This window comes from Podarcis muralis, chromosome Z, assembly GCF_964188315.1.
Source record: "Podarcis muralis chromosome Z, rPodMur119.hap1.1, whole genome shotgun sequence".
Taxonomy (NCBI): Eukaryota; Metazoa; Chordata; class Lepidosauria; order Squamata; family Lacertidae; genus Podarcis; species Podarcis muralis.
This window is the reverse complement of record NC_135673.1, coordinates 18,200,721-18,344,849: the sequence shown is the minus strand read 5'-3', so window position 1 is coordinate 18,344,849 and position 144,129 is coordinate 18,200,721. Positions and strand designations below refer to the sequence as shown.

At 45.4% G+C, this 144,129-nt stretch overlaps 1 protein-coding gene, 1 long non-coding RNA gene and 1 other non-coding gene across 4 annotated transcripts; 2 read left to right on the top strand and 1 right to left on the bottom strand.

The window, feature by feature from the left end:
* The first annotated feature begins 1,610 nt into the window (after positions 1-1,610).
* Positions 1,611-56,122, top strand: LOC114589375 (uncharacterized). The gene is made up of 6 exons (XR_003704656.2): positions 1,611-2,021; positions 17,833-17,910; positions 34,070-34,205; positions 39,031-44,288; positions 51,397-51,481; positions 55,142-56,122. It is a non-coding gene; the product is annotated as an uncharacterized LOC114589375 (long non-coding RNA).
* A 37,331-nt stretch (positions 56,123-93,453) lies between these two features.
* OLFM1 (olfactomedin 1) lies at positions 93,454-143,456 on the bottom strand. 2 transcript variants are annotated; one of them, XM_028714817.2, is made up of 6 exons: positions 142,819-143,456; positions 112,461-112,610; positions 105,943-106,098; positions 103,329-103,548; positions 96,774-96,880; positions 93,454-95,146 (listed from the first exon to the last, which is right to left on the bottom strand). In XM_028714817.2, the coding sequence occupies exons 1-6, from the start codon at positions 142,882-142,884 to the stop codon at positions 94,472-94,474; spliced, it is 1,374 nt and encodes a 457-aa protein (XP_028570650.1). In that variant the 5' UTR covers positions 142,885-143,456; the 3' UTR covers positions 93,454-94,471. The 2 variants fall into 2 exon arrangements, with proteins under 2 accessions (XP_028570650.1, XP_028570649.1); XM_028714816.2 differs by lacking the exon at positions 142,819-143,456 and adding an exon at positions 121,240-121,956.
* Positions 122,961-123,035, top strand: TRNAI-GAU (transfer RNA isoleucine (anticodon GAU)). Its single transcript has one exon. It is a non-coding gene; the product is annotated as a tRNA-Ile (tRNA).
* Positions 143,457-144,129: the final 673 nt, after the last annotated feature.

Below are 144,129 nucleotides of genomic sequence, written 5' to 3'. Positions count from 1 at the left end.
AGGATAGATCTTCGAGGAAGCCCATCACTTGCCAGTGGACTGCAGATTGCTAGAGAATCATAGAATTGTAGAGTTAGAAGCCACTCCAAGGTTATCTAGCTGAACTTTCTGCAACACAGGAATCACAGCTAAAGGGACCGAGTCCTAATATTGATTAAGGCAGAGGCTATTACCAGGCTAGTAGTTATTGCCCAGAAGCTGCATTTTCCTCCTGATTTTTTTGGGGCCACTGAGAGCCACAGAAACAGTGCCCTGCCCCCAGCTGTCAGTGACACTTCATCTGAATTCTTGCCCACATCGCTTGACCCTCTACTGGGACAGAACATTTCTGCAGTCAACACCACCTTACATGCTCTGAAAGCATTCCAATAGTTATGACAGGAGAGGGACTAATTTAAGCTTTAATTATGCAAATGCGTCTTGACGGGAATCTCAGCAGAGGTGATTTTCTTCCTTGCACCTTCCCCTCTCTCCTTCCTCACTGCGGTGGCTGCCCCACTCTGCATCTCAAAATAACATCTGCCAGAACTAATTTGATGGATTCCGTATGCCAAACACACACCTGGAAGTTAGAAGACACCTGCAGGTGCTGTCTCGTGATGACTTACACCCTGCCACCTTCTCTGCTGTGTTGATGGGTGGCCAGTGCAATGTGGGAATGTGAGGGTTTGGGTGTGCACAGATTCATTAGTCAATGGTTGGCAATGTGGAGATAATGCATAACATGCTGCTTATAAGTTCATAATTTATTTTATTTATTTCATTTTTATCCCACCTTTTTCTGAGACATTTGGGTCTGAAGATTGGGGAAATATTGCTTAGCAAAAAGTAGAACAGCTGGATGTCATCCTAGAGTGAATGTTTTAAATAATTTCTTTTATGTAATTGACAGATGGAAAATTGGAAGACTTCTCTCTCTCTCTCCTCTCTCTCACACACTCAGTCACTCTATCTCTTTTTTATCTTCTTCCTTTTCTCTCTTTTCTTATGTTTTCCTGGGTGTCCTTTGCTCTGGGCCATTATTGGAATCCATGGATTACACACACATGAAGGTGATAGCTGGTTGGTAAAAAAACTCTGTGTGAGAGGCAGGGAAGGGAAGATCTCCCAAGGTGAGAGACTGGGAAAAGAAAGGGAATGTCTCTGGTGAGCACTGGGAGGGTCCACCTCTGTCTTTGTGAGACAAGGGTTAATTAAGAGCTACCTTTGCGAGAGGACTCTGCATTTCCTTTCCTACCCCCACACATTTTGTTTCTATTTAGATTAGTTTCTTTCGTTGTATTATATTATGAAAAAGCTTTAATAAAATCAAATGGGGAAAGAAACCTCACAGGACATTTTTTGGTTTCCTTTGATGAGGACATTTGGTTCCCCAACACCCAGCAAATGTCTCTCCCAGTGGGAGGGTGCCGGACTGGTGGTGGGAGGCAGGCCAGGAAGACATCACACTTTCTCTTGTCACATCCTCCTCTCCCTTGAGGCAGGTGTCGCAAAAGCCAGCCGGTTGCATCTCTCCTCACTTCCCACCACAACCATATTAAGCAACAAGCTGCAGAAAGTAACAAGTAGAGGCAGGGGTGGGGTGGGTGGGAGGAAGTTCAAGTCAGTCTGCATTTAAATGTGACCTTAACCTGATTTGCAGGTTCTGAAACAATGCAGGAACCTGAAACACAGCCATCCTTCAAAATCCCACAGGCTTCTTTGAAATTTGCAACGTTCTCCAGCCGAAATATGCTTACAAAAAATAGCACGTGCTATGGAAAAATGTATACAAAAATGCATACATTAGTGAAAATAACACTAAAAAATGTATTATATTAGGGAAAATAGTTGTGCTAAGATGGGTTTACTTTAGGGAGACTTGCATGTAAAAATGTGCATAGGAGCAGAAATTCACACAAATGAATTTTCCTGAGATTTTTTTTTTAAAATATGCAGATCTGGGAATGTGAAGAATGAAGCTTAAGAATGGCAAAAAGGAGAAACTGAAATGAGCAGATCCACCTATCCCTATGAATAAGGCAAGTGACCTTTAGGTTCATTTTTATTTTACTTTAATTTTAATAATGAGGGACGCGGGTGGCGCTGTGGGTTAAACCACAGAGCCTAGGACTTGCCGATCAGAAGGTCGGCGGTTCGAATCCCTGCGACGGGGTGAGCTCCCATTGCACGGTCCCAGCTCCTGCCCACCTAGCAGTTGGAAAGCACATCAAAGTGAGTAGATAAATAGGTACCGCTCTGGCGGGAAGGTAAACGGTGTTTCCGTGCGCTGCTCTGGTTTTGCCAGAAGTGGCTTAGTCATGCTGGCCACATGACCCGGAAGCTGTACGCCGTCTCCCTCGTCCAATAAAGCGAGATGAGCGCCGCAACCCCAGAGTCGGTCACAACTGGACCTAATGGTCAGGGGTCCCTTTACCTTTACCTTTAATTCTAATAATGTTTAATTGTTTTTGAATTATTGCTTCCCCCAACTGTTTTTACCTGTTTCTGTTTTAGCTGTAAGCCACTTAAGCCCTTGTCAGGGGAAAAAGTTCAAATTTTAGCGGAGATTGCTACATTGCAAGGGGTTGAACTAGATGACCGTAAGGGTCCCTTCCAACTCTACATTCTATGAGTATTCTATGAGTAGACTAAAAACAGATTAAAACAGGCACCAGATTTCTAAACATCTGGCTTGCCTAAACAAAGACTGATGTTAAGAGGCAGGGACTTCCAAAGTGTAGGTGCTGCCACACTAAGAGATTGAGTAGTTATAAATGCAGAATAGGAATTATGTGGCGGCTGTAGTAATACCAGTTCTGATCATTGAAGTGTTTGAGTTGGCGCATCTGGTGTAAGACAATCTCATAGGTAAACTGGCCCCTTGTTGTTAAGGCCTTTATATACTAATAGCAACACCTTGAACTTGTCCCATTAGCAAATTGGCAACCAGTGCAAATCTGTGAGCACAGCTGTTGTATGACAAGACCTCATTCCTGTCAGCAACCATGCTGCAGCATTCTGCACTCACTGCAGCCTCTGGATCAAGCACAAGGGAAGCCTCACAGAGAGCACAGAAGTCACCAATGCATGAACGACACCTCTAGATGTAAATTTGCTGGTCCTTTTTGATATGCGGTCCTGCCTTTTGCTTGCTGCTTTCAAGGATGACTGACCTGTGGTCACTGAGCAAACGGCTGGCTAGCTGCGTTTGCTTCCTAGTTTGCTGTACACTCCATTTCCTATGACGGAAAATGGCGAGGTTAGTAATGTGATCCATGTCTTTTGCCTCTATTTCCTTGAGCAGAGAAGTGACAGAGGGGAAAGAGAGGAGCTGGTCTCTCTGGTGAAGCTTGAATAAAGATATTTGGGATGCAGCGTGTGAGAATGAAATGATGCTCAATGCTGGGAGGAGATTCAGAGCACCAAGGAGATGCTTCTGATGGCTGGTGTGTCCTTAAAGGCAAAACAGAAGCAAGCCATGAGCAAAGAGGGGATGTCCCATTCTCTTTCTGGAACGGCTCCTGTGCCTTTCAGTTTGAACATAAGAAGACCAAAAGAGGGCCCACCTAGTCCAGCAACCTGTTCTCACAGTGACCAATCAATGCCCATTATGGGGAGCCCACAAAGCACTTGAGTCTCTGCTCCTGTGGTTTCCAGCAACTGGCATTCAGAAGCATTGCTGCCTCCAACTGTGGAGGTATAGCTATTGTAGCCATCAATAGCCCTCTTTTCCATAAATTTGAATCCTTTTTAAAGAACCTTTTCTGGCTCTACAATGTCCTTTTGGAGGTGAGGCAACCAGAGAGACCCATGTCCAGCATTTGGAAGACAATGCAGAGCTGGGCATTCTCCCATTGCTCTCTGGACCTCCTTCCTCTCACTGAGGTGTCATTTCGGAAGATTCCTGCTTGCATGGGTGGCAGAGGTGTGATTTGCCGTGCCCCCTAAATCTCCTGGTGCTGACTGCCTCCTGCTCATTAGGGCTTTCGGGCGTGGAGAGGGAAGAGCTGGAGGCCTCTTGATCAGAGCTGGGGATTCAAAGTGGTTCATGAGTGGAGTCGGATTTCTAATTATCCCTCTTTAATGAGCACCCAGCCTGCTTCAAGGGGCTCCTTTGGGGCTAAGCACAGATCCAGGCAGCTTTAATTACCTCTTTCCTCCTTCCATCTGCATTAATCCCCATCTCCATCTCCCACCCAGCTCCTGCCTGACTTTTTTCTTTTCATGTTTGGTGTGTGTGTGTGTGTGTGTGTGTGTGTGTGTGTGTGTGGTTATTATTATCAGGAATGGAATCATTTCCTCTCATATTTATAATCTGCATTCTGATCACATCTTGGGGAAAGTTAAGAAAGCAGAAGTGTAAATGAGGACCTGCGTTGGTTGCGGATTTATTTTCTCGACGTGGGAGATGGGTTGCTGTGAAAAGCTTCAGGTCCTTGAGACTTAATTCAATTTGGGGATAGACCTCTTTCCTGCATTACTGAGGGCTCTTCCGCAGCCCTGAGGATTGCTATATGTGGTGAAGTGGATAGAATGTCAGACTAGGACCTGGGAGACCAGGGTTCAAATCCCCGCTCAGCCATGAAGCTCATTGGGAGACCTTGGGCCAGTCACTGACTCACAGGGTTGTTGTGGGGATTAATTGAGGAGAGGGAGAACCACGTATGCCATCTTCAGATCCTTGGAGGAAAAGGCAGGATATAAATGCAACCAACCAACCAACCAACCAACCAACCAACCAATAAATAAATAAATAAAAATCCATTGGACTGAGGGCAGTCTCCCAAGTAGAAAGATTTGTCTCTTCCTCTCTCATAATACTATTCACAAGGCAGCAATGCTTCTAAGTACCAGTTGCTGGGAATCACAGAAAGGGAGAGAGCTTGTGCATTTGGGTGCTGCTTGCATATTTCCTGTAGGGGCATCCAGCAGGCTCTTCTTATGTGAATTCTCTCAGGCGAATTTCCTTTCAACAATGCTGCCAGGGAATCCAAAGGCAGCTTCTTCTGTGTTCAATATACATGAAGTAAAACCAGGAGGTGGTCAAGCCAGGGGTGGGGGAGTGTTTGTGATTGCTTTTGTAGGCACGCTAACCAGAGTTGCTTTCGTTCCGCATTAGAGCATGCTTAATCAAATTTTAGCTGATGCTCACCACAGCAGTACTCTCCTCAATGGGGAATCCCATCTGCAGAACCATCCGGGCTCTCACTACCCTAACATAAGAGAGCAAGCTGACCATGGAGTAGGGATGACTTCTGTTTCTCTCGGTTTTTCTTTTTTCTTTTCTAGTCGTTAGGTTCATCTTGCTGCATTTCCTCATTAGTTTGTGATTATTATTTTTTGGAAAAGCGATAAGTGCCGTTTGTGTGAATCAGATTGGAATAAAGAGTTAGTTTCTGAAGTTCAAAGGCTTTATTCATGCAACACCTATTTATAGTATGAGTGGAGATGAGAGAGAAAATAGCAGACATCTTTTCTGGAGAGAAGATAAACAGAATGACTTGGCTTTTAGGGGTGGAGTTAACTTAGACAGAGAGGCTACAAGCCGGGGGTGGCTCAGTAATTAGACAAACAGTGTCCTTGTGTAGTTTAAAGTAACGCATGCATTAAGTTTGTAAAGAGAAGGAAATGTATTTGCTTTTCTCTAACAATTAAGATCGTAAGAACTTTGAAACTCCTTACCTATTGACATTAGGCAGATGATATCATTTTAGATGCCTAAAGTATTCTGCTGGATCCAGCCAAAGGGGGCCCATCTAATCCAGCGTCCTGTTCTCACAGTGGCCAAGCAGATGCCTGTGCCAGCAGGATCCAAGCACAAGAGCACCTTCCGCTCCTGTGGTTTCCAGCAACTGGTATTCAGCAGCATTGCTGCCTCTGAGCATGGAGGAAGAACAGAGCCATTGCGGCTGGTTACAATTCTCCTCCATGCATTTGTCCAATCCTTTTTTAAAGTCATTCAAGTAGTATAGCACTAGAACTAAGAGAAGGAGGAAAAAATATCTCTAACCACTTTCCCCATCAGCTATCCACTTGCTTAGCATTGTCTACACTGACCGGCAGCAGCTCTCCAGGGTTTCAGATAGGGAGTCTCTCCCAGCTGTACTTGGAGATGCCATTGGGGATTGAACTTGAGACCTTTTGTATGCAAAGCAGATGCTCTGCCACTGAGCTGTGGTCCTTCACTTAAAAATAAAGTAAGACCCTAGTCCTCATGGTTCTGAATAAATAGGAAGCTGGGGTCTTCTGCATGCAAAGCAGATGCTCTCTCACTATGCTGTGGCCCTTCTCAAATAAAGTCCTTGCCTCAAATAGTTCCCCCCCTCCTGCACTACACCTTCTGATCTCATCTACCTAGCCAGCACTCAGCACTATCCTTGACTGAGCTGAATCTTCCCTAGAACAGACGGTCCTCGCATTGCTGACCAAAAACGCGTTGCTGTTTTCTCACCAAGACCATTTCCCTAAGACGAATGTGACCCCCATTCATCCTCTCAAAATGAGAGTGAGATTGTGCTGCTCCTGGGCTCTGAGCGGCCTTCACAGCTGCCTCCAGAAGATCAGCAGTGAGGAAAGTGATAATTAGTTCAGTAATAGGTCTGCCAGCAAATTCAGGCATCACTGAGGAATTCGTGTGGCACGAAGCACATCAAAACACATACCCTGCCCCCCTCTCCCTTGCAGAGGAATAAGCTTGTGCACACCAGATGTTGCTGGACATCATTAAAAGAGCCCTAAAGCTGGATCAGGCCAATGGCCCATCTAGTCCAGCACCCAGTTCTCACAGTGGCCAACCAGATGCCCCAGTGGGAAACCTTCAAGCAGGACTTGAGTGCAATAGCCACTCACCCCACTTTTGATTCTCAGCAACCAGCATTCAGTGCTCGATTGCCCCTGGGCATGGAGGTTCTTCTCTCAAACTGGACCTCCATATGGGAGAGTCCTGCTGGATTGGACCAAAGATCCATCTTCTGTAAGAATGGCCACCCAGATGTCCCAATGGTCCCACAGGTCCCACAAGCAGGACCCAAGTGCAGCAGCTGCTGGTATTCAGAAGCATTGGTGCTTCCAACTGTGGAAATTACATGCAGAAGGGTGTGTTGGCCTGGGAATCTGATTCAGAGGCTGAACCGGAGGAATCCAGCCTGCACAGGAGTCCCCGCCTCCAGGGCCGGCTGAGCCGGGGCAGGGCCTTGAATCTGAAGGGCCCGCACCTGTGCCGGATCCTCAGGAGCAGACAACAGATGAATCCACTCTGGCTCCGGGGGTGATTGCGGACCCATTGCCTGCAGGTGCTCCTCTCCCAGCCCTGTCAGGGGAAGGTGAGGCTGCCTCTGGGTCCAGTAACCCTCCAGCCTCTCCTGAGCTGCAGAGGCTCAGGGCAGAGAGGCGGAGGGAACTAAGTTCTATCGGGAGGAGTGCTCGCCTTAAGGCCAGGAGAGGCGAGTCACCTGTGGGCCAGGATCGCCCTAGGCCCCAGAGGAGATAAAGGCCAGTCAGCCCAGTCCCAGGTTGCAGGAGCAACATCGCTGGAAACCTGTTCCTGCCAGCACCCTGACCTGCTTTTCTGGAGTTCCTGACCATGCCCGGCTCCTTGCCTTGGACCCCACTTCGCCCTTGGTGGACAGTCTCCAGACCCTCAGCCCAGGACCAGACTCAGACCATGCCGCACGGTAAACCCCCCCCCCCCGGGACCAGCACAAAGGGCAACTCAAGGCAGGAGGGATGGAACGATTTCCCTATGAAGAAGGGTTGCAACATTTGGGGCTTTTTAGTTTAGAGAAAAGTTATGTAAGAGGTGACATGATAGAAGTTTATAAAATTAGGCATGGCATGGAGAAAGCGGAGAGAGAGAGAAGTTTGTCTCCTTCTCTTGTAACACTAGAACTTGTGGGCATCCAGTGAGGCCGAATGTTGGAAGATTCAGGACAGCTGAAAGAAAGTCCTCCCCATAGTTCATAGTTAAAACTATGGAACTTGCGCCCATAAGAGGCAGTGATGACCACCAACGTGGGTGACTTTAAAAGTAGATTAGGCAGATTCATGGAGGAGAGGGTTGCCAATGGCTGTGCGCCACCTCCATGGTCAGAGGCAGTAATGCCGCTGAGCATTGGCTGCTGAAAGCCAGAGGAGGGGAGAGTGCATATGTGCTTGAATCCTGCTGGTGGGTTTCTCAAAAGAGGCATCTGGTGGGCTACTGTGAGAAGAAAATGCTGGACTAGATGTGCCAATGACCTGATCTGGCAGGCTCTTCTTACAGTGGTGCCTCGCAAGACGAAATTAATTCGTTCCGCAAGTTTTTTCTTCTTGCGAAGCACGGTTTCCCATAGGAATGCATTGAAAATCAATCAATGCGTTCCTATGGAAACCGACTTCAGACCAGGTCCGGGGACAGTCTGTCCCCCGACCTCTTCTGAAGGCTGGGGGGGGGGGGGACAAGGGCTTTTCTTCCCACCCCCAGCATTTTAAAAAACCCCGGGACAGCGGAGACTTCTCCGCTGTCCGGGGCGATCTTAAAATGCTGGCGGGCGGGAGCGAAGCTTCCGCTGCTGCCCGCCAGCATTTTAAAAAGCCCCGGGACAGCGGGGGACTTCTCCGCTGTCCTGGGGCGATTTAAAAGCCCCCGGGAAGGCAGGCAGGGGGGACAAAGACTTTTGCCCCCCGCCCGCCTTCAGAAGAGGTCCAGGACCTCTTCTGAAGGCGGGCAGGGTGCGAAAGTCTTTGCTCCCCCCCGCCTGCCTTCAAAAACCGTCCAGGACAGCGGAGAAACACGCTGCGTTTCTCCGCTCTCCCGGGAAGGCAGGCAGGTGGGAGCAAAGACTTTCGTCCCCCGCCCGCCTGGACCTCTTCTGAAGGCCGGCGGGGGGCGAAAGTCTTTGCTCCCCCCCGCCTGCCTTCAAAAGCCGTCCGGGATAGCGGAGAAACGAAGGCTGGCGGCGGGAGGAGGTCTCTCCGCCCCGCCGCCAGCCTTCGGAGGAGGTCCGAGGACAGTGGGGAAGACGCGCTGTGCTTCCACGCTGTCCCGGAGATTTCCCTATGGGCTTTCGTCTTGCGAAGGAAGCCCATAGGGAAATTCGTTTTGCGAAGCGCCTCCAAAACGGAAAACCCTTTCGTCTAGCGGGTTTTCCGTCTTGCGAGGCGTTCGTCTTGCGGGGCACCACTGTACGTTCTTAGGTTCTTTGATTTAAAATCACCTAGCAGGAAAATTTTCCCAGCTGCCTTTTGCTCAGCCCATGAACATTTGGAAGCAGACCCTCCCCTCCTGGAGGCCCCCCTGCCTTCCCTGGGCAGGGTTTTCTCATCTTATAGAAGCACAGAGAGGTCTGGAGGGTTCTCCTGTATGATTATTTGTGTGTTAGCAAGAACAAACAGCTTATTAATGTCTTCCCTGTTTTTTGTGGGAATCTTTCATCACTGGCCCCCAGAAGAGCCTCTGCTGGGTAGCACCAGTTTGATGGCTTTGATTTTGTAATGTGCCATTATGTAACCTGACAGGAGCCTTTTTGCTGTACGGGTGCAGCAGAGGGCCTGAAAGATTGATGCAGGTTATCCTGAGGATTACTTTGGGGCTTGCAGTGGCTCAGCTCTGCTCTTCTTCAATGGTGGAAGAGTTGCTACAAGGATGCATCGTTCTAGACACATTGCACTAATGCTGCCCCAGTTGCCCCAGATGCCAGTGCCTTTGTGAGCTCAGTCCAAAGTGTCAGACTTTTCTACAGGGCAACAGAGTGTCTGTTTTGCGTTTCATAGAGTTGGAAATGACCCCATGGGTAATCTAGTCCAACCTCCTGCAATGCAGAAATCACAGTGAAAGGATACCTGACAAATGGCAATCCAACCTCCATTAAAAAATCTCCAACCTTCCTAATGTTTATTCGGAATGTCCTTTCTTATAATTTGAATCCATTGGTCCAGGTCCTATCATCTAAATGAATGGATTCAAATTTGTAAGGAATCATTCATTCACTGTGGCAACACTTGCACTTTGGAACTCTCCATCTAGTGATATTAGGCAGGTGCTGTCATTAAACCTAAGAATGTAAGAAAGTGCCCCAAAGTGGGGCCCGAGCGCATTAGCAACTCTGCCTTTCTGTGATTCCCAGCAAGCAGTATCCACAGGTATACTATCTATGACAGGGGAGGTGTAACTGGCTGCTGGATCACCCCCAAAGGGGGAATCTAGTCCAGCATCTTGTTCTCAGGATGGTCAACCTGAGCTTCTGCTCTCACAGTGGACATCCATATGGAGAGCTCTGCTGTTTTGTACCATAAACCCATTTTGTCCAGCATCCTGTTCTCACAATGGCCAACTAGATGCCCCAACGGGAAACCCCAAAGCAGGGCCTAAATGCAGCAGCAACTCTTCCCACATCTGATTCTCGACAACTGGCGTCCAGAGCCAAATGGACTCTAACAGGGGAGGTAGAAAACAGCCATCAGGGTTGGTAGCCGCTGCTTTGATGCTTCAAAAGCCACTCAGGGAAAAATGTGATTGGTATCCATGCAGCAAGCAATCAATGTGTAAAACCTACAAGGAGATTCTGACAGGCGCCACTGAGAGGCAGCACTGCCTGTTTGTTGCGGTTTGTCATTGAGGAGCAGAACACAATGTGGAGGTAAGGACTGTTGCAGCAGAGAAGATGTAATGGGGGGGGGGTGTAGAATGCAGGAGGTTTGCCCTTGGCATTCGCTTGCTCCTGGCAGATTGCAAAGAATCCTACAGTTTAAGGACCCAGCTCAATGTATATATATTTAAAAAAAGACTTAACAGAAACGTAGTAATTTATTTTAGTTGGCACCCTTGAATTTAAAAATAGACAAGGACACCAGAGAAAGTCATGACAAAGTCAAAGGAACATCCTCTTGCAAGGAGAGATGTGCTCTAAAGCGTATGTGCTCCAATCATAGAAACACAGGATTGTATAATTAGTTGGAAGAGATCTTGAGGGTCATCTAGTCCAACCCCCTGCAATGATGAATCACAGCTAAAGAATCCTTGACAAATGACCATCCAACCTCTGCTTAAAAACCTCCAATGAAAGAGAGTCCACCACCTTCCAAGGGAGTCCGTTCTTCTTACCGTCAGCTCTTATCATCAGAAAGTTATTCCTAGCTGGAATCTCCTTTCTTGTCATTTGAATCCATTGGTTAGGATGCAAACCTCTGAAGCAGCAGGAAAAAAGCTTGCTCCATCTTCCACGTGATGGAAGATGGCCTTCAGATATCAGAAGATGGCTCTCATATAACCTCTCAGTCTCCTCTTCTGCAAGCTAAATGTCCCCAACTCCCTCAACCATTCTTCATAACTCAGTTTCTAGACCCTTTATCATCTTGGTTGCCCTCCTCAGCCCACGTTCTAGCTTGCCCAGGAAGCTTTGGAACAAGGCTTCAGAATCTCAGACCTGGGGGCCAAACATAGCTCTCTGGCTCTCTCTGCCTGGCCCTCAAACCCTCCCTAGACCATGTTCCTCCTTGAGTGTCTTTGAACCATGATGGTGCCTCTTGCTTAACCTGGGTGAAGGACGGAGAGATGTGTAGTGTGTGTGTAGAAACCTCTGGATTTTGTACGACTTTGAGATACAACCTACCATACATGTATTGCTCTGCTTTCTTTTGCCGCTAGCCCCACCCACAACTGGTATGTGGACCCTGGAGGTTGTCAGCTACCAGGAGAATATTAATTAAAATATTGGCCATACTGTACCTCCCTAGTTGCTTCTGAATGCCAGTTGCTGGAAACTTCAAGAGAGCAGAGTTGCTGGAGCACTCATATCCTGCTTCTGGGCTTCCCATAAGAGGCATCTGGTTGGCCACTGTAAGAACAGGACGCTGGATTAAGTGGTTCCCCTTTGGCCTCATCTAGCAGCCAGGCTCTCCTTATATTCCAGCTCCACTGCTGGAGGCAGTATGACTCTGAATACTAGTAGCTGCAAATAAAAAATGAGGGAGTGTTGCTGCTGTGATGCTCAGGTCCTGCTTGCAGGCTTCCCATGGGGGCATCAGGTCGGCCACCAGGGGTGCCATCTTGCCCTCAGGGTTGTGGGTGACAGCCACCGCACGCAGATGTGCAACATCACACACACCCCTGCACGTAGTGTGTGTGACGTCATATAGCCAGCAGCCAGCAAGGCACCCTTTTCCACTCAGACTCAGACACCTGAGCCCCACCACCCAGAAAAAGATGCCTTGCTGGCTGGCTGCGGAGATCAGAGCTGAACTGCTTCTCTCCTTGCCAGCTTTTTTATTGACTTTTTGGATGCCCGGCCCCCACAGTTATATTATTGTGGGTGCCCAAACACCTTCAGCCCCTGGAGTTGGCTTCTAGGTCGGCCACTTTGAGAAAAGGATGCTAGAACAGTTGGACCTCTGGCCAGATCCAGCAGTGCTCGTCTTATGTTTTAGGTTCCAATAACAATTTCCCCTATGCCTGAGCCACCCTCTTGCCTGTGCTTCCAAATGCTCGGCCTCATGGAACTCATCTGCGGCGGATGTTTTGAGCCCCATCCCATCCATGGAGCCGTTAACTCAATTTAAAGAATCATAATGCAGTTTGTGACCAGAAAGAGATGGCTATTTGCAGAGGACAAATAACGGGCAGCTGGGAGTACCTTGCTCCAGAATCCAATACCTAGATGCATGATGCCAGGCCTTAATAGCTGCAAAAGCAAAGCTTTTTTTTTATTTCTATTCACAGACCTTTCCTTGCCAACATTCTTAGTAAATCTCCGAAGAGCTTTTCTCTCACTGCTGACATAAAGCACCAGGAGGGCATTGCAAGATTAACAGCTCTGGTGTCCGTGGCAATGGCGCCCAATGGGGTGCTTGGGAAGGTCTCTCGGAGAGAGATGCCCTCCTAATAACTTGCGTTGCTGCAGCGCAGTTGCCCCATGGGGATCACCAACATACATGGCCACAGGGGACTCTCTCTCTCTCTCTCTCTCTCTCTCTCTCTCTCTCTCTCTCCCCCCCCCTTTTCTTTATATGGAAATCTGAACTCTCTGGATGGATTTGCCATCTGTCTTCTCCCCAAGTATTTACAAGTTTTTACTAGAGGTGAACATGTATATATAATCATAAAACTTTAGAGCTGGAAGGGGCCACAAGAGTCATCCGGTCCAATCCCCTGCCCGTCTCCCACCCCATTTTCTGACATCATTTACCCCTGCCATTGAGATCAATGTGCTTCAATTTCTCTGCAATTTTTTTTTATTTTTAAAAACACCTTTCTCAGGAGCCAAGGCATTGTGTTGTGGGGGAGGCCTCTTACAACTGCCCTGGCTTAAAATGACACCATGTTCCTGCTGCCTGGGGCACGCCAAACATAGCTTTGTGATCACCAGGCTGCTTTCTCAAACTGCGCCATTGGCATTGATTTCCCTGTTTGGAAAAGGCTTTATTGATCCAGGGCTTCGTTTTGAGCAGCACCCCACACTGAGAAACCTTGGCAGTGGAGCAAGGAGGAGGGTCCACAGGGGTCATACTTTGTGCTGGCTTGCTATCAACAGCACTTCTTTATAGACATATAAAAAACACTTGTAGGGTTTTTCTTTAACCCCTCCATTCAATCCGCAGTGTACTGTCTAGCTCTTATAATCAAGCTTTGGAATTTGATCATTTGTAGCTTTGACTCTTGAAAAAACACACCACATTCTCTTTCTGTCTAATGATGCCTGTCATGCTGCTGCCAGCAATAATATGGGACGCAGCCAAGTCCCTGTCATTATTTAATTTTGATCAGGTGCCTGGTTGTCAATTTATTTGATTTTCTCAAAGCATCCTAGGAGGACACAGGAGAAGAGAGACCACTGTGGCTCAACTCAGCATCCCACCAGAAGAGACTGTGTGAAAAGGGGGGGGGGAGTTTGGTTCTGGTTTTCATCCTGGCCTCTCTGAATTTGCACTTCCCGGAAACAGTACGCAGACTGGAAGGCAACTCTTTTCTTCACAATTCACTCCAGCAGGGAGGACTTGAACCAATGGATTCAAATGACAAGAAAGCAGATTGCAGCTGACTTTCTGACAGTAAGAGCTGCCTGACAGTGGAATGGACTCCCTTGGACGGTAGTGGACTCTCCTACAATGGAGGTTTTAAAGCAAAGGTTAGGTGGCCATCTGTCATGGATGCTTCAGCTGAGATTCCTTCATTTCAGGGGGTTGGGCTAGATGATACTTGGGAATCCCTTCCAACTCTACAAATCCATGATGAATTTTTGTGAGGACTCTTAAATTCCTTTTGCAAACAATGCAGACATTTGGCAATCTGGACTGAAGGCTGGAAAAATAAGAAGCTGAGAAGAATGAAAAATATTGACAGATTCATCCATTTGTTCTCTCCCTACCAGGGGTGATAATTGCTGTACACCCAGAGACTTATTGGGTGTTTCTCTTTCCTGCACATTGTTTACTGGCTCCCCTGCGCTGCAAGAGCAGTGTGTTTTGTTTGCAACATGTCTGCACTCCAGAATAGCTCACAAAATTAAACCTTAAAAAAATAAATAAATCAATAGCCAATAATCAATTAAGTAGCAATAAAAAACACAGTCAAGCAATTAAAGCATTAAAACACAGTAACACATAAACTGTCGACTGAGATTTTAAATGGCCTGGAACTGTTTTAATTCCACTAGTAGCGGATGGCACAAAAAAACATGGTATCAGCAGCTATAAGAAAACAGCGGAAAGAAAATAGTAATTACTACCTCCACCCCCTGAATGGAACAGAAGCTGAGGAATTAAGAGGCAATTTATTACTTCTTCACCCAGGAAGCAATAAATGGGACAGAATCAGCTTCCAAGGTGGAAGCTTTTAATTAAAAGCACAGGAGCTCTTAACAGCACTTTGCTGCCCCCAACAGCTGAGCCCAGCAATTGCACTTTGATCACACAAAGCCAATCTGAAATAACAAGAAAGCACTAGATTGCAGGGATCTGCCAATGACTTTGTCCATACAGAGTTTAGGGTAGTGTAGGCTCCTCAGTTGTTCCATGGGCCTTATGTCACCTGCTATCAGTAGCTTCATGTAGCTGCCGTCTGATGAGCCACCTCCTTCAATGCAGTGTTAAGCTTGGTAGAGGGGGTCCTGTTGGTTGCTCTGCTGCCCTCAGAAATTTGGCAGGTCAGGGAAAAGGGCCTTCTCTGTGGCAGCCCCTAAGCTGTGGAATTGCCTCCCTGCAGAGATGTGCCTGTTACCTTCATTGCATAGCTTTCACTTTACCCTGGACACCATCTCTCCCCCCCCCCACCTGATAGTTTAAAAGAGGATTTGACAAATATGTGGAGGAGAAAGCTATGAAAGCCCAATAGTCCATTATATTTGGTTACAATTATACACTTTTCTTTTCAAGGACAAGGCAGCAGGAAAGTGCTGCGTTTTTCATGAAAATGTTACTAGTGATGGAAAATTGCATAGGAGGATTTTGCTGTTATCCATCCCATCCTAAATAGGCATTAGCTGCCTGACATGGAGGCCTACATTAACAGGGGTGTCTAGGTTGTTGTTGTTTTTTTGTGTGCCATCGCAAACTTGACCTTTCCTACCTCCGTTTGTTCCTCCATTATCCCAGTTGACGTACTGAGTCAAATCTCACTGCAGTTACCTTACACTTTCCTGGCCCTCCAAACTCTCCCTATGCCAGGTTGGGTGATCACAGTAACATCGTACCCTGCATTACAGTGGATGAGACCCTTGGTCCATAAAGACTCAGTGTTGTCCAAGACGTTGATTGTCCCAGCCCTATCTGGAGATGCTATGGGGGATTGTACCTGGAACCTTCCACTCTACCACTGTGCTATGACCCCTCCACTGAAAACAAAGTAAGATTCTGGTCCTCATGGTTCTGAATAAAGACTTGATTTAAATAGCAACAAAAGAAACTATGTTATCCTGAGTCAGACCACTGGTCCAGCTAAGTCAGTAGGGCCTACTTTGACTGGCAGTGGCTCTCCAGGGTTTCGGGCGCAGCAGATGGTCCACTGCTGAGCTACATCCCCTCCCCTAAACATTCTAGTCCTGATGATTCTGAATAGGCTTGATTTAAATAGCAACCTAAGAAGCAGCCTTCTTTTGAATCAGACCTATTGGTCCATCTAGCTCAGAGTTGTCAACATGGACTGGCATCAGCTCTCCAGGGTTTCAGGCATGGGATGTTCCCAAGCTTACCTGGAGATACCATTGGGAACTGAACCTGGGATTTTCTGCATGCAACCCAGAGGCACAGTCCTTTCCCCCAAAGAAATGGGGAAATAGTGATATGTACAGCTTGAAAAAGGCGCTTGACATACAAAACTGAAAGCATCCCAAATGCTGTGCATTCCTGCAACCTCCTAGAAAAGCCCAATAAAAAGGTATAAATAAACAATTTGCCTCTCATGCAAATGCCTGATTTTAATGAATATTTCATAGGCTCGGGGAAGGGGAAAAAAGTCATTGACATTTTGCTGGATTGCTTCAATTAGCACCTAAGACTTGTGCTCCTACCAGCAACATGATTGCTTATCATAATGCTTTATTAAGCCATTGCCAGGGTGCAAATTTACCCAGGCATCACTGCGCGGACCTCCTGCGGCAGCCTTTATTGGATATAAATGACTTAGTAATTGCGATTGATCATTAACAGAGAACAATATTATTTTGAAATTAGGCAGCGGAGGATCTCAGGAAAAGGGCACAGGGCTTGTTCTCCTCGCGTCAGAGCCATCACAGAAGTGTTTTGTATTCAGAGATGCAACTAATGGATCTCCTGGAAGAAAAAGTGTGTTTGGATTGAAGGCATCTGAGGCGATTAGCTCAATTCTCTTGCATATTTCTGTATTGACGGTTTCTCAGTTTTGCCCCATTTTTGTATAGTTTTCTGGGGAAAAGAGGTCAAAGTACTAGCCTGGGAAACTAGAAGCTTTGTAGAGAGAAATCCTTTAACACAAGAGAATAGAATGATAGAACTGTAGAGTTGGAAGGTATACCCCAAGGGTTATCTAGTCCAACCCCCTGCAATTCAGGTATCACATCTAAAGACATATTTCCCCCCCTCTTACTAATAAAACAAGAAGAGCTCTGCTAGATCAGGCCAATGACCCAACTAGTCCAGCATCCTGTTCTTACAGTGGCCAACCAGGTACCCTCCCCCCTCCTTTTTGAAGATGGGAACAATATTTGCCCATCTCTAGTCTGCAAGGGCCACACCTGTTCTCCATGAATTCTCCAAGATTATAGACGGAGGTTCTGAGAGGACATCTGCAAACTCCTTTAGTGCACCTGGAATACTGTGTCCTGTTCTGGGGGCCACTAAGAAGGATATTGACAAGCTGGAACATGTGCAGAGGAGGAGGGCGACCAAGATAAGCCTTATGAGGAATGGTTGTGGGAGTTGGGTATTATTATCCTGGACAAGTGGAGACTGAGAGGTGATTTGATAGGTAAAGGTAAAGGGACCCCTGACCATTAGGTCCAGTCGTGGCCAACTCCGGGGTTGTGGCACTCATCTCGCTTTATTGGCTGAGGGAGCCGGCGTACAGCTTCCGGGTCATGTGGCCAGCATGACTAAGCCACTTCTGGTAAACCAGAGCAGCACATAGAAACGCCGTTTACCTTCCCGCTGGAGCGGTACCTATTTATCTACTTGCACTTTGACGTGCTTTCGAACTGCTAGGTGGGCAGGAGCAGGGACCGAGCAACAGGAACTCATCCCGTCGCGGGGATTTGAACTGCCAACCTTCTGATTGGCAAGTCCTAGGCTCTGTGGTTTAACCCACAGCGCCACCCGCGTCCCTTGGTGATTTGATATCCACCTTCAAATATATAAAGAACTGTTACATGGAAGAAGATGGAGCAGGCTTGTTTTCTTCTCCTTCAGATGGCAGGACCTGAACCAATGGATTCAAGTTACAAGAAAGGAGATTCCAACTAAACACCAGGAAGAACGTTTCGGACGGTAAGAGCTATTCAATATTGAAACAGACTCCTTCGGGAGATGGTGGGCTGTCCTTCCTTGAAGGTTTCAAGCAGGTTGGATGACCATCTGTCATGGATGCTTTAATTGGAATTCCAGTATTGCAGGGGGTTGGGCTAGATGACCCTCAGGGTTACCTTCCAAGTCTACACTTCTATGATTCTATGGCAAACATATCAAACCTCCTGTATTAACTTGGAGAGGGGAATTGAATCGTTTGGGAAGCATGGGGACTGTCCTAACACAGGGTGGTCCAAAACATGGTCCAAGGACGTTTTTTGGCAGCCCTCAGAAAGATTTGATGCCCTCCTTTGCATTCCTCACGCTGCCTTCCCAAAGCCAGGTAAGTGAGGTGCTTAGCTTTGGAAAGGAGGTATGAGGGCTCTGACAGGGTCCTCAGTTCCTCCTGCCTCCTTCCCAAAGCCTAGTTAGCGCTTTCCCAACTTTGGGAAGGAGATGACAGGGCTCTTCACCCTGCCTGAGACTTGTGCCTCCTTCTCAAAGCCCGGTGCCTCAGTTATCTGACTTGGGGAAGGCAGGGCGAGGGCTGGAGGGAGGGGGTCTTGAAGTACTCTTGTGGTCCACTTGGTAGGAAAAGTTGGGCTGCATTGGTCTGGCAGTGCCTGCACAGCGGAGGGGGGCATCTGACTCCCTGTGGCCCCTGCGGTTTTCCACCACAATATGAGATCCATGCCAGCTGTATAGATAGCTCCTTTCTCTCTAAGTCATCTATCAGTGTTAGAACACCTGTCAGGAGCTATTTGAATTATATTTCACTCCATGGCTGGCAAGGTTTTCATTTTGCAGACAAATCTTCCCTTCTTCTCCCCACCTCCTTTTCACAGTAAGGGAGACCAAAAATGGTATTTAGCTATCTTAATGATGATACATTATGTGTATGTGTGTATGTATACCAGTCACTTATTGAATGGATGGATGAGCAGATGAGGCATCTTTTGCCAGTGTAGTGTAGTGATTCAAGTGTTGGAAACCTCCCACATGGCCATGAAGCTCACTGGGTGATCTTTTCTTCTGTTTTACCAGTCTACCATTCATACATTGCAAGGGGTTGGACCAGATGACCCTTTGGGTCCCTTCAAACTCTACAAATTTGTGCTTCTGTGCCCTCACTTGTAGCCTGTATCCTGCTGTTGAATAGCGGCTCTTGTTTTTTCTTGTCATTCTACCCTATTTATTCTTTTTGCAAATAACCATGAAGTTTTCCTTTACCATCAAGTGCTATATCAATTTCATAAAATAAAATAAATATGTAAATAGGGGTAGGTGGAGAAAACCTTTGAGCAGTTTGGAGGACGGATTTTTGGCTCAGTGCTACATGCAAAATTAGCATGCAGGTGTTCCCTTAAAAGGCTCCCCACCCCCCGAATTCCAGAGAGACTTTGGGTTTCTTCCTTGATTACTGTCATCCATGACATGATCTGAACCACTCCCTTCCCCAGGTATCCTGGAAGCCACCCCTTTCACACAATCTTCAATTATTTTAACATGCAGAACAATCTTTTTGGTGGGGGTAGGGGTGTAATTTTTCAAAGTTTTTAAAATAATGTATATAAAACAGTGAGAACAGTTATAACAGATAATAATTGAAAAATGAAAAACAAAACCATAAAATAGGTACTAAAATAGATTCAGTACATGGGTTAAAATAACAAAGTCCAAGTAAAGACTACCAGCATGATCTGATTATCAAGTCTTAGAATAATAGAATTCTAGAACTGTAGATTTGCCAGGCTTGTGATGAGGCTTAGCTTGAAAATGATAGTTCTGCTGTATATGTGATAAAATAATGCCAAATCATATAAACAGTGCCTGGTTTTAGTCCTTGTCGAAATCTCAAATTATGTGTAATTTTCTCCAGTATAGTAACATTCCAGAGTTGGTGGCACCAAGTGTCGACACAGTGTCAGATTTTGGGCTGTTTTCCATCGAACTGCAATTACTATTTGAGCTGTCACAATCATGCATCAAAATTAAGCATGGACAACAAACAATAGTTTAAAAAAAATCTGTCAAAATCATACTTCAAAAATATTGCAGCAGTTTATATTCCCACCAGTAAAAAGCGACCTTGAGACACCTTAGCAGGTTGACAGAGAGCTTTTTAGAGGCTGCAATAAATGGATTGTTACGTTTTTAGCAAACACTATTAGGGAGCGACATGTGTGTATATGTATAAACATAGATCCTGCACATTTGCGCACACAAATAGATCTTGTGCTGAGTCCCCAAACCCTTCCCTGGCAGACGTCACTGCCTGCAAACGGGTTAGTTGGATGCTTTATTTATGAGGTGCTCAGTCGCGCAGCCTCCTCCAGTGAGTCTCAGGCTCTCAATATTTCATGCAGGAACCCTCCAGCTGCTTGCCCCCATTTCTGGCATAAGCTGCTTTATTTTGCACTGGTCTCCAGGGGGGCATGGAGGCATGCTTCGTGCATTTGCTTGTTTCCCCACACAAAGAACATTAAAGCCATCCTCTGGTTTGAAGAGATTTTCAGATCCCTTCCCCCTTCCCTTCCTTCCTTCCTTCCTTCCTTCCTTCCTTCCTTCCTTCCTCATCAAAGGTTACTTTGGGTCGTCATGTACAATGGGACCAGCCCTGAAAGCCAGGATCCGGCTGCATGATCTGTGGTTTGCTTGGGGCAGATTTGCAATACATTATGTTTTGCAATACATTTCTTGTTCGTCCATTTGTTCGTTTGTTGCATTTATATCCCAGCTTTTTCTCCATGGAGCCCAAGGATGTTTCCCCTTCCCTCCTCATTTCACAGCCACAACCATCCTGTGAGGTTGGTTAGGCTGAGAGGTCCAAGGTCATTTGGTGAGCTTCAGGGCTAAGTAAGGATTCAAACTTTTGTATTTATTTTGAGAAACCCATGACTAAGTTAAGGTGGCTAACCAGCTCCCTTTGCACTGGCGCCTGCTCACGAGGCCTGATTAAAAGCATTCAAGGGGAATAATGTAAATCAACGCTGTCACCCTCTCGCAATGAGGCATTAGTTTCTTCACGCGTCTCTGTCTTGCTCATTTAAAGCAGTTTTAATCACAGATGCAAAAGGACTTGATCAGTGGGGCGGCCTGCTGAGACGTGGCAGGCAAAGCGGCGAGTGCCCATCTGGGGACAGTGGGAGCCTGGCTTATAGGGCAACCTGAAGGCCAAATTTTAAATTACTCCTCTGCCTTTGGACTAAAAAATCCTTCTGGAGGATAATGACTGAGTCCAATGGCTGCTGCAAGAAACAACACATGACAGATCATAGAATTGAAGAGTTATAGGGACTCAAGGGCAATCTAGTCTAATGTCCTGCAATGCAGGAATCACAACAAAAGAATGCCAGACAGACAGCCATCCAATGTCTGTTGAAAGACCTCTAATGGAGGAGAGTCCATCACCTTCCAAAGTAGCCAGTCCCACTATCAAGCAGTTCCTTTGGAGGGTGCAGAGCAGGGCTAGTGAGGGAAGCAGGCTGGAGCAAAAGGGTGAGACACAAGGGCCAGTCTGAGAGTTTTGGAGGGCCACATGGGGCTCTGCCATGCGCAAGGTCCCCCCAAGGCTTCCCTAACACAGTGCATTTGGGTAACACATCATTTGGCTGGAGAGCTGCATTGCAAAATTCAGAGATTTCAAAGGGTTGGCTGCCTTTCGTGCATTCTCTGTGGGAAGTGCAAATGAGGGAGGTTGGCGTTAAAAGGCAAACCGAACAGGATTCCTCCCCCATCCCTAACTAGGAAGACAGGTGGCCAGTGGGCCGATGTGTTTGTGTGGGTCTTTCTTTTTCCTCTTCTTAAGCTTTAATTAATTGAAAGGCAAGGTGGCAACTCAGCTGTTGCTCCCGGCTCCCTCCTGTGCTGCTGCTGCTGCGGCTCACCATGGAGGGAAGTCTCAAATGCTCCTGGGAAGTGACCCACTTTCCTCGTTCCTGAATCTTCCCCCTTTCTTCCTTTCTCCGCTTTCCCCTCCCACCTACTTTTCTCTGCACCCCATCTGTCAATTCCCCGCCCCCCGGTCCCCGCCCCCTGCTTTCTTCCTTCCACCCTTATCTCTTGTCCTTCTTGTGGTGCAGGCCACCATTAGGGCACAAAGAAGCACTGCCCCAGCAACCCCAGCCAGCACTACCTGCCATCCTTCTTACTTACAACAACTGGTCCAGGGGGTGGCGATGCTGCCTGTCAACTCAGTGTGCAGCAGCCATGAAAAATGCAAACTCCATGCTAGGGATCATTAGGGAAGGAATCGAAAATACAAATACCATTACACAAATCTATGGGGCAACCACATTTGTATTACTGTGTGCAGTTCTGGGTGCCTCACCTCAATTAGGGGACTGTAGATCTGTAAACGTTTCAGAAAAGGGCCACCAAAATGATCAAGGTGGTGGTGGAGAATGGAGCGACTTCCCTATGAGGAAAGTTTGCCGCATTTGTGACTTTTCAGTTGAGAGAAAAGGCAAGTAAGAGGTGACATGACAGATGTTTATAAAATTATGTGTGGCATGGAGAAAGTGGAAAGAGAAAAGGGTTTCTCCCTCTCTCGAACTCGTGGTCATCCAATGAAGCCGAACATTGGAATACTCAGGGCAGATGAAAAGATGTACCTCTTCATATAGCACATAGTTAAACTGTGGAACTCACTTCTGCAGGAGGCAGTGATGGCCATTAATTTGAACAAATTCATGGAGGACTATCACTGGCTACTAGCCATGATGGCTGTGTTCTGCCTCCACAGAGGCAACAATGCTTCTGAACACCAGTTGCTAGAAGCCTTCAAAAGGCGAGAGTGCTTCTGTACTCAGGTCCCGCTTGTGTGTTTTCCACAGGCATTTGGTTGACCACTGTGAGAACAAAATGCTGGACTAGATTGGCCATTGGCCTGATCCAGCAGGGTTCCCCTTATGTTCTTTGCGGAATTCAGCAAGGAAGAGGACTGGGTAAAACAATTATTAGTTGCCTCTGCCTGTCATTGGCTCTGGTGCCACCTACTGATAGGCTCTCTGGCTTTTGCCCTACCAGCGGAGGCTGATCCAAATGGGGTGCTGCCCCACCAACTGGTCTGATGCTGCTTACAGATGCAAGTCTCTGCCTCTCAAAAAAGGGTCAGAGATGGATTTGTGTGATAGAAACAGCTCTCTAATCCATATGTGTCACTCTCATTGATCAGTGCAACACCCCCACCCCAGACTACAGGGTTGTAATAGAGGGTACGACTTGCACATTGTTTAGGATAGAACTGAAGTCACAGCTGCAAAAAAATCAAAAATCAAACACCTGCCCCATTTGTCTTCTGCTTCATCATCTTGTACGCTCAGATCTCATGACGTCCGTGCCATCCGCAGACAGGCAGGCAATTGCTTTACTTTGCATTTGCAAACAGAGAATGCACCTCCCGGCACTTCAAGGAGACCCAGGTCTGCTATTTTGAGCCCATTCCTCTTCATTTTGGCAAGTGGAGAGGTTGACAGCGGCAATGCATGCATCTCAAATACGCTAAAATGTGTGTTGCAATCCAGCAGTGTCTTCCAGTTTTCTCAAGATCAAGAGGTTCAGACGGTTGCTAGGATATGCAGGGGCTTGTGAGCCGGTGCTGTGTATATCCTGATGTGGTGTGTGAGAACATTAGAAGGGCCTGCTGGATCAGGCCTAAGAGGGCTGATCTACTCCAGCATTGCCTCCTCCCCAGAGGAGCAAATGAGGACATGCCCAAGGTGCTTTTGGGGCACAACTCACAGAAAGCTGCCTTGCCCGGAGCAAGGCCAATTGGTCCAACTATGTCAGTGCTGTTGACACTAGCTGGCAGTAGCCCTCCAGGGTTTCAGGCAGGGTTTCATTTCCAAGCCTACCTGGAAATGCCTTTGGGGATTGAACCTGGGACCTTCTGTCTGCAAAGCAGGTGATCTATACTACTGAGCTGCAGCCCTTCCCTGAAAAAAATTAAGTAAGATTCTAGTCCTCATGGTTCTGAATGAAGGACTGAATTAAACAGAGATATAGAAAGGTGCATTATACCAAGTCAGACCACTGCTCAATCTAACTCTGCATCATCTACATTGACTGGCAGTGGTGATTCTCCAGGGTTTCAGGCAAGGGAGTCTACATCCACTCAACCACTTCATTTGGAGCAACTGGCACTTCTACAGGTTCCACATAAAACCTGTTCTGCATTTGTCAGAAATCAATCTTTTAGTGTGGTGGCATCTACAATTTGGAACTCCCTGCTTCGTGACATCAAGCAGGCTCCTCTGTACTCCCTTTGGTGAGTGGAAAAAACATATTGTTTTGCCCAGATATCTGGAATGCTTGTGTTATTAGTTTATTGCTGGTTTTGATTTTCTGAGTGTATTATAATTTTGTTGCTTTATTATTTTTGTAAACTGCTTCAAGTTTTTTGAACAATCAAGTAGTGTATAAATTACAGTATATGAAATGAATAAATGAATAAACAGCTTGTTGCTTGAAGGAATACGTTCTTTTAGCTTGTCGTGAACCAACCGGCAAGCCTCTCAGTTGGGCTTTCTAATATTATATGAGAATGAAAATCCTTTCCCTCCAGACTGAGTCTGTGGTGTTCATAATTTCATAAACTTCCTTCACATTCCTGCCCTGGTAATGCTCCTTTCTCAACTAAAAACCCCCAGACATTTAACCTCTCTTTGAAAAGTAGCTGCTCCAACCCATTAATCACTTTTTATAACTTCAGAAGTGAGCAGGAATTAACTACCCAATGGGCTCTTGACTCCTTAATTCTCCTGCTCCAGAATTGGTAGCTGTATTAAGACTGAGCAAGGGTGTATGGGAGCTACTTACAAATCTCAGGGGTGGGGGAGTCAGAGAAAGGGGTCAGAGGCTTTTTGTCATAAAATTTGTGTGTACTAAATTTGTGTGTGTAAAGCTAGAAATGACCACTTGTATATCAATAGAAGAATATGATGGGAAGAGCTGTTTGATAGTAGAGCGGACTCCCTCAGAAGGTGGAGGACTCTTCTTCCTTGGAGGTTTTCCAACAAAGCTTGGATAACCATCTGTCAGGGATTCTTTAGCTGTGATTCCTGCATTGCAGGGGGGTGGAATAGATGACCCTTTGTGTCCTTTCCAACTCTACATACAATTCTGTGATTCTATGATGCCCCAAATGTTCAAATGCCTCCAGTAAAATACGCCCCTATTTGGAATTCTTAGTGACTCTTCAGCTTCAAGCCAGGATATCTCAAGAGAGCCTCTTTGAAGACATGAGCCGGAGACTTACAAACAACACAAATCTTATCGCCCACCAATACTAATAATGATCATTTCCCTCAGGGATTGTGAATGCCACAACCCAATTTGTACCTCTTCTTTTTTTGATATGCTGAATTTTAATTTCTATTCAATTGTATTTTTCATTCCTTGTGCTCTTAAGAAGAAAAACATAGCCATGCTAGATCAGATCAGGGGGAGCCAGCCCATCTAGTCCAGCCTCTTGTTCTCGCAGTGTCCAGCCAGATGCCCCAATGGGAAGCCCACAAGGAGGACCTGAGTGCAACAGTATCTGACCAGCTCTTGTTTCCCATCAGCTGGCATTCAGAGCTAGGCTGTCCCTGCAGGTTCTCCTATCATAGTAGATGCCCATATGGAGAGCCCTCCTAGATCAGGCCAAAGGGGGCTCATCTAGTCCAGCATCCTGTCCTTACAGTGGCCAGCCAGATGCCCCAATGGGAAGCCCATGAGCAGGACCCAAGTGCAACAGTAGCCGCTCTCCCCTCCAGTGGTTTCCAGCAGCTGGCATTCATATTACTGTCTCCAACCATGGAGGCAGAGCATAGCCATCATGGCTAATAGCTGTCAATAGCCTTCTACCGAATTTAAAAGCAGATTGGACTAATTCAACTCTGTGTTACAAAGATGTCTGCAAACGTGACATGAGGGCTGGCAACATCAACGCTGCCATGTGGGAATGCTGGAGGCAGTCCATCAGGTCATGCATCAGTAGCAGTGACAAGAGGAGGAATGACCGTTGGGAAGAGTGCAGAGAGAAGAAACGCCTCGGTGCATCTGCAGCAGCACAACTGGATGCCTTCAACTGCCCCAGTGGCAACAAAACATGTCTCTCCCATATCAGTCTCTGCAGCCACAGCAGGTGCTGCAACCTTCCAGCAGTTTGACCTCACGCCCCAAAAGCACACTCCTTCATGGTCTTCCGAGACACATAGATGGCAACAACCACCTTGCACCCCTTCCAGTTAGAATCAGGTACAATTTGCAGTGCCTGAGATAAGCTCCTTCAGCTGAGGGGTTTAGGGGAAAAGTCAGCACGAAGATTATTGCAGTGTTGGGCAAGCCTAAAAATTTCCCATCATTGTAATATTATAAGCTAGTGGTAAGCACTATTTATAGCACTGCACAATGTCTGCGCTCTCTCTCTCTCTCTCTCTCTCTCTCTCTCTCTCAGCATTGTTTTCACAGTTTATGCCAATGCTGTTCCACCAGAGTAACTGGCATGAGATGGAAATTTAAAGCGGGTGATGAATGGAGCTTGAACAAAAAATGCACAGTAAACACTTTAATTTCTGTACGACATTAGCATATTGCTACATCCCAGAGCATCAATATGGAACAGGCTGTCTACAGCAGGAGCTGCAGTGATAACAACTTATTCTTCAGTTGGAGGGAGAGAGGGAAATAACTCAATTTTTTAAAGGAGGGAGAATGCTCCACTCTAAAAAAAAATTCACAAATCCCATACCGGCAAGAACAAATCAAAAGAGCTTGCGTGGAGTTGACTCCTTCCAACTAGGAACATGATCTGAATGCAGAATTGCCTTTAACGCTGGTGGCATCTCAAGAGAATTAGGTCCTTGATCATAAATTATTTAGAAATATTAGGCAGACAGCAGGCCGTGATTTCAAATTGATTTGTGGTGATATTAACAAGAAGAAGCTAGAGAGAGAGAGAGAGAGAGAGAGAGAGAGAGAGAGAGAGAGAGAGAATACAGTGATCTGAATCTGAGACAGAATAACCAACACTAGACACTGAAGGCGGGCGGTGGGTGGGGGAATATCTCACTGGCTCTGATCCAAAATCTATGAGTGTTGGGAGGCTAGAATCTTTTTCGGCTCTCACAACAAAATTGGGAGAAAAACAGGGGAGATCTCAGCCTGGGCTGCCGACTGTGTCTCCTGGTCTTTGAGCTCAACAATATAGGGAGAGTACAGCATTGCTGACTCCTGGAGGCCTCTCAGTGAGTGGTGATTTGAAACCAGGCTCTTTTGTACCAAACTCTGCCAGAAGGCAGGCCAGTATGGGGTGGGTGTCCAGGCAGTTAAGACAGCCTTTAAGGTCTCTTAATGTCAGAGGTCCCCGTAATGGGGTGAGGTCCCGTTGCTTGGTCCCTGCTCCTGCCAACCTAGCAGTTCGAAAGCACGTCATGTGCAAGTAGATAAATAGGGACCGCTCCGGCGGGAAGGTAAACGGCGTTTCCGTGTGCTGCTCTGGTTCGCCAGAAGCGGCTTAGTCATGCTGGCCACATGACCCGGAAGCTGTCTGAGGACAAACGCCGGCTCCCTCGGCTTATTGAGCGAGATGAGCGCCGCAACCTCAGAGTCGGTCACGACTGGACCTAATGGTCAGGGTTGTCTTTACCTTTACCTTAATGTCAGAGGTGCTACTAATTCCCTAGGAAAGAGTTAACCAACATTGTGCCTTCCAGGCATTAAGAGCATAAGGAGAGCCCTCCTGGATGAGGCCAAAAGGGGCCCATCTAGTGTAGCATCCTGTTCTCACAGTGGCCAAACCTACAAATGGGAAACCTACAATCAGGACCTGAGCGCAACAGGAACTCTCCCCATTTGTTATTCCCAGCAAGTGGTATTCAGATGCATACTGCCTCTGACAGTGGAGGAAGAACATAACTGTCATGGCTAGTGACCACTGATAGCCTTATTCCCCATCATAAATTTGTCTAAACTCCCTTCAAACCCATCCAATTTGATGATGATGATTAACGAGCTTATAAAATTATAAAATCAAACATGGTATAACCTGGAACTTGTGGACTTTCAATGAAGCTGAATGTTAGAAAATTCCAGACGGCTAAAGCCCTTCCTCACGTAACACATAGTTAAACTGTGGAACTCCCTCCCACAGGAGACAGTGATGGCTGCCAACTTTGTTGGCTTTAAAGGGGGATTAGATAGATTCATGGAGGAGGAGGAGACTCCCAATGGCTACTAGCCCAAATGGCTATGCTCTGCCTCTGTGGTCAGAGGCAGTAATGCTTCTGAGTACCACTTTCTGGAAACTGCAGGATTGGAGAGGGCTCTTGTGCCCAATCCTGCTTGTGGATTTCCCATAGGCATCTGGTGGGCCACTGTGAGAAGAGGATGGTGGACTTGATTGACCATTGGCCTGATCCAGCAGGAACTTCTTATGTTCTTAAACGAATGGATCCCTCTTCTATTTCTAGTTAAAGGCACACAAAAACATCTCCCTGAAGTTGCAGCCACTTGATAGATTGTCAAGGCTTCCCATGGCCCCAACCATGTTTCTTTTTCTTTTTTAAAATATGCATTGATTAGTGCTAAGGAGCACAGCTCCCTAAGCACCACCTTCCTTTGGAGTCTGCCCGCTGGAGGGTCTCTGGGATTGCACAATTCTTCCTGCCCTTGTGTGGGATGGTGATGGGTGGGCACAGTTGACATGCGCAGCTGCTCTTGTTGGGAGACTCTTTCGACACAGGACACAGGAAAACGGTCATGGTGGCCAGGCAGCAGGGAGGAAGGATGAGTAGCAGAGTTGCTGCTATAAGCCTCGGAGCCAGGAGTATAAACCCAGTAGTGGCACACTTTGCCGTTTTCGGCACACAGCCAGGCTAAGCAGTTCTGCATTGGCTGGAAAGCATGATCTGCCTGAGGGTTGCTGTGCCAGCGTGCTTGGATTTATTTGCCTGTTCACCTGGATCCCATCTGCACCACTGAAAGCACTCTTAGACCACTCTTAAACAGACATGGCTTCCCTCCAAAGAACCCTGAGAATTGTAGTTTGCTAAGGATGCTAAAGGTTGTTAGGATACCCCATTCTCCTCCCAGAAGTACAATCCCCCTACTTCCCTGTTAAGAGGGGTTGGTTCTTAAAACCACTCTGGGAAATGTAGCTCTGGGATGGGAATAGGGGCCTCCCTCCAGTTCTCAGCACCCTTAATAAACTACAGCTTCCAGGATGCGTTGGGGGAAGTATTGATGGTTCAAAGTGATGCAATAGTTATTGCTTATTTATGTTGTCTAGCTGAAACCATTACAAAATATAAGATATAATAGTAGTGCTTTAAACATGCCAAGACCTAACTTGAATATATACCTACTAAGGCTAATCAGGAAATTTCTGGTGAAATGTTTTCCAGTCAGAAAAGGTTATCGTTGTCAAAAGCATTATTAGGGGAGAAATTAAAGCTTATTTCAGGGACGTATAAACTTTAGTTCTTTAAAAGAGAAAGTTTGCTGACTGAGCGGGGTTTTGACCAGCCATGCAAATACAGAACTGGGAACCAGAAGCCAACATCAGCATTGCTAACACTGGGCAACAATTTTTTACTTTTTGAATGTTGTCTAGATTTCTACAACTGATTTAGGGTATTTTTGCACTGCTGAATCAGGAAATGGCACCCGTTTCTCTCCATCAGGTCAGGTTTACTGTAAACTGAATGGTGGGCATTGATAAAGGTAAGTACACGTAAATTGTATGTTGCTTCACCATTTTTCAAACTTCAGGGCTTGAACTTCAGTTTCTTGGAACTCCTGGAATGCTCAGCGGCAGGGAGGTCTCTCTTCAGAGTCCAACAGTAGTCAGCCATCATGACTGCATCCCAGCAAGCCTGATACCTGGTCTCCATCTCTTTCATGTCCTGATGGAATCTCTCCCCCTGCTCGTCACTCATTGAACCCAGGTTCTCAGGAAACCGGTCCATATGTGAAAATAGGTAGTACATCTTGACGCTCATGTTGCAGCCCAGGTTTCTGAAAGCAGCCAGCATGTTGTTGACAAGTTCTGCGTAGTTTCTGGCCTTATTGTTGCCAAGAAAGTTCTTCACTACCAGAACAAATGCCTTCCACGCTTCCAGTTCCACTTCGTTCATTGAGTTTCCGAACTCTGGATCTCTGATGAGCTGACGGATCTGAGAACCGTCAAAGATGCCAGCTTTCAACTTCTCCATGGTCAATCCTGGAAAAGCCTGGCACAAGTAAGTGAAGCAGTCACCATCCTTGTCCAGAGCCTTGGTGAACTGCTTGATTAAGCCGAGCTTGATGTGCAGCGGTGGGAAGAGTATTCTGTCTCTGTCCACCAGAGGGTCATTGATGACATTCCTTTTTTTGCAAGGCACCAATTCCTCCCGCACAGGCCAGTCCTTCTTCATGTAATGCTGAGCACGGTCCCTACTATCCCACATGCACAGAAAACATGGGTACTTGGTGAAGCCAGACTGTTGTCCCAACAAAAAGTTCACCATCTTCAGGTCAACACAAATAAACCACTTATGCTGATCATAACCAATTTTCTCCAGCACATACTTCACCGCTTCATAATTCTCCTTCAGTGTACTCGAGTGAGCCAGGCAAACTGGTTACCATTGTGTAGCAGAACACATTTCAGTGATCGCTTGCTGCTGTCAATGAACAGTCTCCAATCTTTGGGTTCATACTGTGGCACTCCAAGCTTGAGCAGAAGCTGTGCAATATCTGCACAGTACACCAAGTCCTTCTCTTCCGAGAAAAAACGGAGGTACTCTTGATGCCTGTTGCGGAACAAGCTGATGCGAGCACTGTCAGAGAGGAGGTTTCCCCCCCCTTCAATCTGGATGCCAACAGTTTGGCAGAGTCCTTTGACAAGCTGAGGTCGCGAACTAGATCATTCAACAAATGGATGTGGAGCATCATCTTCAAGAACCACTTCTTCTTCTTCATGTCCTTCAACACTGGAGGCATCTTCGTCACTAATGTCAGGAAGTTCTCCGAAGATAGGCACTGGAATCTCATCACAATGAGCTACAGGACGACGTGCTGATTGAAGATCAGGATTAACTTAGTTTTGATCCCCCAACTTTATGCTTTGCCGCACCAATTTATGGAAGATTTCGAGGTTTTATGACTTCAAACTGATCCCTTTTCGACATAATCACCCAGAACTATCGGACCTGAATACTTCTTTATGTATGCAACAACAGCAGCAAGAATACTCATCGCGAAGTATTGGAAGACACAAGATTTACCCACCCAGGAAGAATGGCAGATGAATTTGATGGATTATATGGAACTGGCGGAAATGACTGGCAGAATCCGAGACCAGGGAGAAGAATCGGTGGAAGAAGACTGGAAAAAGTTTAAAGACTATTTACAGAAATACTGTAAAATTAATGAATGTTAGAAAAATGTTGGAATGAAGTTATCTGGCTTTAGTAGAAATGTTATAAGGAATTAAGTATAGATAGATTAATAGAGTATTAAAGGGAAAAATAAGGTTAGAATGTGTTAAGATAATTATAGGATAGAAAACAGAGGAAGATGGAAAGGAATTGCTGAAACAATTAATAGAAGTGGAATACAAAAAGGGAGGTGTGAGGAGGTCGTGGAAATAAGTGAATGAAAGATAAGATATTGAAATTGGATTGTGTTTTAAATGGTTTTTGTTTTGTTTTGTTAGTTGTTTGTGTTAGTGTTTTGTAGTGTTTTTTGTATTGCATTGTATTGTTGTATTGTTTTTTTGGGTTTTCTGTAGTGTTGTGTTTAAACTGTTGAAAAATTAATAAATATTATTTTAAAAAAATAAATAAATATTGGACCTGAATACTTCTTGTCATTAAAATAATCATTTCCAATCAAAACAATTATTCGACATGGCATTTTACCCCCACCAACTTCTTCTAAAATGCTCCACACAAGCGTACATGTGAACAAAAATGTAAAAAAACGACGTGGCCATAGCTCAAAAACTTGACCTGATTGAGCAAAACCAATGTGATTTTTGGATTCAGCGCATCAGATTCATCCTAAATCAACGGAAAAAACGCAGACAACAAATTTGTTGTTGACCAGTGTAATTTAACAGGGCTGCCTAATCTCAAGCAACCACGATCCAGGACTGAAGATTTAATTGCTTCCTGTGAAAACTCAGACTTGTTTAGACGTAAGTAAATCCAATGTGCTCAATGGAGGTAACTCTCTGTTTTGTTGTGAAATGACTGGGGAATACCAGTTGATCCCAAAGTCCCATGTGTGTGGTATTAAACCTCCTTTGCTGTGGTGAGGGTGGGCCTGAAGATTTACTTGAAACTTCAGTAGAGGAAAATGTATGAATAAGTGAAGCACACCCTATTTTATAATATTGGGTAATTTAATGAATGAATGAATGAATGAATGAATGAATGAATGAATGAATGAATGAATTAAAGGGAATTTAAACTCTCCCTCTCACCCCCTGCCTCCTTGCATGGAGTTGGTCTGATCCACAGCTTTTCCTCCTTCTGCAGCAGTGGTGGGTGTTGAGAGCTAAGACTGAGGCCTCCAGGGAGCTTGGTTTTGCAAACTGGTTGATACATTGCAATAGGACAAAGAACCAAGCACTCCCTCCCAGCTCCCCCACCCCCAGCTTCTAAAGTATTGATTCCTCTCATTGTTTAAAAGCAATGCTTATGAGCTTGTGTACATTTTACTTTAGGTTCCAAGGGCAATTACCAAATCAGACATGTAGTGAAGGGCCTTTCTTTTAAAAATATTTTTAATTAAATCTCAACAACAAGTGCAGTGAAATCACATTTCCAAAGCAGGAGGTATAAAATGCCAAAATTGGAACATTCATAATAAAGTAACATACGAAATCATAAAAGAATACAACAGACGAAACAAACTGCAAACAATTTGCACTAGATCATGATGCACATGAAAACAAACAAAAATATAGTGCAAAATCTGAAGATAAATAATGCACTGAGATTGGTTTAAGTAATAAGAATAATTAAGCCTTAATTCAAATTGTTCATACAGCTGTAGCAGTGAATGGCCTTTCTGAAAATAATATCTGGATCACTTTAGGCACATGTGGGAATATTATTATTATTATTATTGCTTTGAATACTGATAGATAGCTGCATAATCAGAGATTCCTGCTCCTAAATAGATCTGTTTCTTTACATTCCTTCTCTGCCTACGCTAAAGTTCAACATGCAAAGTGTTTTTTTCCCCTTCTCCCACCCACCCAGTGCCCATCTGTTTGCAAAATGCAGCATTTGGCCTGTAAATCAGCAGGTGTCTGCTGCTGCAGCATCTCATTTTCACCCCGTTACTGGCAGAGCTGAACAATACTGGTGCGCCAGCAGACGAAAACACCTTCATTTGTCTTCATTGTGGAAATACGTGTCTGGAAATTATCTTGGGTTTGGGGGTGGGAGGGGTTGGGCCACTCGGTCTTTCCGAGCAAAGGGCCTGAGAGTGCAAAAGAGCTGCGCCGTGCGTGCCCAGACACTGCAACATGTATTGAAAATACCACTTACTTCAACGTTCTTCGTTTCAAATTAGGCCACAACTTTATTGATTATAGAAGGAAGTGGTTTTGGCTTAGGCACTGAGTACATAACCTGTTTCAACAAGCCCACCTACTCTTTGATTCTCCAATGAGTCGAACCAGTTGTGAGGGAGTCCTGTAATAGACATCAACTAGGTACTCCAGACAGGAGACCACCTCCAGGATCCCTTTAACATAGTGGTTTTCATCTTTTTTGAGTCCACGGCTCCCTTGGCCAACCCATTCTTTCTGTCGCTCCCTTGTGAGATACAGCAGAATCCCCACTTACATGAGGGATCCATTCCAGACCACTGCACATATCATCAGGATGTACATAAGTGGGGATTCCCCTAGTCTGCCCCTGCCCCATCCCATTCCACCCCTGTCTGTTTTTGGTGATGCTTCCTAAAGGTAAGGTAAAGGGACCCCTGACAGTTAGGTCCAGTCGTGACCGACTCTGGGGTTGCGGCGCTCATCTCGCTATACTGGCCAAGGGAGCCGGCGTACAGTTTCCGAGCAGCGCATGGAAACACTGTTTACCTTTCCGCTGGAGTGGTACCTATTTATCTACTTTCGCTTTTTGGTGTGCTTTCGAATTGCTAGGTTGGCAGGAGTTGGGACTGAGCAACGGGGGCTCACCCCGTTGCCTGAATTCGAACCGCCGACCTGATCAGCAAGCCCTAGACTCTGTGGTTTAACCCACAGCACCACCCGCAATGCTTCCTACGCAAGTGTAAATGTAAGTGTAAGTGTAAATGGGAGCATGCATGTGGGGATTCCCCTGTTTCATTTTTTATTAGTGCTTGTCAGACTAAAGAATCTTTCCAGGCACAAGAAGCAGAAAGAATAAAATAGCAATGTCATCCCAGTTGGCAATACAGTAATTACTGGCAGTCCGTAAGAGAATGCCATCAGTGTTGACACCTGCCTTGATTTTACAGTTTTATATCTTATTTTTTAATCCAAATTGTTTTATTTGTTGCAAGATCTTTAGTTGGGCAGCATGCAAATAATGGCAGTAAATAAATGCTTTATTTTTTTGGAGTGGTGGCAGGGGGTGGGGGAATACTTTTATTCATGGCCTGAGATGACCCTGGAGAAGACCAACCTATGTGACTTTGTGGGTGCTGCTAATACTATCCAAGTACAGGCTTTGGAGTACATTGAAAGTCTTATAGAAGCCTCAAGGAAGGTCAAACCAAGCAGTGCCACTGCTCTGCAGGGCTGAGCTGACACACTCAACATGGCAGCCCCAGCCTACTTTTCCTGAAGCCACAATGGGGGCCCTCTTATCTTCTTTGAGGCCCCTGTGCACATAGTGCCTACAGGAAAGATCAATATTTATTCTTGTTTGAAAAAACTCCAAATAGTGATGCCCATCCCCTGCTGGGCTTCAAAATTAGTATGCATAAAGATTTTAGACATCATGGTTCTGAATAATGGGCTGAATTAAAGAATATAGGAAACTGCCTTATACTGAATTGAACCACTGGTCAGTTTAGGTTAGTATTGCCTACACTAATTGGCTCTGTGGGGTTTTAGATAAGGGATATTTCCTGACCTACCTGGAGATCCCATTGGGGATTTAATCTGGGACCCTTCTGCATGCAAACCAGAGGATCTACTGAGCTACAGCCCTTTCCCAACCCCACAATGTTTATTTTGAAGTTTTAAAAGAAAGTGCTTCTTCACACAGCACATGGTTAAACTGTGGAGCTCTCTCCTACAGGAGGCAAGTAACAAGCCACCAACGTGGGTGGTTTTAAAAGACAATTAAAGTCAGAGAAGGTTACCAATGGTTGTTAGCCACAATGGCTATGCTCTACCTCCATTTTCAGAGGCAGCAATGCTTCTGAACCAAAAATTGCTGGAAGCCAAGGAGGGGAGAGTGTTCTTGCCCTTGGGTCCTGCTTGCAGGTTTCCCATGATAGGCATGTGGTTGGCCACCGTGAAGACAGGCTGCTGGAGTAGATGGACCACTGGTCTTATGTTCTCGCTTTGCTGATTGATGGCTAATAAAGCCTTTTCCAGCTCTGTAAGAATTCTATTCTTTCAATGGAGCAAGGAGAGCTTTATTTAGTGTCTGAAGCACAACCATACCACAGATTAAAGACAAAGGCTTTATTATGTCTGCTGGTTTATTTCTCAATGCCTTTCTTAGGATGACATTTGCCCTTTTCTACTGTAGCAAATGCTCCCTGCAATTTTGACCCTCATTAAAGCTGTCTCAGACAGATTTGGATGAGGATGATTTTGGATGAATCTATGCAGGGGTTTGGTAAGCTGTGACCTGTGTGTTTGTGTGTGTGCTAGAGTGGGCTGGGGCACCGGATTGGCAAGGGACCCCGACCTGAGGGGAGACCTCAAAAGCGAAGGCCTGTCTTTCATTTCCCAACCTTGACTCTGCTCACCCAAAAAACCCTTTGTGTTGAGGGCAGAGGGCAGGCAAGAGGCCCTGCCAAGCTATTTTGGAAAGATCCAGTTTACTTCCTGGCCTGAATCGATACCCGTCTTTGTACTCTGAATTGCTTTCTCTTTCCGGATATTGTCAAGGGCCCTTGTGCAGTAGACAGCCTGTTTTGAAAATGTCACAGCCTATCAAAACATCTCAGATGGGGAGCGGCCTTTGGGGGCTTGCATTTCTTTGGCCCTCTTGTCAGGCCAGACAGGCGAGGCAAATGCATTAATTGAAGGATGACGGAGAGAAATAAAGAGGGGCAGGAGAGAAATGTCAGCTTGCTTCCCTGAGCTGTCGGAAGTGCAACAGGGTGGTCTCTTTGCATGAACGCTGCTTTACCATAAAATTGTGCCTGGCGTGGAGAAAGTGGATAGAAAAGTCATTGCACTATTTGAACCAAAGGCCAGGATATCCTGGACCTGAGTGCAACAGCAACTCCCCCATCTTGTGCCTACCAGCAGCTGGCATTCAGGGGCATACTGCCTCTGAATTTGGAGTACAGCCATCATGGCCAGTAGCCGTTGGTGGCTCTCTCCTCCACCAGTTTGTCCAGTCCTCTTTTAAAGGCACTCAAGTTGTTGACCATCACTATGCCCCGTGGAAGCAAATCTCATAGGTTAATTATGCACTGTGTGTGCAGAAAGTCCTTCCTTTCGACTGTCCTGAATTTTCAAACATTCAGCTTCGCTGGATGCCCCCACTGGGTTCTAGCATTATGAGAGAGGTTGACAAACTCTCTTGTCCACTTTCACCACAGAATTCCCAGCAACTGGCATTCAGAGGCATACTGCCTCCAACTGCAGAGGCAGAGCACAGCCATCGTGGCTAGCAATCACCATCAGTCCATGTGCTGATGGTGCCTGAGTGCAACAGCTTTCTCAGAACCTGAGCGCAACAGCTTTCTCCCTACCTGCCTCTGACAGTCGCGGTAGAACTTAGCCATCCAAGTTGGTTGCCACCAGTTTTTCTTGTGGGAGTGAATTCCATAGTTTAACTCTGCCCTGTGTGAAGACGGATGTCTTTCCTTTTGACTGCCCTGAATTTTTCAGCACTGAATGGGTGTTGAATGGGTCCTGAATCTTCCAACACTGAATAACCCATTGAGTTCTAGTATTATATCACTAGTATTATATCACTATTTGTGAAAGGTCACACTCCCCCATCCCGAACATTAAAATACCCACTAATTCCAATCCCTGAAGGGACTCTTGATAGATTGCCTTGTGTGAAGGCAGAAGCAAATCTATCCTATCAGCTGGATTTTGGGACCATTGAAGCACTATCCATGTAGGAGAAAAAGATGCCTGTCGATGGCAGCTGGCACCGAGGAAAGAGCCCATTAATCAGACCAACGGCTGCAAACTGTTTGCTGCCTTATTGACTTCCGTTTGTCAGTTATGAATCAACCATTGCATATATGACCTCCACTTTTAAGCAGGGATTGCAATTAGCTGCAGCGATAAATAACACCTGTCTTTTGAAAGACAAATGTAGGGCTCTTTGACCGGGAGGGTTTGAGCATTCAAAGAAAAACCTTTGCTAAATCTGGTAATTGCTGTTGTTATGAGATTGCTGCCTGATTACTAGGGATGGAAGGACCTGCCAGTTTTGCTTCTCTAGGATGGAAGGATCTTTCAGCTTTAGTTCTCTTGGGGCCAGTTTACCTGTGAGATCGCCTTCCCCCATTTATGCCCACTTGACCACTTCAATTGGAGGAAACTGCCACCTAACAGCCCTTCTGCAATTGTAAGAACTCCATCTTTTAGTACGGCAGCAGCTACACTTTGGAACTCCCGGCCTACTGACACCAGGCACACACCTTTGCTGCACTCTTTTTGATACTTGCTTAAAATATTAGAGAAGCCTGTCAGATGTTTAGAAAATTGATGCACTTTTTGATCCGTTTTTAGTCTGTTGTTAACTTTTTGAAATTTTTAAATTATTGTTGTTCATTTTTCTTAATGATTATTTTATTGTTTTAGCTTTTTTGTAAATCACATGTAGGGTATAGTGTTGTTGTTTTTTTTACAGTGAAGCAGTGTATAAATTTAATGAAATAAATAATAAATTGAAAGATAGGCATTAATAAATAATTACAGAAAAATCCATCCACCATCTCTCTCCCAGGTTCACTCTCCTGCTCACTATCCGTTCTTCTTGAGATCATAGAATAATAGAATAAAAAAAACTGTAGAGTCTGAATGGAAACCAAGGGTCACCTGGTTTAACCCCTTGCAATGCAGAAATCACAGCTAAGATATGACACTTTCATATTTGGGCAGGGAAAGGATTTGCCACCCTATCCCTGTTCCTGGATTTCTGATGCCGCAGGAAATTTCTTTTTACTCTCCTTCCTCTTGTTATTTTCTGTTTCAACTGAAACGCCTTTCATGTCTGTGCCTGAGTTTTCCTGCAGAAGGCAGACAAAGCCTGCAGGAGGGAACTCCTATCAAATCTTTCCAAAAAATTTAAAAAGGGAGACTTCCAAAAAGCAGCATAGATGGGGCAGAACTGGGGGTTGGAAGGTGAGGGAAGGAGGGTGGTCTGAATCCACATGTTCATTCTTTCTGGTTAAAATCATCTGAAATCTGACAGATGGAAAATCGGAAATACTTTTTATCTTTCTTCTTTCTTTTTGTATTATTTCCTTCTTCTTTTTCTTCTTTCTTTTCCTTTGTTTTCCTTCGACTCCTTTGCTCTGTGTGGTTTAAGAAAAAAATGGTGTTGGCTTTTACAAGTTTATTATCGGTCAGAGAAGAATGAGTGGAGGCAGGAACCAGAGAAAGAAAGGCAGATCTTTATTTTCTGTTGCAACAGAGTCCACACACCTCCACTTGCAAGGAGGTGAGGAGGACCCAGAACAAATGTATGTAACAACTTTTAAAAGACTTTAGAAATTGCCTACCCTGTAGCCAAAGACCACCCAAAAGCATCAGACAGGCGTCACAGACAGAGGCGATCTACAACAGAAATTTGGGAGTGTGACTGTCAAGATACCTGATAATGGCCATTCTGGGCTATTCTTCTGAAATGGCAAATACCTTATTTCTAAGATCCGTGGTCACAGACCTTCCCTATTCATGCAAGATGTTTATGTTTTTTACAGGATTTGAAGGATTTTGCTGGTGAAAAGAACCACTGGGAAGGGTTTTCCCAAGATACTTCCTTCTACGGCAGAGAAAATATCTGGGGTCATTAAGAGAGTCAAGAGGCTTTGGGATTGCTCTGTGAACTCAAAGTGTTTATTTTTTTCAGGGAATATTTCCTAATTTTTGAAGGGTGAAGGATTGGTTTTCTGTGCCCCTTAAAAATTCCTAATTTTTGAAGGGCAAAGGATGGGTTTTCTGTGTACCTTAAAATTTGTGTAACATGAATCATTAGTGGGGTTCAAGCACTGAAGATGATGGTTGGTTGGTGAAGAACCCTGTGTGAGAGGCAGAGAATGGAGGAATTCCTAGGCTGGGAGAAGAAAGGGGAGCTCCCAGGTGAGAGCTGGGGGAGGGGGTCCATCCCTTTCAGTGTGAGACAAAGGTTAAGATTTACCTTTGAGAGAGGACTTTGCATTTCCCTACTTTCTTTTTTAAAATTTAGATTACTTTGTTTTTTTAATCTTATTGTAGTATGAAAAAGCTTCAATAAAATTTTATAGAAAAAAGAGAAAAGATAGAAAAATCATTCGAGATCTGATGTACAACTGGGAGGAAAAAAGGGAGACCCAGTAGCGATGCCCCAGGCTCTACATTGACTCTGTTGCCATGAGTGATGTTTTTAAAAGAAAGTCAGATAAACTGTCTGATGAGCCAATTTTGGCCCCCTTTATGGATATCTCAATTTAAGCATGCCGGCTGGCTTTATTTAATTATCGCCCTTCCCACGTCCACTGCTTAATCCAGGCCAGTCATGCCTTTGTCAATATGTTATATACAACAACTCTGAAAGGCTTTTTTTGCAGGTTGATGGAAGTCATGGGTGATATGAACTGAGCACTAGTCATTCACAAAATATGGGCCTCCTGGCGTTGGTAAACCAGTTCACACATGGAATGGGATAAAAATTCTTCATAATCTCCAACAGGGTTTGAGGAATGTGCATAATATGCACATTTTTTGCAATCAATTTCTGCTAATATATGCATTGTTTTGGTACACCTTATTTGGTTGAAGAACAGCGTTGCAAAATTCGGAGTACAGTCATACCTTGGGTTACAGCCGCTTCAGGTTGTGTCTTTTCAGATTGCGGACCCCCGAAACCTGGAAGTACCAGAATGGGTTACTTCTGGGTTTCGGCGGTTGCACATGAGCAGAAGCACTGAATTGCAACCCACGCGTGCGCAGACGCAGGTTGCGAATGCTGTGGGTTGCGAATGTGCATCCCACACGGATCACGTTTGCAACCCGAGCGTCCACTGTAGTACAAATTTTGAAGGATAGCTATGTTTTGCTTGGCATATTGTTTTGCAAAGTGCAAATTAGGTTTGCATTAAAAATGTGAGTTGGCCTGAATGGTGCCCTTGTGCTCAGGTCCTCCTTGGAGGTTTCCCTTTGAGGAACTTGGTTGGCCACTGTAAGAACAAGAAGCTGGACCAGATGGGCCATTGGCCTGATCCAGCTGCAGGGCTTTTCTTATGGAGGTCTATTCTGATAGCAGAACCTCCAGGCCTAAGGGCAGTCTACCTCTGAATACCAGATGATGGGGAACAGAAACTGAAGAGTTGCTGTCTTGCTTGTGGGCTTTCTATGGGGGGCATCTGGTTGTCCACTGTGTCAACATGATGCTGGACTAATTGGGCCAGTGGCCTGAGCCCATGGGGCTCTTCCTATGTTCTAATGAATTTCTGCTCCTTCTGGGTGTGGTGTGAAGAAGAAGAAATGGCCAGGTGCCCCAAACTGTGTTGAAAACAACGGTGTTGTGCCTGTAGTGAAGACAGAAGGATAATGGAAATATAATGATATTTCAGATGAAATATTTATGACGTGCAAAAGAGCTTTCTCTCTCTCTTTTTGCTGACGTGACTCATGAACTTTTCAGCACTCTACAGCCCATTAGGCGCTTGATGTAATTTTCATACCAGGAGAGAAAAGCAGCTTCTGGGGGAGGCCTCTCCTTCTTCTCTCACCCTAAATCACCTCCTTTGTGAAGGCAGGAAAGTAAATCCATGCCTCCTGGCCACCTGCATTGCATAATCTACGGCAGGCACCACACCAGTGTAGAGGCTGGAATTCCTGGGGTCTAAATAAAGCTGCCTCGTGAGAGGGGCAGCCAGGTGAGATGTTCCCCTACACAGATGAGAGATTCCTTCTGTGACAGTGTGCAAGCCAGAGGTGCTGCAGCCATCTTTTGCCCAAAGTAGTGCCTTGTAGCGCAGGTTATATATAACAAATAAATGAAATGAATCAACCCCAAATAATCAAAACTGCAGCAAAACCCAATTGCAAAATTTGGGGAAAAAAAGGGGGGGGGGTGTCAGCTGACTGGGATCTGCAGCTAGGCTCAAGAGCATTGGACTGGGTCAGTTTGCTGCAAATGAAGGATGTAACAAATACTCCCCTCCCCTTCTTCTGGTTCCTTGCAAAGGGCTTTTAGTGCAGATGGAAACAGCAGCTGGGCTCAATTCTTGTTACTGCAATGCACCCCCTCACACAAAATGATTTAAGCAGGGTCTGAGGCAGCAAATCTAATTATTACCCACACTTTCCATCTTTCCACCGGTCTACTGAGGCAAAAGGAAAAGTCTGCACCAGTGAATATTTAACAACTGGCTGGTGCTTGAGATAATCTCTCCCCGCTGCTTGAAGACAGCACCAACAATTTCGTGGTTGGCCTTGACAGGTGTGAGTTCTCCCTGGTTCTGCACCACACACACACAAATGTGGGGCGGGGGGGAGGGCAAATTTCTGCCCCAACGACCTCCTCCTGATTCCCAAGGGCTCTTCCTGTTCTGCCACACCACCATTGAATTTTGCTATATGGAGAAGTAGAACCTGTTGCAAGCCTGAGAGGTCTTGCTAGGGAGCAATTTGCGATAGGTGAAGAGGCTGGAAGGAGGGTGGCATGCCAAAAGTTTCACGGAATCAGAATTGCAAAATCCTTGGGTACCCCCAAGGATCGTCTAGTCCAGGCATGTCCAAAGTTTGTTTTGGGGGCCTAATCCGGCCTGCTGGCCGATTTAATATTTAATATGGCCCCTGTGGCAGTAAATGTCCTGGGGTAAAATTTTAAAAAAAAGCTCAACAACTTTGGTCGGCCATCACGCATGTTTACCTCATCAGATCTGGCCCTCTTTGAAAAAAGTTGGGGCACCCTTGGTCTAGTTGAACCCGTAGCCATCAAATCTGTGCTTAAAAGCCTCCAAAGACAGAAGAGTCTACCACTTTCCATGTGAGTCCCCCTCAAGTGTCAAACAGCTTTCCCTGTAAATGTACCTGCCCTGGAGGTGTGACTTAGGTCAGCTGAGTTTTAAAATGCAGACCAAATTATTTTTTCCTCCATCCCTGTATAGTAGAAAGAGTCAGTGTATTAGGTGGGGAGGGGATTGGGGAGTTTCTGGAGGGGACAGAGACTAAAAGGCTTAGGTAGATGCTGCGGGAGGCGGTGGAAGACAGAAGTGCCTGGCGTGCTCTGGTCCATGGGGTCACGAAGGGTTGGACACGACTACACGACTAAACAACAACAGATGCTGTATATGCACAGTCCAGCAGATAATTCTGTAGCATTGGAAGCAGGGAGGCCAGATCTCACTCCAGAATTAAAACCTGTTGAGGATGTGCTTTGATATCTGCAGAAGGATGTCATCGGCAACACCCTAAGAAATCCTCTCTCCTCCACTCTTGCATATTTATGCCTCACAGCGCAGGGATGCTAATGTATTCCCAACCCCCCGCCCTGCTTTGAATATACAATTTCAATCTTGACAGTCTCTTAAAAATAGATTTGACACAAGTGATAAAAAAGACGTTCAGAATTGATTTCAAGAGATGCTGCTGATTCCTTCCCCCCACTCCGCTCAAACCCACTTTAATATTGCAGATTATTTGAAAACTTGTTGAGAATGAATGGCAGAGAAAGCAGATGAAAAGGAGACATCAGAGAGAAGAAGTCAAGCTTGGTGCAGTAAGGCACTTTTTGCTAGACCTTCTGATAGATTGGTTTTCTTTGCTGAGCAGCTTCATCAAGTCATGAGCACCCACATCAGGCTACACCCCTAATCAACAGTACACATGAAAAGGACCTCTTAGTAGACCACAAGCTTCACACGAGTCAACACTGTGATGCAGCAACAACAGCAACAAAAAAGCTAATGCTATTCTAGGCTGCATCAACAGACGTCTAGTGCCAAGGTCAGGGGAAGTAATGGTCCCACTCTATTCCTCCTTGGTCAGACCACACCTGGAGTCCTGTGTCCAGTTCTGGGCACCACAACGTAAGAAGGATATTGTCAAACTGGAACATGTGCAGAGGAGGGCGACCAAGATGATCAAGGATCTGGAAACCAGGCCGTAGAAGGAGCTGGCTTTGTTTAGCATGGAAAAGAGGAGACTGATGGATCAGGCTAAAGAGGGGCCCTCTAGTCCATCATCCTACCCTCATCATGGCCTACTAGATACCCCAATGGGAAGCTCTGAAGCAGGACCCGAGTGCAACAGCAGCAACTCTCCCCACTTAAAATTCCCAGCAGCTGATACCATGGCTAGTAGCTATCCCTGTCCACAGATCCTACCACTCTGTCTGATAATAAAGCCAGCCCAATTACGGGTAGTAAGCCTTGAGACTCAGGAGCCCAGAAAGTTATTAACTATTGAGCATTCCAGATTTTAAATGCAAACCTACAAGATTCCCTTACCCCCTATAGATCCACTCGATCACTTCGATCACTGTTACACATGTAACAGGTGGAACTGGCCCTGTTACATGTGCCAAATAATTCCTATTCCACATCTGTAGAATATTGATCTTTGAGTGTGGCTTCACTTACACTCTGGAACTCCCTGCCTATTGACAGCAGGCAGGCGCCTTCCCTGTGGGACATTATTGCAGTCAAACCAACAATTCATGCTTTGCCAGATGGCGATATGAAGGGGCTGAGGCTCACAAAGCCTTCCTGTAAAATTTGCTAGAGAGAACTCTGTGGGATCACTTCCTTTGTCTGCCTTGGCAGGAAGCTGTAACACTACATACTTCCTTCCTGCCTGGGCGGCCTTCTCTTTCCCCCCTATCATGTTTCCAAGCTGACCCCACATGTATGTTTGAACCAAGCAGCTCAGATACCATTTTTTAATTTCAGCTTTATACTTTTGTAACTTAAATAGCAGTTATCAACCTGCCTTCGTTTTGCTTCTGTAATAGCTGCTTCAATGCCTAGGTTTTGTAAGTAAACGCTACTTTTATTTCTTCACAAAACAATGTGTGTGTGTGTGATTGTTGTTTTTAAAGGGAAAGAAAAGGGGTAGTACCAAGGAAAATCCAGTAAAGCAAGCTGAATTTTTGTTTCTATAAGGTTAAATAAACCTTAGTTTCCAAGTTTAAGCTGCAAACGATGGTACTCTGCTGATCTCACTCACATGAGCAAGGATAATACAGTGGTACCTCAGGTTAAGTACTTAATTCGTTCTGGAGGTCCGTTCTTGACCTGAAACTGTTCTTAACCTGAAGCACCACTTTAGCTAATGGGGCCTCCTGCTGCGCTGCTGCTGTGCGATTTCTGTTCTCATCCTGAAGCAAAGTTCTTAACCCGAGGTACTATTTCTGGGTTAGCGGAGTCTGTAACCTGAAGCATCTGTAACCAAGGTACCCCTGTAGCTGAATAATATATCCTCTCCTAGTACTTAAATAATTTACTACATTCCCTATCCTCTTTTTGCTTCCTTCTAAAAATATTAGACAATGCTACCCAGAGGTTTGGAAAGTTGATAAGAGTTTTGATCTATTTTTACTCTTGTTATTTTTACTTTTCAAAAGTTTAACATGACTGCTATTTTTTCTTAGTGATAATTGTTTTATCTTTTTTTGTAAATTGCTTTGAGGTTTGTTTGTTGTTTTTTTTATAAAAAAACCCCCATCAAGCAGTGTGTAAATCTTATGGGGAAAAAATTACTTTCTCAAATTTGACACTTTCTTAACTGATTTCTACTTCCAGCGCCTTTCCACTCCTTGTTCATCTCTCTCTTGAAAAGAGAGAAAATTCTCTTGAAAAGAGAGAGAGAGAAAACAGAACAAAAATCCACCCAAAAAAACTGGAAGTGGGAGCGCTAAAAAGCTACTCTGCTTAATAGGTGTAAATATTTCACCAGGAATTAATTAAAGATGAGGGCCATGTTTTGCCTGCTAAGAGGGGCTTTTGGGGGATATGAATTATACACAGCCCTCCTCCGCAGAAGCCTTTCCCCCTCTGCTTGAATGTTTCTTGCAGTTTGCTCTGAGAGCAAATCCCCCAACATCTTTGAGCGTTCATTTAAACACATACACATACACACACCTTTTACTTCTGTGTAACTTTTGGAGAGGCAGTGCCGTGCAGTTGTTACAGTGCTGGATTAGGTCCCGGGACACCAGGATTCAAATCCCTTTTCAGCCATGGAGCTTGCTGGGTGTGACATTGAAGGCTAGCCATTGCCTCGCAGCCTAGCCTATTCCAAATGGTTATTGTGGGTATTCAATGAGAACCTGGACCTGAGAGAGGATAGGACCTGTACCAATGGCTGTGTAAAGGGTTGCAACATGGAAGATGGAGCAAGCTTGTTTTCTCCTGCTCCAAAGGTTAGGACCTGAACCAATGGATTCAAGTTAGAAGAAAAGCTAAATATCAGGAAGAACTTTCTGACACTAAGAGCTGTTCGACAGTGGAACAGACTCCCTGGCAAGGTGGTGGACTTCCCTTTGTTGCAGGTGTTTAACCAGAGGTTGGATGGCCATCTGTCATGGATGCTTTAGATGAGCAGGGGGTTGAACAAGATGAACCTTGGAGTCCCTCCCAACCCTATAATTCTATGATTCTATGACCAGGGTTCAAATCCCCCACCTGGCCACAAATCTGACTGGTTGTGACTAATATAGGTCAAGTCATTTCAGTGGCTTGAGCAGGGAGAAAGCTGTTCAGCAGGTCTACTGTGAATAGCTCTAACATTGCAACTACTACTACTACTACTACAAAGTAATTACATGTGACAAAAGACTTTAAAGCAAGAGAGATTCTTTTTATGAGCCAGGAGGAGAAAGGAGAATAAGAGAATTCTCAGTTCTGCAGAGATCAAAGATGCTTTGTCAACATTTAATAGCATCCTTCTCTTGGGTACCATGGAAACCAGCCTCTTGTTGTTTAAATTATGAATGATATAAGGGAAATCCATGTTTCATAATAACTCAGACCATTCCGAAAAGGAAATGGGGAAAAAAATCTTTGAAATGCAGGTTTACTTTCCTTTTAGGAATCTGAGGAGGATGTGTGAGGATACCTACAGGCTCTTGGGGTGGAATATTGTTTAGCAGTATTGTTTTGTTGGGATCAGTATTAAATTTTTGCTTTTTTAAAAAAAAAATCTTAGACGTTATTGTGGACTCCGTGGGAATTGTTTAATTTTGTGGCATATATTTCAAAATGTTTTTATTTATTGCTTATGACTACTTTTGTTATATTTTAGTAAATAGGTGAATATTTTCATGTAAGTGGCCTTGAAAATAGTTTACAAATAAACAGTGATGATTGGTTGGGATCGGCACATGTGCAGGGGTGGGGAGACCTAGATGTTTATTTCCACGCCACAGCCTAAAAGCAGCCCCCAGCTTATCTCAGGATTGAAGCCTCATTTCAGTCCTAAAATGGAGAGGGGACACATATACTCTGAGCAGCCCCAGACATGCAGATGCTGGCTTAGGTATGCGGGAAATAGTTGCCTGCATGCAGTTCAGCTTCCTTAAATTGCATGGTGGATAAAAACAAGTTTCTAGACCTCATGGTTGCAAGGGGGAAAAGGCTTAGGAACAGTTCCATGCCTTGCCAAGCTGTGCCTCACTCCCTTCCCCAAATGCAAATGTCTTTCAATGGGGGAGGGTGCAGCCGCCAGCAAGTTGCAGCTGCACCCCCAGGTCAAGCCTGACCCAGGGCGGAAGAGAGAGAGGGGCTGAGGTGGAGCCCCTCTCCGACACTGGGATCCAGCATTTGAGGGAGCTGCCAGCCACAGCGTGGAAGCTGTGGCCTCCAGTGGGTAAGTGTGCTGCCCCCCAGCGCACGTGCACACACATACCAGGCGGCAGGCGGGAACACTAAATGGTTGACCATAACCCTTTGGAACTGCCTGCCTATTGAAATCTCTGAACTATTTTTGGCGCATGCTAAAAACCTTTTTTGTTTAGGCAAGCCTACCCAGATATTCAAAATGCTGGTGTGTTTTTAGTTTATTACTGGTTTTAATTTTTTTAATGTTTTCATTGTTTTTACTAACAATCCAGTTGCTCTATTCTTTCTGTAAACTGCTTGGAGGTTTTCTATAATCAAGTGGAACGCAAATTTTATGAAATAATTAATAAGCCCCAGCTGTCAAAATCAATTTTTATTTCAATGACTTCTTGGCAAATGATACCTTCTTTGCCACAAAAGCCTTTCATGTGTTTCCCTTGCTTTGCATTAAAAACAGAACCAAACCAAAATTCTGCACAGGCTGCTGTCCTTTCATGATGGGTGAAAGATGCTTGTAGTTCCTCTTGTTATGAGCCAAAATGATTTTTGCCTTTGCTTGTCCCGCATCCCAAAACCTTCCCACACTTTACAGGGTAGGGAGGAACCATATCCACCAGTTTCATTGTGTATCATTGATGTGTGCATTATTTATACTAGATTGTATCAAAGGCATGTGTAGGAAGGAGGGGACAGAATCCTACTCTACACAGAAGTTCACACGCACACAAATTTCATTCTCCTTTCTTCTCATGAGCAAATTCTAAATTATTCACCATTTGGCTTGACAGGGGTTGCTCCCCCAGCTCCAGAAAACATCTGAAGAGTCCTGCGGGATCAGGCGAATAGCCCATCTAGTCCAGCCTCCTTTTCATAGTGGCCAACTTGCAGGCAGGAGACCTGCAAGTGGGACCTGGTCTGCAAGCGTCTTTCATCCATTATGAAAGGGTGGCAGCTGGTATTATTTGCCAGGAAGGCCTTGAAAGAAAAACTGACATTGAGAGCTATTTTCGGGGATTAACTTTTTCACAAAGAGACTGGGAAGCAGGGTAGGGCATTTTAATGTTTCCCCAAAATCCAGGCACATTCTGAAAAATGGGAGGAAAAGATGCTCAAAAATAAGAGAGCTGGGTTTTATTCACTACTTACCGGTATTTAATAAAAAATGCACAACCCTGGATTGTGGAAGAGCTCAAAGCATCTTACAAAAGGAATAGAATAGGATTATTAATAAAAACAATAAAAACATTCAAATAAACCAGGGGTCTGAACCTTTAAGACAAAAAGAGCCACTTGGACCCGTTTCCGAAGGGAAAAAAACGGAGCCGCAAAACCATTGCGACATTTAAAACAAATATAACACTGCATATATTGTTTCTTACCTTAATGTCCAATCTGACAGCGGGCGGGAAGGTGACGTCAGGACGGTGCGTGACTAACGCACGCACCGCCCCCATGCGACGTCACAGCCAGTACAGCGCCCACCACAGTGGGGAGTGTCGGGGCGCACAGTGCGCCTCCTCCCCTCGCTAGTATCCGCCCCGGAGCCGCGGCAAAGGTGTAAAAGAGCCACATGCGGCTCTGGAGCCGCGGGTTGCAGACCCCTGAAATAAACGAAAAACACACCAGCATTCTGAATATCTAGGCAGGCATGCCTAAACAAAAATGTTCTTAGCAGGTGCCAAAAAGAGTCCAGTGAAGGCACCTGTCTGATATCAATAGACAGGGAGTTCCAAAGGTTAGGCTTTCTTGGTACTCGGGAGACTAAACATCAGGAAGAACTTTCTGGCAGTAAGAGCTGTTTGATAGTGGAACGGACTCCCTCGGAAAGTGGTGGACTCTCCTTCATTGGAGGTTTCTAAGCAGAAATTGGATGGCCTCTGTCATGGATGCTTTAGTGGAGATTTCTGCATTGTAGGGGTTTGGGCTGAATTATCCTCGGGGGTCCCCTTCCAACTCTACAATTCTATGAGATTCCCAACATCAGATCCGGCCCTTGTGATTAATACAGTATATGCAGTTTCTTTTTAAATGCACCCTTTCCCTTTTAAAAAGCACTTTTGGTGTGTTGGAGAAGTGCAAATTTGGAATAGCTTGTTCTTTTCCTCATTCCAGAGGAATGTTGCTCAATCCCAGGGTTCTCTCTACAATAATATGGCCACCCCAAATCTGAGCTGTGAACCGTGTATTGTCAGAGTTCTCCCCCCACTCTCTGCAAAGAAAAATAATAATTCTGTGGCAGGAATAAAATAATGCAGATTAGGCTGCTGTTTTATTATTTAACATGATTTATTCCCTCCAGTTTTCAATATGTCATATAGAGTAGAATCAAAAAACCATAAAATCATAGAGTTGGAAGGGACCCCAAGTTTCCAACCCCCTGGAATGCAAGATGTATTTTGAGTCTACTCTAAGGTGCGCTTCCAACCCCTGTATCCAGAATCTAATTCAACCTCTTGGATTTTTGATACCGAGGTAAAGTATAATATAGATTTGTAACCATAATATATTTCATTTGTGAGGAAATGTTATGTTTGTGGTCTGCTAAGCTTGTGGTCTATTAAGACCCCTATATCTTTTCCACATGTGTTCCCCAACATATTTATTTCCTTCGGTGGAAGGACCACGAGCCACAAAGTCTCGGAAGCAGCCGCAAAGCACCATCCACGCTGAGGCATCCTAGCATGACAAGTGCAATGAATAAGTCATGAGTTTCTTTCTGCCAAGTGTAGCGAATTCGCCATCCTTTTTAAATGTAAGATTCCCAGCTCCATCTCTTTTTCCCATCTGATTGCAGGGAGATCACTGTAGGTTTGGGGGTCAGTGCTAAGCAAGAAGTGAGCTGAACAAACCCAGTTTTTATCCAGACAATATGGAAGTGTTTGGGCTGTTAGGAGAGGGCTAGTACCTCCCAGCTTGATTTGAAGGTTCTGGAAACTGTCTCTTGATGAGAAGATCAGCAGTCATCTCTTTTGTGTGGTATATTGGGCTGCATGGGATGTTAGAGGTTGGGTTGAACCTCTCATGAGGAACCCATAGTGCTCCTTCAGGGGGTAGTTTGTCCACCTTTGGCCCCCACCCTGCACTCAGCTCTCACCTGTGGCTCCTAGAAGCTGACAGCATGTGACCGTGGCCATACTGTGGGAAAGGGCTTTGACTGGCTGGCTAATCCAGGTGAGGATAGCTGATACATCTCAAACTTCAATGAATTAGGGACTTCCCCTGCATGTGAAGACAGGCATGCGGCTGGAGTGGACGAGACCAGTAGTGTGTCCAGTGGTCAATAAGGCATTTCTGCATGTGCTGGAGAGGGGCAGATGGGGCTCATCTACCTGGGAAGGGAGCCCATCTAGGAGAAGGAAAACTCCAATCCTAAACCTCCAGTGCATTGCGAGCTATCTTTGGGAGAAGAAACGGCTAATCCTACACAAATCTGGAATCGCTAAAACAGTTGAAGTGCCCCCTTGTCGCCTCCTTTTTGTAACTCCTGCAGCCAAATGTATTGCTTTGCTTTGAACCACGAGACTGACAGGGCCTCCATACACACTGACCAGGCTTGTGGCCCAGGAAGGTGACTTGGGTGCTGTTAACACAGCGGTTTGTCTTCACCCCTGGAGGTGCACTCCATTATCTCTGAAGACCGATGGATGCCAAGCTTCTAAACCTCATGCATTGGTTACTTCATGACTGGATTACTGCAATATGCACTCTGTGCACTCCCGAACCCTCCGTTAGTGCAGAGTGCTGCAGCATGATTGCTGACACTAGTGAGGCCTTGTTAGCATATAGCATCTGTGCCCAGACACCTGCATTGGTTACCAATCTGCTCCTGAGTCAAGTTTGTTGTTGCTGGCATCCCTGCCTGTTGATATCAGACAGGCAGCTTCCCTGTCTTCATTTCAGTACCTGCTAAAAACATTCTTGTTTAGACAAGCCTACCCATATGTTTGGAAAGTTGATGCAAATTTTAATCTTTTTGTGTGTGTCTATTGTTACTTTAACTTTTTGAAAGTTTTAAATTATTGTTGTTAATCTTTCTTATTGATAATTGCTCCTCAACACTTCAGTGGCAAATGTGGCTAGGAGGACTCAGCTTTGGCTAATATTCTCACTGTGCTATTCCTGGAGAAAATGGATCAGGCAGCCATTGTGGGTGCCTTGGTCATAGACTGAAGCTTGTGGTACATGGATATTCAGAAACTGCAGCTGGTGCAGAATAATGCTCCCAAGCTGGAAGCCTAGAAAATAATACAAATCATAACAAACTGCTCATAACAAACTCTCATTGAGCCTCTGTTTCCCTAGGTGAATATTTAAAACAGAGCATGGTTTACAACTCTTCTGACCTACCAAGAAAAGGACGTTGCAAGAGAGCTTGCCATCCCAATATGTAAGCAGCATTTTAATTCCGAGTCCCTCGGATCCCCAAAGCAACTGAACCTTTACGACCTTTGGTGTGGTGGGCATTGTTGGGAGGGAGGTTAATAAAAATGGTTATAATTCATTGAGGCAAGCTCTATATAGAGCTGTAGCACTGAAATGCTATTGGAAGTATACACATCCATTCATTCATCCATTTCTCCATGGAGCTCAGGGTTGTGTACGTAGTTCTCCCTCCTTGTTTAAGCCCACAACCACCCTGCCAGGTAGGTTAGGCTAAGAGGCAGCAACTGGCCCCCAAGGTGAGCTTCAGGACCAGGTGGGGATTTGAAGCCTGGTCTCCCATGTCCTAATCCAACATTCTAGCCATTCCAGCTCATGGGCTCTACTGGTTTTGGGGGGGCTCACCCTCTGCCACCAGGAACCTTAAGCCCCAAACAGGATTTTATCTCAACCTGATTTCATCACAATGAGTTTTAAAACTTCCTCTTTAAGTCTTGCACATCCGTGCCCAGAAGCACTAAAGGGAGCTACAAAAAATGGAAGGAAATATATTTTAATGCATGTATCCATCCATGCATATGCTAAAGGCAGGAATGGATCCCCAGAGAAAGTTGAAGTCAGGTTTTTTATGTGTTTCTTTTAAAAAAAACACCTTGGCTACACGCCTAATTTAAAAGCTGATCTGTTATGAAGCAGGAAGAGACTGGTAAGCTCTTGCAGGGTGATAATGCTTGGTTTTGGTATGATAAAGAGACAGAACAATCCTCAAAGCCTGTCTGGGGAAATTGCTAGGGCTCTGTGCAGGCTGCGGCTGGGTAGGAGTGCAGAAAGTGGGACGTGGGGCAGAATTAAAGGTAAGAGCATCAAAGAGTCCCACTGCTGGGCCAGGCCAGGGGCCCATCTAGTCTAGCAGCACTGGGGGACTTTGGCATCTCAAATTTCAGTGGCACCCTGTTCAATTCCAAAATCCACACCCCCACCACCACCCCACAGTGGTCAATGCCTCATTAGCTATAGTAACTAATTGGCATCCTGGCATTCAAGGGCAATAAAAACATGAGAAGAGCCTGATGGATCAGGCCATTGCCCTACCTAGTCCAGCATCTTGTCATCACAATGGATCATCAGATGCCTCATGAGCAGGACCTGAGCGCAGCAGCAGCAGCATCACTCTCCCAAGCAATTCCCAGCAACTGGCATTCAGAGCTAGACGGCCTCTGATGGATGTAGACCAGGTGTACCCTGCTTTTTTAAAAGACAATTTCTGAAAGCCATATTGTTCAGACAGTCCTTTAGAACATGACTTCCCCCCTTATTTTTAACCCACCAATATTTACTGATTTATTACTGATGTTTTTAATGATGCTTTAATTTGATGCTTTGTCTTTATTGATGCTTGGCTGGTTTTATTATTACTTTGTATACTGTGTGCTGCCTTGATATACTTTTTATGAAAGCGTGATCTATAAATTCTTCAGTAAATAAACAAAATGAATCTCACTGATGCCTTCTTGCTCTCCTTTTAGAACAACTTAAAATGATTAAAATCAGCACTGAAAGTCATCACGGGAGTGAGCTGACTATCTCTTAATTTCCCACTCTGCCTTTGCAAATTTGCTAGAGGGTGACATCCATCACCATTGTTTAATCATTTCATGTTAATTACTATTTTACATGATTATGAGAAAAGCCATCTATGCTTGCTGGGTACTTTGAAATTTCATCCCTCTGATGGCAGCGGTTTGGGGATTATGCCCTTGGAAAGGCTGGTGGTGAGGGTGAAATTAACAAATGAAATCTGGAGAGAGAGAGCGGGGGGGAGATGGATGGATTAATATTGTTAATTTCCAAATGTTACTGGAGGAACTAGAAGGGAGAAAGGGAACCATTTACAACACTACCAACAACAATGGTTTAGGATGTACCAGTATGTGATCAGTAGTTCTCCAGCTCTGCTATAAAAAAACCTTCCTATAAGTCACATTATAAGAACTGACTATGATGGATAACCCTCCTGCAATCCTAGCTAGTAATGATTCAGAGTAGAGCTCTGAATAAATACGGTATTGCCACTATTCTTGAATGATTCATAAATGAATGAGAGATCAGCTGTCTGCAGTAGTGAGGAAAGCCATATGCTCATGCTAGAGCAGGGGTCAGCAACCTTTTTCTGCAGGGGGCTGGTCCACCATCCCTCAGACCATGTGGTGGGCCAGACTATATTTTGGAGGGGGGAAATGAACGAATTCCTATGCCCCACAAATAACCCAGAGATGCATTTTAAATAAAAGCACACATTCTACTCGTGTAAAAACACGCTACTTTCCGGACTGTCCATGGGCCGGATTGAGAAGGCGATTGGGCCGCATCTGGCCCACGGGCCTTAGGTTGCCTACCCCTGTGCTAGAGATTCTGGGCATGGAAAGGTGGGGTGTCATCTTGTCCTTTGCCCCTGAAAGGAAAATGTCCAGTCAGTTTCTGTATGTGAAAAGTAGGGGTCGGGGAGCTATCTCTGCTTTTGTGCTAGGTGGCAAAATGTTTTGGGCCAGCCTGTGGCATTGGCTTTCATGGGCTGCAAGCCTCCTTCCTCAGAATTTGTCTAATCCACTGTTAAAAAGGTCATATGTGGAAGAATGGCTTGGAAATGTGTGCATAAGGCTCTGGCTTCTGTTAAACACGCTGCTGAAGGACTTCTGGCAGTTTCCACACACACAGCAGGCCAAAAGGGACTCTGGCAATGACAATAAATTAATGGCTTTATTTTGGGGATGCTGCTTGGCTCATAGGGGACATCTGTAGGGGCTAGCCATAAACAAAGCCTTGGAAGACAAGCTCTCCTCTCCTGCAGGACTTATGAGGCCACTGCCAGCACATTAGCAGAAGTAATATGTTAATCTCTCCCATTGCCACTCCAAGGGAATTGTGAGCTTCTAGCATCAGTTACTGGAAAGAGAAAGAGGATATAATTAAAATACCTAAATGAGGAAAGACAAATTCTGGGCTGTAATTAGCTGGGTGGCCTTTCCCCCGCTTCTCCTTTTTTTGAAGCTGCAACCAGTTCAGTTACCTGCCTTAGTTTGCTTTGAAAGAGGCCTGGACTAATTTATGGAGGAGAAAGCTATTGATGGCTACTAGCCACAATGGCTCTGCCTCTGCCTCCACAGTTGGATGCAGCAATACTTCTGAATACCAGTGTCTGGAAACTACAGAAAGGGAGAAGGCTTTTGTGCTCAGATCGTGCTGGAGGGCTTCACATTGTAAGAAGAGGAAGCGGGACTAAATTGGGCCACTGGCCTGAGAGTTGGTGGCCATCACCACCTCCCATGGGAGTTTCATAGTTTGTGTGCTGTATGACTCTGCCCTGAATCAATCCAACATTCACCTTCACTGGATGTCTATGAGTTCCAGTTTTCTAAATGGGGGGGAATCCCCCTTGTTCTCCCAATGGTCAACCAGATGCCCTCATGGGAAGTCCACAAGCAGAAACCAAACACAACAGCAACTCTCCCTTGCTGTGGCTTCCAGCAAACTGGCATTCAGAACTATGCTGCCTCTGGAAACCTAGCCAGGAGCGATCAAATGAATCCCATCACCTGTTCTGTTCTCCTTTTCATATGCTATCCACTTGGCAACCAAGTCCCCTTGTTTCCCTTTTCTCTCCCAACAGGAAGACAAGCGGGCTCTTTAATGCTCACCACCAGATGGACATTCTCTCCAAATGCAAGATTCTTGGCATGGGGTGGCATAGCAGACCTTTGATGGCTTTGATGTAAAGCTCTGAAGTGTGCCAGGACACTTCATAAAATGCCACAGCCAGAGATAACTTTGGGCAAACGAAAGGCAGACTTTCCCTCTCTCCAACCCAGCTAGGCTTTCCAAGAGGCTGGTTTTGCTCCAGGTTTTATGAACTCATTTGAATGCAGAGATCGGGACCTGTCAGTTTTCTGTACAGTTTTTACAATGGTGCGTGTATGTGAAATTAAGAAGACAATTTTCTGAAGGAGAGGCCTGTCAATGACTGATCACCACGATGGCTGTGCTCTGCCTCCAGTCAGGGGTAGTGAATACCCTTCTGAATACCGGTTGCTGGAAGCCGCAGGAAGGAAGAGGGATCTTGGGCTCAAATCCTGCTGTTGGGCTTTCCATTGGGATTGCTGTTCAGCTGCTGCGAAAACAGGATGCTGGACTAGGTGGGCCATTGGCCTGATCCAGCAGGCTCTTATGTTCTTGAAATGTTGAGCCCCGAAACACTATATGCTACCTTATTTTTTAAAATCTCTTAATTCTGTTTTATCCAACCATATACACATCTGGATGCTTGTGTTCCATGTGCTACTTATTTTGTTTCTTTCATGCCAGTCGTTGAGCATAATAATAACGGTCTGGGATAAAAAAAAACTTACGTTCTTATGTTATTTGGTTTTTGCTCCTGTTTTTCAAAACAACAACAACACCAGCTTCTGGCTTAGGGGGTATTATTTCATTATATATCTGCATGATATTGTTATATGTTGAAACAATTTAATAAAAATTAAGGTAAGGTAAAATAAAATAAAGATTTGATTTTGCACTTGATTTGGATGCGACGTGCCATTTTGCAGCAGCTTTCTAGAGGATGTGAGCAACGCGCTTATAGCCCATGCTGGACCCTCCCTGTTGTTCTTTCCTGTGAACAGCAATAAAATAAAATAATGTGTATGTGTTTGTGTGTATTTTGCTGGCTAGATTTCTCTTTCCAGCTGGTGCCAGTATAACAGAAACAAGACTGAGATCAACACAGCTACTTAGGCACTTTTATTGGCCCTCTGCATGATGGGAATCAAATAATAGGCTATAAAGAAGGCATAATAAAGCCCTTCTGTAGCTTTCCATAGCTTCTCGCCGGAGCTCTGTAATAGACTTTCTCCCTTACCCCCGCCAGTGCCCTTCTCATGGAAACTCCGCTTGCTGCCCCCTGCAGTCTTGTAACACAGGCCACATTTGTCCTTGAGACTCGATAAACATTACCCTCTGGTGTTAGCCTTCCGCTTGGCTTACATGCTTGGAAAACATCTTTCTGTTGCAGAGTGTAGAATGAGCAAATGGGATTAACTGGCCACTTTTCTGAGGTCAGCGGAATTGGTGGGTCCCAGTAGATTTATGTGGAAATGTCGGCTTCTGAGAAACACACATTATCTTTTAAAATCATTTGGAGTCTATGTTTTGTGTATGTATGTGTGGCTTAACGTGCCCAGCTCTGAATTGTGCTGATTTCCAGAGGGTCACAGTTTTCTTGTTAGATCTTCTGGAAGCAAAACAGGGGTTGCATTAGCTGTCTGGATATTATTAGTTATGGCACGGTCCTGTCCCCTACCCCACAATATTATTTCTGGTGGTGGTGGTGCAAGGATGAAGAACCTAAGGTCTGGGGGTCCTCTAGCTGACTCTCCAGATGTCCCCAAGGCCAATCACCCCCCTCAAAAGAACTGCACCCTTCACCATCCCTGATTTGCATTCCTTCTGTTTTCACCTGGCTGGGATGTGTCCTTGATCTGTGGTGTAGTGGTTAGAGTGTCAGACTAGGACCTGGGAGGCCAGGGTTCAGGCCCCCTCCACTTAGCCATGAATCTCATTGGGTGACCTTAGGCCAGTTGCTCACTCTTAGCCTAACCTACATCACAGGATTGTTGTGAGGCTTAAATGAGGTCTAGGATCTGGGAGACCAGGGTTCAAATCCCCCCCTTTTGGGATTGTTGTTGTTGTTGTTTAGTCGTTTAGTCATGTCCGACTCTTCGTGACCCCATGGACCAGAGCACGCCAGGCACTTCTGTCTTCCACTGCCTCCCGCAGTTTGGTCAAACTCATGCTGGTAGCTTCAAAGACACTATCCAACCATCTCGTCCTCTGTCGTCCCCTTCTCCTTGTGCCCTCCATCTTTCCCAACAACAGGGTCTTTTCCAGGGAGTCTTTTCTTCTCATGAGGTGGCCAAAGTATTGGAGCCTCAGCTTCAGCTTCAGCTTTTGGGATTAGAGGGACAGAACTACCCAAACTGTACAGAAACTTATTCATGTATGCTACTACAGTGGCAAGAATGTTACTTGCCAAAAAATGGAAAGAAGAAGAAGTACCAGCAAAAGAAGAATGGATACAAAAACCTGTGGAATATGCAGGAATGGCAAAACTTAATGGAAAAATAAGAAAGGCAACAATTTTTTTTACAAAAGAATGGAAATGGTTTATTGAATGCTTACAAACCAATTGTAAACAGATAAGAACATTGGCAGGATTATTGTAACAACCTGCAGTTTCGTAAGAGTATATATTTAAAGTAGATGAATAATTGAATAAATTAAGGTAATTTGGATATGCAGAAAATATTAAAAATAAATTTAAGGAACCACAAAAAGAGGTGTAAGGAAGTAAAGTTCTGACATGTTAAAACGACTGTAAAATTACTGAAATGTATAAACCTGAAAATTATAAATAAAACCAAAAACCAATCCCCACTCAGCCGTCAAGCTCATTGGGTGGTATTGGGTCCATCACTCACACTCGGCCTAGCCTACCTCACAGGGCTGTTGGGATTTAATGAGGAAGGCGAGAACCATGTACACCACTCTGAGCTCCTTGGAGAAAAAGGTGAGATATAAATGTAGCAAGTAAGCGAACAGTCAAATTCTGGCAGTGCCTCTTGCCTGCCTGAATGGAGGACAGAGAAAGAATCGGGTGTGTATGGAAACTACTCTACAAAGATAAAAATATACATTTGTTGCTGCACCCATTTTGGCCTCTGCCCCCCCCCCCCCCATCGCCATGTGGCCCTTAGTTGGCTTTGGTCTGTCTCAGGAGACAGTGGAAGAGTGCTCCTCTGGGGTGAAGCCAGACTACTGAAGAGTTACAGCAGCTACCGAGGCTGTAAAGACTAATACAAAAGAGATGTGTTTTGTTTGTGGGATTTGATTAGATGCTAGGAGAGGATATATTTATTATTATCCTTTCTTCCTTGCATATGTGAGTTCAGCAGAGTGCTATCCCTTTGCAGCTTAAAGGGAAGCTTAGATCAGCTAGTTTTAGCCTTTTAGTATAAGTAACCCAGGCTGCTTTAAGGCAGACTGGATTTTCCTGGTATTTCCCCCCTTTCTCCCCCTTAAAATAAGAACCACACAAAAACAGGCTTGTGAAAGGTAAAAATAACATTTACTTGCTCAGAATACGTCTTGAAGAATAACAGGTACAGTAACTTGGTACAGGCAGGCTTAAAATGGTAATTAAGTTATTAAGACATACTAAGCCTGGCTTAAAAATGCTGGAGCTCAGAGATGCAGCTGTTGTTATGTTGCAGACATTGTGAAAAAATAAGGAAGAGAGTGTGACCAGGCAGGGAGGAGCATATATAGCTACGCCCTCTTCCTGCAGGGCACAAAAGGAAATGATCTCACAGAGTTTTCTCTAGCAAATTTCCAAGAAAGCTCTGTAAACCTCTTTTGGAAGTGGTGGTGGAGAAAGCTTTCAAGAAATTAGAAGGTGGATTTTTGGCACAGCACAGGGGGTTGGATACAGTGCTACCTCTGGGATCTATTCACAACATGAAAAGAGCGCAACCTGAAGCGCCATATATGCGCAGGTGTGTGGCACGATTTGGTGCTTGTGCGCATGCACGAAGCGCGATTTAGCACTTCTGCGCATGCGCAAGCGGTGAAACCCGGAAGTAACCCTTTCAGGTACTTCCGGGTTGCCACTAGACGTAACCTGAAAGAATGTAACATGAAGCAAGCGTAACATGAGGTATGACTGTACACTGATTAATGGGGGGAGGGAAATATGGACAGTCTAATGGCAGTGAAACAGTGTCACATGCAATTCATCTATTGGTGTAGCAGGTGGAGCCTGGAAGACGAGAGCAATTTCACGTGAAATGTGGTGTGTCAAAGAGTCACCCTAGACCAACTCTCTCTCTCTCTCCCCCCCCGCCATACACATCACAAACACCCATTATCGAAAGCAACAAATAAATGTGCATCTGGTACTATGAGTTTTTCTCACCACTGTGGAAAAGAGCCTGTAACCATGGTGATGTTGTTTCTCACCTCCCACTCACCCCGCCCCTGGATAGACAGAATGTGGCTAGTCAACTGCCTACAGAATTTATTAACTCCCCAAAGTGGTCCAAAATGAAGAAGGGAACTCAGTTGCATTTGACCTGCATCAGCATGAAGGCTCCAGTCATTTTATGCATTAAAAAATTGAAAATAAATCAGAAGATGTCAAACTATTGGGGGATGCCAGTGCTGTTTTGTGAGTGTGGGTTGCAGTTAAAGTTCAGGAGGGTTATACAGTGGTACCTCGGGTTAAGAACTTAATTTGTTCCGGAGATCTGTTCTTAACTTGAAACTGTTCTCAACCTGAGGTACCACTTTAGCTAACGGGGTCTCCCGCTGCCACTGCGGCGCCGCCACGCAATTTGTGTTCTCATCCTGAAGCAAAGTTCTTAACCCGAGGTAATATTTCTGGGTTAGCGGATTCTGTAACCTGAAGCATCTGTAACCCGAGGTACCACTGTAATAGGATTTCTGGTTTCCCCATCGCCACAGACTAACCTCCAGCTTAATTCTGTAAAGCCATGGAAACTTGCTTGGTCTCATTCCCTTATGGATTTCTTTCCAGACCAGTCTAGTTTTCCAGTTTGCATGCGCACACACAATATTCTTCTAATTATTCTGCCTGCTTTTCCCTCTGATCCCACCACCCCACCACTGGCATCTGGCCCTGAGATCCTTTAAATGAAGAGGCTTTTCTTATGATCTAGCAAGAGGAATAGAGTCACAACTCTTATTTAAGGCTCAGTCTGAGGCCTACTTGTGCTGCAACAACATCTGAGCATTGTTCTCAGAGACTCTCTAGCTTGGACCCTGTACTGTTGTACTGTTGTCCAGCTGTCCAGTGTGCTGTTGAAATTGTGCCTTGGGTACCTGCTGAGGCAATTGCTTAATAAACATGAAGATTCTTTGGAGCTCCCAGCCCATGTAAAAGACAACAGGAAAAGTGTTTCCTGAGGAGGCTGTTAATATTTAGGGAGGGAGAATAAATTGGTTCACTTCTCATTTTAATGCAGGCCTATACAATCCACACTTCCTGAAATGAAGGCTACAACCATGCCTTTAAAGCACCAAAACAACTTGAAACAGTCAAGCCTCCCCCCAAATAATCCTGGGAGCTGATTATTACAGGTGCTGAGAGTTGTTAGGTGACACGATCCCAACCCTATTCCCATCCTCAGAGATGTAATTCTCATGAGTTTCTTGGGAAGAGGGACTGACTGTAAGAACACTCTGGGAATTGTACCAGAATGTGTTAATCAAGTGAAAATTGTTTATGAAAATGCATTTTTATATTTGGGGAAAATTTGGCAAAATGCATGTATTTAAAGGAAATATGTAGGCAAAATTGGTGGGGAAATGTGTATGTGAGGAGAAATGTGAAGGAATTTTAGTGCTGATTTTTTTTAAAAAAAGAATATTCACAAGTTGATGTGGTGAGGGGGCAAATTAAATATAAAGACAGGAAAATGAAAAATTGGGAGAAGAAAATGAACAGATGCTTCCTTTGCCTCCCTAAGACTCCCGCATTCTGCTAGATTTCTGAGCAGGCATCACTGCCTTCTCATATTTATTTTAGAATCCTGTGGTTATTATTTTTAAAGCATGAGTTATTGATGTTTTAAGAGCTTTTTAAAACAAAACCTTCATTGTCATCTTAATGCAAAGCTAAATCTGCAAAATTATCTCTCTCTTACCTTTTATAAGTAAAAAACAAAAGAAAGAAACAGCTTCCATCTTTCTTCCAAAATGAGTTGCAATACTTTGGAGAATAAACTCATGTTCATATATTAGCTCAATTCCAAATGGGTTGAGCAATCTATTCAGAATTATCCTATCTCCATGGCAACAGGCTGATTACAGTATCCATTCTAATGATATTACAAAACAGCTCCAATTTTCTACATGATATTGATATTATCTGCTCACGTCCAGATCTAACCAGATATGTAAGCACATCTCAGGCATATGCAAATATCTAATACTTTCCTATAGTCTCCACCCACCCAAGCACATTCTCACTGCCCATTGCTTCCTGTCTCATTTCTTAAAGTTATTTGGGTTCACAATGCACCAAGATTGAGATCTACTGTACCTAAAATTGTGTTAATGGGGGGAGGGCAAGCAGAATGGTGCATAGCATAGCAGGGTTTCCCAAACTTGGCCCTCCAGCTGTTTTTGGACTGCAACTCCCATCATCCCTAGCTAGCAGGACCAGTGTTCAGGGATGATGGGAATTGTAGTCCAAAAAAAACCCTGGCGGGCCAAGTTTGGGAAACCCTGCTTACGGACCCTGTTGACTGCCTCTAACATTTTTAAAAGAATTATTATTTTTATTAAAATGCAAAACCCAGCTTAGAATAGAGTCATCACGGAAAAGAGGCATGAAATACTGAAGCGGGGGGTGGGGCAGAGGCATTGGTCACGCAGTCCAGACTTTTGTTACGATAGAAATCATTACAAGCCATATAGAAATAAAAGCACAATTAACATGGAGATTAGGAAGGACTTTCTGAGGTAAAGAGCCATTTGACCATGGAACGGACTTCAGAAAGTGGTGGACTCTTCTTCCTAGGAGGTTTTTAAACAGAGGTTGGACGGCCATCTTGTCAGCAGGGCTGGCACCTGAGGCGAACCAAAAAAACTCTCCCCCACCCCTGCAAGAGAAGAAGGATTGAGTGAAGATCTACATCAGGAATGGGGCCATGGGGAAGGCAGTAATGATCTACACTGGGAACAAGGTTGGAAGGAAATCAGCAGCTCCTCCTATTTGCCAAGAGGCTCCTTCAAAGGCGGTGGGGAGAGGCGCTGCCTTGGGTGTGGCAGATCCTGCCTTCAAGAAGAGCACCATAGGTGTCACTTTCACAATGCATTTCTTGGAGGCCAGATCTACTGCCCCTGTGGTTGCTGCTGCCCAAAGCAGTCAGCTCACCTTGCCACATGGGTGGGCCAGCCCTGCCTGTCAGGGATTGTTCCGCTGTGATTCCTACACTGCAGGGAGTGGGACCAAATGGCCCTTGTGTGTACCTTCCAGCCCTACAATTCTATGATTCTAGGACCAGAGTCAAAAGAGGGCAGAGCGATGGATGCAGTTCTAACCTTTGTACACCACCCTGCTTTACAGGAGGTGTGAATAGATGATCCTCAGGGCCCTTTCCCAGTTCTATGATCTAAGCCTGGCATGTCAGAGACTGTTCTGTAACAACAACAACAACAACAACAACAACAGCAAGCAGCAAACAAATAAGGGGCCCTTTGTATCCTCTCCCTCCGACAGGCTTGGGAGAAGATTTGTGCCAAATTCAAGAGCTCTTGTCAAGGGTCAGACTGGGGGCTGTGTTGCATAGTAGTTAGAGTTTCAGACTAGCACTTGGGAGATCAGAGTTTAGTTCCCTGCTTGACAATGAAGCTCCTTGGGTGACCTTGGGCCACTCACAGGGTTGTTGTAGGGATTAAATTAAGAGGGGAAGATCTGTGTACACCGCCTTGAGCTCCTTGGAGGAAAAGGTGGGAAATAAAGGTGGGATGTGCAGTAAATAAAGGTAAAAGGTAAAGGTACCCCTGCCCGTACGGGCCAGTCTTGCCAGACTCTAGGGTTGTGCGCCCATCTCACTCAAGAGTCCGGGGGCCAGCGCTGTCCGAAGACACTTCCGGGTCACATGGCCAGCGTGACATCGCTGCTCTGGTGAGCCAGAGCCGCACATGGAAACGCCGTTTACCTTCCCACTAGAAAGCGGTCCCTATTTATCTACTTGCACCCGGGGGTGCTTTCGAACTGCTAGGTTGGCAGGCGCTGGGACCGAGCAACGGGAGCGCACCCCGCCGCGGGGATTTGAACCCCCGACCTTTCGATCGGCAAGCCCTAGGCGCTGAGGTTTTTACCCACAGCGCCACCCACGTCCCGTGGGCAGTAAATAAATAATAATAAATAAATTCAACGTCTGCTTCCTGCTTAGAATGGGAGTCAAGGAAGGGCTGCCCCAAGATGATCATCAGGGCCTAATGAATTCCATAATGGCACCTTTGCCCCCTCTCTCACATTTCCCCACTGCGCCTTCTCTGGAGAGCCCGGTGAGAAGGGCAGGCGGCGAGCCTCCAGGCCCATTGTCAGCTCCATCTGCATTTAATTGAGTTGATTCAAGTCTCATTGACTGGGGCTAATTCCTACTAAGCTTCATCAGGCCTGTGATGCTTTGAACAAGACTCAGTGGCAGGCCGGCACCATAATTGAATTTCTTGTCATTGAATCGGACTGCTCAGCTTCTTGCAAAGGGAGTCCAGCCAGCCAGCCAATGAGCCTCAAAGGAGCTCATTGGGGTTCTCATTTAGTTGAGAATCACCCTGCTTTGCAAGGGGAACAATGCTGTCTATGAGAAAACAGCCTCCCCCTTTATTTGGCTGTAAAACTATTTATTCATTTATTTATCTCAAAAATAAACTCTGACACAACTGAAATGTTTTTAGCGAGCACCAAAAAGAGGACAGGGAAGGCAACTGCCTGATATCAATAGGCAGGGAGTTCCAAAGTGCAGCTTGTGCTTTTATAAATGTGGAACTGGTATTATTTGGCACATGTAACATTGCCAGTTCCACTGATTGATGTGGTTGATTGGCCATATGTGGGGTAACAATGCTTCACTACCTCCAGGAAGTCCTAGGGATGTCAGAGAACTCAGAGGAAAAACAGGAGGTGGGAATTGCATATATTCAGTTACTCATCCTGGGTTTGGAATGCAAAACAATCCAGCAAATATAGAATCTGTTGCTGTTGCTTTCATTCCATTTATGATACAATTAGGCTTTCCCCTTCCCTCATTTCCCCTGGTTTTCCTTTTTTTTTGGAATGAGTAGGGTGAAATAACATAATGACAATGTAACTGTACTCCACGCTTTAGTAATTTCCAGGCGAGATTATTCTGGTGCACTCTACACGGGATGGCCCTTGAAGATGACTCAGAAACTTCAGTTGGTCCAAAATGTAACTGCTTACTGGAGTTCCATTTACGTAGATATCGTATAGACCTTGTTTTTTAAAATTTGCACTGGTTGCCAGTTTATTTCCAGGCCCAATTGAAGGTTTTGAAAGCCTGAAATATCTGCCTTGTACCTGCCTTGCCAATACACTTGTCCAGCTGAGCATCTATGGAGAGGTTGCTGTTTATGGTGGAACCCAGGTATGCAAAATTGTCTACCACCTCCAGTGTGCGGTCACCATTGCTGATCAGTGGATTGCTGGAGACATCCTGACCCACTACCAAAGTGACCTATGCAGTTGCCCCATGTGTGATGATCACCCCCAACTCTAGCATTTAAACCTCCCAGCAGGAATAGGTGTTCACAGTCTGGGACCCTCCTGACAGCCTGGTCTAGTTCCTTGTAGAACTGGTCCTTGTTTCATATGTCAGAGCACACAGACACTCAAGATGCTAACCAGGCTGGAGATGGATGAGAGACAAAGGAAAAGCAAGTTTTCTGAGCCCTGGGTCAGTGATTCTATCAAAGACATAATGGAGTTCCTCACTGAGAAGCCTACGTCATGAATACATAGTTCTTCTGGATGACAGAAAGTGTAGTTCTTCTCTCAGAGTCTGCCATTTGAAGTGAGTCTGGTCTCCTCTGGAGTGGCAACATCAATATCGAGTGTTTTCAGCTCACAGTCAATGATCGTCAACTTCTGTGAGCCATTGATCTGCAACAGGTCAGTGGACAAGCCAGGACACATGGTCCTGACATTCCAGCTTCTTGGGGTGCAAGGAGATTTGTTTCTTTTCTTTTTTTCCTGATGCAGAAGTTCATTCTGTTTGTTAAGTGATACTCTGAGCTCCAAGCACCCACTAAAGCAGGTGGACAGTGGCAGGTCAGCATTTTATTGACCAAGGGTTGCCTGGCTTAAGGCAGGCAGTAGCTGACCAGTGAGACACAATGATCTCTCCCACTGACAAAGGTAAGCTCATACCTTATGCTGCTCCTAAGATGTCCCACAAGGCAGTGGGTACAAAATGTTCCCCAGGATTTACTCCCAAAGCCTTTCTCACGAATAAGTATGGCCACAAGACAGAAAAGATTTAGGGCCAGAGTTTTCTTTCTCTTAGATGGGTCCCCTTCCCAGGTTAATAGGCCTCTTCTGCTCTTCACTTTCCTTCTATGTGCAGAAACTGCCTACTTGACTGTTGGACCCACTATTGGTCTCATCTGCTCAATTTGCATGCAGGGTAAGTCCCTAACCCACTGAGGGCTTGAGACCCATCGGCTGCCCTCACCTGGTTTAGCTGGCATCCTGGAGTCCCCGAGAAGGAAGTATCTTCCTGCTGAAAATCCCATGCCACAATGAACTGATGTAGTCTCTCTGACTTATTGAGTCAGAGCCTGGCTGCTGGATCAGGGCAAAGAGAGTCCCTCTAGTTCAGCATCCTCTCGTCACAGTGACCAACCCCATGCTCTAGAAGGAACCCTGCCAACAGGACCCAAGTGCAACAGCAAATCTCCAGTTGCTGTTCCCCATCATCTAACATTTGGAGGTAGACTATCCTTGGGCATAGATGTTCTGCTATCACAGTAGATGAGCTGAAGAAGAGCCTGGCTGCTGGATCTGACCAAAGGGGGCCCATCAAGCCTAGCATTCTGTTCTCACCATGGCCAACCAGATGCCCCTGGAATACCCAGAAGGGAGGCACCAGCACAACAGTCACTGCCCCTGGGAGCTCACAGTTTACATTTCAATAGATGGGGTAACAGGGAAGGAAAGAGATGTGTGTCAACCAGGAAAAAGGATGGTGGGAAGACAGATGAGGTGACATGAATATTCATGAGGCCACGACACACAACCCTCTCAAAACCTTCCTTCAGATTTTTGTTTGAGGAAAATTGACCCTGAGAGGGAGCAGAACCATTTATAAAGCTTTTAAATGCACCCATAGTGATCTGTGAAGCCTCAAGGATGCTTTACTTCCTTGTGAAAGGAGGAAATTATTATAGCTGTGATGCAGCGCTCTCTCTCTCGCTCTCTGCCAACAGGCTCCCTGATTTTCATTCGTGGCCATAGGTGGATTATGGAGCTGCCTGGGTAGAGTCATTTTAGCAGTAGAGGGGGAGGGTGGGAGGATTTGGTTGTTACCAGAAAGCCTGAAAACAGGCTCATAGCCAAAACGAACTCTTAATCGGAAGAAAGATGGAAAATCTGAGTGTCTGCAGTTACAGTTTAGCAAATACACAATCTATTAGCAACTGGCAATGTGGTGTGTTTTTTAAGAGTGTCCTGAAGGAGTGGGCCTCAGAAGCTTTTATCTATGAAATAGTAATGACTTTGGTTCGAGTGTCAGAAGAACACAGCCTCTTTGCTGAAGATGCTGGATTAATGCCAGGAATAAGACTTACGCATTAGAGTGACAGCAGTATTTGCATTATAACACTTTCTCCGGATTACTTTTGTTTGTTTGTTTTGTTGGATGTTGATTGTCCTGTGTTGCAATTCACAAGGATCATGGAGTCCAACCCCCATAGGGCAGGAATCCCTCTGTTTAAAAACCTGCAACAAAGGGGAGTCCGCCACCTTCCTAGGGAGTCCGCTCCATTGCCGAACAGCTCTTACCACCAGAAAATTCTTCCTAAGGTTTAATTTCTTGCAATTTGAATCCATTGGTTCAGGTACTCCCCTCTGGAGCAGCAGAAAACAAGCTTGCTCCATCTTCCATGGGACAGCCCTTCAGATATTTGTAGAAGTGCCCACTCAGTCACTCCTGTTTGCAGAACTGGTACCGTTACAGCTGCTGGACAATATCTATTCCACACTTGTAAGAAATCTATCTTAATGTGAGGCAGCACTGTGGAACTCCCTGCCTGTTGACAGCAGGCTGGTGCCTTCCCTGTACTCTTTCCAGGAGCCTGCTTAAAGCATTTTTGTTTAGACAAGCCTACAAGCCTATCCAGACATGCAGAATGCTGAGACACATTTAGCCTCCCTTTAGCTACTGATGGGCAACACCCATTATCCCTGATCACTGGCCATGCTGGCTGGTGGGGCTGGAAGTTGGAGTCCAGCAGCATCAGGAAGGACACAGGTTCCCCCATTCCTGACGTATTAGCAAATAGGCTGAAGGGGAAAGGGAGAAAAAATGAAATAATATAATTGCTTGATTATAGAATAAAGAATAATTTATTACAGATTATGGTACGTTATATAAAATTGAGAACCAAATATGAAAGACGTTAAGAGGTTTATGGTTGTTTTAAAAAATTCCTAGATGGAAGGTAGGGGGACTTTGGGATCTGGAAAGAAAGAAAGAGAATAATAATCATAATTACTGGTAATCATGTACAAAATATCTCAAGGTGATGTACAATTAAAAAACAGCAAAAAGAAAAGGTAATATCACAAAGACCAGCACATACCTTTATCCAACTCAGATGGCTGGATCTATACTCACCTTTTAAAAGTTATTAGAATGATAGTAGAAGTATCGTTCTAAAATGTCAAGACAGGAAGAATCCTTTTTGACTTCTCTTTTGCTTTGTTTCCACACCGTCTACTCTACCTGGTTTCTGGTAGGGGGGTTGTTCTGCAGTGCCCTCTGGTGTCGCATTAAAGGTAAACATAAAGGTACCCCTGCCCGTACGGGCCAGTCGTGTCCAACTCTAGGGTTGTGCGCCCATCTCACTCAAGAGGCTGGGGGCCAGTGCTGTCCGGAGACACTTCCAGGTCACATGGCCAGCATGACAAAGCTGCTCTGGCGACCCAGCACCAGCGCAGCACACGGAAACGCCGTTTACCTTCCTGTTATAAAGCGGTACCTATTTATCTACTTGCACTTAGGGGTGCTTTCGAACTGCTAGGTGGGCAGGAGCTGGGATCGAACGACGGGAACTCACCTCGCCGCGGGGATTCGAACCGCCGACCATACGATCGGCAAGTCCTAGGCACTGAGGTTCTACCCACAGCGCCACCTGCATCCCCTGGTGTCGCATTATGAACGTTTAAAAAGAACATTATGAGAATCATTCCTTAACTCTTTTTAGCGTTAAAAACCATGAGTGTAGCTCGGCCCCAAAACTAGAAAACCAGAGACCCAGCATGTTGTAGTGGTTAGAATGTTAGAACAGGACCTAGGAGCAACCATGGTTCAAATCCCCACCTGGCCGTGAAGCTCACTGGGTGACCTTGGGCCAGTCACTGCCTTTCAGCCTAGCCTACCTCACAGGGTTGTTCTGAGAATAAAATGGGAGGAGGAACTCTATATATTGCATGTGAAGCTCTTTGGAGGAAAAGTGAGAGCTAATAAATGCAATAAATTTATAAAACCTTTCAAAACAAATTAGCCAGTTTGGATAGCTCACTTGGTTACAGCGTGGCGCTGATAACGCCAAGGTTGCAGGTTGTTCCCTTATGGCACAGCTGCATATTGCAGGGGGTTGGACTAGAATGATCCTCAGGGTCCCTTCCAATTCTACAGTTCTATGATTCTATGAAATATATCTCCAACTGTTTCTGGAAGGCTGGGTTATGGGGGGTTTAAAGTGACTACAGTATAGCTAAATGCCAGCTGTTCTAAAGGGATATAAGGGAAGAGGGATTAGATATGAATAACTGGTTAATAGATACAAAAAAAGTACATCAGATATACGGGAATTGAAGAAACATCTGGAGAATTTGTGAGGATAATTACAAATGTCTTTTGGAACAGATAAGAAACAGATGCAAAAAACCCCCCAAAAACAACAACAGACTACATCAGAAGCTGGTGGGCTCTCCTTTGTTGGAGGTTTTTGAAACAAAGGCTGGATGGCAGTCTGCCAGGGATTCTTCAGCTGTGATTCCTGCATTGCAGGGGGTTCGGCTTGATGACCCATGTAAAAGGTAAAGGTAAAGGAACCCCGACCATTAGGTCCAGTCGTGACCCACTCTGGGGTTGTGGCGCTCACATCACTTTATTGGTCGAGGGAGCCGGCGTACAGCTTCTGGGTCATGTGGCCAGCATGACTAAGCCACTTCTGGTGAACCAGAGCAGTGCACGGAAATGCCATTTACCTTCCCGCCGGAGTGGTACCTATTTATCTACTTGCACTTTGACGTGCTTTTGAACTGTTAGGTTGGCAGGAGCAGGGACCGAGCGACGGGAGCTCACCCCGTCGCGGGGATTCAAACCACCAACCTTCTGATCGGCAAGTCCTAGGCTCTGTGGTTTAACCCACAGCACCACCCGCGTCCCTTGATGACCCATGAGGTCCCCACAATTCCATGAATCTAAGCAGAAAGAACTGAAAATATCATGCAATGAAATCATGCTCCAGAATAAACCCCTTGAAATGAATGGATCTAAGCTAGCCACGACCTTTAATGTCATTGGGTCTGCTTTGGGGCGACCAATTCTGGCTACAATGCTAAATGTTCTTTCAGCCCACATTGTGTGGAAATGGCAGTTCACAGGAGACAAGGAAAGAACTTGAATAGTCACGAATGTAAGCTGCAATGCATGAGTTGGGTTTTTTTTTTATATAAAAAAAGCATGAAGCACTTATGCAATTATTACAGCATGGGAGTAGATATCACCAGTGGTTTAGGGCAGAAAATAAATGATATAGACCATTGGAAGACTCAACAGTGAGAACTATGCTAAGAAATCCATTGCTGATGTCTAAAAGCACCAAGGAAAAATGTTAAAACGGAGCATAGCTATTGTGGCTAGTAGCCATTGATAGTCTCCTTCTTCCTAATTTAATATATCACTGGTATATACCAATATACCAACCTCCAAAGACCTACAAGTATCTATGGAAACAAACTGTGCAAATATAAGCCCCTTGAACAAGCAGCAATTGTCACTTCTGAGCTATAATAGAAGCAAATGCAAAAGGGAAAAAAAATGATTATGCACAAATGAATTCAAGTCAGGCATTTGGAAGATCCTGCAAATTGGGAACGAGATATGCAGCGTGAAAAAGGAGCTGTGTAACTGTCGGCCCACATTTAGACATAATGAAAGGAATAAAAGGAATAACGAATATCAGAGGAGGGTGGAAGAGCCTCATTAGCAGAGGTGGGGGTTTCAGGAGCCAGTTTTCCTAGCCTAGAGCCTTTTGCTGGTTGATGATATGGAGAAGGACAGAGTCAGAGCTGCCTTGTTCTTACAGACATGACAAATCAGAGAGAGGAAGTGCACCCAAAAACGTCGCGCAATCTCCTGTTTTTCCCACCACTAAGAATGGAATATAGTTTTTTTAGCTGCAATGGCGCCCACACGAGAGGTGCTGGAACTGAACTTTGGTGAGCTCCAGCTGAAAGAGAAAGCTCTGGTTTTAGGTCACTGACAAGCTGGAATTCCCGGACCCAAACCAATAGCTTTAAATTACAAGAAAGGAGATTCCAACTAAACATCAGGAAGAACTTCCATTATTTTTTAAAATCAGTTTTTATTAAAGATTTTCTTGTGTAACAAAGAAGTACATACAGTATAGCATTTCCACTTTCAATTCATAGAGTCTTTTTCACAGTTTGTTTACATTTGGTATGAGACACTGTTTCTGATGGTAAGAGCTGTTCAGCAGCTGAAGGGCTGCCTTCCCTTGGAAGGTAGTGGACTCTCTCCTCCATTGGAGGTTTCAAAGCAAAGTTTGGATGGCCATCTCTCAAGCGGGCCTTAATTGAGATTCTTGCATAGCAGTGAGTTGGGTTCCATGACCCTCAGATTCCATTCCAATGACAATTTCCACGATTCCATGTGACGCTCCTATGACTTTTTCTTAGGAAACAAACCACGCAATGTAAAGCTACATATATTGTGGAAGGGAGCAAAAGAGCAGCCAGGAAATCCATCAAAGGGTTCGAACCTCCAAATTTTAATATTCATGAACTGTAGAAAGCTGTCTTCTCTCCGGCTCTTAATATGCTCCCTTTTAAAGTGCTTTGAGATTTATAGCTGAGAACGTAGAAAGGCGAGGAGTTATTACCCATGGGTAAGATATAAGTCAACACCAGAGGAACTGGCAGCTGTAAGTGAAGAGAAAGATTAAAATTAGTGCAGAATAAACAATGGCTTACATATTTTTTAAAATACGGTCAAATATATGTATACAGACTGGAGTGGGGTAGGGTGGGGAGGTTTAGCAACCAAAGGATCTGGATGCTATGGGGGAAAGCAAATGAAAATGTGGTAATGCTTCTGTATCAAGTTCCAGGTGGACTGCTGCAATGCACTTTCTGTTGGGCTTCCATTGGGCCTGATCTGGAAGCTGCCACATTAGTTCAAAATGACAGAGCTGCCATTTTGGCCCCTGATTTTACGTAGACACAGGACATCCCTAGTAGTTTACCTTTACAGGGTGCCCTACATAAGAAGATCCCTGCAGGATCCAAGCTAATGGTGTGTCTAGTGCTGCATTCTGTTCTGATAGTGGCCAACTAGTTATCTCAAAGGGAAGACCCCAAGCTGGGACCAAGCAGAAGAGCAACTCTCTGCTCCTGCAATTAATTGGTAATTCAAAAGCACTGCTTCCTCCAGCTCTGTGCTAGTGCTAGTGGATCAAGCCAAAGGGGGCCCATCTAGTATAGCCTCCTGGTCTAGAAGATGTGCCAATGGGAAGGCCAAAGGCAGGACCCAAGCACAAGAGCCCTTTCTCTTCCTGCGCTTTCCAGAAACTGGCATTCAGAAGCATTGCCCCTATCAATACTTTGAGTTTCCTCTTTTTCAGGAAAGGTAACAACTTTTGCTTCTTGTGCTTTCTGTCGAAACTGTAATATAAGGCAGTTTACATCTGGATCAGTTACCTGGGCAATGTGGATGAGAGCTTGGCTGGCATAATCTGGAACAATCAAGGGGTGTCAACAGCCATCGGAGTTGGCTAGCAGTAATTCCTTCATTTCAGGAAAGAATGGTGTTTGTGTAATGCAACTGTGCCTTTCTGTTCTATATTAACATCTACCCCAGCAGTACTGACGGTGTTGCAAAATACTTGACTCCTTGTTGCCTCTAAATGCATTTTCAGAATATCCTTAATGGAGTTTTCCTTACCTCAATTTGCAAGTCAGCAGTTTCCAGCCATGACATGGTGGGAGAAGATTACTGTTATTTTTATAATTATGGATCCTGCAGGGAAGATAGACATACCAAACGTAACCTTATTAAGTAGCCAAAGCAACTAACATCCCATACACCCCAGTATGCCACACAGAGAGATGACTGCTGATTTTCTCACCAAACCTCTGCCAAGAGACAGGTTCCAGAACCTTCAAGCCAAGCTGGGATTCTGGGTGGTTTAATAAAATGTGTGTGAAATTGTTATACCTTTGCCTGAGAAGGGGTTCGTGGGAAAATGATGCTCCAGTCAAAATATCATGTTTGCTAGGTGAGCAAAGGGTTACAACACATGGAGTTCCCTGTAGATTCCTAGAGAGCACTCTGTGAAGTCATATTCTCTGCTTGCGCAGGTGTATCTTGATTTTAGTAAGGTTTTTGACATGCTTGTGGAGAAGATGGGGAAATGTAGGCTGGATGAGGGAACTGTTATGTTGATTTGTAGCTGGTTGACTGACTGAACTCAAAGAGTGCTTACAGTGGTACCTCTGGTTATGAACTTAATTCATTCCAGAGGTCCATTCTTAACCTGAAACTGTTCTTAACCTGAGGTGCCATTTTAGCTAATGGGGCCTCCCACTGCCACCGCATGATTTCTGTTCACATCCTGGGGCAAAGCTCTTAATCTGAGGTACTACTTCTGGGTTAGCGGAGTCTGTAACCCGAAGTGTTTGTAACCTGAGGTGTTTGTAACCCGAGGTACCACTGTACTAATGATTACTCAGCCTGGAAAATAGTGACAGGTGGGGTATTGCAGGACTCTGTTGTGGACCTTTTGCTGTTCAGCCTCTTTATAGATGACTTAGATGAAGGTATTGAGTGGGTGCACATAAAATTTGCAGATGACAGCAAACTGGAAGGACCAGCTAATGCCATAGCAGACAGAATTGGGATTCAATACGGCCTTAGCATATTTAGTTGAGATTCCTGCATTACAGAGGGTTGGACTAGATGACCCTCAGGGTTGCTTCCAATTCTGCAATTTCATGATTCTATGAACAGTTGCTTCTCGATGAGAATGCTTGCCAATAATTCCAAAGGCTTTCTGTAAACTGTCAATCATTTGTGTGGCTGTGACACAATTGTTGGTGTGAACTAGTTAGGAGTCTAAAAGACTATCACCAATTGCTTGGTGAGCCTTGGCAGTGTTGAGGTGGCTGAGCAGGTCTTTAAATATCAATGGAAGGACAAAGGGGTCAGCAATTTTTTTTTAGCAGTGGGCTGGTCCACTGTCCCTCAAACCTTGTGGCAGGCTGGAGAAGCAGCACCGGGAGGGGGGGGGAGCTGGAAGAAGAGGCGAGGGGGGTAAGTAGTCCTCCTCCCCACCCCCACCCCCAGCTGCTGTGCTTACCTTCCCGGGGGCTGCCGCCGCCGCTGCTGCTTCTCGTGGGTAGGCAGAGCAAGCTTATCTGCTCCGCTCTCTGGCCCACAAGAACACCAGGGCTACGGTGGCGGAGGGAAGATGAGCGGTGCGAAAGGGCTGGCTCCAGAGAGGGGCTGCTTAAAATGGCACTCAGTCAGCTCAGCCCAGCCCCCATCCTCCTCTAGGCAGGGCGGGGAGAAGCCAGGAGGAGGGAGGGAGGGGGCGCTGCCGCAGTGTGTGTGAGGGAGGGGGAAAAATAGAATGGTGCAGGGGGAAAATGGTGCAGCCCAAATGAACAGAATCCCCACGCCGATCCACGGACAGTCCATGGGCCGGATCCTGAAGGCTATTGGACCTGATCTGGCCCGCGGCCCTTAGTTTGCCGACCCCTGATGTACCCTGAGAAAAGAGATTTTTTTACCCCAACCATTAAAGTTACTGTGGTTGTGCTGACATCCTCTTTCATTTTTACATTTGCTAATTAAAAAAACAGAGACATGGTAGAGAAGTAGGAACATAAATTTATTGTGATATCTGTTCTTGTGAACGTGGCATCATAAGATTGTTGTGAGGATAAAATGAGGATGGGGAAGCCATTCTGTACCATCTTTATCTATAGTAGAAAAGCTAGATTATAAATGTAGTTGCTCCTCCTTTTCATAAATAGGGCTGTTAAAGAATTCTGATGAAATGGCAGCAGAAATTGCTGGTGTTTATTCATTCCATGACATTAGCACAAATCACTGTTGTTGCTTTAAGTCCACAAAAGAATACATAAATGATTACATTGTCCCCTCATCTGCATTGTGCTTTCATAGCATATAAATGAATGGGGATAAATAACATAATTAATTAGGCAAATTACATAATTTTGTGACAGCTGACACCGAGAAGAGGCATGAAAAGGGCAGAGGAGATGTTGGTTGTATGGAGGCGTAGTCTCCAATTGCTTGTAAAAAGCCCTGATCAGTAGGTGAGGACTTCAGTCTTGGCAACTGATCTTTAGGGAGGAAGACCACTGGGAATGAGCTGCACAATTGCTCATTAGGCTGCCTGACACTCAGCCACATCTGTGAAGATTGTGTTTTTGCTAATAAAGAGTTAACTCCATATTTGAACTGTGTGATTACTGACTGGAAGGCTCCTGTGACACAATGCATCAATAATGTATAATCTTAGAAGCAGGGTGTCACTGTGACCTTAGTGCAAGACAAGTCATCTCCAAATGGGTGGAGACAATTGACTTGCAGGAGAGATGGCACTGCCATATTGCTCCAATTAATTATGATTTTCATGATCCAAATTTCTAAGCGATCAATCTCTATCCTATCAAGGAGCAGCAACATCAATTTAGCCTCAAAATTGCATCAATTCCCCAAACCAACGCAACCCACCATATGCAGCGCAAATTAATGCAACATAATTGTGGGCATAATTTAAAATAATTGAATGTAGAAACTGAGCTGTCGCTACAGCTGTAAATCTTCCTTTTAAACATGAACAATTAGCTTGGTAGTTTAGCTCTCCCCTACTTTTTTCGAGAGAGGGTAAAGGATTTTGAAGCTAGTGCCCCCACTCTCCACACGCTCTCATTCTCCAGACGCTCATAGTACATATAACCATTTGAAAGTTTTACTTAATTATGTGTGTGTGTAGGGCGCGTGGGGGCGACTCATGGCAGGTTGTGCAGCTATCCACTTGCCTTCCCTTTCAAACAGCAAAAAAGAACTTTCCTGTTCCAGTAGCATGTAACTGGGTCAGGAGCACCATGCAGTTGGTTTAGCCACATCCACAAGGTGTTTGGATTCTGCGGTACTAGCCATTCTCTTTCCAGTGTCGGAGACAATAATGCAGGAAACCGCAGGAGGGAGAAGTTCATGTGTTTGGATGCTGCTTACGGATTTCCCAAAATGGGCATATGGCCACTACTGTGAGTAAGCAGAACAGGATTTTAGTCTAGACAGGACATTGGCCCGATTCAGCAGGACTCTTACACTCTCCCCTCTATTTTCAGATGTAAAACAGCTGCTGAAAATTGCAGGTGAGGAAATTTGCAGTTACACTTAAGTCCTGACCAAAATGTGCACCTGGTTGGCCAATGTGAGTGGACTAAATGTGTTACACATATGTCTTTTTAATGGGTTAGATATAAAAAGCTAGCTAGAGCAGGTATTTCCCCAGTAGTGTCTGCAACTGCTGATGAGAAAAGTTTAACTTAATTTAATTTTAGTTACAGATGGGTAGCCGTGTTGGTCTGCCATAGTCAAAACAAAAAAAATTCCTTCCAGTAGCACCTTAAAGACCAACTAAGTTAGTTCTTGGTATGAGCTTTCGTGTGCATGCACACTGTGTATCTGAAGAAGTGTGCATGCACACGAAAGCTCATACCAAGAACTAACTTAGTTGGTCTTTAAGGTGCTACTGGAAGGAATTTTTTTTGTTTTAATTTAATTTTGTTTAAAAAGGTAACGAGGTAGTTTTCAGACATGGTTGGGTGGTGAATTAGAACTATATCAAGACTGAATGCAGATTTAAGGAATATGAACCACCTAATACAGATGAAACCATCTGTTCTGGGGACATGCTGTGGCTCAGAGGTGGAGCACCTGCTTTGCATGCAGAAGGTCTCAGGTTCAATACCCATCAACTCTAGGTGGGGCTGGGAAAGTACCACTGCCTGATATTCTTGGTCATCAGTGTAGACAATTCTGGCTACATAGATCATATTTATTATTTCCCTTACTCACATGTGAGTTTAACATTCAGTTAGCAGAGTTTAAAATTGCAGTCCCTTTGCAGCTTAAAATGTAGAAATCTCTGGGACAAAGTTGCTTAACCTTATTGATAATTTTAATGGCCCTTTAGGAGACTGGATCACCCCCTTTTTATTGCTCTAAACAAAAGAATTGCACAGAAGTATGTAATGTAAGGGAAAAAAAGTTGTTTACTTACAGAAATTTTCAGACTTGATTCCAGCAAAAAGCAGCAGTGAAAACAAGATAGGGAGAATCTTATGTTAAAAAACACAAGCTTGAGATAAAAAAAAAAACAGTCGGTGAGAGGTCAGAACAAGCATACTTTCTCTTCAGCTGCATGGAGGAGTTGCGCGGGAACTCCATGTGTCTTAACCCTTTGCTTATCTAGCAAAACCTAAAAATTAATTTTGGCTGCAATATTATTTCCCACAGAGACATGGAGAGAAACTTCTCTCTGTCCACTTTCTCCATAATCATGAAATTAAAGAGTTGGAAGTGTCATTTGTCAAACCCCCTGCAATGCAGGAATCTCACCAATAGTTTTATACCAGGGGCCAGCAACCTAAGGCCCATGGTCTGGAAGCGGCCCGTGGAGGTCACTTGGCCCTGCCCACGAGCTGCCCCCGAACTGAGCTGCCTGCTCATGCGCAGCATGGCGCGGGGACTTACTTCCATGGCGCTGAAAATCGCATCTGTGCACAATCCGGCCCACAGAGGGATCTCAGTGGGACTGATCCAGCCCAGGCAAGATAAACCTTGCTGACCCCTGGTTTTATACACTTCCATCTCACCTCTGACTACTTTGTATGCTTCCATCCAGTGAGTGGTCCACTGGGCCTGTTTTGATTTTAGTGCCTGACTGTCCGAAAGAACAACAAGGAAGAAAACAGGAAAAATATGTTTTCTCATTTAGCAGAGAATTTGAGCAGTATTATGCTGTAAATGAGCCTCTGCATTGCTGTGCAAGAAAATGACCCCCTATCAGGAGGTCTTAGTAATATGCAGATTTGTTGACATTTAATTAGATCAGCCATTGACTAATCAGTATAAAAGGCAGGTGGGGAATGACGGAAGACCTGTTTAAAGTTTTCAGGGCCTTGGTTGGTGTTATTTCCACCTCTAATTGAGGCTTAGATTTCACCTAGTCCTAATTAAGAAAGAAATCCGTGTTGAAGCCCGTGAGTTCCCGGGCCAAATTTAGCTCTTCCTTTCAAAACATCACCGACACTCTGATGACTCACCTTTCACAGATGGGTTGGAGTTTTTGTCTTTTTTTTTTTTTTTTTTTTTAGGGAAAAAAATGAAGTTGTCACTGATAAGGTTGTTGAAATTGGAAAGAGTCTCCTGTGGTTAACCATCTCTCTCCTGTTCTTCACTTCTGAGAGGTGACATGATAGCCATCTTTGAATATCTGAAGTGCTCCCACATGGAAGATGCAGCAGGCTTGTTTCTGCTGCTCCAGAGGGAATGACACAAAACAATCATTTCAAATGACAAAAGCAGGAGATCCTGCCCAACCTTAGGAATAACTTTCTGGTGGTAAGAGTAAGGTTACCAGATTTTCCCCCCCAATGAATCCGGGGACACTTTAAATACATACATACATACATACATACATACCATGTTCGGGACATTGATGCTGCAGCGATGGCAGTGGCAGAGGGGTGGCCGCTGCCTTGACCTCAACCACCATGTTTCCCCTTCCTCTGAGGCTTCTATCACCTTTCTCCATGAGCCTGGGCAGCCCCTGAGTTGTTGGTTCTTCAGTGGTGGTGGTGGGGAAGCGGTGTGCGGTGGGTCAGGCATGGAAGGCGGAGAAGGAGGGCCGAGAGCAGCGGCGGCGAGGCTCAGGCAGTGCAATGCCTCCCTTCCCATCGGAGTAGCCCCAATCTCATTCCTACTCAGCTGGGAAAGGAGGCTTTCCGTTGCCTAACTGCCCCCTCCTGCCTGCACGCAAGTAGGAGTTGGGAGGCTGCTCCTATAGGCAGCATGAAGCCTCCCTTCCCAGCTTAGTTGCTGGGGTCAGGGAAGGTGGAGGCAGCCCGGAAGATGCATCTTTGAACCCCTGCACCACCATCATATGGTGACTTCCGAGCAGCTCCTGGAGCCAGCCAGAGCCAACTGCTCCAGGCTGCTGAGACTGCCGCTGCTGCATTTCCCGGGGACATTAGATGAAATTCGGGGACATTCCTGGGATGGAATTTGCCCAGGGACTTATTCGCAAATCCGGGGACTGTCCCCAGGAAACAGGGACGTCTGGTAACCCTAGGTAAGAGCCATTCCACAGTGGAATGGACTCCTAGAATTATTATTATTATTATTATTATTATTATTATTATTATTATTATTATTATTATTAATAAGACCATTTGGATTGCTATCTACCAGGGATTCTTGAGGTTCCCATGTAGAGCTTTTGCCTTCCCTTGGATTGTGAGCCCACCTCAGTTCCAAAATAGTCTCTGCAGCAGCTTCAAGCCACAATTCCAGGATCCCATTCAATATCACCGGGGTTTCCGTTCAACTTTCTTCCTCTTGATGCCCTGTGGCAAATCCACTTCATCTCCTAACAGATGGAACAATACCGTAGTCATGTTTGGAATATGCATGGGGTTTTGCTTCAGATTCATTCAGGGACTATTCTTCTCAGAGATGCAGTTAATTTAACACCTGGGTTTGATCTTGTCCTTGATTATCAATATGATATTGAAGGGATATATATATATATATATATATATATATATATATATTTGCTTTCGTAGATTTTCACGGGTACAGGAATGCAGGTTTTGGTGTCCTCGGGTATCTTCCCGTGTAAAAGTTGGGGTGTCTAGGCGACGTTTCGACGAGGTCTCACTCGTCATCTTCAGGCTGGTGCTTTCGGCTTCTTGTTACTGGAACAGAGCAGGATCTCAGTGTTTGAGTTCCTATAAATACTGTAGAGGAGGTATGGTGTATAGCCTCCAGTGTTCTGGGCAGAGAGGAAGTTCCCAGGCTAGTGTGCCTTTTCTTCTTTTGTTCCTTAATTGCTTGAGGGATATCTTGAGTGATTTCTTGAGTGATATCCTGAGTACCACTTAGGTGGGTCATTAGGTGTGGATTAGTTAGCAACTAATCCACACCTAATGACCCACCTAAGTGGTACTCAGGATATCACTCAAGAAATCACTCAAGATATCCCTCAAGCAATTAAGGAACAAAAGAAGAAAAGGCACACTAGCTTGGGAACTTCCTCTCTGCCCAGAACACTGGAGGCTATACACCATACCTCCTCTACAGTATTTATAGGAACTCAAACACTGAGATCCTGCTCTGTTCCAGTAACAAGAAGCCGAAAGCACCAGCCTGAAGATGACGAGTGAGACCTCGTCGAAACGTCGCCTAGACACCCCAACTTTTACACGGGAAGATACCCGAGGACACCAAAACCTGCATATATATATATATATATATATATATATATATATATATATATGCACACACACACACACACACACGCATACACACAGACCCCTCCAGCCCATCTTCCTCTCCAGATTGATGGCCCCATTATCTCCTCCGCCTCTATGCATAGGAAAGGGAACTCTGCATGGGGGAAAGACCTGAGGGTGTGAATGCAAATCCAATTAAGCTGCATTGAAAGAGACAATTAATCTATTTTCCAATTAAGCAATAACACTGATGGGTGGGCATAAATCTGTGGAGTTGGGCACTTGGAGAATATGAGCTGCAGGAGCTTAGGGCAAGTTCATTATCGGAGTGACCTGCTTCAGATGCAAAGGTCAATGATCTGACAGATCCAGCACTGTCTGCTTGTGTCAAATGTGCCTTGTTTGCCAACTCGGGAAATCAAACCGAGAGCTAATGGGTGTCCACTGAGGACTACTAGGACTATTAGGGTGCTGATTTGCACCCCATTAATTGGATACGTTGGAAAATCCAATAGAGAGCTAATAGGGACCCAATGAAGTATAATGTAGTGTTTGCACCTGTTAATCAGTTGGGTGCCTCTGTTGCAGAGCAGATGGTGCCTAGTCCTCAATGCTCCCAACCCTGTATTTTTATACTGGGAAGATCTGCCAAAACAGATCCCTTCCCCCCATGCTGAGGAATGCAAGGGAAACCTCTGAGCTGCTTATTTCTAGGGCTTAAGATGTGAAAGCAAATACAATAGAGCAAGTCGGAAGAGTCACTTTTCAGAGGAAAAGGAGCAGAGAGATGAAGCATCCTTACTTGCTAACCTGCCTCTTCTCTTTTCACTCAACAGGGTAAGGAAGAGGCGAGAGCTAAAATGATGCAGCAGTTACTCTAGGAGTCTTTTGGAGCAAGATGATAGCTACATTGGACTGCAAGCAGACACCTCCAGATATGACTGGAAAACGCTTAGTGTCTGAAAACCCTGGAGAGCAGCTGCTACTCGGTGTAGACAATACCTACCTAGGTGGACCAAAAGATTCACTCATAAGAACATGAGAAGAGCCTGTTGGTTTAGGCCAAAGGGGGCCTATCTAGTGCAGCAACCTGTCCTTACTGTTGCAACCAGATGCCTCAATGCAAAGCCCCAAAGCAGGACCTGTGTGCAAAAGTATTCTCCAATTGTCCTTCACCATTATTTGGCATTGCAAGGTAGACTGGGCATGGAGATTCTGCTACCACAGTGCATAATTAAACCATATGCCTTTAAAAAGAGGATTAGACAAATTGATTGAGAAGGCTATCGATGGCTGCAGGCCTTGGTGGCTGTGCTCTACCTCCATGGTCAGAGGCAGGAATGCTTGTGAATACCAGTTGGTGGAAACTGCAAGAGGGGTGAGAGCTGTTTGCTGGTTTCCCATAATGGGCACCTGGCGAGCTATTGTGAAAACAGGATGCTGGACTAGATGGGACATTTGTCTGATCCAGGAAGCTCTTGTGTTATTATGCTCTTGATAGACCTCCATAAGGAGAGACCTGCTGGACCAGGCCAGTGGCCCATCTAGTCCAGATGCTTTATATTGAGCCATACCTCTGTTGCGTTTTGCACACTGATTGGCAACAGCCCTCTAGGATTTCAGGCAGGGAATATTACACAGCCCTACCTGGAGATGTTGCTGGGAATTGTACGTGGGACTTTCTTCATGCAAAGCGGATGCTCTACCGCTGATCTACAGCCTTACTTCTGAACCCCTTACCCAGTGCTTTATCCTTCAGAAATGATTTGTAATCCCCAGTGTTTGGGCTCCATCAGGGGAGTCTCTGAATGGGCCAGCTTTTCCTGCTGTGGCTTCCAAACATCAGAGGCGTTCCTGGATTTTGAACTTTAATCCATGCTGCAAAGGAGTAATCCCACCCTAATCAAGGCACGTGTGTGTGTGTTTCTGGCCAAAATGTCCGATTAAAGGAATTTTCAATTGTAAGCCTACTGGCAAGTCTACAGGTCGCTCCATCTCAGTGCAAAGTCGCCTCACCTGCTTTGCAACACTTAGGAAACTAATAAATGCATATCAAGTAGGAGATGGAGAGAAATTTGCATAGAAAGGCAGACTTCACCATTTGCATTTTCAAAGCAAAAAAACAAAACAAAACAAAACCATGTAGACCAAAACAAAGATCTGTTCCTGTGGCTGTAATTTGTTGCAAACTGATTTTAATCATGGATTACTTTAATGCGCTTCATGTGGGTCTTCCCTTGCGCTTGATCCAGAAGCCACAGTTGGTGTGGAATGCTACAGCATGGTTGCTGATAGGAGTGAGGCCTTGTTAGCATATAAAACCTGCTCAGAGACCTCCACAGGTTTCTGATCTGCTACTGGGCCAAATTCAAGGTGTTCCCATGAGTATATAAAGCCCTTAACAAATTGGGACCAGTTGACCTGTAAGATCGCCTCATCCTACCTGCGCCCACTATACCACTTCAGCTGGCAAAACTGGCACTGTTCCAGGTGCCACACGGTACCTGCTTCACATTTGTAAACTCAGTAAGTAGAGCATGAGACTCTTAATCCACTGGGTACCTGTCTGTTTATGGGCACAATTCAAATTTCTGGTTATGACCTATAAAGCCCCATACAGCTCAGGCCCAGGAGAAGCTAGACTGGAGAAGTTAGACTGGCTCACTCCTGATTCTCCTGCTGTCAAGTGAAGACTGTTTTACTCTGGTAGGCCATTGTGAACTGGCTACATTTTAAGAAAAGGGCTTTCAACAGTGCTGTGCTGTTTTTTATCTGTATTTTAATAGATTTGTTTTTATGTTGTTTTAATTTTGTTTAATTAACTTTTAATGATGGTCTTATAGATATGTTTTTAGTTTTTTGTATTTTATCTGTGAGTCCTGGCTGAGAAAAAAGGTGGGATACAAATAAATATAATAATTATAGGCTGTTCTTGTTTGTTCAGTAAAGTGAGGCCAGGACTTTTCTCTTTGTGCTGTTTTAAATGACTTTGCTAACAATGGCATTTTATGTTTTCATTTTGTGTGTGTTCACAGCAAAGAAAAGCTTTGGGGAAGAAAAGCACCTGCAGTCCTGGGCCATCTCTTGGCTCACCTTCTCTGAACTGTGCTACTACTGACTGTGTGCCATATGTGGATAAATGGGGGAGCAATGGTTTCTAAATATAGATACAGGGAGAGCTGCAATAGGATTTTTTATATATAAAAAATATTGCATCCATTTATCTTCCCAAGAATGCACCTGGGGGATTTAGTAATTAAACCATACCCATCCAGTTTCTATGGTGCTCATACAAACACCGGGTAGCATCTATCATCCAGGGAGCAAAGGGGAGGGGGAGGGGGCAAGGGAATGGAGCACATTACAAGGGGGGTGGGGAAGTCTCATTCTGCTTCACTCTGTGCACTGTTGACCTAGCTTTTCCTTTGCCCAGACAAGCCCTTTATCTGGCATGCGCCCCCAGTAAATCACAGCTTTACTTTTGTGGGCATATTAAAATTGTGACAGATATTTGATACACTTGGGCTGCGTATGCACTGTACATACGTCAAGCACATGGCTCCTCCCAAAGAATCCTGAGAGCTGTCATTTACCCCTAAAATATCCAGCTCTCCTAAAAAGGTAAAGGTACCCCTGCCCATACGGGCCAGTCTTGACAGACTCTAGGGTTGTGTGCCCATCTCACTTAAGAAGCCGGGGGCCAGCGCTGTCCGGAGACACTTCCGGGTCACGTGGCCAGCGTGACAAAGCTGCATCTGGCGAGCCCAGCGCAGCACATGGAAACGCCGTTTACCTTCCCGCCAGTAAGCGGTCCCTATTTATCTACTTGCACCCGGGGGTGCTTTCGAACTGCTAGGTTGGCAGGTGATCCAGCTCTCTTAACAAGCCACAATTCCCAGGAGTCTCATATCCAAAGAAACCCCAGACCTGGGAAACCCATGCCCCTGGGATCTTGCACCACTTGGCAACTGTGGGTGGCATAGAACAATATTCAGAAGCATTGTTGTCTCTGACTGTGGAAGCAGAGCCAAGTCATTGTTGCTAGTAGTCACTGATAGCCTTATCAGCCTCCATGAATTTGTCTAATCCTCTTTTAAGAACAACTTAGCCATTGGCAACCATCATTTCCTCCTATGGGAGTAAGTTCCCTATTTCCACCTGTTTGGCATGCAGAAGGTCCTGGGTTCAGTCCCCTAAATGGCCTCGGCCTAGTATACCCGAAGGAGCGTCTCCACCCCCATTGTTCTGCCCAGACGCTGAGGTCCAGTGCCAAGGGCCTTCTGGCGGTTCCCTCACTGCGAGAAGCAAAGCTACAGGGAACCAGGCAGAGGGCCTTCTCGGTAGTGGCACCCGCCCTGAGGAACACCCTCCCATCAGATGTCAAAGAGATAAACGACTTCCTGACATTTAGAAGACATCTGAAGGCAGCCCTGTTCAGGGAAGTTTTTAATGTGTGACATTTTGATATATTTTTAATCTTTGTTGGAAGCCACCCAGAGTGGCTTGGGAAACCCAGCCAGATGGGCGGGATACAAATAATAAATTATTATTAGTATCTCTCCAGGTAGTCCTGGGAGAGACCCCCCTGGGTCTTGAAACCCTTGGGGTCTGCTGCTAGTCTGCAGGTTCAACACTGAGCTAGGTGGACTGTCTGGAAAAACAGTTCCACATCTGTCAGATAGAGGCACGGTGTGGGTGCTTTGGGACCAGAGTCTGCAGCTTTCTCCTTCCTTCCTCACTCTCTGCACCCACACCCACACACCAAGTAGTTTGTGCTGTGGTGAGGCTATGTGTGCGCGTTTCACTGATCCACTTTGATATCCCCCCCCCCCACAACCCGAGAAGCAACACACGGATATTTATCTGGATAAATAAATATATAAAATCCCCACACCTCTTTACCAATGATCCCAAAAAATCTGCATTGGGAAGCAATTAAAGGCTGTTGCCATGGTGATCTTGACTGCTGTTGGATTGCCCCATCAGCATCCAGCTGGTTTGGAAAGTGGGTCACTTTCTGCAGCCACGCTGTGCTGCTCTCCCTGATGCTGCAACAGGGACCAGCCTACCTTTAGGTGTGAAGTTGCCACATAGGGTGTCCATGGAAGCTCAACACCACTGTGCCCTGGAGGAAAAGGACTCTGTGTGGTTCTGTCAGTCCTTGTGGGGAAAGGCAGTAGCTCAGCATTACAGCATCTGTCTTACAAGGAGAAGGTCCCAGGTTCAATCCCCAGTGTCAGCAAGTAGGCGCTGGGAGGAAATCCTGCCTGAAACCCCAGACAGCGATTGCTGCCAATGATTGTAGACAATACTTTCCTTATTTTCCAAAATTTTTATTATTATTATTAAAAATCAAATAGAAGATCTACAACGGTTCTAAGCGAATATTCAATAGCTTTTCACCAAAGATTAACTAATCTAAATAAAAACGCAAACCAAAAGAAGGAAAAGGGAAAAAAGAAGAAGGAAGAAAGAGAAAAACGAAAATGAAAAGGGGGAAGGGAAGAGGAGGAGACCTTACGTTTCTTCATCTGTCATCTATATACAAAAAAATTATTCAGAACATCCACTCCAAGATAACACCCAACAATTCCTCTATTTATAAGACAATATTTTGATCCTCAAACGCAGATTTAAGCTTGTTTTCTTTTTCATGCAAAAATTTTGCACGCGTTTCCAATCTTTAGTAAATATTGACAATTATTTTTCTGTGATAAAGCACATAATCTCAGCTAAGTCCTATGATTTCAATAACTGTTCCTTCATCGTAGGTAATTTCCATTTTCGTACATATAAAAGTTTCACCACTGTGATCATGTATTGAAATAATGTTCAATTTTATATCCATTATTCCTAGCAAGCTTCATTTTAATGTTACACTTTAAAATATTCTGCATCAATGTAGTAGTAGTGGTGGTAATGATGATGAAGATGATAATGATGATGAAGATGATGATGATAATAATAATAATAATACTTATACCCCACCATGTGACTGGGTTGCCCCAGCCACTCTGCGCAGGTTCCAACATAATATAGAAACACAGTGAGACCTCAAACATTAAAAACTTCCTGATACAGGGCTGTCTTCAGATGCCTTTGGAAAATCATGTAATTGTTTATTTCTTTGACATCTGACAGGAGGGTGTTCCGCAGGGTGGGCGCCACCACTGAGAAGGCCCTCTACCTGGTTTCCTGTAACTTCAATTCTTGCAGTGAGGGAACCGCCAGAAGGCCCTTGGAGCTGGACCTCATGTATATATTTGTATCCAATATTTCTTAGCTTTTTTACAAGTCCACCAATATACTGAGCTAGATGGACCAAGGGTCTGGCTCAGTATAAGAACCCTTAATATGTTCCTATGCCAACAGGACATAATCTGACTTTCCCTAAGTATTGCTGTGGCTTCTGCAGGGCCAAATTTAACTGTCTTCCTTCCGGAATATTGGAAGGGCTCCACCTTCAACTATCTAAAGGGCTGACATGCAAGATGGAGCAAGCTTGCCTTCTGCTGCTCTAGAAGGCAGGTTTTGAACCAATGGGGTCAAAATGCAAGAAAGGAGATTCCAACTAAATCTTAGGAATGACTTTCTGACAGTAGGAACCATTCAACAGTGGAACAGACTCATTGTCCAGGTGGTAGACTCCCCTTCACTGGATGTTTTCAAGCAGAGGTTGGAGGGCTGCCCTGCCAGGAGGACCATGATTCCTGCATTGCAGGGCATTGGACTTGTTGACCCTCGGGGGCCCCTTACAGCGCTACTATTCTATTATTCTATCTACCATCTGCTACAGCATGCTAAAAAAATAGGCTTATGCAGCCTCAGACCTGCAATTTGCCTAGCGGCTGCTTCCCCCTTCCCGTCTTTGGAAGCCCCAGCTCCATGGATATCTCCCAACCGTAGCAAGAAAAACAAGGTCATAATCACCTTATTGATTCTGTCTCCAGCTGAAGGAATCTAATCCTCTGTGTGTGCGCGTTTGTGTGTCATTCAGAGCAGAGCTAGCAATCCAGTCTTTAACTCTAGCAGCTAGGGGATTCTCTATCGCTCGGTGGAAGGCTTATGTTGTTACAACACGTCAATCAGTCTCGAGAACGCGTGCATTAAGTAGATGGCCTTCTTGTCATTTCTCCCCCCACCCTCCTCAGCTGATTATCTGAAAAGAGAGCAATTTCCTTTTCAATTCCTCCTGCTGCAGGAGGACCATATGGCCCTGGAATCCAAATCCTGCTTTGCCCAGGATGAATCTCTCTCTCTCTCCCTGTGGAGAGCCGAGGACCATTTCAAGCAAAAGGGAGAGACTTAGTGAAGCTGGTTCGTGGCAAGGCTGGAGATGGTATTTGTATTTATAGATGACTTAATATCTGCTCCTCCTTGTCACCCAAGGAGGGTGATGGGTCTGAGGTTCCATAGAAACACAGGAAACTGCATAATATTGAGAGTCAGCAACTAGTCAATCCAACCCAGTGTTCTCCTGAAGAGTCACTAGCCAGCAGCCTCTCCCGTCGAAATGAAGACATCAGTCTGAGTCTGTGTCTGAGTCTGGAGCTTCCACATCATGAAGTTTATTTAAACTTAGTGCATTCATTATACATTATTATTCTTTTTCTTATTTACAAGCCTCATTTTCCCTGGACTGGGACTCAAGGTGGCTTAGAAATAAAAATGCAAAACACAGATAAAATATAAAAAAGCCACAATCATAGAAAAGACAATTATTTAAAAACTAATGAGGTTAAAACAATACAAAAGCAAATCTATTAAAATTACAGCGAAAAAACAATAAAAAGTCATTTCCTTAAATATAGACTTCCCAAACGTTGTTGTTGTTTAGTCGTGTCCGGCTCTTCGTGACCCCATGGACCAGAGCACGCCAGCAGAAGGACAACAAGGATCCTTTCTATCACAGCTCAGTGATGTTTTCAATCCTAAAAAGGTTTAGTCCTGGAGGAGACTTTCCCAGCTGTGCCTGAACCTTTCATGCTTCAACCTGGGACCTTCTGCATGTAGAGCAGATTCCCTACCCACTGAGCTATGGCCTATCCTTTCAAAAAGAGGAAGTAGAATTCTAGTCCTCGTGCCTTTTGATCTCTTAAAATGACGACACTTTTGAACGGTGGAGAGACATCAGCCGCTTTCCTGATCCTAGTCAATAGGCAAAGAACGTGACGGTGCTTGTGGTTTAAACTGGGTTGAAGATTTTGTGCACAATGTTGGTTTGGGAGGCTGTGGTGTCATTAGGATATATGGTTTTATTTACAAATCTATATAACCTGAAGGGACGCAGGTGGCACTAGGGGCGTGGGTGGTGCTGTGGGTTAAACCACAGAGCCTAGGACTTGCCGATCAGAAGGTCGGCGGTTCAAATCCCCGCATCGGGGTGAGTTCCCGTTGCTCAGTCCCTGCTCCTGCCAACCTAGCAGTTCGAAAGCACGTCAAAGTGCAAGTAGATAAATAGGTACCGCTCCGGCGGGAAGGTAAACGGCGTTTCTGTGTGCTGCTCTGGTTTGCCAGAAGCAGCTCTGTCATGCTGGCCACATGACCCAGAAGTTGTATGCCAGCTCCCCCAGCCAATAAAGCGAGATGAGCGCAGCAACCCCAGAGTCGGTCACGATTGGACCTAATGGTCAGGAGTCCCTTTACCTTTATACAACCTGAGCATAAGCCTGAGGGGTTCACAGCATTAACACTCTGACAGATCTTGCTTCTTCATTAGTTGCAGCTTTGGATGCAGCGCAGAACAAGCAGGTCTCTGTGTCTCCAGCTTCCAGGCTGCTTCCAGCTCAACTCTCACACTCCACTCAGGCTCTTGATTTCTCCTAGGAGCTAAGTGAGAAGGGGTGGAGGAAAGCCCACCACCCCTTAACCTGGAGGGCCCCATCACTTAGTTGTGGATCTTGCGACCTGGGCCATTCTTTGAGGATGCCGATGAGGATACTCAAGTGGCCAGCTAAGGTCATTGCCCTACAAAGAAGCTTGCCTGACTATCTCAGCAATACAATCCTCTATTAAATTCTAATCCTCACTGGGTACAGGACCCCAAGAGCTGGAAGGGACTCAGGGCATTTTCCAGACTGACCCCTGATACTCACAGCATCAATTGTTGTCTAGTATATAATGCACCAAGAAAACAATACTTGAGACAAAGTTTAAGGAGAGATGAGAAGACGTCAGGCTATGAATCTTTCATTTGGGTACACATGAGAACTATCCAACAGTGGAGACAGCACATTTTTCATCTTCAGCAACTGATGGGAGGACTCCTAGGAGGGGATGCTACATCTTCCTAGGGAGTGTCTAGATCTTGTTTTATGCTTTTAGGTTTTGAGAGATTTTGTTCAGATTTGTATCATCTGGACACATGGTCAACAGACCCTGGACACCTTCCACCAGAAATTCAATGATTTTCACCCCACAATCAACCTAACAATGAATCAATCTATGCAAGAAATACATTTTTTGGACACTACTATAAAAATACAGGATGGGCGCATAGACACCACCTTATACCGTAAACCAACTGACCGACAAACATATCTACATGCCTCTAGCTACCATCCCAAACATACCAAACAGTCCATTGTATATAGCCAGGCACTACGTTACAGCCGTATCTGTTCCAATTCTACAGACAGAGACTCTCACCTAAGAGATCTACAGCAAACCTTTTTAGAACTAAAATACCCAGCAGATGAAGTTAGACAACAGATCAACAGAGCCAGACTGATACCCAGAGAGAACTTGCTGCAAGACAGACCCAAAAAAGAAAATAACAGAACACCTCTAGTCATCACATACAGCTCCCAAGTTAAAACAGTACAACGCATCATCAGAGATCTACAACCTCTCCTGGACAATGACAGTTCTCTTTCTCAAGCTCTGGGAGGAAGACCTTTCATTGCCTACAGACAGCCACCCAATCTTAAACAACTCCTAACGCACAATAATACTACAACCAGACTTAACACGGACACTGGCACCAGAGCCTGCAATAAACCCAGATGCCAACTTTGCTGCCACATACACCCGGACAACACCATTACTGGCCCCAACAACATCACACATACCATCTCGGGACTATTTAATTGCTCATCGTCTAACATTGTGTATGCCATCAAATGCCAACAGTGTCCTTCAGCTCTCTATATTGGACAAACAGGCCAAACCTTACGCCAAAGAATAAACGGACATAAATCTGACATCAAGAATCACAAGACAGAGAAACCAGTAGGAGAACACTTCAATCTCCCAGGACATTCTATACAAGATCTCAAAGTAGCTGTTTTACTACAAAGGAATTTCAGAAATAGACTGGAAAGAGAAGCTGCTGAATTGGAACTCATTACCAAACTTAAAACCACGGAGAGACCTGGCCTGAACAAAGACATTGGATTCTTATCTCATTATACAGTACATAACAAAGCCATTTTTCACCTTCTCACCCCTTGCTTTTTCCTGTAAGACCTACTGCAGTCGTTAAGAGTCGTCAACAGGCTCATCACAGCTATCTGCCAATCACCCATTCCCACCACCCCTCTGAGTAATACCCCTCCCCACCTTCTCACTATATAGAAGGATCTGGCAACTTCTGTTTCAGTGTATCTGAAGAAGTGTGCATGCACACAAAAGCTCATACCAAGAACTAACTTAGTTGGTCTTTAAGGTGCTACTGGAAGGAATTTTTTTGTTCAGATTTGTATACATTCATTTTATTCCATTCCATTTTATTCCATTTCAATAATTGTTAAATGAGTCTTTCCTTTTTAAAGGGGCATCTTGTGATTTGCCAGGGAAACTTAACATTGAGCCAGGGTGGTATACTGTTTAGAGTGGTGGACTAGCACCTAGGGGACCAGGGTTCGAATCCCCATTTGCCCTGCCTCTCAGCCTGACCTACCTCACAGGATTGTTGTGGGGATTAAATGTGGAGGGAGAGAACCATGTACACCACTTTGAACTCCTTGGGGGGGGGGGAGGTGGGATATAAACTGAATAAATAAAACAAAATTTGTTCATTCTGCAGTTGACCTGGGTCTCAGTTAACTTCTCTTAATAGGTCAGGGCATCTGACTGTTAACCAGAAGGCTGGTTGTTCAAGCCCACCCAGGGATGGCTGTGGGCAGGATTCCTGCATTGCAGAGGGTTGGACTAGATGACCATTAGGGTCACTCCCAACTCTATGATTCTATGATGACTAGATACAAATAAGATAGAAATCTAAAAGGTCAGCCAGGTAGAAATTTCAGGATCCCGCTTGCAAATTGTGACTCTCCCAAACCTCACAAATTTATCTTGATCCTTGGTTGACATCAGGTGCATGGCACGACTGGAGAGTCTGACGACAGGCAGTTACACAGTCTTGCCACAATCGTTGCTGATCGTCCAGTGCCATGCACTTAGTTTCATACAACTGACTGTGGTTTTCCAGGCCACCTAGAAAGAATGATTTGAAGTCAAGCAGCAGATGCCAGAGGGCTGAAATGTTTCCAAGTCAAGAGAACAGCTGGCAGGCTGAAAGGGAATTCTGTGTGTACTCTCATTATGATAATGCAGTAATGACTGCTGGTAATTAAAGATCTGTCAGCTCTCCCAGTGGAACAAACCTCTGCTTTTCTGAAAAGTAATATGCTGTGGATGCTCCCAACAGCTACCAAATTCAGTTAACTTGCACACCAGAGGGGCCACAGGGAACGGATGGTATGCTTTGGCTGTTTGAAGAGCTCCCATAGTTTGGGGCAGCATTGAAGGTGAGGCACGAAGGCTCTGCAAAGCCAGTGATGTTCATCAGCCATCTCTTAGGTTGTGTGTGTTGGGACTTGTGGAAGTCAGTTGGTCATTCACCACACCCCAACCAGTGTGATGTTATCAGCAGAGTATGTGGAGCCCCAGCAGAGTCTTCAGAGATTTCCTGTTCCCAGCAGAAGATCCTCTTCCAGAGTCTCCAATTAAGAGGAAAACTCCTCTCCCACACAGTTCAAAGTAACCAAGTGTTTATTGTCTCCAGATGCAAGACAAAGCTAAACACTGCTATCTACTATGTGCAATCCTTATGGCCTTTGAGGTAAAGATACATATGTACGGAGAGATCCATTAACACTATCATCATGCTAGCTAACTACGAAAAATGCACAGTCTCTTCCCCTGACTCTCACAGATTCAGAGTCAGACCCTGCCAGCAAAACAGGGCAGGACACGAACATGCAACAGGACTAGACATAATGAAAGCAATGCCCTGGAGACTATGATACCCGTCTCTACACATAGGCATACGGCCTGGACCAATGGGAGGGTGAATGGCTCAGAAAGGAACGCAGTTGACCTGGCTGGTGTTGCTATGGTAACCCAGTGCGCCTGACACCCTTATCTCAAAACTCCTCAAGACATGAGCCCAAGCACTGTGTAATTTAACCCATGGTTCACATTACACCAAAAGTGTGAATTGTTTGAAGCAAACTAATAAGGTTTGTATAGCCTGTGTGAGGGCCTCCCCCCACCCTCACCCAGGCTTGTTGTGTTTCCTGCATGTCAGGGGGTTGAACTGGATGACCTCTGGGATCCCTTCTAACAGTTGTGGGCATCTATCTGTTTTGAGAGACAATGGAGTGTGCCTTTGGGGGTGAAGTCAAACTGCTGGGTTAGCAGTGCAGTGTGTATGGAAGTCCTGGGGTGCCCAGACAACACGACACCCCTCTTGGCCTTGCTGATGTAGTCCAAAGGAAACTAAAGCAATGCATTTGGCACCAACTTGGCTGGTGGAGTTTCCCAAAGGAGACGTACAAGGCGTCACCCAACCGCCTTAGGGACCCATTCTAGATTTGTGTAGATTTACTCCATAAGCCTTTTCTTTTCCCAAATATATCCCACAAGGCAATAAAGGTTTAGGAACAGAGTTTTCCTTCTCCAAGAAGGGCTACCTTCTCAGATTGACAAGCCCTGGCTGCAGAAACTGCCTTCTTGACCATTGGCCCACAAGTGGTATCATCCGCTCAGTCTACCAGAGCCTGGTCTTCATATGCAGGCAAAATCCCTAACTGACTGAGGGTTTGAGACCCACCTTCAGCTGTTTTAGCCAGCCAGTCAAAGCCATTTCCCGGGATGTGGCCGCTGTCACTTGCAGACAGCTTCTAGTAGACACAGGTGAGAGTGGGGAACAAAGGTGTATGAAGTACCCTAGAAGCAAGATGTGTGTCCCCCATCAGAGGTACTGTCCCTCTTCTAACATACACCCCATACAACCCTGACTCTACAGTTCTATGGTGCTATGAATTTAAACACCACACCTTAAATCACTTTTTAAGATATGAAACCTTCATTTATTAATCCAAATGACATCATTGGCATTTACAACATTCATTGCATAAACTTGGACATACAAAGTTTTTGTTTTTTTACCACCTCTGGTTAATAACAGACATAACATTGTACAAGATATTGGCTGGATACATGTTCAAACAAATATTTGGGTACAACAACTTGTCCATAATACATACCTTTTTATATATTTTTTTCATTTTTTTTATTCGTGTATTTATATCTACTTAAAGAGACACAGATCCATTAGCTACTTTGGGTCCCAGGACAATGAATCTAAAGGTGACATAAAACACAGAGGGGGGAGATGTTTGTTTGTTTTTTGAAAAAAAGAAGAAGCAGAGAGTGAAATACTCGAGAGTAGGCGCCATGGGAGACAATATCTACCTGCAACATTCCTTCTAAAAGTAAAATCAAAAAATTAAAATTGAGAAGCCCATTGATGTGAGTCAACTTCAACACCTCATCATAGCTGACTGTGATGGAAGGAACTGTCCATGCAATGCACCAAAAAATAAGAGAGCAATTGAAGAATCAGGTGTCCCCCCTTCCCCCCCCCACATCCCCATGATAAAGTTTTCCCCCCAACAGTCATCGCCTTTTACTTTGTACTTTATAACTACAACTTTGCTATCAGAACAGTAGGGAAAGAGAACAGACAGACCACCTGCCCTTGAAAAATAAGACACCCAAGAACAGAAAATTAATTTGTCAAGTGCAGTTCCAGCTGCAAATAAGTTGGTTTCATTCCCACCCCTCCCAAAGGTCTATAACACGAGTTAGATGTTTGATTGAAAATTCGGAGAGGTATGAGCACAGATCTCTTGCAGGTTTAAATACCGGATACTCCCACATTGACATTTTGGCAGCTGTTTTCCTTTTTCATTATATCTCTTTTTTCTTTTAAAATATATTTCCATAGTATGTATCCCTTCCAGGTTTGTTTGTTTTTTGTTAAATGGTTCAGTTCCTTTCCCGACGAAAAAAAGTGGACTACAATTCGTCTGATCGGACCACGTGGAAGAGGGTGACGTTGTAAAGGATTTGATGACCGTTGTTCCACGCATAGAGAGCTCTGTCCTTGGGGTTGTAGTCCAACATGGAAATGTGGGAGTATTTGTTTAGGAAGGGGATATCGATGTATTCGTAAGTGGAAGTGTTGGTCTGATAGGCGTAGGTCACTTTCGTACCCCCCGAGTAACCATTGGTGACGTATAATGTGCCACAAATGATGAACCCTTCTCCAGCGCTGCGTTTGGGGTAACTGGTGTTCCAAGTCTGGATGCTCTGCAAAGTGTTGGGGTCCAGCTTGCTGATGACAATGTTCCCCGCATTCTGGTTGGTGGCATAGACGGCCCACAGGCCATTCTCATCCACCATGAGGTCAATGTCCGAGTGGCCACCCCAGGCATAGTGGTAGACATTGTTATAGCCGGCATAGTCCAGGCTACGAGTCTTAAGGATGGTCTCCGTTTTCAAGTCAAATTTGATTATGATGTGGCTTTGGTATTTGTTGAAAAAGATGGAGCCATTATAGACCACTTGTCCTGTCCCAGACCATGGGTGAGGGAGGCGGTGGGAGGTGAAGTTGTCTGTGTTAATGAAATCGGACATGGATTTGTACTCCCGGACAAAGCGATTGTTGTGATAGCTGTCCATATACCAGACCTACAGAAAATGCATACAGATATCAGCATTAGGAAGAAGGAAGAAAAGATGTTTGAGAAACATTCTGTATAGATACTAGGTTGTGTCCAAAGTTAGTCCTACTCAGAGTAGATCCATCACCCTCTTTACCCAGGCTTTTGACACTTGACGTGCATGCTTTTAGGAGCTACCTTATAAACAGTGGTACCTCGGGTTACATACGCTTCAGGATACAGACTCCGCTAACCCAGAAATAGTGCTTCAGGTTAAGAACTTTGCTTCAGGATGAGAACAGAAATCGTGCTCCGGCAGCGCGGCGGCAGCAGGAGGCCCCATTAGCTAAAGTGTTGCTTCAGGTTAAGAACAGTTTCAGGTTAAGAACGGACCTCCGGAACGAATTAAGTACTTAACCCGAGGTACCACGGTATGTGTTTGTCAGTTGTTTTAAATTGTGGTTTTTTATTGTGTTTTAATGCCTGGGACCTTAGGGTGTAGGACAAACAGCAGCAGCAACAACAATTTTAAAAAATAGGTTGCAGCATTTTGGTCTAGAGAAACTGTAAGATGATAGACGTTTATAAAATTATGCACAGCATGTAGAAAGTGAAGAGAGATTTCTCTCTCTCCCTCTCTCATAAGGTTAGAACTCATGGACATTCCAAGAAGATGAATATTGCAACATCCAAGACAGATAAAACGAAGGGCTTCTTCATGCAGAGCATAGTTAAACTATGGAACTCACTTCCACAGGAGGAAGTAATGGCTACCAATCTAGATGGCTTTAAAAGAGGAGCCAAATTCATAGAGAAGGCTACCAATGACTGCCAGCTACGATGGCTGTGCTCTGCCCCTACAGTCAGAAGCAGGAATGCTCCTGAATGCTAGTTGTTGGAAACTGCAGGAGGGGAGAGAGCTCTTGGGCTCAGGTCCTGCTTACTGGTTTCCCATAATGGACATCTGGTTGGCCAATGTGAGAACAGGATGCTGGACTAGATGGGGCTTTAGCTTCATCTAGCAGACTCTTCTTATGTTGCTGGAGTTGACCCGCTTAGGTATACTAATTTAAATTGGTCTACTCTGAGTAGTTGTATGCAACACTCTGCTTTGCTGCCTGTTGTAAGTAGCACCAAGAATGAACTGGGAACTAATTCAACCTTGTGCTTCAATGTTAATCAACAGCTTGTGGGTTCAGTTGGGTAATTGGGGTCTCCACAATACCATTACAGATGGAATATATTCCTACGGAGTCAGTTCATACATTTAACTGCATGTCCTGTGGAGCAATATAGTAATTAAATACCCTGAAATCAAGTGATGACTTTAAAAAGCCCCATTTCTATTACATACTAAAGAGCATGAGACACTCTCTGCAGCATCCCATCTAAGGAGCATAGGAATATATGGGACAAGGCAGTTCCTTATTGAACGTGGCCCCGAGCTGCGAAAAAAATGGACACATTTTGAGAAACAATGAAAAGTTGTGTGTGTGTGTGTGTGTGTGTGTGTGTGTGTGTGTGTTTTCATGAAAGCATAATTCTGTGAATGGGAACTGTCAAATATCCCTTGTCATTCTGTCCATGGTTTAGTATGGGATCAAAGGAAGAAGCTCAGGATCATGTTACAGGTGCAGTGAGGTTCATCATCTTACCTTGCTCTCACCCTCTGGAGCTAGTGGGTCTGTCATCCATGAGCCAAACCTGGATCCAGATGTCTTGACTGTGATTGGGTCACTTATTGCTGTCAGTTTCCCACAGGCTGCAGAAAGGTTGAACACAATGGGAGTGAGCAAACTATGTGATTTTTTTTAATGGTGCCTTGTCTAAATCAGACATTCTCTTGGGAATTTTTTGTTTTTTGGGGGGTGGAGGGATGGCTTTCCATTTCATAAGCCACCCAGTCAGGTCCTTGGCTGGAGGACTATCACTGAATGTGAACAGGAAAGCCCCTGTAAACATTAGCAGACCATGTGCAGAATTCTTATACAGGTATACACTTGGGATTGAGTACCATTTGCTGAGAATTGCAGGAGGGGAGAATTGTTATTGTGCTCAGTCTTGCTTGGGGCTTCCCATAATGATCATCTGTTGGCCACTGTGAGAATAGGAGGTTGGACTAGATGGGTCCCCAGCAATGCTCTCCATGTGGAGGTCAACTGTGAGAGCAGAACCTCCATGCCCAAGGGGAGTCTAGCTCTGAATGCCAGTTGCTGGGAAATCACAAGTGGGGAGAGTGTGCTCAGGTCCTGCTTATGGATTTCACATTGACGCCTCTGCTTGGCCACTGTGAGAACAGGGTGCTGGGCTAGCTGGGCCATTGGCCTCATCCAGCTGGGCTCTTCTTAGCTTCTTCTGTTCTATCCATCTGCAAGGAAATTCCCTCTTTTCAAAAACTGAGTTTACAAAGAAAGTGCTCCTCTTTCAAGAGGGAACACAGGGCATTGCCTTTAACTGAGCCAAACCACAGGTTCATCTAGATAAGCATTGTTAGCACTGACTGGCAGCAGCTGTCCAGGGGTTCAGGACTTTCCCAGTTGTTACCTGGAGATGACCTTACCAAAGTGAGTGAAGGAGACACAGGATGTTAGGATTCCAGTGCACTTTGCACCCAGATAGGCATGTAGCCCCTTGCATTGCAATGAGTTTGACTAGGTGGCCCTTTGGGAACCTTCCAACTCAACCATCCTATGATCCTATCACCATCCAGGGTGTTTGTGATGCCACGGAACACTCATAAACTGCTCAGGTGAAAACAAAAACAAAAAGATTGGCTTTGTGAGACACAGCAGGGAGTCCCTTCTTGGATCATCCAGTGATCATCCACACAGGTCAGATAGCCATCTGTTGGGGATTCTTTGGCTGTGACTCCTGCATTGCAGGGGATTGGACTAGACCCCTGGGGTTCCAACACTCCAATTCTAGGATTCTTTCTGGGTAGCAAAATGTAACCTTGAGTCAGCTGTGAAAGTGCTAAACAATGGGCAGCAGTGGAGATCTGAACAGCACATTCCAAACAGCAGCTGACATCATCATCACGGTGCATTAGAGCGGTTACAGTGCCTATGACTCCCTCCTCCTTCTCTAATTAATGGTAATTAAATTGAGAATTGTCAGCCACATCCAGTGGCCTCCTTCTCTTAACAAACAGCAGCCTTATTAAGAAAACTGCCTCCTGGCACTCCTAAGAAAGGAAATTGTTCTGAAAACAGCTGGGATGCTAATGGTTCAAAGGAGCAAAGAAAGGAAATTGACCAGAATCAGGACTTTTGATGATGGAGCAGAGATAACTCTTTCATGTTTTCACTCTTGCTTACAAAACCACTGATTTGTTGGATGACTGGTATTTGCCAGCTGCTATTGAGCCAAAAATTATAGTGCTTCTCAGTCATCTAAGCTGGCATTTTTGATCACTGGCATGCCACTGTATTAACTGAGAGTTCCTTGCTTGATGTTTTCAATGCTGTTAGGACTGCCTATGCCATGTTCACATCAGCACTATGATGCCACTTTAAACAATCATGACTTCCTCCAAAGAATTCTGGGCACTATAGTTTGTTAAGGGTGTTGGGAGATGTCCGAAGACCCCTCTTCCTCTCTCATGGATTTAGATGGATCAATTCTCTGATGGAAACTGATGGACTCAGTTTAAGCCAGTTCAGGAGATGGGCTTTTTTTTTTTTTTTACATGTTTCACATGCAAAAAGTCCTAGGATCAGTTCCAAGTATGTCCAAATAGGGCAGGCGTGGCCAAACCTGGCCCTCCAGCTGTTTTGGGACTACAATTCCCATCATCCCTGACCACTGGTCTTGTTAGCTAGGGATGATGGGAGTTGTAGTCCCCAAACAGCTGGAGGGCCAAGTTTGGCCATGCCTGAAATAGGGCTTTCCTGCTGTCAGTTGCAAGGTCCATGGTCCTGACACGTGTGTTCCACATGTACTCTACCCTGCACCTTTGTCTCTGTCCAAGGTTCTGGCCCTCTCCAGCAAGAATCTGGTACAAGATAGCCTTCCATGGGCCTTCCTTCCTGCATTCTTTTCTGGGACCCTAACTGTTACTGGAAACACAGAAATAAGACACAAACCCCTAGCCAGTTCCATAAATTTATGTGTACCTCGCACTCAAAACAGGGGGCACAAAGTACACCTTGGAACATAATTAGGAATGGAATTGAAAATAAAACTCCTAATTGAAGCATAATGCTGTTATACAGTTCTATGGTGTGGCCACATTTGGAGTACTGTGTTCAGTTTTTGTCCCCTCATCTCAGACAGGATGTTGGAAAAGGACCACCAAAATGATCAAGGGGATAGAGTGACTCTCTTAGGAGGAAAGGCTGCAGCATTTTGGACTTTATAGTTTAGAGAAGAGGCAAGTAAGAAGTGATATGATAGGAGCTTCTAAAATGATGCATGGCATGGAGAAAGTGGATAGAGACTCGGGGCAGATAAAAGGATGTGCTCCTTCATACAGCATATTCATGTGAAGGATGTGCTCCTTCATACAGCATATCACACCTGCAGGAGGGAGTGATGGTCATTGATTTGAATAGCTTTAAAAGAGGACTGGGCAAATTCATTGAGCAGAGGCCCATTGCTGGCTACCAGCCATGATGGCTGTGCTCTGCCTCTACAGCTGGAGAGAGGAATGTTTCTAAAAACCAGTTGGAAACCCCAGGAAGTGAGGGGGCTCTTTTGCTCAGATCGTGATTGAGTTTCCCATTGGGGCATTTGGTTGGCCACTGTGAGAATGGGATGTTGGACTAGTTGGGCCATTGGCCTGATCCAGCAGGCTTGTCCTTATGTTCTTATGTAAACTTCATTTACTAGCATTCACACATATATGAACCAAGCATCCATTTACTGGCTTCACCAAATGATAATGTGCAATCATTTTCAGTGTGGAAAGAGGTGGCTGGGGAAACAACCACTCTCCAAAACTTTGCTCACAGTTCCTGTGACTGTATCCTACCTCCACATTACCTGTATCGACACCTTCCCTTACTTGCCTCAATTGGTGCTATTTGCTAAGATCTAACATCTCAGTTTATTGGGGATCGCATTCTGAGCAGCTTGAGGCCGTACTGTTACACCCCCAGGTGTCATAAAGCCCATGTGGAATGAGAGCAATGCTTTGGCTCTCATTCTGAATGAATGTACAATTTTACGTCTTTTTCTGTCCTACACTGAAAACTTACCCCCCCCCCAAAAAAAGTGGGTTCAGAGAATGCATCTAATCCTTTTTCAAAATGATCTCAGTCTGTCAAGGTACTCAACACCCAGGTTTTGAAGTTCTGATGAATGTGTGTGTGTGAAATAGAAGATAGCAATTTGGCCCTAGTTACAGAGTTGGTGAATCAGAAAATGGGCAGACTAGGGGTCTTCAGTGCAGTGATTTCAAATATGAGCCCTGCTGACTCCTGAGAACACACCTGTTCAGCCATTCCTCTGAACTGAACTTCTGATTTTATAGTTTTACCTCTTTTGATTTTTAAAAACTGTTTTGCTTCTCAATTGCTTGTTTTATTGTCTATTTTAATGAAGGATGTCTTAGTGCCCCAATGGAATTGTTATTGCCTGTTTTAATTACAGATTGGTTTTAGAGTTGTAAACCGCTTGGGGGCCAATTTGGCATGTAAGCAGCATATAATCAATAAATAACACTGGACAATTATGGTGGCATCCAACTTAAGTTCTAGTCAGAAAAGAGGTGTTGTAATTAATATACCTAAATTTGCCACATCCATCAGCTCAGTGGGGCTTCTCTAAGTAGAAGTATCATTGGCTACAACTGATTCATTTGGCCTGAGGATCACTTTGAGACAGAAGTAACGGGAAACAAGGAAAAGGCTCCACCTCATCCTTTCAAGCAGTCTCATCCAGTTTGCCACCTATTTTGTTGGAAACTGAAGGGCAGCAGAGCAGAAGTCACCCTCCAGGAAAACAGATAGGGCCTGAGGTCTACCTGTTGTGGACCCAGGAGTAAAAGCATCAGCAGCAGGATGTCGGGGGGTGACCAAGACTTAATAGTTCTGTGTTCGTAATAAGCATAAAGAGAGCCTGGGTGCTACATCAAGTCAAAGGGGGCCTCTAAAGTCTAGTGTCCTGTTTCCACAGCAGTCAACTGGATGCTACAATAGGAAGCCAATGAGCAGAACCTGACCGCAGAAGCAGCAACTCTCCCTGCTTGTGATTCTCAGCATTTGCCTCCATGGCAGCCATTTGGTGAATGGTAGCACACCCCCGCCCCCCAAAAAATCACACTCCAGAAAGGTTGGCGACCCCTGGTTCAGTTCAGTGGATGCTGACAAGCAGCAGCTTACTAGAATTTCAGATGGGAGGGCTTTCCAAGCTGTACCTGGAGATCTGTTGGGGTTTGGACCTGGGACCTTCTGAATGCCAAGCCTATCTCCTGGCACAGAGTTGTGGGTATCACTCCAATGCTTCTGAAATCTCCCTACTGTGTGAATGTGCTGACGTGTGCAGTTAATGAACAATATCCTTGCTACCTGAATCATTTGTTTCCTTTCAAGGTTCTCCTTTGAACTTTGACCCAATGGTAGCCAATGAGCAATGCATTCCAGGAATATGTGATGTAGAACAAGGCAAGAGCATCGCTGTCTCCAAGTTCACAGACCAGCTTATAGTCATCTAGGATATGTTGGAGCTGGAACCATAATCATGCAGTAGCTGGGTCTTATTCCCCCCCCCCCTTCCTCATCCATTTTTGCAAACTGGATAAAAAGGAGAGTATCTCTGAGCATGTTCAGAGTGCTTGCGAAAGAACATATTTTGGTCCTTGCAAGGATTTGTGTGTTCAGTGGGATTTTTCACTTCTCTCTCTGTACAGCAAATGCACACACACACCCTAAACACATATTGAAGTACTCCCTATCACTTCCAAAGTGGCTCGCCGTGTGTGTGTGCTGTCCAGGAATCACTTGATCCAAAGCCCCACAGAGCAGCTGAAACATGCTGCCTGATACTTTGGAGTCTAACCAAACAACACCTCCCAGTTTGGAAACCTGATTCCTGATCTGTGGAGATCCTATGGAGACTCAAGGAAATGCACTCTGCACCACCTCATGAGCACCTTTGCCTACGCTTTCTCTCATGCTTTCTCTTTTTCTCCCTCACTCTCTTTTCCATGGTTAAAACACTGGCACTGAAAACAGGTGCTGGGTTAGGAACACAAGCTCCACCTAGCTTAGTACTATCTGCTCTGACTGGCAACAGCTTCCCAGAGTTTTAGACCAGGGGGGCATTTCCATCCCCACCTGGGACTGACCATGGGGATTTCTGCATGCAAAATACATGCTCTGCCACTGTGTTATGGACTCTCCCCTAAATATTACATTTCTAGTCCTCATTGTTCAGAATTAAGGGGCCAAATGGACACTGGCTCTCCAGGCTTTCAGAAAACGGTATTTCCCCAGCTCCAGCTACACATGTCAGAGACTGAACCTGGGACCTCCTGGGAGGATAAACAGCAGGTGCTTTGCCACTGAGCTATGGTCCTCCCGCTAAGAATAAAGTAAGGTTCTAGTCCTCATTGTTCTCAATAAAGGGCTGCCTTAAATAGGAACATTGGAAGCTATTTTATACCATTGGTGTATCTTGCCCAGTAGAATCATATAATCATATAAGAGAATCATATAAGAGAATTGTAAAGTTGGAAGGGACCCCAAATGTCATCTAGCCCAACTCCCTGGAATGAAGGCATCAAGGCTAAAGAATCCCTGACAGATGGCCATCCAAACTCTGCTTAAAAACCTCCAATAAAGGAGAGTCCACCATCTGTCAAGGTCATGGAATCATAACATTACGGTAGAGTTGGAAGGGACCCCAAGTGTCATCTTGTCCCAACCCCCCTCTCGCAGTACAGGAATCACAGTAGTGTTTCTGACATTGACTGGCAGCAGCTCTCCAGCACGTCTTTCCCCAGCCCTAACACGAGATGCAGGGGACCGAACTGGGCAGTCTTTGGCACATAAGGTGGATGCTCTACCCACTGCGCTACCACCCCCTTCCCCTCAAGGAAGGGTTATGTCCTCTTGACATAAAGCTTGGCTCTGTACACATGGCTCCTAAACCTCTTGAGTCTTGGTGACTGGTTGACATTAAACGGGTTAGAGGCATGTGCCCCCTGCCCTCTGCTCCACCAGGGCAGGTTCCTCCTCCTCCTGCTCGCTTGGGTCGTGCAGGCCTACCTAATTTTTGCATGCAAGCCCGGAGTCTCTCCTCAAGATTTGACACTCTGTTCTGAAGCTCTTCGTAGTCATAGGCGCCAATCTCCTCCTGGAGCTCGTTAAGAACTGACGTCAGATTCTGGACCTCCTCTTTAAACTGCAAAACCAATTTGGCATCGGCCTTGTACTCCTCCAACACAGGGATCAGGGGCCTAAGCTCCTCCATTTTCGCTTTAATCGCCTGCAAGGTTAAAATAAGCTTGGTTTCAATGCTCTGGTCTGCAAAAGCCCTGCTTACCCCTCGCCTACCTCTAAGAGAGCTGCCTGCCTGGGATGTGCTTTCTCCAACACCCTCACAACAAAAGACCACCATTATTATTAGTATTATTAATGCTTGCTGAGTAGGGGTGGGGGTGGGTGTCCAAATGTGGAAAGGATATATAAATATAAATATATTATATAATATTAAACAGTCTGGAGCACACCATCTTATTTGGGAAAAAAGGCCTTTATTTAGAATTTTTTTTCTTTTTTTTTTAGAATGCAACATCTTAAGGTTACATGCTTCAGTCACATACACAAATTCTTTTTTTCCCTTTTCCATAAATTAATAATAATAATAATAATAATAATAATAATAATAATAATAAATAAATAATGCATCAACAAGGATTTTTGCAAAACTAGTCATGAAATGCATCTCTAACAGTTTACATGCAAAAGTTAGAACTCTCGGCTGTTTGTGACGCTGGAATAATGGTGCTAATTTGCCAAAAAACCGAAACAAAAATAATTAAGAATAATCAAATGAAGAGGAAATCAAAGGATGGCGGGAAAGGCTTTCTGCTTTCTGCTTTTTTTTTTCATGGTTACATGGAGGGGGAATGAACGGCTTCTTCAGTCAGTGCGACATTGGGTGTTAAAATTTCTTTTAAGTTAGCCCTGAAAGCAAGAAAATGAGAGGCGGTTGAACAGCTAGCTTGCTAACCTCCTTAAACAGACAGCAGCTATTAACAGACTGTTTCTTTTCTTTTTAAAACATGAATTAATCAGTTAAGACAAAATAAAATAATGGGTTCTGGTCTTCCTAACTGTGCTTGACTCTCAAGCAAGCCCGGTGGGTTTACTCAGAAGTCAATGCAGTTAGCGGGATTGCAATCTGGAAAAACAGGTGCCCACCCCCAGCCCACCCCCAAGAAAAGAAAAGCACTTTAATGACTTGGGCACAGTTACACCCTATGTTTAAAACACCGTGATACTATTTTAAACAGCTATGGATTTTCTAGAAACTGTAGTTTGTTCAGAGTGCCGAGAATTGTTAGGAGACACCCCTCCCCCCTTCTCCTCAAAGGGCTCCAATTCCCAGAGTTCCCTTGAAAGAGGCATTAACTGTTAAACCACTCTGAGAGGAGACTAAGGGGGCCTTTTAACTACTCTCAGCATACCCTTAACAAACTAGAACTCCCAGAATTCGCTGCTTAAGGTGGCTTTTGTCATGCTTTCAATGTGTGGTGTGAATGGGATCCTTCTCTCATCCACACAGTGACTTTGTCAATGGTAAAGGGGAAAGGACCCTGAGGTTTAATAAGAGGTCCCTCTCAAAAACAAAACAAAAAAACCCCTTCTAAATTCAGTTGTGGATAGAACGGGTGCAGGGGCGATAACTCCTGCAGGGTCAATAGCCAGTCTGAGCGGCTGGACAATTTCCTTCCTCCTCTAAATGAATACATTGGTGTGTGTGTGTGAACGTTCCAATGATTTCACATCATGACTTTTATGTAAACTGCACTATAAGTGCACAGCCCTGCATCCTTTCTGTGAGAAAAGATCATAACTCAGTGATAGAGCATCTGTGATACAGTCCTAAAATGGTTTGGCTCTAGGCACCTCCAGGTAAGAGGAGACTAGGATTCCCGTCCTAATGGTTCTGGAAGAGGGGCTGAATTAAATAGGAACATAGGAAGTTGCTTCATACTGAGGCAGACCACTGGTCCATCTTGCTCACACTGACTTAGCAGTGGCTCTCCAGGGTCTCAGTTAGGGGACCTAGGAGATGCTGCTAGGGAGCTGTCTGCATGCTCTGCCACTGAGCTGCAGCCCTTCACACACAAGCAAAGGTTCTAGCGCTCACAATTCTGAAGAGAGGGCTGAATAATAGGAATACAGGAAGCTGTGGGACACTGAGTCAGACCATTGGTCTCTCTAGCTCAGTATTGCCAACACTGACAGGCAGCAGCTCTCCAGGGTTTCAGGCAGGGAATCTCTTCCTAACCCTGTCCAGAGATGTCAGGGATTGAACCCGAACCTTCTGCATGCAAAGCGGATGCTCTACCAGTGAGCTAGTGCCTTTCTTTTGACAAGATTCTAGTCCTCATGGCTGTGAATAAATGGTTGAGTCAATCGGAACATAGGAAACTGCCCTTTTCTGCCATTGGTACATCTAGCTTAGCATTACCTACACTGACTGGCAGAGGCTCTTCAGCATTTCAGGCAGGGGAACTTCCCAGCTTTAGCTGGGGATTGAGCCTTGGACCTTCTACATGCAAACCAAACCCTCTATCCGCTGAGCTAAGACCACCCTTCCCCCCCCCCAAAGGCAGCTCAGTCTCATCCCCTGGGCAAGAAGCAAGCTCACCTTGAACTGTCTGGCCAGGTGCTGCTTGTGACTCTCTTCCACTTGCTTGAACTTCGACTCCAGGCCTCTCATCTGGTTCTCCATCTTCTCAACGTACTGTAGATCCCGCTGGGTCCGCCTGTCCAACACTTCTATTGACTGGGACATGTTTTGTACCTGAGCAGAAAGGTGGGTTGGAGGGAGGCAGGTCAGGGACACACAGAAGACAAACAGAAGCAGTTAACTTGAGAAGCAGCCAGTTTCCCACCCCCGCCCCACAAGCACAGCTTCAACAGACAGGTGAATGGAGGAAAAATAGTGAATATGTTTCTACTTATGCTTGGTACTCTAATGGTCAAATCCATGCTGATCAGTGGCTATCAGCTGGAAACCATGTTCCCTTTGAATCACAGGCTTTGAAGAGAATTGGACAAATTAAATTCATGGAGGTGAAGGGTATCAATAGTCATAATGGCCACGTTCTGCTTCCATGGTTGGAGGCAGAAATGCTTCTGAACACCAGTTGCTGTACAGGAATGGAGAGGACACGTGTTCAAATTCTGCTGGGGGTCGGGGCTTCCTCTAGTGGGCATCTGGTTGGATAACAGGATACTGGACTTGGTGGGCCATTGGCCTGATCCAACAGGGCATCTTCTCATAGATGCCCATTGTGTTAGAATAACCTCCATGCCCACGGAGTATTAGCTCTACATACCAGAGAATGGGGAAAATCTGATGAGTGTTCTTGTTGTGGGTGCCTACTGTGAGAATTGGCTGTTGGACTGGATGGACTGGATGGACTCCTGGTCTGAGGTTATGGTGCTGTTTCATTTTATTATCCATGAAATTGGTGAGGATGCAGGCACTACCCACAGAGCTATTACCCTTCCCGTAAAAATGAAGGAACATTCTGGTCCTCATAGTTCTGAATAAAAGGTTGAATTAAACAGAAAGCTGTGTTAGTAGGTAGAGTAAGGCCACTGATTGACAACACTGACTGGAAGGATTTCAGACAGGGGTCTCTCTCTCAGTCCTACCTGGAGATGCCATTGGGCCTTGAACCTGGGACCTTCTGCATGCAAAGCTGTTGCTTTACCATTGAGTTACCAACCTTCCTCTAAAAATAAAGCAAGATTCTAGTCCTCATGATTCTGAATAAGCATGTAGGTGCTATGGCCCATCCCCAACGTTCTTATAATCAGTTAAACTCATCATCTTTGGTGCAAATGAGGACAATCATGGAGCCTCTTTTTTCATTCTTCTGTTCACTCACCTGTCTTCTGAAGCAGAGGAGGCGATTCATTACCGCCTGGGTGTGTTTGACTAAGAAGGATGTCTTCACTGTAAGGTGAATGATCACCTCTTCATTTACACCCGACAGTCATCGATTGCTGGATACAGATAAAGCGGGAACCCCAGCGATAGAGACAGTTGCTAGGCACCATGAACTCACCTTGATATATTACAGCATCAATCACAAGAAGAGACTCAGGAAGAGGTGGATGCCATGTAAAAAGCCATCTAATGAATGAGACCAAGGCTGGCTATGTACCATTCACTTAAAGAACCCCACCATTAAAAACAAAAACAAATAAACATGGGAACTGTGGTTTCTGAAGGGTGCTTGAAACTGGCAGCTGTGGTGGGTAAACTATAGTTCCCAAAACACACTCTCTCTCACTCTCTCTCTCTCGCTGTCTCTCTCTCTCTCTCTCTGTGTACATGCTTCTGCATGCTTTAAATGTATGGCATGTATGCAGCCTGATTTTATACACTTAGGCTGTGTACATAACACACAGTACATAACATTTCCCAGCTTTTCCTCATCCTGTATTTGTGTAGCTTCTTATTCATGCTTAAACAGAGAGCCTGACATTTTTTCCATTGAAATTCATTTTGTTAACTTTGGTCTGGCTTGTCAATAGCTTTCTTAAATTGTGGTGCCCAGAACTGGACAGAGTATTCCAGGTGTGGTCTGACCAAGGCAGAATAGAGAGATACTATTATTTCCCGTGGTCAAGACACTAGACTTCTTTTGATGCAGCCTGGGATAGCATTCAGGTTTTTTTTTAGTTTTTTTTGCTGCTGCTGCATCACACTGTTGACTCATGTGAAGCTTGTTATCTACTAATACCCCTAGATCCCTTTCACATGTACTACTGGCAAGCCAGACACCCCCATCTTATATTTGTGCAGCTGGTTCTTCCTGCCTAAGTGTAGAACCTGACATTTGTCCCTATCAAATGTTACTTTGTAAGATTTGACCCAGTTCTCCAATCTGTTAAGGCCATCTTCAATCCCAATTCTGACTTCTGCAGCATTGAGTACCCCTCCCAGTTTGGTGATATCTGCAAATTGGATGAGCATTCCCTCAATACCTTCATCCAAGTTGTTTACAAAGACATTGAGCAACAATGAGCCCAGGAATACTTTTAATGTTCATTTAATCCAGTTCTGTATGCAGCCTTCATGCTTTGCAAACAGCGGAGGGTTACACCCCTTCATAGAAATGTCAACTTTCTATTAAAAATATTGTGAAAAGCCACTCTAGGAGATTCTCTTTCTATGTTTGAATCGTGTGTGTGTGTGTGTGTGTGTGTGTGTGTGTGTTTAACCACCTTCATTTCCATTTGTTACAGAACTGCCTTGCTATAACAATCCACTAATAGTATGTTATACTTTCAACCTCTCCAAACATAATTAGATTTTCTTTTTCCTCTTTTTTGCAGTTCTCTCTGTGTGGGAGGCTGATGAACAAGTGTCCCAATTCTGTTCTTTAAAAGCAAAAATGGTGATGTGGAAATAGCATAAGGAAATCAACACAAGAACGTCAAAAGAGCTTGCTGGATCAGGCCAAAGTAGGCCCGTTTGGTCTAGCATTCTGTTCCCAGAGGGGTCAACCAGATGCCACAATGAGAAGCCCTCAAGCAGGGCCTGAGTGCAATAGTATCCTCCAGTACTTAAGCCCCAGTATCTGGTATTCAGAGGTAGACTGTTCCTGGGCATGGAGGTTCTACTATCATAATAGGCCTCCACAGGAAGAGCCCTGCTAGGTCAGGCCAATGACCTATCTAGTCCATCATCCTGTGCTCACAGTGGCCAACCAGATTCCCACTGCTGCCTCTGAATACGGAGGCGGAGCATAGCACTTTGTGTCTAGTAGCCATTGATAGACTTCTCCTCCATGCATTTGTCTAATCCTCTTTTAAAGTCATCTAGGTTGGTGGCCTTCACTGCCTCCTGCGGGAATGAGTTCCATAGTTTAGCTATGCATTGCATGAAGAAGGACTTCATTTTATCTGTCCTGAATCTTTCAACATCCAGCTTCGTTGGATATCCAGAAGTTCTATTGTCATGAGAAAGGGAGGATCCATTTTCTGTGCATGGGATCCATCACTTCTTGCCAATGGGATGGGGAGAAGGCACCATATTATCCTTCAAAATGCCTTCAGCTATGGGATCACCTCTGTCAAATGCCAGTCTCCTGGGAGGATAATTCCCCCTCTGGAAGTATAGTACAAGCCCCCACTCTAAGGCTAGTCCATCTTTGATCATTCATAGTTAAGCTTGCTTTCCCTTCCCAGGGGTTAAGCTATGCTAGCACTGCTGCTTAAAATGTCTCCATGGAGTATGGTGTGATTTTTCGTAATACAAAAGTTACAAGAGTCCACCTTTCTTCACAGAGGATTTGGCCTGCTGGGTGGCTACGAACTCTAACCATTCAATGGAACCTCCATGCTCAGGAGAGCTATACCTCTGAATATCATTTGGAGGCCATTGTCAGTGGAAGGACATAACCTCCCAGAAGTAAATGGCTGTCCACAGTCAGAAATGGAGTGTTCATTTAAATCAGTGGTCCCCAAAGTAGGCAGTATCACCCACTGTGCAGAGATGGGATTACCTGGGATGCACTAAGAGGCAAGCGGTTGGCAGGGACGTGCTGGAGGGGTAAATGACTACCAGACTTTAAAAAGCTGATATCAACAGATCAAGTTCACCAATTTTGTTGAATTAATTAAACTAAATACTTTTAATCGGATTTTGAATAGGTGTGCAATTCATGGAGTCTGCTTTGAATTTTATTGTTATTATCTTCCTTAGTGGTTCATGCAGTTTGCTATTCTGAATTTTTCTTTTTTGTAGGGTATGGTAGGGGGCACAGGGGATGAGTTTATGGAAGAAAGGAGTTGGCGGCTAGAATTTTTTTGGGAACTAGCAGCTCAAGTGGACTTCAGCAAGGATTCAGAAGTATAGATCCAGAAATTCTGGACCAGCTAAGATTTACTTCCAGAGTTGGAGGTAAAATAGATAGATATATAGATATGGAAATATTAATCAAATCCTGGCAGATAGTCTTCCAAATGCCAGGGATAATGGTATCACCCACAAGAATCCAATTAATTTAAAGGGAGGTGGGGGCAGAAAAGATGTCATTTCATAGGAATTTATGCATGATCAGTGGAAACCATTAAGCAAAGAATCCCTAGATCCCAAGATTATATCCCTTAATAAGATTCTTCTGATCTCTCTGCCCTGCAGGCTATTAAAATCAGATCACGTGAGTGTTGGTGTAAAATATACATCGCTACATATCACAACTCCTTTTCTTTTTGGCTAGCATTTGATGTGGGCCATGCTGTCATCTTACTCGAGCTTTTCAGGAGGAGAGAGGCAACAGCATGGTGCTCCATTTTAATTTTGCTTCCTTCCTATGGTTTTTTTAAATATATATATATGGGGGGGGGGAAAATTGGGCCGACTGCCTCTTTGAAAATGTTAAAGCGTTCTGTGAATGGAGAGTAATGCAAACCATGCCAATTGGCGATGTGATGATGATAGTAATACTCACCCACTCCTGTTGCTGATTTATTTGGGACAACACCCAAGGCTTTGATCTTTTCACGGTTTTAATTAACAAGAATGCATCAGAGTGCCTCAAGCTTTCAAAAATATTTTTTTCCTGCGGCTTTCAGCACCGTAACATCCAAGCATAGCGAATTAATGAAAGCAAATTAATTGATCCCTTCCACAGCCAGAACAAAATTTGCTCTTCCCAGTAAGTTTCCCCTGCAAGTTTTTAAATGTCAGATATTCTCCCTAGGTAGATGCTCCTGGGTGCTCAGGTATTTAAAATGTGAGAAGAACCCCATGACATGCAATTGCTATATTGGAAATTTGGCAGGGTTTGGCAGCAGACATGCATTGGTATTTAGAGTTTGACCGTGGAAGGGTTATATCTCATAAAAGGTACCTGCAGAAGGGAGAAGGCCAGCTCCTCTATAAAGATATCACAGTTCAGAACTGGAGAAAAGTGTGTGTGTGTGTGTGTGTGTGTGTGTGTGTGTGATTTTATGCATTTTTTTGCTCAAAATTTCCTAATTACCCAGGTTTTCACCTATACAACTGGACTTGGTATTATGTGTCCGAGTTCTCAAACCAACATAATTCTACTGATCGAAAGCAAGAATTTCAAAATTGTGAACTGTGAACCTTATGCAAAGATTAAATATTTTAGCCATTTTACCAACTGCCTTTTTCTCAATCAGTTGGTTCAAATGAAATAAAATTGCAAATAACTGACATTTTATACACTGAAGGGAGAGTTGTTGGGTGACATTCAGGATGACTCAGCTGGAACTCATCACCAGTTTTTCTATTTCCTAATATAATAATAGCAGACTTTTTTTTTTTTAAGGAACAAGTTCCCAACTTTCAGCCCCACCAGTTAATCAACTAAAGTTGAGTTGATTAACCTACCACTAAAGTTCATTAAATATTGCATTTCTGGAGTGAAGTAACGATGGGAGACACAACCCTTTAAAAATACATGCAGGTCACACTATCAGAAGACTAATTATCTGCAATTCAGTTACCTGAACATAAAGAATTACCCTGAAACCACGCTCCAGGCACAGCTGATTCACACATTTGAGCAGCTGGAGTTTGCCCACTCCCTTACTTGTTTTTGCATTGCTGGTCAACAGCAGCCAATTCCAGGCAGAAACTATGGAGAGTGGCAGGGACAGATCCCGGATGAGAAATGTTCCCACGGGAAATAAGGGAAATAATCAGCTCATGACGTGAATGCTTGCCTAGCGAACAGGATGCATTGTGTTCGGAAAGGGGGACTTGCATGTAAAAGCAAGATTAATCTACTACTGAAGTTCATTAAAGATTATAGCAGTAGGTTGGTGGAAGGTAGAAGGACATAACCCCCTGCTGTGGTTGTTTTTTGTTTTTTTAAAAAGCAAGTTCCACCAATTAATCAACTTAAAACTTTAGATGATTAACCTATCACCAAAATTCATTAGAGGTTGTAGTTGTGGGGCAAGGCAAGCATAGGGAAACACACACATCCAAGCGGAAGTTCTGTTACAAATATTCACTCCTCCCCCCTCCCCAAAAAACAAGAGAGCAAGTGGGCAATCTTTATCTCAAATCCATACTTGGTTATGCAGTAGTTAAGCTCAGCTCCGTTTGCATCCCAGAGTAGCGACTAGGCCCTCCCACCCTCTGGTCTTCCTGGGACACCTGGTTACCTTTTCTAATAGCTGCCGCAGTTGCTTCGTCCTGGCGTCGCGCGAGCACATTGTCTGTTGGGGGGCCACCACTGTGCATATACACCGCCCTTCGCTGTCCTGAGCAGAACTGTAGACCTGCCAACTTTCTTCTGGGTTGGTAGGCAACACCTGGTTTGGAATAGGGGAAGGAAGCATAAGAGAACACAGAATAAGAACCTGAGAGGTGGGTCAGGCCAAAAGGGGCCCATCTAGGCCAGCGTCCTCACAGGGGCCAAATACCCCACAGAACCTAGGAACTGTCTCTGGACTTGGAGGTTCCATAGGGTCCATAGGAACATAAGAAGAGCCTGCTGGATCAGGCCAATGGGCCATCTAGCCTAGCATTCTGTTCCCACAGCAGCCTACAAATGCTTGTGGGGAACTGGCAATGCGGGTAGATGCATGATGGATAGCCCTCCCCCCATCCTCCCCCCATACCAGAGAGACAGACAATAGGGAGCTAGATGGAAAGTAGAAAGGGGAGGACTGATAAGATAAGGAAATGGATCAAAGATTGAAAAAGGAGGGAGAAGGAGGAGGAAGAAGAGAAACAAGTTCTTATGGAAGGAGCAGGGCCTTTTCAGTGGTGGTTCCCTGACTCTGAATTTCTCCCTGACCCTGGATTTCTGAAGCCATCTCTGAAAGGTCTCGTTCCCCTGTTGCCACTCTGTTGTTCCATAAGGAGGGCTTGCCATAGAGAAGAATGCATGTCACCATTATTACCAGCTTCTACTGTGGAGATTAAAACACCACCACCACATTTTTTCAGCCTGGTGGGGTAAGGTTCGTCCTTTTTTATTTTATTACAGGATGGACAGCTTTAGTCCATTATGTTCTTTTTATACTTTTGGTGTTATTTTGAATTTTGTATTCTGTTTATTTCATGTTGTGAGTGACAATTAATGCAAAGGATGATACTTTTAAAATGTTTAGTAAAATGTTGAGTAACTACAGTGTTCAGAGTACAGACATCATCTCAGTAATCTATACAACAATCCTGTAAGGTGGGCCCAGGTGGGGATGCCAGAGGGGCCATTGCCCCGGACACAGATTTTTGAGGTGGCGCAAAGCAGCCCCCCCCCATGCAGGCAACCCCCCCCCACGGCCCGGTCCGGTGCTCCTCTCCTCTCCGGTGCTCCATGTTGGTGGAACCATGTTCGTGGAGCAGAGCACTAGGACAGGCCATGCTGGGGGTCCCAGCGTGGGGGCACCTGCTTCGTGCCAGCCAAATGCTACCTCATCTGGCCAGGCTCCCCTCTGTGTTGGTGGGCACACTGTGCCCCTGCTTGGCTCCAGGGTGGGGCAGGGTCGCTCTGATGGGGTTGGCTGCGGTGCCACGGCTGGTTCCTTCCACCCTCTTTGCCCTGCCTGCCCCAGGCGCTGCTTGCTCATGCAACACCATTGGGCAGGCCAGAATTCTTTCTTGTCCCTGTCTTGCAGCTGATGGTGGGATGTGTGGCTTTGGGTGTGTGGCTGTCACTCATTTAAGACCACCTAAGTGAACTCAACATCGGCTCCCTCGGCCAGTAAAGCGAGATGAGCGCCGCAACCCCAGAGTTGTTCGCGACTGGACTTAGCTGTCAGGGGTCCTTTACCTTTACCTTTAAGTGAACTCATGGGAGAAGTAATGTTTAGAGCCTCACAATGCTTCAAGCTGGAGAGAGGCAGCTTCTGAGGTCCCTCCTTGCCCAACACAGACCCATCAATCTCCACATCTAACACTGCCAAGAATTTAAGAACATAAGAGGAGCTCTGCTGGATCAGACCAAAGGGGGACCACGTAGTCTAGCATTGTGTTCTCATAGGGGACAACCAGACAGTGGCATAGCATGGGGGAGACTGGGGGGCCATGGCCCCGGGCATACAACCAGGCACCCCTACAGCTTCTGTTAGGATTCCTGTCCCATCCTGCAAAGGTAAAGGCTGCTGCTGCCTCCCATGCAGGTTCTGGCAGACCTCATCCCTGGCTCTCCGGGCTTCCATACCTGCCAGCCTGCCTGCCTGCAAGGGGTCTCTGAGCCCTAGAGCCCAGCCTGGCCTCACCACCGCGACCCCAGCAGAGGCTGGCAACCACAGAGGCTCTTGCTCTTCGCTCAGCAGACTGCGCTCCCCAGACAGCAGCGGGAGCAGCCCAGGCCCACAGTGAGTGGGCACAGATGGAGGGAGTTGGGAAGGGAAGACCCCAGTACAGACTGGCCTGGCGCTCCTCTCTGAGGGAATTAGGGGGATTTGTCCACCAAGAGCTGCATTGGCCAGCCAGGCTCCCCCTTGATTAGGTGGGCAGGCCCCGCTTGGCTCTCGTGGCAACCCATGCCACGCTGCTGCAACCACATGCCTCTCCTGGGAAGCCTGAAAGAAGTATTTGGGTGCAAGAGCCCTGTGGTTTGCAGCAACTGGTATTCATGGACACACTGCCTCCAACAGTGGAGGTAGAAGAGCTCTGTAGCTGGTGCACGCCATCTAGTCCACCTAGTCTAGCCTCCTGTTCTCACAGAGGCCAACCAGATGCCCATTATGAGAACCCCAAAAGAAGGACCCGGGCACAAGAGCCCTCTCCCTTCCTGCAGTTTCCAGTAACAGGCATTCAGAAGCATTTACTGCTTCCATCTGTAGAGGCAGGGCATAGCCATCATTTAAAAATCTGCCTTTTTACTGTGATGTTTTGATCTGAAGGTTGTGTGAGGACGATTCCTCTTGAATAGAGAGTAAACTGCAAGGTCCCAAGAACCAAAAAAGTGTCCCCCTCCAGCACACACTGGAACTCCTTGATGCTTGGACCCACCATGAAATCAATCAATCTATCATCTATCTATCTATCTATCTATCTATCTATCTATCTATCTATCTATCATCTATCTATCTATCTATCTATCTATCTATCATCTATCATCTATCTATCTATCTTCTATCTATCTTCTATCTATCTTCTATTTTATCCATCCTTCATCTGCAGAAACCCAGGGCAGTTATTCCACCCCTTTAATCTGAGCATGAGAGAGATTAGGAGGGATGCTGAGAAATCAAGTCACATCACTTAACTTTGAAGGTGGCGGGATCTGCGTCATGCCCTGAATCTCCCTCTTTGTGCCCACATGGAAAAGCAGTGCAAAACAAGGAACTCTTCAATTGTTATTCCTCATCATCTGGTATGGAGGTTCTGCTGTCACCTTGGCTCCAGAGGGAGCCCATCTAGTCCAGCTTCCTGTTCTCACAGTGGCCAACCAGATGGGAAGCCCACAAGCATGGCTTGAGTGCAGCAGCTCTTCCCACCTTCAGCTTCTAACAACTGGTATTCAGAAGCATTGGCTACCTCTGACTGTGAAAGCAGTAGCCACTATAACCCCCTCCTCCATGAAGTTGTATCCTGCATTAGTCATACTTGGGGCTGGCCTATTAAAATCAACACTTTTGAATAACATTGGCCAATTGATATCAGTGGGTCTACTCTGAGTGAAACCTGCAGGACCCCCCCCAAGTGTCCCTATTTTCTAGGGACAGTCTTGGATTTACAGAAGCCACCCCGCTTTCTGATTTAATCCCAGAATGTCCTGCTTTTCCTTAAAAGGTAAAGGGACCCCTGACCATTAGGTCCAGTCACGACCGACTCTGGGCTTGCGGCGCTCATCTCGCTATTTTCATTGGAGAAATGTTGGAAGGTATGGAGTTTTGTGACCCCCAAGCCAAGGAGACAAGTAACGATACAACCTTTAGAAGATACCTGAAAGCAACCCTGCATAGGGAAGTTTTTATGTTTAATGTATTATTATTATTATTGTTGTTGTTGTTGTTGTTGTTGTTGTTATTATTATTATTATTATTATTATTATTATTATTATTATTATTATACAGTGGTACCTTGGGTTAAGTACTTAATTCGTTCCGGAGGTCCGTACTTAACCTGAAACTGTTCTTAACCTGAAGCACCACTTTAGCTAATGGGGCCTCCTGCTGCCGCTGCGCCGCCGGAGCACGATTTCTGTTCTCATCCTGAAGCAAAGTTCTTAACCTGAAGCATTATTTCTGGGTTAGCAGAGTCTGTAACCTGAAGCGTATGTAACCTGAAGCGTATGTAACCCATGGTACCACTGTATGTTGGAAGCCACCCAGAGTGGCTGTGGCAACCCAGTCAGATGTCTGGGGTACTACTACTACTACTACTACTACTACTACTACTACTACTGGAATAGGACATCCCTATTTCATCAGAGAAATGTAGGAGGGTATGAACCTGGTTGTTTAGAACCCAATGCTCAGAAAAACTGGACAACTCCCACCTTTCCATTTGCAATCATGCACATTACTGTTTACTGTGATTCTTTTAGAATGGACAGAGAAACATCTTGTCCAAATTTTCCAGGTACTTGGAGTTCCAGAGAATGGCTCTAGGGACTATTTTTGTAGCTCTGTAAATAATTAACCACTTTAAAAGCATCTTTATGGTCAGTCTGTTTCACCAGAGTGGGGGGTGGGGAAGGAGAAGGAGGAGAAGGGGAAAAAAAATCCTACAAATGAAAATAGTTCCTTCCACATTTAATCTGTATGTTTCAGACAAGGGGACAGAGGACTGAGACCCCAGATTCTGCATTCCCTTACCCGAAGAGCTGCTGCCAGCCAGGGTTGACTCCAGCTTGGTGCCTTCCAGAGGTTGTTGGACTACATTGAGGTTTTATACAACCAAGCAGTATATACATTTTTTGAAATAAATAAACTAAGCTCCCACCAGCCCCGACAGCCAGCATGGTTGATGGTCAGGGATCACTGGATCATATAATTGTAGAGTTGGAAGAGACCCCAAAGGCTCATCTAGTCCAACCTCCTGCAATGCAGGAATCATAGCAAAACCATCCCTAACCCAGCTTCTGGGACCCTGGGATGTCTTCTGCTTTCACACACTGTCTCCCCTTCCCACATCAACACACCCCTTCCACCCCCATCACAACATTATCCTGCCTCAATAACAACACACACACCCTTTTGGCACTGATTCCAAAGAGTCACATTCTCTCAAACTCCCCTTTGTCTTTCTCACCTGGAAATAGGAAGACAATATCTTAATAGAGTCAGCATGGCATAGTGGTTAGAGGGTTGGACTAGCATCTGGGAGTCCAGGGTTCAAACCCCCAGCTCAGTCAGGAAGCTCTTACACCAGTCACTTACTCTCAGCCCAACTTACTTCACAGGGTTGTTGCGAGGATAAAATAGGCAGGAGAACTATACACCTTGAGTTGCTTGGAGGAAAGGTGGGATATGATGATGATGATGATAATAATAATAATAATAATAATAATAATAATAATAATAATAATAATGTACTTTTCAAATCCAGGGACTCACATATGCAAGAGCTCTGGTCCTTTTGCAAATTACCAAAACCACACCTTGAAAAGATATCAGATCCTTCTGCTTCTTAAAATAACCTAAATCCAGGAAACTGGCTAACAAAACGACACCTTAAATCATAGCCATAATTATCACAACTGAGCGATTTCTTGGGGGTGGGGTAGGATTTCATCTGAAGAGTGTGGAGGGAACAGTCTAAAAAGAGTTTGGGTAGCAGATTCTTCCCTCTCCTCTTCCTGACCCTGAATAGATCATTAATCTTCCCTGCACAGCTGAGACATCCACTGTAAAAATGGCACATCAGGCTCAGCAACAGGGAATATTCCCAAAAGCATATTGGTTTCATAGAATCGTAGAACTGTAGAATTGGAAGGCTAATCCAGCCCAACCCTCTGCAATGCAGGAATCACAACTAAATAATGCCTGACAGGTGGCCATCCAGCCTCTGTTTGGAAATATCCAGTGAAGAAGTCCACCACCTTCCACGGAAGTCCGTTCCACGGTCGAATGGACCTTACTGTTGGAAAGTTCTTCCTAATGTCTAGTTGGAATCTCCCTTCTTTTCACTTGAATCCATTGATTTGGGTCCTTCCCTCTGGAGCAATAGAAAACAAGCTTGCTCCACCATTCATGTGACAGGCATTCAGATGTTTGAAACTGGCTATCATATCCCCTCTCCCTCTCCTCTTTTCCAGGCTAAACATCCCAAACTCCCTCAACCATTGTTCATAAGGCTTGGTTTCCAGACCTTTTATCAATTTGGCCGCCCTTTTCTGCGCACGCTACAGCTTGCTTCTTTCAATTTCATTTGCTCTAATCCCTTAAAGAGCCTGTGTTTTAATAGCAAATACAGGACATGGTGTTGTTGGTTGTTGTTGTTTTTACTCCCTCCACACACACAAAGATTTACAGCTGCTTTATAAATCTTGTGTTTCACCCCCTATACATACAGTAATTGACCTAGTCAGCAATCATTTTTGAGCAACACACACACACTCCCCATATTGCAATGAACAGCGTGATTTGCAGCAGAAATCTGAGCATCTGTTTGCTCAGAAGGACGTCTCACTGTTTTCGATGGGGCTTAATCCAGAGTCAGCTGCACCCTGCCATCTTAATTCCTGGACAAAAACTACCTCCCGTTTGGAAGATGAAAATATAAAACGAATTGCTGCATAAATCAAGGCTGCTCCTTCCTATATCCTTCATGCCTCTTTTTTGGGTGTGTGGGGTGGGGTGGGTGTGGGTGTGTGGGAAGGGAAGGGAATGGTGGTCATGGAGGAGGAGACAGGTAGGAACTGGTGGGCCCATCACACTTCTCCACCTGTACACCGTTTTCTTGCACAACATCATAAGGTGGCTATAAAAAAAACACCACAATTTTGACATTGCACAGGACAAGACATTGATAAACAGGAAGGAGGAGAATGAACATGGTCAGCCACAGTTCACTGGGCTTACAATTAGGGAGACGGATTATAGGGGGGTCCATGCTCTCAGCCACAAAGTGCTCTCCCCCCCACCAGCAAAGCACATCACAGATTCCAAACCCGCTGCATTAAGTCCACTTGTTAGACCAACACTAAGAGGATTCCCCTTAGAGTGGGTATTTCAATGCTCCCCACCAATCACAATCACCACTCAATCCATCTTTCCACACACCAATTTTATCTTTATATGGGGCATATAAGCATGCACAGGACTGGGACCCTGATGCAAGCTCTCTTTCTTTGAGGCTCGCTCACTGAACTGCTCCACAGTACACTTCCAAATCTCACCCCAAAACCTGCTCACACATGAAGGTGAACAAGCCATTTCTTGAAAGAAGTATGAATGAAACTCTGCATGCAATGGGGTTGGGTCAGCATTGTGCATGACTGAATACATGCTATGCATTTAAAGCATAGTCCTTCCTTGGATGATCCTGGGAACTGTAGTTTGTGAAGGGTGCTGAAAAGGGTGCTGAAAATGGGGGATTTCTGCATTGTTTGATGGGTGGAAGCATATTCAGGTATTCCAAGACCTCACTTGATGCTTCAGTCCTTGGATGGTATGCAAACCATCCCTTCATTTAGAGAGTGCTGCACCAGGTCATATGTGTGGACAGATGCAAAAATTGGGTACCACATTCTTCTCCCTCTGACTCTGATGGATGGGATGGAGAGGAGAGGGCAGAGACCCCCCCCACCACAAACACTGCTTGCTTTTTCTTTTTTCTTTTTTAAAGAGGATCCTCAGCCACTTCCCAGTCTTAAGACACCCAAGGACTAGATGAGGAGGAAAGAGAGCTGAAGTCTTTGAAAGCCAAAATGTCTAACTGCAGGCAGGACTGCTGGTGGTCAGGGCATTGCTAAGGACTCAAAGCAGTGAGGCCTGCAATGGCAAGCCTTTGTACAAAATTTGCATCTGATAATCTACAGAGGGGGGATTTAGGTGGTGGGAGGCGACTAAATGGTGTGTATGTGAGTTTGTGTGTGTGAAACCATCCACCCTATAAGCAAAGTTAGTATTTTAAGACAACTTTGCTTATAGGGTGGATGATTTCACACACACACAAGCACACACAGACACTATTTTAAGTTAGAAAGAGAGGAAGGGAGTGACACAAGATATATGCCCCTCTCCAACCCACCTGCTAAAAAGACTCTGATGGATTGGATGCAATATGTCTGTCTGTCTGTGTCTCTGTCTCTGTGTATGTAACCTTCCCTATTGGGTAGATGCCTGCCAAGTTGACCACAGGTGGCAGAAGGTGATCTACACACTTCCAGCCAGCTAGCCAGTACCCACCCTGCCCTCCTAAAGGTGTGTCTCCTAGGAGGAGAGAGTTTGGAGGCTCCCAGTTCTGCAAGAACCCACCCATTTGGAGAAAGGCCATCGTAGCTTAGTGACAGCACTTACTTAGCATGCAAAAGTTCCCATGTTTGACCCTGCAACGGCCTCTTCAGACAGGACTGGGAATGTCCCTGCCAGAAACCTGGGACAACCTCTTCTAGTTAGTTCAGGCAGGACTGGGCTAGAGGGACCAAGGGTCTGACTAGCTCTTAAGGTTAATCAGCGGAAGAACATATACTATGCATGCAGAAGGTCCCAGGTTCAATCCCCTGCTTGAAACCCTGGAGAGCTACTGCTGCCAGTCTGGGCGCTGCTGAGCTAGATGGCCCAAGGGTCTGATAAGGCAGCTTCCTACATTCACCAGGAGCAGCTATTTCTTAATGGGTAGAGCATTTGCTTTGCATGCAGAAGGTCCTAGATTCAATTGCAAAGGTCCTCTGCCTGAAGCCCTGGAGAGAGCCACAGCTGCCAGTCAGTGTGGACACTACTGAGCTCGATGGACTAAGGGTCCATGTTCCTCTGCTGCTCCTTCCTCCCCGCCCTCTCCCAAGCCCATCCCCTGTCAAAGAAAGGGGCAACTCACCCCAGTGCTCCTGTCCAAGGTGCCCCCGGAGGCTGCAGTCAGCTTGGTGGTGTTGAGCCCTACCAGGGACGGCAAGGTCTGGGACATCCAGTTGGTAATCATGGCCATGGTGCTGAGGACCACGCCGATCTTCAGCAAAGGCACCGACATCGCGTCGTCGGGGGGCGCCTCCACCTCCTTCCTCCTCTTCTGACTCGCCCCTTCCTCGCCTCGACGGGCAGCCCGGCCGCCGCCGCCTTCATTCTGAGCCGGGCTCCATGCTTCGCGCCAGGCTGGGCTCCGCCGCCCACCAGCCACCCAAACCAGCCGGCCAACCCTGCCACATCCCGCTCGCCCTGGCGCCTGGCAACCTGGTCCCTACCCGGTGGCTACTACAACCACCTCTTAGCTCCCCCTAGGCTTCCTGGGCGCTCCTCACCCGCTCCTGGGCGTCGCACCAGGCTGATGGTTCAGTCAGGAAGCTCTGCAAAAAAGCAGGAGATTGAAGAGACGGAGACGCAAGGGGCGGAGGCTAGCGGTTCTGCTTCTGTTCGCCTTTGCAAACCTGGACGGCGCCCGCTCTGCAAAAGCATCCCCTGTTCCTGCGCCTCTTGCGCTGGCTCTGCCTGGGCGAGCGGGGCGGGGATGTAACGGGTGGCGGAGAGAGAGGGTAGGAGGAGCCGCCGTGCCCAGCAAGCGCAGGCTGGTGTTAAAGCATCCTTCTACTCTGCCGTCCTCCAGAGCCCACCTTCTTCTCCCTCCCTCCCTCCTCTTCCCGCCCGGCCTTTTCTGACGCCCGCTGACGCCCCCTGGCGGCATCCAGCAGCAAAGAAAGGAGGGGACCGCAAAGGACCCGTCTTTGGTAAGGCGCGGAGAAGAAATCCTGTCTAGGAACTGTCTCAGATCAAACGGGAAGGGAAAGGGGAGAAAGAAAAACCCAGCAGCGATCCAACTTCCTTGCATCAGGAGGCAGCTTCTGAATGCCAGTTGCTGGAAAGCACAGAAGTGCGTTGTTGTTGCACACAGGTCCTGCTTGTGGGTACCTGGTTGGCCACTGTAAGAACAGGATGCTGGACTGGATGGGCCATTGGCCTTTAATAGCAGGGCCTTTCTTATGGAAGTCTATTGTGATAGCAGAACTTCCATGCTCAGGGACACTCTACCTCTGAATACCACTTGCTAGGAGATGCAGGTGAGGGGAGTTGCTGTAGCACTTAGGTCATTCCCATAATGGGCATCTGGTTGGCCACTGGGAGAATAGGATGCTGGAGCAGATGGGCCACTGACCTTATCCATCAGGGCCTTTCTTATGGAAGTCTCTTGGGTTAGCAGAACCTCCATGCCCAGGGACAGTCTACCTCTAAATACCAGATGATGGGGAACAACAACTGTGGAGTTTCTGTTACACTAAGATCCTGCTTGTGGGCTCCTTTCCATTGGGGCATCTGGTTGGCCACTGTCTGGAAAGGATGCTGGGCTAGATGGACCCCCTTTGGCCTAATCCAGCTGCAGGGCTCTTCATATGTTCTGCTCCCAGCATTGGAGGCAGGATGCCTCTGAATACCAGTTGCTGGGAATCACAGGTGGGGAGAGCTGCTGTTGTGCTCACGTCTGTCTTGTGGTGGGCATTCCATTGGGGCATCTGCTTTGCCACTATAGGAACAGACTGGTGGATCATATGGGCTTCTGTGCTGATCCTGCAGCCAGACAACCCCACTGTTGGAGACCGTATACCTTGGGGGGTCGTCTCTAGCTCAGTTGGTTAGAGCATGGTGCTGATAATGCCAAGGTCACAGGTTTGATCCCTGTATGGGACAGTTGCTTATCCCTGCATTGCAGGGGGATGGACTAGAGGATCCTCAGGGCCCCTTCCAACTCCGTGATTCTATGCTTCTACTTGCTGGGAACCACAGGTAGGGAGAATGTCTGTTGCACTCAGGGTGCTGGCCTGATCCAGGTGCAGGATTCTTCTGATGTTCACGTCCCTCCCTGCAACTATCATTCCACCCTCAGCAACTTTAAAGTCTCCTGTTCCTTAAATTCAATAATCCATAACTGGACCAAGAAATGAGCCCAACCAAAATGTCACCAAAGATCATGCAAGCATCTTAATTTCTCCAAACGGGTATGAACATTTGATTCAGCCCAAGGGCCACTTCCCCTCGTGATTGACCCTTCCTGCAAGTCATGGGTGGTGCCAGAGGAAAAAGTGGGCAGTGCCACAGACATGACACCTGCCTTTGTACAGTTGGTGACACACCCCAGTCATGCAAAAGTCCACATAAGGGATGGGAGAGGTTTCTGCCAAAGTCAGATTCCAAAACAGACTGACATGATTCAATCTGGTCTAATCATGAGCTGTATTGGATCATGAGTTCTCTTCAGGATCTGCCATCCTCCTGTTCTTTTTACATAGGAAGCTGCATTATACCGAGTCAGACACAAAGCTCTAGTATGTAGCTCAGTATTGTCAACACTGACTGGCAGTAACTCTTTCCTGGGTTTCAGTTGTGGTGCTACCTGGAGATGTGGCCAGAGGACTGAATCTGGGGCTTTCTGCATGCAAACCAAGCACTCTGCTATTGAACTGTAACCTGTCTCATAAAAAGAAAGTAAGATTCTAGTCCTCATAGTTCTGAGTAAAGAGCCAAATCAAATAGCACCATAGGAAGCTGCCTTCTGCTGGGTCAGACCAATGGTCCACTTGCTCAGTATTGTCAACACTGACTGGCAGCATTGGCTCTCCAGAGTCTCAGGCAGGGGACTGTCTGGAGATGCTGCTGGGGACTGAACATGGGGCTCTCTGCATGCAAAGCAGATGCTTTGCCACTGAGTTATGTTCCTCAAACAAGGTGGTCTGGGAGTTACAGGACCGGCTGGTATTTTCCTTACACACACACACACACACACACACACACACACACACACACTACAGCTACCTGGTGAGGCACCCACTGACTCTTTTGATGCATTCTTAGGTTGGAGTTGATGACCCTCTGGGTCTCTCCTAACTCTATGATTCTGTGAAATGAAGCTTCCCCATTGAATTAATCATTAAAGATCAGAAGCCCCAAATGTCACTTTAGAGTGTCCCTCAATGCCAATACCAAACTCGTTCTCAACTCCCCAGATACCTGAAGAAAAGGCTGCAATCCTACACCCGTTTCCCTATGTAAGTCTCCATGAACTCCGTAGGGGCTAATATTTGCTGAAGTACGTGCAATATTTTGCTGCGAAGGGAGAAAGCACGGAATAATAATTCATTTTCTTTCTTTCCAGGGGCCTGCTCAAGAAGACAAAACAAAAACAGTAACCTCCCCTCAAAACCCAGATGTTCAGAGTTTTTGTCCTCTTTGCAGACAAAGGACCGTAAAGGAGGGATGACACACATCTGCCACCAGAGATGTTGAGGAATTGCTGGGCTCTGGTGCCACCTTCTAGAGTAGACTGGAATTGCAGTCTCCCCCCCCAAGGAGGTGCCGCAGTTAGAAGGGGTGAATTAAATAGGAACAAAGGAAGTTGCCTTATGCCAATTCAGAACTTTGGTCCACCTAGCTCAGGGTTGTCTACACTGACTGGGAGTGGCTGTCCAGGGTTTCAGGCAGGGAATTTCTCCCAGCCCTACCTGGCGTTGTCATTGGGAATTGAACGTGGGACCTTCTGCATGCAAAACGGGTGCTCTGCCACTTAGTTATGATTCTCCCTCAATACTAAGATCCCAGTCCTTATGATTCTAAATAAACAACCTGTTCGCAGACTCTGGAACGCCCTCCCCGGAGAAGCCAGGCTGGCTCCCTTTATTGCTGGTATTTTTGCCGGTAGGCAAAGACCTTCTTGTTCCAATAGGCTTTTGGGAACTGACTGCTTTTAATGAGGTGGATGGTGCTGTGCTGTTTTTATTGGGTCGGTCTGTATTTTTAAAAATATATCATATCTGTATATATGTCTCTCTATATTTATTTAGCTATAGCTATCTCCCTTTCTCTGTGTATATAGCTATAGATTTAATTTCATTAATGTTTAATTGATTTTTAATGATTCCCCCCATGTTTTTATCTGTTCTTATTTTAGCTGTAAGCCACCTTGAGTGCCTGTCTGGGTAAAAAGATGGAGTATAAATAAATATAATTGTATAGGCAGTTTGTTTGTTTGTTTGTTTGTTTATAAGCTGCCTTGTTTTGAGTCGGCCCGTCAGTCCATCTCTTTCAGTACTTCCAACACTGACTGGCAGTATCTCTCCAGGGTTTCATACAGGGTACATTTCCAGCTCCATCTGGAGATGCCACTGGGGGATTGAACCCAGGACCGTTTGCATGCAAAGCAGATGCTCTACCATTGAGCTACAGCTCTTACCTGAAAAAAGGGCTATATTCATAGTTCTGAATAAAGGAATGAAGAGTTATTTACAATATATAAAATAATTTTTTTAGCATTTTTGTTTTTAGCTTGTTAAGCTTTTATTGTATTGTTATGTCTTAGTTTTACTATTGTAAACTGTTTTGATATACAGTATATTATTTTTGTGATATAGTGGTATATAAATATTTTATGATTAAATGTGTAAATAAATCATCATAGGCAATTGACTTCTACTGCCCTGGATCCACATAGCTCGGGACTCTTCAGGTTTCAGGCAAGGAATCTCTCACAGTCTTACCTGCAGAGGCAGTTGAGGATTGAACCTGGGGTGTTCTGCTCCATCCCTGAGCTACAGCACCTCCCTTTTGGGTTCTTGATGCCTATTGATTTCCCTTTAATAAAGCCTTTGCAGAAACATCATGGTTTATGCATTCTCTCTGAAAAGGCTCCTATGTCAATTCTTTGTCAAAAAAGTGGTGCCCACACCTGGATGCAGAGCTCAAGGACTAATCTGACCAGCACCAAATATGACTGAAACTATGACTTCTCTTGATCTGGACACAACGCTTGTGTTAATAGAGCCTTAAGATTGCATTAGCTTTAGTAACTGCTGCATCACACGAATGGCTTACGCTCAACTTGTCTTTAGATGCTTACATTAATACTTCTGCAGAACCAAATCTTCCCCTTCTTGTACCTCTGTGTGTGATTCACATGTGTACAGGGTTTTGATTTTGAGTTGATTTATTGCATATTGCAATACACATAAAAAAGGAAGTCTCAAAAGTTATTTACAATATATATATATATATATATATATATGCAGGTTTTGGTGTCCTCGGGTGTCTTCCCGTGTAAAAGTTGGGGTGTCTAGGCGACGTTTCGACGAGGTCTCACTCGTCATCTTCAGGCTGGTGCTTTCGGCTTCTTGTTACTGGAACGACTGAAGATGACGAGTGAGACCTCGTCGAAACGTCGCCTAGACACCCCAACTTTTACACGGGAAGACACCCGAGGACACCAAAACCTGCATACCTATACCCGTGAAAATCTACGAAAGCATATATATATATATATATATATATATATATGATAAAACATAACAAAACACAATGCAATAAAAATTGTATCATGCACACACAAGCCTGAATTGAATAATTGTAACAATAATATCCTATGATTGACAGACATGGCATTGTTGGTGGTGAGACCACTGGGGTGCTAACCAGCTGGCTTTAACCCCTGTCAGGGCCTTTTCAGTGCAAATTCCTCACTTGTGGCCAGTGGCGTAGGGTGGGTTGTCAGCACCCGGGGCAAGGCAAGTAATTTGTGCCCCCTAACCCATGGATTTGCGCACCCTAACCCTAACCCCCAGATGTTGTGCCCGGTGCGGCCACCCCCCCTGCACCCCCCACGCTACCCACTGCTTGTGGCATGGCTTCCCTGGTGAGGTGTGCCTGTCTCCAACATTATTGACTTTCAGGAGGGATTTTTAAATGTTCTTCTTTACCCAGGTATTTGATGGCTGAGAAAGACTTTTCTCTGCAGCCCTAAAGCCTGAGAGAATGAATTCTAGCATCCAACCCCCTCCAATGCAGGAATCACAGCTAAAGCATGCCTGACAGAAGGCCATCCAACCTCCAGTTAAAACCCCCCAGTGAAGGAGAGTTCACCACCTCCCAAGGGAGTTTATTCCACTGTCAAATGGCTCTCACCCCCAGAAAGCTACAGTCATACCTCGGGTTACAGACGCTTCAGGTTGCATTTTTCAGGTTGTGCCAAAACCCAGAAGTATCGAACAGGTTACTTTGGGTTTTGGTGGTCATGCATGCACAGTGCACGTGCTTTGCGCCTGTGCAGAAGTGTCAAATTGCAACCCATGCATGTGCAGACGTGCCACTGTGGGTTGTGGATGCTGTGGGTTGCGAACGTGCATCCCTTAACCATTCCTTCTAAGGCTTGGTTTCTGGACCCTTCATCATCTTAGTCACCTTCCTCTGCACGTGTTCCAGCTTGTCAATATCCTTCTTAAACTAATGTGCCCAGAGATGGACACAGGACTCCAGGTGGGGCCTGACCAAGGCAGAATACAGCAGTCTTATTCCGCCCCTTGATTTGGAGACTAGACTTCTGTTGATGCAGCCTAGCATTGCATGAATTCGTGTGAATTGTTTTTTCCCCTTTCCTTCTTGTCAATAAATATTTCTGCTCCTCTGAAATTGCAATTGGTAACCCCAAAATGAAACTGGAGATTATTCCATGCAACTTTAGGCTCTGTTTCCAACCTGCCTCCCACCCAACCACCTGCCACTCTGAGGACTGGCAGAGGGACATCAAGACATGTTTTGATGTTTTTGAAATCCTTAAAGCCCATCTAGTGATGCTCCTCTTCCCACTTGGCAGATGTCTCTGCTTTGCGCGGAGGATGTTTCCTTTCTCAGAGCAGCTGGTCCTTACATCAGCAATGGAACAAGCCACATATGGCAGAAGCATGTAGGCTGAGCAGTGAAGGCCCCAGAATAAAGCAGAGCTGACGGGGAAAGTCTTCATTTCATTTTGAGTACATGAAAAAATGACAATTAATTTTAAATGGGAACAGGTGGCTCTCTATCAAGATTTTAAAATTGAATTAGGAGGTGCCTACTTTGGTCTGGCTTTGCAAATATCGATGGGGCATGACCATCCTGCTTTCCCAAAGGTCCACACACAAAATCCATTCTTCCTATTCCATTTCTTTTTGACAATACGTCCCCTTCCCTCCCCAGCAAACTCAGCAAAAGAGAGGGAAAAACTCCCTACAATAAGTTTTCAGTACCTCCCTTAACATAAGAACACAAGAAGAGTCTGCTGGATCAGGCCAGTGGCCCATCTAGGCCAGCATCCTGTTCTCGCAATGGCCAACCAGATGTCCCCAATGGGAAGCCCAAAAGCAGAACCTGAGCACAGCAGTTATCTCGCCTTCTGCAGTTTCTAGCCACTGGCATTCAGAAGCATTGCTTCTTCCAACTGTGGAGGAAGAACATAATTCTCAGGCCTCTCCTCCGTGAATTTGTCTAAACCTCTTTTAAAGCTATCTAGCCCTCCCTAGTCCCTGTTCGCTTTGAGGACCATGGCTTCAGTTGATTGGAATAAGCCCTCCCTAGGCAATGCCTAAGCAGCTGAGGGTTTCGTGAGATCTTTAGCAACATTCCAGCTGATCAGGCTTTGTGCTGTTTAAGAGCAAAATGAGAAACTTGGATCAGTTGGAAAGTTGCTAAAGATGTGAATTGCAAGACAAATTGCAAAATAGTCATTCAGTTGGACTGGGGGTGGGAGAGTAAGCTTTAAGAATATAAGACGAGCCTGCTGGACTGGGTCCATCTACTCCAACATCTTGTTCTCACGGTGACTGAACAGTTGCCTGTGGGAAACCAGCTAACAGGATTTGAGCAGAATAACAGAACTTCCCTCCTGTTATTTCCAGCAACTGGTATTCAGGCGCATTGCTGCCTCCAGCTGTGGAGACAATGCATAGCCACTGTGGCTAGTATCTACTGGTAGCTTTCTACTAAAACTCCATGAATTTGTCCAATTTTCTTTTAAAGCCATCCAAGTTGGTGGCCATCACTGCCTTCTGCAGAAAAAGCAATTTCCATGGTTTAACGATGCACTGTGTGATGCAGTCCTTTCTTTTATCTGCTCCCTTCCTTTCCTTTCTATACTTTTTCTTGAAGTTTTGGTTATTGACTGACTCTTCCCCTCAAAGAACTTGGGGTTTCAGCACCCCAGGATCACTAGAGACTGAAGGGGCTTCCTGCGTCACCCTCTGGTAAATGGGGCTTGGCACAGAGTGTCTTCACAAGCAAAGCTTGGACTGATCCATGAGATGACACCAGCTCAGGTGTCTGCCTCATAAATCAAATCTGATGGCACCTGACCAAATAACATTTGCTAAATTTGTACTGTTGGGTTTAAATTATTCAGGACTTGGACTCCATGTTTTAAGTAGGGTATTGACCACACTGGAGCATGTCCCAAGAGGAAGGGGACAAAGATATAGTGTGGCCTTGAAATCAGGGCCAGCGAGGAAAAGGTGGATGGGGTCAGTTTATACTTGTAGCCAGAAGAAGAGACAGGGAAGAGATGATTAGATAGCTTTATTCATTTATTTAAAATTATATTTAATAAAAGGAGCCCAGGGCGGCAATCAGGAAGAGATAAGACAATAAAAGCATGCTAAAAAGAATTCCAGTACACATGCAGACTGTGAAAGATCTCCACTTAAAAGGCTCTTCAAAAGGTCTTCAGTGGTTGCCGAAAAGACAGCAGAGATGGAGCATATCTAACACCCAAGGGCAGGGCGTTCCAAAGGCAGACAGCACAACACTAAAGGCCTGAATCCTATATTGTGCATAAGGGACATCCTGGGGTGATGCAGTGGCGGAGCTTCATGCTCCGGCACCAGGGGGCGGAGCATGCCGCCCGTAGGGACGTGCGGCGTGTCCGGGGGGTGTGGTGTGCTGCCCGTAGGGGCGTGACGCCCAGCGCAGGTGGGGGTGCAGCCACAATGGCACCCTGCTGGGATCGCACTGCCGGGGGCGGTGCACTCCCCCTGCACGCCTCTTCCTCCGCCAGTGGGGTGATGGCATCTACAGGAGGCTCGAGTGGTGTATCCAGGTCCTAAACGGAAGCAGTGCCTTGAACTTAGCTCATTTGCTGTTTGGCAGCTAATTTCCATTTTTGCTAGCAGAGTGTGTCCCAGATATCATGCCTGCCTGCCTCTCGCCCTGCTATGTTATAAATTATAATGATGGCCCCATTCTTGCCTTGCCTGTTAAGGCACCTCTGCCCTTGATTCCTCCCCGCACCTGTGTGTTATCAGCATGATGAGAGGAGGATACCTGTGGAAACGGAGGAAGAATCAAATGGCAACCCTCCAGTCCATCACTTGAGGTAGCTGCCTCATCTCATGAGCCAATTCATGTCACATTTCACCAACTTCAGCTTTCACCAATAAAGAGAGAGAGAGAGGTCATTTTCAGCCTCAGGTTATATTTATTACTGGTCTTATCTGTCCTCATAATCAGGATTAGTGTCCTTGTGCAAAGTGATGCCAAACTAATTGCCATTGAACTGAATTGGACAGGTGAAGAGCGTAAGAGGCATTGACCAGTGGAGGGGTCTCTCTCTCTCTCTCTCTCTCTCTCTCTCTCTCTCTCTCTCTCTCTCTCTCTGTGTGTGTGTGTGTGTGTGTGTGGAGAGGGCCCAAGGTTAGCTTATGAACAAGAAGCCATTCATTTCATTTGCTTGGCTGTGTATTCACACTTTGGCACCATTTGGAGATGATCCAAAATGTCGGGGTTCAGGGTTCATGCTAAGTACAAACCCCGTGTTTGATATATCAATTGCTCAGCTTATGGAGCACTGCAAAACACGGGGTTTTTTGCTGCAAAATGCTGCAGGAAAAAATCCTTGGTGCCAGTTTGGAGAGGACCCCAAATTTGGTGGGCTCGTAGTTAATTTTTCTGATCCACACATGGCCTTCATCTGTTTTGCTCTTTTATGGCCAGGTGGCAAGGAATAACATGCGGCATGATTATTCCTCCCCCCCCCCCCAATTTGAGCCACAGGCATTGCTGGAATTGATTGAGCAGCAAAGATATGGAGCTCGTTGGCCTGATCTGTGGCAGAGAGGCAAAATCTGAACTCAGTCCACCACAATCCAATTTGCAACTTGCCCATTTGAATTGTTGCCCCTGGGTTAAGGGCTCATCCACACTTCCACTTGTTCAGTCACTTTTCTCTGGGAAAACCCACTCTTTATCACTGAATTACAGCATACGCCGGTTGGGTTTTCCATGGATTGATGTTTGCTCTGATTCAGTCGTAAACAGTGGATTTTCCTGGGGAAAGTAGTGGGGCAAACAGAAAAGACCACTCAGACCTGTGGCTAGAAAGCATGGGACAAGCAAAAAAACCCCTCTCAACCCCATGCTTTCTAGGCATAGGACAAGCAGAGAGGTGGACGAGACCCTAGTCACTCTGGCTTCTTTTAGGGCCCCCTGTGCTCCACTAGGAGCATGAAGGCATCAAAAGGTCCCTCTTCTAACATTGGTCAGGGAGCTTGGTGCCATTCAGATGCTTCTGGACTCTGTCATTGTGTCAAATGACCAGGCATGGTGGGAGCTGTGGGGAGGGCCAAAGAGTCCAGCCTTTTCCCCCACTGCTCAATCCTGCATGGATAAGACCCTCTTTCACAACACCAGGCACCTGGTTCCATGCTGCTTAACAAAGTGGGAGTGCTCGACACAATCCTGTGCATGCCAAGATGAGGCTGGAGATCTCAGTACCCAGTCGCTCTGGGTTCCAGGGGCCTCCATATATATATATATATATCTGGGGCCACTTTTGAAGGGAAGTGGATTTCTCCACAAGAGATGACCTTCTTCAATATGAGCTTCCAGAGTTTTTAATCAATACAAATGAGTGAATTGTATTTATTGCATTATTCCATTGCCCATAACAGAATAGAAGAAAACACCAAGACTTGCATAAAAGTGTGGAATCACAAATGAAATTATATCTATCTATCAATCATCTGTCTATCTATCTATCATCTATCATCTATCTATCTATCTCTATCATCTATCTATCATCTATCTATCATCTATCTATCTCTATCATCTATCTATCTATCTATCTATCTATCTATCTATCTATCTATCATCTATCTATCTATCTATCTATCTATCTATCTATCATCTATCTATCATCTATCTATCTATCATCTATCTATCATCTATCTATCTATCTATCTATCTATCTATCTATCTATCTATCATCTATCTATCATCTATCTATCTATCTATCTATCTATCTATCTATCTATCTATCATCTATCTATCTATCTATCTATCTATCTATCTATCTATCTATCTATCATCTATCTATCTATCTATCATCTATCTATCTATCATCTATCTATCTATCTATCATCTATCTACTTACCTACACTCAAGATAAACAGAACTTTGCTTATAAAACACACACACTTCTTTCTAGTCCATGGATGAATCCTGTATCCATTCTGTCCTTCCCTCTCTTTGACTGTTGGTGATGAAGGAAGGAGGCTTTTTGGCTGGCTCTCTAGGTAGACACAACACCTGACCATGGGCTAATTTCAAGGTGCTGGTTTTGGTGCATAAAGCCCCATGGAGCTTGGGACTAGGATGCCAGAATGATTGTCTCACCCCTTACACACCCTGTCAATTACTGTGCTCTGTGGGGGAGGGCCTTCTGCAAATGCCATCTTATCAGAAGGTCTGTTCTGCACAGTGAAAGGAATCAGTTCTTTGGCATTGCTGCACCTTCCCTTTGGAACTCACTTCCCTTTGGTATTAGACAAGCACTGTTTTTGGCATCCACTGAATACCTCCCTCTTCCAACAAGCCTTTGAAATGGAGATCTTTCCCAGTCTGCATCTGCACTATAATTGTTTTAAAGATGTTTATTATGATTTTATTGCCTGAAAGCGGAAAGGCAGGGGTATAAGCAGAGTGGAAGGAAAGGAGGACCTTTTTTCTGCCTTCCCTCTTCCAGCTACTTCCTGAAGACTGGAGAAGAGACCCTCTTAAGAATATTAGGGGGGGGGGTAGGCAGGGGAAGGACTAGACCATGTGAAAAATGAACATAATATTTTAGCTGCAGTTCATTCATTTTCAGCTTTGTATTCTTGTTATAAAAAAGTGTGCCTAGACATTCCGTTGTTGCGCCCATAACCTAAGTTTAAGGTGCCATTTAGCTCCTAGGTTTCATATCTCAGTTTCTAACACTGGATATAAGTTAAGAAATCAAGGTGAGGGAGAGAGAGAGAGAGAGAGCGAGAGAGAGCGAGAGAGAGAGAGAGAGAGAGAGAGAGAGAGAGAGAGAGAAGCAGTGGACATGCTTAATTTAAGCTCATTCCTTTTCATGAGTCTACTCTGAGTATAGCTAGTAACACAGTTTGACTCCAACACTAGAGGAGAGTGTGTACCCAAAATGCTTATGTTATAGGTTTTGAGGGGGCAAGGATCCCCTAAACTCATGGGTGCCAGATCCTCCCCAATAATTCTTGGATTTAGTAAAAGTTAGAATTAATCAAGGTTTGATTAAACTGTACCAAACTTGGAAATCCCTATACCCTGCTAGTGCTAATGACCCAGGCCAGCCTAGCAGAGCTCGATGAGTGAGGACACCCTGCCCTGAGCTCTGGGTAATTAGCAAAAGGCAATACCAGAGATAGGTGGGGAAAGTTTCCTGGGTTACAGTGGGCGATGTGGTAAGCAATATAGGAAAAGAAGTGTTTCTTTTGCAAGCAGGAGGGGCCCCAGAGAATGCAGTCAGGCAGTCTGTTTTATGCTGCAGAGAGGGTCAGACATGATGTTTGGGGTCTCTTGGAATCTGAGGCTACAGCAATGAGAGAAACAGGACCCTCTTGGGATGTAAATGCCCTGCACTCTCTCCATCTAGGTGCAGGTTGTATGTATGTGTAAATAAACGACTTGCAACCAGTGACGGATTTATGTATAAGCTAAACAGGCTATAGCTTAGGGCCCCACTCTCTTGGAGGTCTCCCCCCCCCAAAAAAGGAAAAAAACCTGGATGTACATTTCCAAAATATAAGATAAAAAACAAATGAAATAAAACCTACACACAGAAACAGTATTTTGTGTTGTGTAGGCTCTTATTTGTTGTGTGCAAATGGCTTTAGATACCTATTAAAAGGTAAAGGTAAAGGGACCCCTGACCGTTAGGTCCAGTCGCGGACGACTCTGGGGTTGCGGCGCTCATCTCGCTTTATTAGCCATCTTCCAGGTCATGTGGCCAGCATGACTAAGCCACTTCTGGCGAACCAGAGCAGTGCACGGAAACCCCGTTTATCTTCCCGCCGGAGTGGTACCTATTTATCTACTTGCACTTTGACGTGCTTTTGAACTGCTAGGTTGGCAGGAGAAGGGACCGAGCAACAGGAGCTCCGTCGCGGGGATTTAATAAATTATTAGTTTCATAAATTACCATATAGCATATATTCAACACAAAACAACAATTTGTTGTTGACAGGACAGCTGGACATATAAAGGGCCCAATTACCTTCAGTAGCTTAGGGCCTCATCAAATCTAAATCTGGCCGTGCTTGCAATCCCTGGAATCTCGCTCCACTCATGGGGATTGGGGTGGCATGTAACATTACATTGAGGAAAATTTCTTGCAAAAATGTACATGTTTGGGGGCATATTAGGAGAGAAGTGTGTGAAAACACAGGCAAATCTTTACAAGGGATATTTCTTTTTTGCATATTGATGCAGAAATGGCAGGGGTTGGGAAGAAAGTTATGATGGGAGAAATGAGAAATGGAATGAAATAGTCTGATTCAGGGGAAGGGGTGGCAGAATAAAGCAAAGGCCCCCAAACACATCCTACCATAATTGATTACTATAAAGATCACTAAAATAATGAATGCAAAGTGATCTGCACACAGTTTGCTAAGTGCTACTCATTACCGACATGTTTAGTGCATCGTCTCAGTTTATAGGTTCCCACACCTCATAAGAGAACAGGTCGGAATAAAGCAATCAAAAGCATGAAAAGACCCAGCTCAGTCATGGACTTGCTATGAATGGACAAATCTAGAATGTAAAAAGCTGCCTTATACTGAGTCAGGTCGCTGGTTCATCCTGCTCAGTATTGTCTACACTGACTGGCAGTATCTGTCCAGGGCTTCAGGCAGGGGACATTCACCTGGAGATGCCACTGGGGATTAAATTTGGGACTTTCTGCATGCAAAGCAGGTGCTCTACCTCTGAGCTATGGCCCTTGACCACCAAACTAAAGAAGATTCTGTTCCACCTAGTTCTGATGAATTAAGTAGGAAGGAAGCAAGCTGCCTGATACCGCGTCAAACCCCAGGTCCATCTAGCTCAACTCTGCCTACACTGACTGGCAGCAGCTCTCCAGGGTTTCAGGCAGGGGACATTCCCAGCCTCACTTGGAGATGCCATAAGGGATTGAATCCAAGACCTTCTGCATGCAGAGCAGGTGCTCTACACGAGAGCTGTGGCCCTTAGTTTGGAATGAATTGCTGAATTAAATAGGAACCTTGAAAACAGCCTTAGGCAGAGTCAGACCATTGTTTTTGTCTAGCTAAGTACTGTTGATAGGCTGTGGCTCTCCAGGGTTTTATTTCCGTAGCCTTAGCTGCGTGTTATCAGGGACTGAACCTGGTTCCTTTCATCACTGTTGCTTTTTAAATAAGATTTTATTCAGGTTTTTTTGGATTACAATAAGATAAAAGAAACAAATCTAAATAAAAACAAAAACAGAGGGGGGGGGAGAGAAAAGGAAACTCAAAAAATAGGAAAATATAAAGGATTTCCAATTTTCCACCTGTCAGTTACATAAAGGAAATTATTCAAAATATTCACTCTAGAATGACACCCAACCAATCAACTTTCTGTTAGGCAATATTTTCCCAGTCTTCAGACCCAGACAGTTTCCCTTTCACACAGAACAGATTTTCCTTTTTGTACAATAAAGTCCAAGAATATATTTATTATAATAATTATTAATAAATGCCAGCAATAGATTTTCTATAATCAAATCAAGTCCTTCCAGCCTTGTCCACAAAACAGTCCCCCCGCTGTGATAATATATGAAATTATATTCCATAGTTCTTTACTTATTATGTATTAATTAGATTGCACCCAAATCTGTATCTTCCATTCACATTTCCTCTTGTATTTGCAGTGGTTTTACATCTTGATTTTAAAAATTATCCCTTCCATTTATGCTTCTTTCATTATTTTTTCCAAGAAAAGTGCCAGAGGTTTGATAGCTTTCCCCTCTGAATTCACTCCAAGTTGTACACAGAGTCCTTTCCCTCTCAACTCTATCTCTGCCAGCTCAGAATATCTCTCCATCTCTCCATCCATGGCTCTATTCCACTCCCCCAACATCACAACTCCGCCATTTGGCTGTTCCGTTCCCTGAGACACCTGTGTGAAGGACTTTTCCATTTTACCATCTGTTGCCTCCAACTCTTACCACCTCGCCCTCCTAATTTAGTAATCGTTCATACTGTTCTACAAAGTTTCTGAGTCCTCTTTAATTCCACTTCCCATTTCATCCTTCTCTGATCTGCTTTCATTCACCATTTTATCAGAGACATCTGGTTGGCCATTGTGGGAACAGGAAGCTGGACTAGATGGGCTGTTAGCCTGATCAAGCAGCCAGGCTCTTCTTATGCTCGTATGAGCTGATCTCCCTACTCTACTCAGGCATGTGCTGTAGACTTTAGGGGGTGGAGGTGTCATCAGCCTCCTCAATATTCCTTAGCAGGGGGCTCAGTCCCCCAAATACTGAGAGGGTGAAGAAGGCCGAATTGCCAAGCCGAGCACAGCGTAGCATCAATGGAAGGCTGCAATGGCCTGCACAGTGTCAGGAGATACTGTGGGGAGATGCAAGGTCGCACCTGCTTGTGCAACATCTCCTGACACTAGTGGAAGGCTGAACTGGCCTGCACAGTGTTGGGAGATGCTGCACAGGTTTGTGCGACCTCGTGCTAGATCGTGCCAGCCCCTGCAGCATCTTCTGACACCATGGGGACCAGTGAGGCCTAGTGGAAGGCTGCACCGGCCTGCGTGGTGACTCCCTACACCACACAGGCTGGTCCAGCTTTCTGCTAGGATGTGCCGGTCTGGCCTGCATAGCGTTGGGAGACATGTATGATGTCACATGAGTGTAACGTGCATCAGCCCCCCCCCCAATCTTTGGGTTAACCAAATTGCTATGCTATTGCAATGTCTGTTCCATTGGCTCCAAAAGCAGAATGCATATTGTTGCATTTAGCCATGAACATTGTTTTTTTGAGCCATCATGAACAAACAAAAACCTTTCCCTATGGACCAAAACATTATATCTCCTTAAAGGTCAATAATGCCTTTCTTGGGTTGGTTTTCAGCAGGGATGGGGAGACAGTGGCTAGGAGGAGAAAGAGAGAGGCCAGGAGAAGGAATTGGAAATGTAGATTTGGCACAGAAATATAAATGAGATCCTGCAGGCAATGGGGACTGGGTGGAGTCTGGAACAAAGCCATTAGTGAGGACTTTGTGTGTCAGGTGATCAAGATTAATGGAAACCTGAAACCCCTGCGGAGTCCAGGAATTAGAAACTGGGCTATGTGGTGAAAGAGCAAGAGCTTCAATTTGAACAGCCCAGGAAGATTCCTTTGCAGAAATCAAATAGCATTGAGTTAACAAAGTAAGGAGCAGGAACATAGGACCCTTGGTCCATCAAGTTCAGAATTGTCAACACTGACTGGCAGCATCTCAGCAGGGTTTCAGGCAGGGAAAATTCCTGACCCTACCAGGAGATGCCAGGGGCTTAATCTGGAATCTTCTGCATGCAAAGCAGATGCTCTGTTACTGAGCTACTGCCCTCCCCAGGAACATAGGAAAGCTGTCTTATACTGAGTTAGATCATTGGTCCATCTAGCTCAGCGTGGGGTCCACACTGAGTGGCCACAGCTCTGCAGGTTTTCAAGTTGGAGCCTTTCCCCAGCACTGTCTAGAGATGCAATTGGGGCAACTGCCATCTGGGACTTTCTTCACACAAAGCAGTTTATCTACCTTTAAGTGGTGGCCCTTCACCTCTATAAAGCAAGGTTCCAGTCCTCATTGTTCTGAACAAAGGGTGAGATTACAATAGAATTTAGAAAGTTGCCGTATACAGCAATGGACTATCCATCTATCATCTATCTATCATCTATCTATCATCTATCTATCTATATCTATCTATCTATCTATCTATCTATCTATCTATCTATCTATCTATCTATCATCTATCTATCTATCATCTATCTATCTATCATCTATCTATCATCTATCTATATCTATCATCTATCTATCATCATCTATCATCTATCTATCTATCTATCTATCTATCTATCTATCTATCTATCTATCATCTATCTATCTATCTATCATCTATCTATCTATCTATCTATCTATCTATCATCTATCTATCTATCTATCATCTATCATCTATCTATCATCTATCTATCATCTATCTACCATCCAGTGGCGTAGCGTGGGTTGTCAGCACCCGGGGCAAGGCAAGTAATTTGCGCCCCCTAACCCGTGGATTTGCACCCCCTAACCCGTGGATTTGCGCCCCCTAACCTGTGGATTTGCCCTAACCCCAGATGTTGTGCCTGGTGCGGCCGGCCCCCCCTGCACCCCCACGCTACGCCACTGCTACCATCTATCATCTTATCTATCTTCCTATACCCTTATATTCACCAGGATTTAACTGGGAGCCTGGAGAAGCTTTAGCTGTGTCCAGTCAGATGTATGGTCAGAAATGTGTGAGAGAGAAGCATTTCCTCCAGAAGAGAGCTCCCAACACCACCCTGCTGCTTCTAACTTGGAACTGTGGAAATGGAAATATTTCCACAGCCCTCGCCTCAGATCTATTTGCATGCCCAACAACCAACTACAGCAGACAGGAACTTTTGCTATTCTCCTGGAAGCCCACACTACCACGGCTTCCAATCCATTACACAATATTCACACAATAAATCTAGGCTAGGTTCGAGGTGCTGGTATTGGTGTATAAAGCCTTATGCAGATTTCCCAAAAGATCACATCATCCCTCCTATATGCCCACTTGACTGTTGTGATGGGTAGAACTGTCACTGTGACAAGTGCCACATAATAACCATTGTGCATTTGTAAGGAATTGATATTTTAGCATCGCAGCACCTACACTTTGGAACTCCCTGCCTATTGAAATTGGGCAGGCATCTTCACCTTCTCTTTTCGGCACCTGCTAAAAGCATTTGTGTTTAGACAAACCTACTTGGAAGTTGCTCCAAGTTTTAATCTGATTTTACCCTACTGTTATTTTAACTTTTTTGGAAGTCTTAAATTACTGTTAATTTTTGTTATTGGTTATTTTATTTGCCTATTTTTTTTTGGGGGGGGGGGACTACATTGAGGTTGTTGTTTTTTTTAAAAAAATTAAGCAGTGCATAAATTTCATGAAATAAACAAATAAAAATCCCCTACATCTCCAACCAACCCCTGTGTTGTACAGGAGAAGGCACCCTGCAGACACCGTCCTATCAGGAGGTCTGCAGGATGCTGGAAGTGGGCCTGCAATGGGGATGGAGCAGTGCAAGCCAGGAGAATGAAACCCACACATTCAGAGACTTTCTTTCCAATGCCACCATTACCACACCAGCACTTTTCTGGCAAAGAGTGCACAGAGGACCAGGAGACACCCTCCTCCAAATCTCACCTCAGCCATAAATTCATTTCGGCCTATCTGCCACCCCCCACCCCCCGTTCAGCCTGCATTGTAGGGGATAAGTAACAACAATATTGAACTGCCTCTCAGAGTTGTTATGTAAGGATGACTGAATCCCTGTAACATGCTTTCAGTACCGTAAACTGTTGTGCAACTTGTGGTCATCATCAGTGATGCTTTGGTTTGGAAATAACATCATTAATATTAATCTCTGGATATGCATTTATCAAATCATAATTCAGTTAATGGGAAGCTGCTTTGTGCAGAGTCCAAACATTGGTCCATGTAGCTCAGTATTGTCTACACTGACTGGCAGCAGAAGCTCTCCAGGACTTCAGGCAACACCACCTGGAGATGCCATTGGGGGCTGAACGTGGGACCCGCTGCATGCAAAGATGCTCTGCCACTAAGCTATGGCCCTTCCCTTAAACAAAAAGTAACAACCTAGTCCTTATTGTTCTGAATAAATAGGAATGGGGTAACCTTCTGCATACAACACAGATGCTCTGCCACTGAGCTGTGTGGCCCTCTCCCCCCCCCCTAATAAATTAAGATTCATGGTTCTGAGTAAAAGACTAATTTGAATAGGAACACAGAAGACTGCCTTGTACTGAGTTAGACACTGACTGGCAGTGGCTCCTCAGGGTTTCAGGCAGAGAACATTCTCATCTCCACCTGGAGATGCCATTGGGGATTGAAGCTGGGACATTCTGCATGCAAAGCAGGTGCTCTGCCACTTGAGCCATGGCCCTTCCCCAATTAAGCATGGTGTGTGTATGTGTGTATAATCATTGATTTCTTATTATTGTCACCACCATCAGTCTCAGGACACAGGAGACAAGCCATGCCTTTTCTGCCACCTGGTTCACCCACCACCATCCATCTCTGGGGTATATGCAATAAACCTGAGAGTGATGCTGAGTGAAGCCTGTCCCTGTCTCATTTGTCCTCCTCATCTACTTTTCCACCTGCCTCTCCCCTCACTATTCCTGTGTCCAGGTGCAGAATGCAAAGACCTATTCCCCTCCCTCTCTCCCTGAAAAATGCCTCCATTGTCCTTGACCAAAAGATGGGGAGGGGGGAAGAACAGGTGCCTCCGATCATAAATGCAATTTGGAGGAGTATGGGCTACACTGGAGGGGTGGGGGTAGTGGGTAGGGAAGGGGCACCAGCTACCAGTTTGAGACACCCCATGAAAGAAATGCCTCCCCTATTCATCTATGGGGGTAGGTGGGAGATAGAGAATTGTACCACTCAGCAGGGATACTTTAGCACAGTGTTGTCTCAGCACATTAACAGACCAGCTGCTCTTTGTCAATTTCAGGGCAAGTCTTTCCCGTTTCACCCTTGCCTTTGTCCAACCCTGGGACATGCGCAGTTTCCCTTAATAGGCATGATCACCCCCCTCTCTCTCCACACACTCACACCGAAATTTTGGTTGCCAGGTGCAAGCCTTCTTCAGCCTCCCCCCACAAGCCAGACCTCCCCACTCCCAAACCCTCTCTCCCCATCCCTGATTTTTTTTTTTTAAAAAACCCACATCCTTCTAACACCCTCCCAGTTAGCCACCAATCCTCTGTATTATTAACAGACCTGTGTTGGAAGCAGTTTTAAAGATGTGTTCCCTTCAATACATTTCAGGTTCAAAGGAAACCAGGCAGGGAAACAAGGGAAGGGATGTAAAAGGCAGGAAAATGGCAGGATTTCCCCCTCTGAACAGAGTAGAAAACAGGGATTCTTTAAGAGAGGGTCCTATTCTTATTCCTATTTACTCCCTTCCTTTCTCTCTTTAGACACAGCTTGGATACAGCATATCCAGAGGACTTCTCACCATGCCCTCTCCCCAGCACGGGATGGAAAAACGGGCTGAAGAAAAGCAAATAACTCCCTATGAAAAAAGTCATCTTTTTTCTCCCTTGCAGACTCATTTACCTGGTTGGGGGAGGGGAAAGTGAAGGTGGGGGAAGGGCTCCCACACTCTTCCAGCAAGAAACATCCAAGTGGCATTTGAATACCACTCTCTACAAATCCCAACACCCTCCACTTCCTTTGATTTTTCTTGAAAGGGTAGGAAAAGACACAGGTTGTAGAATCTGAACTTGGAAGCATACATAGTCAGAAGCATTGCAGGGGGTTGGAGTAGAAAACCCCTCGGGTCCCTTCCAACTCTACAATTTTTGAAATCTATGAAATAATAGATATTTTGATGTCTGCAGCTCTTTTTCAGTTTCAAGTCTTGGATGCCCATCTCCCCCTGGCTTATCCTCTTGCTAAGTAACTTGAGAAGTGTCTGCCAGGCCAGATTTCCTTTAGAGGCTTCCCCTAGAAGCAACGCCCCCATTTCCCCCCTCCCTCCCTTCCTCCCTAGCGTCCCATCTGCTCCGCACCACTCCCAAGCTTGTGGGTGGTGGGGGAAGCACCCAGCTCCCGTCTTCAGGACATTGGATAGCTCCTGCCACCGCTGACCTCAGTCTCCTCTCCTTCCCACTCTTTCGCCCCAAACGAAAAGTGCGAAAGCACAACAGAAAAAGGGACTCTGCCCTTTGGGGCAGGACCTCAACTTTTAATTGAAGTTGCAGCTTGTGTGCGCGCGCGGGGGAGCATTCAGGCATCTGATCTCCAAAGATGCAGCGGTTCTCCACAAATGAAATACATCAGCCTTAGACACCCCCACCCTCTCCAGACCAATTTTAGCCCCCCCGCCCCACAGAAGGAGGAGAAAATAAAATGACCTTTAATGGCATGCTGGTTTGGAAATGTGGGGTGAGGGGAAAACGGTGGAGAAGGGACCGCTGAAAAGCTTCTGTGCTTTTGTGTGTGTGTGTGTGTTTGTGTGTGTGTGGAGTGGTGTTGGTTGTGCATGGCATTAATGGGAGGGGGAAGGAAGGATGGGGTGACGTTAGGGTGAAAGGCACCTACTTGGGTGAGTTCTGTGCCCATCAGGAGGAGGAAGAGGAGGCTGAGGAGCTTGCTGGCGGGACGCATGGCTCTTGCGGGGGGCTCCAGGCTCGGGCATAGACTGAGCCGCCTCGTCCTCGGGGCTTGGTGGGGTGGGGGTCTCTTCCTTCCTGCTGCCGCCGCCTCTTCAGCTCCCGGATTCCGTCGCAGCCCGTTGCAAAGGATGCTTCGCTGCCTCTCTTGAGGAGGTTCAGCACCACCCTGGGAAGGGACAGCGACCAGCTTCAGCGGCCCCGGGCATCTTCCTCTATTTCTGGCAATGCGCCCCCCAGTTCCCCTCTATCTCTCGTCCTCTCAGAGCTCTTTCCTTTCCCGGTCTCTGGTTATATGATTCCCCCCCACTGGGTGTTTCAATGGCTCCCCTGATCGGAAAAGCATCGGAGAGGAAGGATTTCAAGCCAACCCCAAAGGATGGTGTGTCTTTCTCCTTTCTCTCTCCTGCCAAAAGTTTGCCTTGGAAAAAAAAAAAGCGGGGGGGTTGAGGAGGAAGGAGGAAAGAAGGGGGGGCTAAAGTAAGGATTAAAAATAAGAAAAAGAGAGAAAGAGAGGAAGCTTTGCAAGGCACTGACTGGGAAGGGGGGGGGCTGTCGGAGCAGGATGTGACATCAGCCAAGGCGGGGTGAATTTGACTAAACAGAGGGAAAGTGAGGCTGGATGGGGTGGGTGGATGCATTGGGAGGGAGGGGAAGGGGGCTGACCAGGGGTCCAGGGTGTTTGGAAAGACTTCCCCTCCCCCCAGATCGAGAACAGCTCTCTATGGTCAGACCTCCACTTCTGAAGATGCACTCCAGCTCCATACGGGAAAACGTAGACCCTCCTCTAAACCTCCCGTTTCAACTACGCTTCATGCCCTCCCCACCCCAAAATTCCCACGAATGGGGGAGTTCAGGGGCAGATCCACGTGCTCAGTGAACCTTTACTGGAGATAAACTGGGAAATACTGGGTGCTCCCCCCCTCCAATAATGACAACTGCTTTGCTTTGAATATGCAAGGTGAAGGAGCTTTGTGGGTGGGTGAGGGGCAGCGACTGAGTGGACACGCCCTGGCAGTAATAGCCTTCCCAGGAGGAGCAGTCCCTCTGTGGAAGAGAGGTAGCTCAACGTACAGGACACCTGCTTTGCATGCAGAAGTTCCCAGACTCAAACCCCAGTTGCATCTCTAGGCAGGGCTGGGAATGCCCCCTGCCTGAAACCCTGGAGCTCTGCTGCCAGCCAGAGTAGATAATTAACGCTGAGATATAAGGCAGCTTTCTCCCTTCCTGTTTCAGTTCT

Excerpts from the sequence above, each read along its gene's own strand:
- OLFM1 (XM_028714816.2), bottom strand. The coding sequence starts at position 121,389 with ATGTCGGTGCCTTTGCTGAAGATCGGCGTGGTCCTCAGCACCATGGCC. Across the intron at positions 112,611-121,239 it reads CCTTGGACAGGAGCACTGGG|GTGTTGCCTACCAACCCAGA; the intron begins GTGAGTTGCCCC and ends ATTCCAAACCAG. Across the intron at positions 103,549-105,942 it reads ACCTGGCCAGACAGTTCAAG|GCGATTAAAGCGAAAATGGA; the intron begins GTGAGCTTGCTT and ends TTAACCTTGCAG.